Here is a 114,114-nt window from a genome sequence, read left to right on the forward strand (position 1 = left end):
GTGTGATGAGTAATCAGGTGACCTAATGTCACGTGATGAGATAAGATAAATACTACGTGCTGATTAGATATGGTGAGATAAGTGTCTCTACATCAGATAAGGATTCAGGAGATTGTGATTGTGACATTACCCCCCCCTTAGGACTTTTGTCTTGAAAGGTAGGGTCGAGTTCGCTGTTTTCCCAATTAAATAGTCTACGATTGTATGATGGTTGGGTGAGATTTTCAAAGGGTTGAAAGTGTAACGTGAAATTGATTCTTCTGGGGGCTGCTGGAAAATGATCATGGAAGTCTTTGACTAAGTCCGAAGAGTTTTTGATATTACTCTCAGGTTCCCATGTTCGTTCTTCTTTCCCGTAGCCTTTCCAATGAACCAGATATTCTAACTTGCCACGTTTCAATCGTGAGTCAAGTATTTGTTCAACTTCGTATTCTCTTTGTCCATCTACTTCTGCAGGTGGTGGTGGCTTTGGTTTCCTTTGTCCCGGATATGTTGGTTCTTTGTAGGGATGTAGAAGCTTTTTGTTAAAGACTGGGTAGACATTTTTCCATTTCCAGGCAGTTTGAGTTTATAGGCTGCTGGTCCAGTCTTTTTCTCGACTACAAAGTGTCCGTGTTGTTTGTTGTCGAGCTTTTTTGATGGTCAATCAGTGGTGTTATGCTCTGCTTTGATATTCCACACTGTCTTTTTTGTTTTTATTGTATGATTTTTTCATTATCTTGGCTGCCTTTGCCAGAGATTTCTCCGCATTCTCTCGCACCTCCTTCATTCTTTCTACGAACTCTTCCGCACTCTCATTCTTCACCATCATTTTGATTCCTTCAGTTACTTTTGGATGTTGTCCGTAGTTTAAATAAAAAGGGCTATGACCAGTAGCCTAATGTTCTTTGTTATTATAGGAAAACTCTGCTAATGGTAGCTATTCTGCCCAATTATCTTGTTTATGATTTACGAAGATTCTGAGGTATTGTTCGACCTCTTGATTAATTCTCTCCATTTGTCCATCTGTTTGAGGATGATATGCAGTGGATGGATTTCCTTTTATTCCGAGTAATGTATAGAGATCTTTTATGAAGTTTGAGATGAATTGGACTCCCCGATCTGATATGACTTTATTGGGTAGTCCGTGATGTCTGAAGACGTTGTCTCAGAATAATCTCGCTACTCCTTCGGAATTTAGTTCAGCATGAGTTGGTAATAATTTAATCATTTTGGAAAATTGATCAACAATTACTGTTATCATATTGTGGCCCTTGGATTCAGGTAACAGTCCGATGAGATGTATTGAAATGATTTGCCAGGGATGGCTTGGGATCTCATTCGGGTGTAGCGGTGCTGCCTTTTTCTGATGGTCTATTTTGGTTATTTGGCAGGTTTTGCATCCCATTACGTATTCTTGGATGTCTTTATCCATATAAGGCCACCAGTACGTTCTGGTAATCAACTCCTTCATCTTGTACCGGCCTGGGTGACCAGCAATGATAGAATTGTGATTTTCTTTGATGATCTTTTCTCGAAGTTTCCGGTCTTTCAGAACATACATTCGTCCTTTGAAATATATTAACCCCTCCTCTGTCCACCAACCGTCTTCTCGATCTCGTATCTTTCCTTCCATCTTTTTTACCACTTCATCTACGTTGTTCATTCTCCTACTGATCCATTTATATGTCTCTATCGTCTCTTTCTGTGATTCTTCCATTTATTGCCTTTGTTTCCCTGTTAGAGATATATTGATTCTAAATAGATCATCTTTGAGAACTATGACATTTTCATTATCGTTCTCTCCCTTATCATGGTCTGGTCGTCTGGATAGTAAGTCCGCTTTAATGTGGATAGCTCCTGGTTTATGGTGAAATGTGAAATGGTAGTTAGCCAGTTCGCTGACCCATCTAGCTTGTCTTCTGTTTAGCTTCTGAGGTTGTTTAAAGTACATGAGGTTTTGGTGATCTGTCCAAATCTCAAATTCCTTTGCGGCATCCATTAAATAATGACACCATTCCTCTAGAGCTGTCATGATTGCTAATAGTTCCTTATCATAAATCTCATAGTTTCTTTCTGTCTCGTTTTTTTTAGAGGTTTTGACAAGTAGGCTATTGGTTTCCAGACTCCTTCTTGCTCTTGGGAAAGCACCGCTCCTAAAGCATAATCACCGCTATCCGCTTCGACTCGGTATTGACCGTCATTGGTCAGTAGAGCTAATACTGGGGTTGAGCTAATTCTTTTCTTTATCTCTTTAAATGCTTCCTTTTGCTTGTTTCCCCATTTGAACTCTTCTTTACCGGTAAGTCGGGTAAGTGGTTTTGCGATTGCTCTAAATCCTTCGATAAACCTTCTGTAAAAGTTTACAAAACCTAAGAAGGCCTGCACCTGCTTCTTGGTCGTGCATTCTGGCCAATCTAAGATTCCTTTGACTTTCACCGGATCCATGCAAATTTTGTTTTCTGAGATGATCAATCCCAGATATTCTGTTTTGGTTTCTTCAAAATCACATTTTTCCGGTTTCAGATACAAATGGTTCTTTCTCAGGATCTGAAGAACACGTCGCGTCATTGCTCGGTGTTCTTCGATTGTTTTTGTGAAGATCATAATGTCATTTAAGTAGATCACTACCTTTCCTTCTTCTATTAAGTCTTTAAAGATGGAGTTCATCATTGTTTGGAACGTTGTGGGTGAGTTCATCAGTCCAAAGAACATGACTAAGGGTTCAAATAGTCCTCTGTTCGTTCTGAACGCCGCTTTGTGTTCATCTCCTTCCTTGATCCGGATATTGTTATATCCCCATCTGATATCTAGTTTAGTGAAGAATTTGGCTCCCCTGAGCTTGTCTACAAGTTCATTAATCAGGGGTAGCGGATATCGATTTTTGATGGTGATTTCATTTAGTTTCCGGTAATCTTGGATGGGTCGGAGTTTTCCATCTTTTTTCTTAATGAAGAAGGACGGTGAAGCAATTGGAGATTTACTTGGTTGGATGTGTCCTGATTCTAGATTCTCTTTTAGGAAGGCATCCAACTGTTCTTGTTCTCCTTTTGCTAATGGATAGACTTTGCAGTCTATCGTATGATCTCCAGGAGTTAACTCTATTGCATGATCCCATTGTCTTCTCTCTGGGAGGGTATCGAATTCTTTTTTATCAAACACATCTTTAAAGTCGTGAAGGTGTTTTGGTACTATCCCTTCAAATCCTCCTGTATTTTGATCTTTTCCTGCTGCTTTGGCTAATTGTTGTGCTGTGGTGCCGTGAGTGCGGATCTGATGTATAACATTTGGAATTGATGTATCTTCGACATTTATGATGTTAATTTGTAGAATTCTATCCCCCTTTATAAGATTGACCTCTGGGCAATAGGTTTCCAGATCTTCTTCCGGTTCTATGAATCGTACCATCATGTTGCATTCATTCGGACATCTGTTGAATTTTAGATTTGATTTGTTCCAGTCTATTGTGGGATTATGTTTTTTTAACCATTCATGGCCTAGAAACATTCGACCAGTTCCAAGATTGGTAACTGCCAGTTGAAGTCTTTTAGCATGGTCGTCTATCTCCACTAATAGTTCTATAAATTCTTTGATGCTTCCGTCCCGGTTAAGGGTGCCATCAGCATTATAGACTGGAATTGGTCTAGGGATTCTTTGCCTTTCATATCCCTGTTCCTCAACAAATTTTGAACCTATGCAACTTCTGGTACAGCCGCTGTCTAATAATGCATCTATCGTTGTTGATTGATGCATTCCGAGGTTTGTAAATATGCAGGTAATGTTCATTTGGTTTCCTTGAGTGCCTCTGATGAATTGTTTAGGCTTTCTCAATTCTTCCAATGCTAATACCGTTTTGTGGATTGGTAAAACGTTTAATTCTTTGATTAACTCTGCAGTTACTTCTTTTCCTCATTTTTTATGGGTCCAGCTATTTAAAATACCAATAGATCTTTCTTCCTTTTGGTCTCTCAGCCTTTCTGCTATCCATGCAGCTGTCCATGGTACTTTTCTGTTTTCTAGGTTTTTATCAGAGGTGTGCCTGACCCATTTGGAGCTGGTCGAAGTATCAGTGCCATTAGTGCTACCCAATTGAGTCACTGCATTCTGTACTTGAGTTGTCTCCTTCTTTGCTGCACTTTTTGTGGTCCTATCCCCTTTAGGTACCTCGCACGCCGCTTCAGAATGTGTCAAGGTATCAGTATCAGAAGCGCTATCCAATTGAGTCGCTTCATTCTGTACCTTAGTTGTTTCTGTTTTGGGAATCTTTTCAGCCCGTTTCCCTTTCAGGCTCTCCTCTTTAGATTGCTCTTTCTGTTTCAGAATTTGTGCGTCTTTAAATAATGCAATTTCATTTTCATTGGTTTTACATGCATCAAGATCGTCAACAAAGAGAGAAGCATATCTATTTACATTTGCAATGTTTTTTGGCTTGGTCTGACAAGGAGTCACAGCCAGCCTCTTTAAAAATCCTTGAGCAGTTTGTCCTGCTCTTCTTTCATCATTCCTTCTAACATAGCTTGAAGGTTGAACTTTGGCTTTGCAGCTGCACTGCCTCCTTCTTTATGGTCTTGGGCTCTGTGCCCCTTTTCTCCATATTTGAAGCACCTGCCTTCTGCTTGGTACTTCGCTTTGTCAACTTCCATTCTTTGACCGGCTCCACCATAGGTGGTTCCAGTCCCGTCTTTCTTATCTTCCACTGTCTCGGCCTTCTTCTCCGAAGCACCCTCTCCTTGGTACCGACCATTGGGTCCCCAGTTTCCGGAACCAGAGCTGCCACTGGCCATACCCTTCATCATCCGCTTGTTCTCTGCTTGATCTTGCCATAATTGATCATTGGTGATGATCCTTGTCTTCCATTCAGTGTATGTTTCCGGGATGTTTCCTGAGTAGATGATTTGTTTTATCAACAGAGCATTGATATTGTTTCTGATCAATGTGATCAGGAATTGTTCATTCCCTTTCACATTGTATCCTGTGTGTCGTCTGGTTGCTTCGAATTTTACAAAATACTCTTGCGCAGTGAGAGCACCTTGTTTTAAGTACATGATTTTGTACTTGCTTCTTTCTTCTTCAAACACATCTTGGAAATGGTCTTTTAGCATGGACTCAAAATGAGCCCAGCTTTCCAATTGTTCTATTTCTTCAATGTCTGTCCTTTTGTCTGCCAGCATCTTTCTTTCCACCCATTCTGTTCTAAGTGCTGCCGCCGCTCCACTTGTCATATAGGATAGGGCAAAATTGATTTTATTGACCTCTATCCGGAAGTATTCTGGGTTTGCTCCAAAATGAAGCTGTAGCGATTCAAAGAAGTTCCGGAACTTCTTTTTATTGCCATCATATGGCTCAGGCTTGGCCAATGTGGTTTTTCTGTAGCTGGCTTTGTGTTCAGTAGGCCGGCCCGTCTGTTGCTGCTGCTGCTGCTGCTGCATTGTGAGCCTTCTCCGCAAGCCTGCAACTTCTGCGTCTCTTTGCAGGAATCGCCTTTCCCATTCTGTGTTGTTGTCCTGGATTAGCCATCCGGACCATCATTTCTAAATTTTGCATGCACCTCAACTCTGGCGAAGGCAATCGTTCTCTTTTGCGGAGTAGGCGGTAGGGCCTCTCCTAATTTGTGCATTCCCATCCCTGGTGTTGATGGGGGTAGGATGTCTGGATTTGTCTCTCTCCATGCGTCAAAAAACATCTTGGGTTGTTGGTGGATAGCGGAATAGCTGGATTTGTTCTGGTGTTTCTTGTATTGGTTTGGGGGTGGGATCAAGGAACAACCAGATGCTTCGTGGTTCTTCAACAAAGTGCATACAAAAACGGTTCCCCAGATGACAAGTCTGGATCAACACATCAATTTTGTAGTTTCCTTTTTCTGTCTTCTCTTTAGGTAAAGGGATCCTCTTCTGTTCCCTACTACCGTGTACGTAAACTGTTCTAATAAAAGGTAGCTAAAAAACTATAGTAAAGTCTGAGGTCCGAACGGTTGTCTCAGATTAACCCGCTTATTAAGCTGTTGGTTCTTCTCCCAACTGGCGGATGCAAATGCACGGCCTGGTCAGAGGAATGCAAAAGTTGTAACTAATAAAACTGCAACAACTCCATGTCGTCTTGGTCTCTAAGTACTGGATTGGTTGGACGGATAATAGGAGAGAGAGGGATAGTTTCAAATAAGGAGTTGGGTGTGTTTTGGATGAATGTGATGATGGTAGATAGTCAGGGTTAGGGGATGTGATAGTTTGGTGTGGTGAGGTGAGGAAAATGTAAAGTTTGAGTAAGAGTAGGAGTAGGAGTGTTGCAACGGGAATTAGGATGATGATGAGAGTAGCCTTAATTTGACTCATTCAACCAAGTGCTATACTAGCTTTTGATTATATAATGTCTTCACTTATGCCAAACTAACGAAGTGAAGGTGTCAAATCTCAGCAGGTAGTTAAACTTGTTTATAGAGAGGAAATTGAAAGCTAAGGTATGTACAATGAAGATTGACTACTTATATATGTAATGAGGCGTGTCAGCCTTGAGGCGCTGACTGAGAAACATGAGGATAACACATGTGTGATGAGTAATCAGGTGACCTAATGTCACGTGATGAGATAAGATAAATACTATGTGCTGATTAGATATGGTGAGATAAGTGTCTCTACATCAGATAAGGATTCAGGAGATTGAGATCGTGACAGCAGTCCAAGACATTGTTAGGGCTCAAGAGCTTTATGAAATGCAACTCAATGGGAGATACACCAAACAAAATAACATTTCCAAGAGGTGCCCTGACTCATCAAACCAAAATTATAACCATTCTTACAGGTTCAAGCTGTTCAGGCTACACATCAGGAAAAACCTTTTTGCTATATAGCGCTATATAGCCACCACCTATATATATAAATGTATTCATAGAAACTATAGTACTATCAGTGCAATCATAGCTCTTATAGCTCTTATAGCATAGTAGTAGGCAAAATTTTAACCAAGGGGAGAAGTATCTACAATTCCCTCAAACTCTGGATTAATCTAATAAACTTGTTCAATAATAGAAAGAGGCCAAAAGTGTTTGGAGTCAAGTATATTATAGGCAAGGTACTATAAGTGCTTTTATAGCCTATAGCAGCCTACATAGCTCCTATAGTTGTGAAGGTCATAGTTATAATATAGTTTAAGGTGCTTACAAGGGCTAATAAATCATACAGTATTAATTAATTATGTAGCCTGTATTAGTGAAATAGTAGTTTGTATCTTTGATATTTATAAAATAAAAATAATAATTTATCCAAATATAAGTGGTGACAATGAGTAAAAAAATAATCTAAGTCCATAAAAGGTCAATATATAACACCTGTATGATACATTTTATAAGCTCTCATGGTGTAGTGGATAAATGTGATGTGTGGCTATAGGTTGCTTAGTCACCCAAAAGCTAACTAGCAGGTTGAGAGTTCAAATTTTGTCTGTGTTAATTTTTTTTATCAGCCACACAACAATTTCCAACATCTATAAGAGCATTTATAGAGCTATATGAGGCTCTATAGATAGCAGAGGCTCTATAACAGGTTACCACTATAACAGCTTTATGAGTACTTATAGTGCTATAGAGCTCTATATAGCTACCCCCATTTTTCCCGACGAACAAACGGACCATGACGAGGATCCAGAAAAGACCGTGGGGTGAGAGCAGAAATGACAGTAAATGAGCCATGGTTGTGGCTAGCGAAAGGAAAGAGAAATGGGGGAAAGGGGATGAACACTTCAGTCACCCCCACAACATAGGCATTTAGCTTCAACTATCTGTGTAAATGTATGAAGCTAAGAGCCTGTTTTTCCTGGTATCATCCCAAGTGCTGTAGTAAGGTTGGGATCATCCTGTCACAATCCAATGTACCACACCAGAGGGGAATTAAGAGGTCTGGGATGTTGAGAGAGATGAGGTGCATTAAATCAGAACCAAACAAGTTGGGTATGCCTGGTTATATGACTTGATGCCACTACAAGTTTTGCCAGTTGGCCATATGTGTTATGTGTGAGGCAACGATAAACTATAACAAAAACACTACCCATCTCCAACTGCACTTGCAGGGAGTAAGAGGTACAGTGAGTCTTGAAGATCGACAGATGCTAGTTAATATAGCAAGTAGAGGATATGGGAGTAGACTCAGAGGTTTCTGATGAGGAGTCAAGCGGGTAATTCAAATAATAGAAAGCTAAAAAACAATACATGAGTATGTAGGGTTTTTATAGCTAAATGTCTATCCCTCATACCGAAAGAAGAATAAAAGGAAAGTGGTCTGAGGGGAAAATCAACCAATAAGAAAAAAGGATAACTATCATACGACTTTGAAGATTAATCAGCAGGTGGGAAAATGTACTAATAATGTTGTCGCGCATGTTCAGGAACTGTACCCTCACGATGAGGTATGATCCTGACTAAAGTGTCTATTAGTATCTCCAGGCACTGATGAGGCTTGGAGCTGGTTGGCGAGATATCTACCACCAGCCCTTACCCATTGTGCTGGCTGGCTGGGAGTGATACCCAGTCTCTAATCTGCAATATAAAGTGGTAACAATGGTTGAGAAAGCCTGTGAGGGCTATGAGAAGTAAAATAGCAAATGATACCTCCAGCCCTAGAGCCAGAGGTGTAACGGGAAAGGTGTTTGAAAACCAAGACATAAAGAAAATAATAAATGGTCCTTACATTATGCTCAACTCAAGTTCCAATAAAGTCTTAGGATATTTATATAATCACACTGAGCACTAGGATGTAGCATACCATATATGTCAACTGGTTTAAAGTCTGAGCATAGCCATAAAATGAGGATATCAGGAATGTGCTCAAGTGTTAGCTCTTTGTCTTCACCTGTATTCTGCATACATTGGGTGATGGGCGTGGAATGTGGCTAGAGAGGGAAATTTGGTTGCAAGAGTACATATACATGTGGGTGTTATGGGTGCCAACAAAAGAGACCGACTGTTTCAATGTTGTTTTGGAGTGGATCCATGATAGTTTTTGTGGAGATGTTAAAGAGGAGTGGAAGAAAGGGAGCTCGAAGCAACACACACATATTACATAAGCAAGACCCATGGTGAAGTTACATAATTGGTTACATGACTTGGTTATATGACTCAGGTAACAAGGTCAAGCTCAAGTATTTAAAAGATCTTGTGAAATTGGCAGTATGGCTTGACTTTTACAAAAAAAGACTCCTTTTCACGAGTAGTCAAAATGATACGTTGTAGGATGCAAGCGGATGATGCTACTGATCCCGCTCACTCTCCTGCTCCTGATCCTGCTCTGTCTCTGTCTCCTACTCCTGCTCTTTTGCCTGATCCCGCTCCGTCTGCTGCTCCTGCTCCGTCTCCCAACCAGATGACTGTCATGTACATGGTCAGCAGTAGTAAAACTATGTGAAACTAAGCCGCTGCCCAAGAGGCTATAGAAATGACTATATTATTTACCTATGTGAAACTACAATGGATGTTAGTTTAAGGTGATCTCTAATAAATGTAATGTAACATACCTCAGCCGCTGCCCAAAAGGCTATAGAAACAACTGAGGTATTTCTATACTGAACCCCCTACTACTTATAGTCGGAGGTGCTACTCACTACAGTATAATGACTCCTAGGAGTACAATTGTGCTCCTAGGAGAACAATGGTGACTCCATGGAGAACAATGGCTGCTTTGGCAGAGACCGGGTTTATCCGGTTTTGTCACTCCCACTCAAGTGCAACCGTAGTCCCATAGCTTTAGAGAATTTCCAGTGTTTTTCGTGAGTGAGGGGTTTAGTGAGAATGTCGGCAACCATATCTCCTGTAGGAACATATCTGATTACTGCCTCTCCCTTTGATACTAAGTCATCTTGGATAAAATGATATTTCCGTTGAATGTGTTTTGTGCGAGCATGGAACTGTGGATCTCGTGTAAGAATAATAGCTGCTTGATTGTCACAGTGCAATGTTGTAGGTCCATTTTGAGCACGTCAAATTTCTTCAAAAAATGTCCGAAGCCATGCAAGGTGTTGTCCAGCATTGCTCAATCCAATGTACTCTGACCCCGTGGAGGATAAAGCTACCATGCTTTGTCTTTTGCTTGTCCAGGAGATTGTTCCTTGGATGGTGATAAAAACAAAGCCTGATGTTGATCGAGACGTGTCTGGGTCTCCAGACCAATCTGCATCTGAATATCCATAGAAATCCATGTCCATGGAGACATCTGTGCCATCATATCATAGTTCCATGTCCCTGGTTGCTTTCAGATATTGGAGGACACATTTTGCAGCTTCCTAGTGATGGCTCCTTGGAGCTGAGCTATGTCTGCTTAGTATTCCAACAATGTAGGCAATGTCTAGGTGGGTTCCAAGCATGACATACATGGGGGAGCCTACAATTGAGAGGTATGACACTTGACGCCCTTTAATATGCATCTCGTGTTGCACAATATCTTCCCTTGGAGCGTTTGCGAGGAGTTTTGATCCATGGGCCATTGGTGTCCATACTGGTTTGCAGTTCTTCATTCCAGTACGCTCCAGGACTGTGTCAATGTATTGGCATTGCAATAGGGATATTGTTTTGTTTGAACGATCACGTTGGATTTCTATTCCGAGGATGTATTTTGCTTTTCCAAGGTCCCGCATTTTGAATATGTATTCGAGTTTGGCTTTTGTGATATCCATGAATTTTCGGGATGAAGCTCCTAAGAGGAGATCATCTACATAGACAACAACAAAGCATATTTGTTTGTTGTCCCGGAATACATAGAGACATGTTTCTGCATTTAGTCTTGTGAAACTGAGCTCCTGGAGCTTGTGATCAAAAGTTTTGTTCCATGTACGACCAGCTTGTTTTAACCCGTAGATGGATTTCTTCAATCTCCAGCAGTATCCAGGTTGGATAGGAACACCCCCTGGAGGAAGTATATACAGTTCTTCCTCAAGTTCTCCATTGAGATAAGCTGTGGATATGTCCATTTGATCAAGTTCTAGGTCGTACTTTGCTGCCAGGGCTAGAATAATTTGGATCAACTCTAAGTTTGCAACCAGAGCAAAAACCTCCTGGTAATCAATCCCCTCCCTTTGAGTAAAACCTTGTGCAACAATCCGGAGTTTGTATCTCTCAATGTTTCCGTTTTGATCAAACTTAATCCGGAACACAGGTTTTGATGTGATGGGTTTCACTCCCTTCGGAAGTGGAACAGTGTCATATACTGCATTGGTATTGAGACTTAGGAGTTCCTCCTCCAAGGCAGACTTCCATAATTCTCTATCCGGACATGATAAGGCTTCCTTTAGTGTCCTTGGAAGGTCTGTGTTAGATGGACCGGTACTTGCTATTCCAGCAAAGAATGTCTCCTCTGTATCAGATGTTTCTTCATGAACCTCAGGAGTGTTAGCTTTCTCCATGGAGTTGTCATGCTGCTCTTTTTGAGACTGTTCCTCATCTAAAGTCCTTTGATAATCTCGGTTTTTGTCCACAGGACGGGTCTGGTGACTGCTTCTGCGTACTCCTAGGACTTCAGCAGGCATGACTGCTCTTTTAGGAACTTGTGCAGGTACTCCAGGGAGTAGACGCATTTGTGTGTGTGTTGCCCCACTCACTCTTGAAGGTGTTGTATGCCTTCCAGAAGCTGATCCAATGGACAGGCTGTCTAGCTGTATTCAGACTTTTTCCACATCAGCTGGCTGTATGTTGAGGGGCTGTCCTCCCACTGACTGTGACTCTACTTTGGGTTTCCGTTCTGAAGATGGCCAGTGTTCAGGTCTTGGTTGTAGAAACTGTTGTGGAGGGTGTCTTAGTTGATCAGGTGCTCCCACTGCTCTCAGAACGTCTTCACAGAGGTATTGCCCCACTGCTCTCGGAACATCTTCATGCTGATATGGTTTTATTGCTTGTGGAACATCTCCTTGGAGATGTGGTTCCATTTGCAATTCATTTGGATCTCGGATCCGAGGGTCAGGATCATCCTCCTCCAATGTATTTTGGTCTGGATGGTGAGCATTCTCTGGAATGAGTCCCTCCCACTGATCTGTGCTAGTGTCTGTGTTCCAGGGAGCAGTGTCGTCCTTTTGTACCTTTCCGGATTCATTGAATATGACATGCCAACTGGAAAACACAGTTCGTTTTTCAGTGTCTAGGAGTTTGTAGGCTTGCATTCCATGTGTGTAGCCAATCATTATGGCTTTGCGCCCCTTGGAGTAAAACTTCCCTTGCCTTTTGTCTTTCGGAATCAAGGCATATGCTTGGCATTTGAAAGGGCGAAATAAAGTTGGATCAACTCTCCTTTTAAACAGTATTTCATATGGGGTCTTTTCATGGAGTCCTGATGCTAAGCTGCGTTGTCATGCACCAAAGTTGATTGGTAGCATGGACAGGTGTCAATAACGAAGCAAATATTCAAAAAGACTCGCCTTTGCGCCACACAGGCACAGTGCCACGTGGAATAGTAATTAATATTGCCTTTTTTGAACTTGTGGCTGATCAGCACCACCTCTATTAGGCAATCCAGTTACGCTCACCTTTGCTTTTCCATTTGGTACTTTCGGCATTTCAGCATTTCGGCAAATTTTTGCATTGCCACTGGCTACACATTGCATTGCGCCCTCGCTTTTGTTGTTTCCTTCACTTCCCTTCCTTTGCCTAGCCCCACCATGGGTCCCTTACTCTCGTTTTTATTCTCACCCAACGGTTGTTTCTGGATCCCCATTTTAGTTCACCTCCTTGTCACCTCCAGCCTCCTCCTCCTCATCTTCTTTGCTCCCCCACCATTTCTGATGTCACCACTTCCTATCCGCTTCCGTTGCCAATCCGTCGACTACCACATGCCACTGCTGATATCAGCAAAGCCCCGGCGGCCGGTTCAAATAGGGCAACAGGTACATCTTTATGACATTGATCTACCATCATATACTATCAAAACATCGGTCGCTCGTCTTGCCTGGTTGGAGCGTGGGTGGGTAGTTTTTGAGCTGGAGGAGGTTCATCCCCTTGCATTGCCCATGTTCATTGCTGTCCCATTCACTTGGGTACACTTATCTTTTGTCCATTGTCTTTGCTACAGCTACACCTACCACACGCTGCCTGGGACTCACTCGTTCCAAATTGGGACTACTCCTCTCCCTCCCTCGTTTGACCAGGTGGTCCAACACAACCAGTCTATTGGTAAGGCCATGGAACTGTCGGATTTGGACTAGGTGGTGGACCAGTGGCTCCAGTTTCTTTTTTTTCAGCAGAACAGTGCAATTATTTTTGATTTTTGAATTATCTTTATGGACACATTTTTTTAGAATGCCTGACTGACAATAAAGAAACTGTGTTGATACTGATAGTGTTTTGTCTTGCCCTGTTTTTTACTGCATCTTCCCATGACATCATGATTTTCCTGCTCTCTTTTTGCTATTGGACTTTACTTTATGGCTATACAAACCTGTGACATTACTCACAGCATTCATTGTTCTATCCCTTTCTTTTCCTTTTTTTGACAATCTTATCCTGTACTACCTATGCAGGATTTGTCAGTGTACATTCCTTCCTTCATGTTTGTTCTCATTCTTTTTGCACAGCTATACTGTGCATAGCCTACTTTTCTTTTACTATATAAACCCCTGTGTTTTACCTTGTAAAAACAACAAGAACTTGAATCCAGACTTCTTCTCTAATCTCAAGTTCACTACTCACTACTACTTGTGATCCAGTGTGGTCACAACACTTCCCACTGCTACCACTGTCAACTACTGTCATTGTCACTCGTCACTTTTGAAAAGTGATTGTCATCCATCCCTTTCGATTAGAGTCCTTCTGAGCACTACAGCCTGTGCGTCAGGAGCCTGCTATCACTGGGAACTTTGTCACCTTGTCACATTGTCATTCTCAAACCTACCTTGTGCTACTATTAGCAAGGTAGTGCTCTTCTATACTTGCCACAAAGCCCCTATCTTTCTATATTCCAACTATCCCTCCTCCTCAAAACCCACACCCATACATCTCTGGGTTTTACTTTGAAGGATTGTTATACGTACCACCCCACGAACAACCAGACCATTCCACTGTTCTAGGAGGCAAAGCCCATAAACAAGTTCTGTGGAATCTGGGAGGATTGTGTGCTAGTTTGTTTTGTGTGTGTTTTTTTTCTAACAACAGTTGTCATCATTGACAGCGTGCTGTGATATATGCAGCTGTTTGCATGGCATCTACCCAAAATGACTTTGGGAGCTTGGAATCATGGAGCATAGTGGTTGCTAATGTAGCCAATGTCTGATTCATGCGTTCTGCAATGCCATTTTGTTCCGGAGTATCTGCAGCTGTAGTTTCTTGGATGACACCATCTCCTCGGAGTTGATTTTTGAATGCATTGCCAGTATATTCTCCTCCCCCATCGCTCCGGAGGAATTCTGTGTATAGTGGAGTGAAGTTTTCTTCTCCCAAATGAGTCCAGAAGAATGTTTGGACATCTTCTTTCCATTGCTTGTATCGTTCCAGTGCTTCACTTTTATGTTTTAGGAAATATATCCATGGAAATTTGGAGAAATCATCTACAATGATAATCCAGTACCGAAAACTCTCCCTGGAAGTTGGTTTGATTGGTCCTCTAACATCTGTGTGCACAATTTGTATGAGGCGCTTGGCTTGGTTTCCTCTAGTGGACTTGAAAGGTAATTTTTTCATCTTTCCTAAAGCACAAGGTTCACAAAACTCTGGGGTTCCGGTAAGGGTGTTTATGTCCTGGAGCTGTCTTTTTGTAACTATTTGTTGCAAGCGGTCCATTCCAATGTGTCCCATTCTCCTGTGCAATGAATTTACATCTACTGCTGCAAAAGCTGACTCCGGGTTGATTTTGGGTTTTGCTTGGATGTGATAAAGTCCTCGCTTGTGTAACGCAGTGAGGATCAGTTCCTCCTTTTTCCGAACTTCACAAGCATTTGACCCTGCTGGAAAAAATGTTGATAACCCCGTTTTGGACAATTTGTGGACAGAGATGAGTGCTAATGTGAAGTTTGGCACAAATAAGACATTTGACAGTGCAATATTGTAGTCTTTTTTGCCAACAATTGCTTGTAGGATTACTGTTCCAATGCCAATGGCATTTACAGAGGATTCATCCCCAAAACTGATTGTCCTCGGAGGATGCAGAACATGGTATGTTCCTGGCTCAAACCAGGAGCGGTGAGGGACCATGTGGGATGTTGCTCCGGAGTCAATAATAATTGTTGTTTTGGTCTTATCGGGTTCCAACACAAGGTAAGCTTGAATGTGTTTAGCAAGGGGCTTGGAAATATGTACATGTTCCAATGCAATATGACTCTGTTCCTCCTCGAAGTCAGATCCAGATGATTGCTCCGCCATATTTGCCTTTTCCTTCTTCCTTTTCCGGCTGACTGAAGTGTTTGACACTCCGAGGTGTTGTGTGTTTTGGCTTTGTGGAAGTCACACCACTTCTCCTCGGATTTGAGTGCTGTTTCGGAACCTCCAGGGGCCTTCCCTGACTGTCGTGCAACTTCTGCAGTGATCTGGATCTCAACTGCATCAAAGGTAAGTTTATTTTCTTCAATCGTGTTGATTACTGATGACTGAAATATTTGCCATTCAGGAGTGCATGGGAGAGATTGGAGAAGAGCGAAGACCATGAGTTTGGTGTTAACTCCTAGTTTCATTCCGGAGAGGTGTGAATCAATTGTCCGGATTTTTGCAATGTGGTCCTGGATAGGTGATGTCCCATCCCAGGACAATTTGGTAAGTTGCTGGAATGAATAGAAGGCCGAGGCAATGTTGGACGTTTGATGGAGTGAGACAAGTTTATCAAATAACTCCTTGGAGCTGGTGAGGTCTCCAGTCCCCATTAGGAGGGCATCAGAGATGTGGTCCTGGATGATTCCATGTGCCTTCTCATCCTTAAGTATCCAGGTGATCTCAGGATCCTCCGAGGAGGTAGGTTTTCCTGGTGAGGGCTTAAGCTCCTCTCCAGTAACAACCCGGAGAACTTTTTCCCGACGTAGCTTTGAGATGATCCAGAGTTTCCATATTTGAAAATTGTTGGGTCCAGTGAGAACTGGACATGCGGATGTATCGTGTGCTGTGGTCATGGTTCCGAGGTTGCCGTTTCAAATAAGAATTATTTCCTGTGTAGCTTTTGTGCACCAGGGCTCATAATCTAATCAAACTAAGTGAAACTCAGCCGCTGCCCAAGAGGCTATAGAAACGAATTTATTATTTACCTAAGTGAAACTACAATAGATGTTAGTTTAAGGTGATCTCTAATAAATGTAATGTAACATACCTCAGCCGCTGCCCGAGAGGCTATAGAAACGACTGAGGTATTCCTATATTAAACCCCCTACTACTTATAGTCGGAGGTGCTACTCGCTATAGTATAATGACTCCTAGGAGAACAATGGTTACTCCATGGAGAACAATGGCTGCTTTGGCAGAGACCGGGTTTATCCGGTTTTGTCATTTTCATCATTCCCATTATCTTGCTGGGGCCTCTTGAAGGATTGTTCCACACTTTCAACATACTTTGCAAGATCTTGGATGAGTGCAGCCACTTAAAGGTTTGGCTGAATGAAATGATGTGCTGGGGTTGCAGTTGCAGGTTTTGGAGCTGTCCTGCAGTGAGCTGTCCACTAAGCAGTGATGCAATTCTACTAGAACGGGATGATGTGGACTGGCTCCAGGAGACCTGGGTTGGCCAGGTGGATGGAAAGTACGCATATAATTGTACTGTGGGATGTGGGGGGGAAGAAAGCTGATAGTATCACATGCATTTGTCAATACAATGGGGAAATATGATATCTATTTGGCACAGCCTAATAAATCTAAGTGAAACTACAATAGATATCAGTTTAAGGTAATCTCTATGAAGTGTAATGTAGCATACCTCAGCCACTGCCTAGGAGGCTATACATGTTGAAAGTTTTCCTTTTCTTTCCTTGTTTTGAGATCACCGATTATAGACTACTAATTACTGCTTATGTAATGACCTCTAAAGCGCACACATTGTCGTGTTTTGCTACCTAGTCTTTAACATCAGAGACTGAGGTGAGCCATTTCATTAGCTAGCATCACTACAATATTTACTGATACATTACTTGTAACAACCAAGAGTTAGTTACTCTGGTGCACACAGAACACACTATAAGGAAGTCTCCTGGATTTATTGGGGTATATATACTACTACAGGTTGTTTGTACATATGTACTATACAGTTTGATAGAGGCAGTGGCTGATGATGTCATAGGGCCTAGCCCGTATGGCCAGCTCCACTGTGTGAGAGAGTAGAATCTAAAATAAGAAAAAAGGCAATGCGGCGCGAGAAAGAGGAGTTAGAACAAAAGGGGAAGTGCCGCGTGGCGCCATGTGCGAAAGCTAAAGTACAAAGTTAAAGCGGAGAATGAAAAGAAAGGATATGTCCGGAAATTGTGTTATTGTAACACTACCCCCCTTCTAAGGCTCGACTTCCAGGCTCGACCAAATATTGGAGGTAGTAGTTAAATTTTCGGGCATAGGGTAAAAAAGAGAATTAAAAAGTTTTGAATCTATGCCTCTAAGCTTCCTAGGAGCTGAGGGATTCTTAGAATAAAATTCGCGAACAGCATCGCGGGAATTGTCCAGATGGGCTTCTGGTTCCCACGTTCTGTCCTCGTCTCCATAGCCCTTCCATAGGACTAGGAATTCTAATTTACCACGCTTCAAGCCTGCATCCACCACCCGTTCGACTTCGAACTCTTCTTCTCCTTCCTGGGTGACTACAACCAGTCCGGGCCGGTCTACACGCTGTCCCGGCAGCGGCCCTTTGTAGGGTTTCACATGGCTTATATTGACCGTGGGTACTACCCTCATTTGTTTTGGGAGTTCCAGCTCCGCTGCGTTGGGTTTGACTTCCTTAATCCGGTAAGGGCCAATCCACTTTTTGGTCAGTTTTCTAGACTGCCAGTCTTTCAATTTTAAGCGGTTGGTGTCTAACCAGACCAGGTCGCCAACCTTGTAGTCAGGAGCCTTAGAGCGTCTACACTCTGCCCTGTCTTTCATCTGCTCTGCATTTTTAAATAGCGCTTTGCACGTTTCGTCTAAGACAGGTTTCATGTCCTTGGCCATGTTCCCAGCAGCCTCGTTCTTGCTTTTCCCAGGTTCTACACCCATTCTGGGGAGGTACAATCTAGTAACCTCAAATGGTGCCTTTCCTGTAGCCGACGACTGTTTGATATTATATGAGAACTGGGCTATCTTTAGCCACTTGGCCCAATCTGTCTGCCTGTCATTAATAAATATTCGGAGATATTGTTTCAACTCCTGGTTGAGTCTCTCCGTTTGTCCATCGGTCTGCAGATGGAACGCCGTTGATAACTTAGGTTTGATGCCCAGCATCCAGCATAATTCTTTCATAAATTTGCTAGCAAATTGTGGTCCTCTATCGGAGATAACCGTTTCTGGCAACCCATGGATAGACCATACAAAATCTTTAAATAGGTCTGCCGTACCAGCGGCGGTAATGGTTTTATTGGTAGGTATGAACACCACTTCTTTGGAGAAGTGATCCACTACTACCATTACTGAATTGTACCCATTTGATTCGGGCAGATCCGTCGTGAAATCAACCGATATATCCTGCCAGGGACCAGCTGGTATTGGATTTGGCATAAGTTTCCTGGCCGGCGGTTGATGAGAATTCTTAGCCATGGCACATCTCAAACAGGATTTTACGTATTCCTGTACGTCTTTGACCATGCCAGGCCACATGTAGTTTCTGGAGATCAACTCCATTGTTCGTTGCCACCCAGGGTGCCCAGCCACTGGAGTGTTGTGATGCCTATTTATTGCCTTGATCCTTGCGGACTCCGGCACGTAGATATTGTCTTTAAAATGGAAGAGCCCGTCTTCCCATAAATAGTTTTCATTGCCGTCAAGGTGCGCCTTCTCTTCTGGGGAGATGTCTTTCTTGAAGACTTCTAGAAGATCGGAATCCTGCCCAATTCTAATATTGGCAACCCTTGATTGGTCTATCAGGGTAACCCCTTTGTTATCATCTTCAATGCCGTTGGCATGATCCTCTCTTCTGGACAAAATGTCCGCTTTCCCCATAGAGCTTCCAGGCTTATGAATTAATTTATAATTAAACCTTGACAAGTATACCACGTAGCGTGCCTGTCTTCGGTTCAAGTCTCGGGCCATCATAAAATACTCCAGATTCTTATGACCGGTCCAAATTTCAAATTGGTGCCTAGCACCTTCTAAGTAGTGCCGCCAGTGCTCTAGAGCTCTAATGATGGCCAGCATCTCCTTATCATATATCTGATAGTTGCACTCTGTAGGCGACAAACTATGCAATAAATAGGCACAAGGCCTCCAAAGATCATCAGGGCATTTAATTGACAAAACAGCCCCAGTAGCAAAATCAGAAGAGTCGGTTCCTAGCTGGAACTCTTTGTCTAATTTTGGAAATGCTAATATGGGCGCTGTTGTAAACGCCTGTTTAAGCTTATCAAAAGCTTCTTGTTCTTTGGCGCCCCAGTGCCAGACAATGTCCTTTTTAGTGAGATCATTCAACGGTCTCGTGATTTTTGCGAAGTTTTCGATAAACCTTTGGTAAAAGTTGCCTAAGCCCAGGAAGGCCCTAACTCCTTTGACGCGAGTAGGTTCTGGCCATTCCAAAATAGCTTGAACTTTCTCAGGATCCATCCTGATTCCATTCTGGCCTATTATCATACTGAGGAAGTCTACTTCCTTCACTTTAAAATTACATTTTCCGGGTTTGATGAATAGGTCCCATTCCTGTAAGCGTCGAAGGACTTCTTGCACGATCCTGTCATGCTCAGCCTCATCGTCCAACTTCATAAATATTAATAAAGTGTCAATGTAAATGACGACACAGTTTTCCATATCTGCGAAGATCTTGTTCATCATGCTTTGGAAGGTCGCCGGTGAATTGGTCAACCCAAAGAACATGACAAGGGGCTCAAAGGATCCTCGGTGGCACGTGAACGCGGCCTTCCAAGCATCTGTTCCTTTGATTTGTACGTTATTGTACCCCCATCTGAGATCCATCTTTGTCAAGATCTTGGCGCCAGCCAATTTGTCTACTAGCTGACTGATCAAAGGCAGCGGATACGCATTTTTAACCGTGTGCTCATTCACATAACAATAGTCCATAATCATGCGCTTCTTACCATCCTTTTTAGGAAGGAAGAACACCGGGGACGTCATAGGGCTTTTGGAAGGTCTGATGTAACCCTTCCTAAGCTGTTCGTCTATGAAACTTGATACCTCATCTCTTTCTGGAGCAGAGAGTGGTATCATGTGTCCTTTTCTCGGTTTGAAGGTGTCCTTCAAATCTATAGCATGGTCCCAAGGCTTAGCCTCTGGGAAACGCTCTGATTTGTGTTTAGAAAAGACTTTCCAGAAGTCATGGTACTCAGGAGGTACCAGCCTCTTGATCTCTTCTTCGGGTTTTACCTCATCATCGTCATCGTCGATCTTTTCTAAAGATCTGAGCTCATAAATGTGACCAGCATTTATCTTCTCAAGACGCTCATTGTGATGGACGTGATTTGGCTTACCCAAGTTTACACACTCCTGAGGGCAACGTGACAATGTGACAACCCCTGTCTGCCAGTCGATTTCAGGATTGTGTTTAAATAGCCAGGTCCAGCCTAAGATTAAATTAATCTTCCCTAGTTGGGTAGCTTCGGTGGTGACTCGTTCTCTGTGTCCTTGGTATTTGACCACAAAAGAACATTTTTGCGTGATGCAGCCACCCGCGTTCAGCGTACCGTCAACGTTATAGACGGGAATAGATACATCTAATTTTACAAGGGGGAGTCCAATTTGCTCCGCCCAGACCTGATCTATGAAAATTCCGTTAGCGCCTGAATCAAGCAGTGCGCTGGTTGGGTGTATTATGCCCCGGGCAAGGTTTTCCACACCAACGTTTAAACAGATCTCTTTTTGGAATAAATATGTGTGCATCAACACACACTTTGGGATTCCGGGAAAGGGTGGCTCCAGAGAAGAAGAAGTATCAAAAGTTACATATTTTTCTATTTTATTTTTACCAGAATCAAGCACCCTAGTGTTTGTCTCGCTGGGGCCAAGCTCCAAGGGAGACGCTGGTGCAGCGGTAGTATCATTTATATTACAGTTGCATTGCTTTATACAAGTAGATGCTTCAGATAATAAATTTAAAAATCTATTTACAAATTGGGGAGCCATCCCTATCTTTCCGTTATTGCTCATACAACACCCTGGAGCAGGGGCCACTTTGTTATGGTTTACTTCATTGTTTTGTGGAGCGAAGGCACCCAAGTGACCTAAGCTCCGAACTCTTTTCCCTGGGTCTTCATCTCAGTGACCTGCTGGTTGTAGAAGAAGGCCCGGATTTTGTCGTATGAACGACCGGCCAGAGTCTGGAGCTGATTGTCCGGTTTCTCGGACTCTAGTTGGCGCGCCTGGTGCCCTTGATTATTATTTTTTTGTTGAGCGCCCTGCGTTCCTTTTCTACAGTCTCGGGACATGTGTCCCTCTTGGCCACAATTGTAGCAGTTCCCCTTGAATCTGCGCATCTGTCCCTCTTGGACCGCGCCGATATCCATGGGGGCTCCCTGCCCTGGTTGCAGCCCAAACGGCTTGAACCCGTGAGAATGTTTATATTGGTTTGATGACCCAGGGCGCCTCTGGGATTTGTTATTTTTGGTGGTGGACCCGCCACCTTGGTGCATTTGGTAAAGCTCCATGGCTCTACCGATTCTTCGTACTTCCTCAGCCGCCAGGGCCAAGTTTTCGTTCCTCGTATCTTGCAGGTAGATCTGCTCTGCAATGCGAGGGTTCATATTGCGTTCTAGCAGTTCCACTGCATGTTCATTTCCAAGCCCTCCTTGGATGGAAAGGGCCAGGAATCTGGTGACATAATCATCCGTCCTCATATTTCCTTGTTTGAAGGAACGGATTTGCTGACGCGCCCAGTCACGCTCAGCTTGTGGTTTGAAGTATTTTTTGATCTCCTTCTTGAAATCATCCCAGGTCGGCCACACTCCCGCGGTGTAGCATTCCTGCAATCTAACTTGGGCATATCAACCCGCCACAGGTCCTTTTAGTCGAGATAGCACTGCAGTGGATACCTCAAAATTGTCGGCAAACACATCCCAATTTGCCTTGACCCAAATCTGGAGCTTGAACCACCATTCGGCGAATCGCACTCTGTCTCCCTCAAAGGCGCCAGGGTCAGCGACGACTTCGACTTTCTTGTTGAATTTCTTCTCAACCGAGGGGGTTGCCACAGGAGGGTTGTTCTGCAGCTCGGCGAGTTGCGAGGTCAATGTTGCAATCTATGTACGCATAGCGTGCAGCAGAGCATTCATATCTGGTTGCGACGACATGTCAACTTGTTCTCTTTGTAAAGTAATAAAACGTAACTGGGGGTCCCCGCTTGCTATCTGCGGATCAACCTCTTCCCAGCTGAGTATCGGATCTCAATCTCCAACTACCCACACTATAGTATTTGAAAAGTATATAAAAGGTATTCGTAAGAAACCCTGGTCCGAACGGTTGTCAGGGGGTGGTCCGCTTGTTAAGCTGTCAACCCTTCTCCAACTGGCGGAGGCAAGTGCCCGGCCTGGTCAGAGGAAAGAGAAATTGAAGTTTTTGTATTGTAATTCTAATTAACAGCGGTTCCACACCGACTGCTGAGCTAAGTACTCCCCTTAACGCTGGGGGCCATGTATCAACAGTTTTGGTTCTTCTCCCAAAGCACTACAAGGCCGTCGCGAAGAGCACACCTATCTGCTATGTGGGATATTCCCAACCAATAACCAATCTCCTTCACCCCGGAGTCCGGGTGCCCAGTGGGACTTTTTGCACAAACGTGCAAGAGAGTATGAAGAGCGAGTCCTAATGTAACAACCAAGAGTTAGTTACTCTGGCGCACACAGAACACACTATAAGGAAGGTGATGTGGGAGTGGTTACCCCTAGAGCTGCAGAGAGTTTGTTGGTTAACAACAGGAGGACTTGCTGAGGAGTCTCCTGGATTTATTGGGGTATATATACTACTACAGGTTGTTTGTACATATGTACTATACAGTTTGATAGAGGCAGTGGCTGATGATGTCATAGGGCCTAGCCCGTATGGCCAGCTCCACTGCATGAGAGAGTAGAATCTAAAATAAGAGAAAAGGCAATGCGGCGTGAGAAAGAGGAGTTAGAACAAAAGGGGAAATGCCGCGTGGCGCCATGTGTGAAAGCTAAAGTACAAAGTTAAAGTGGAGAATGAAAAGAGAGGAAATGTCCGGAAATTGTGTTATCGTAACATCACTTAGTACTAGACTTTCTGCCTATAGTCCTAAAAGTCTCTTTGTTGAAAAATAGAAATGACTGAGGTATTCCTATACTAAACCTCCTACTACTTATAGTCGGAGATGCTGCTTGCTAAGGTATAATGACTCCTAGGAGAACAACAGCGACTCCATGGAGTGGTGGCTATGCTCCATGCAGAACAATGGCTTCTTTAGCAGAGACTGGGTTTATCCGGTTTTGTCAGTAATTACATTGAGTATTGAGGGGCTTGTCTATGTGCATTTATAGCAAATACATAGAGTGCATCGTCCTTGTTGACCTTTGCATCACTAGACTATTCACGGCTATACTATGGCCAGTTGTCATCTGACTGACCGGTTGACATCTACATACAGTACATGTGATGCTCAGAGGTAAACAGCCCCCCTCCCAACCCAACTCAAAACATGGTGATTGCAGCTGGGATCAGCCGGTCAAACATCCAGTGAAAAGCCCTTGTCACAGTCTTGATTTATTGAGGCCTTATTGGGACTTACCAGACCTCATATGCTAAGAAGGATTTTCCCCAACAAACCAAAACCTACCTGCTCCTTTAAATTTGAATGGGCTGGCTTAGAACTTGATGAGGAAGCAGTTGTTTTCATTGCACGGTAGTTATGATATTATCATCATCGAATGAAAATTACAGCTGTTGAATTTTGAACGAAATATTCAGAAGAGCGACAAAGTGCATAGTGGGACTGAGTAAAGCTCGTATCAGAACTCTAAACAAATGAAATGTAGGACAAGGCAATTTGAATAGCGACAAAAAAGGAAGAGACGGATTTCCATGTACAGTATATATATACAACTGCGGACGGGGAACGGAGACAAGGTAGCGCAAAACCCAACATGCTCACTAGCATACGGGGGCATAAAAGAAACCGGAATAAGAGGCGAGAAAAAAGCTATGGAAACAAAAATTGAAATGAAACAACACATACAACGAAAAATAACACCGAAAACCGAGGTACAATAGGGAAGGAGAAAACATTTATGCATCAACCATCCACGACACGCATAGACGGAGGTCACCAAACTAGAGCATAGCCACAGAACCTTCACTTTTGGACTTACGCATCATCCCTTTCCTCGACACCCGTAAGCTGATCATCTTCCTTATCATCGGCCGCACTCCCCGAGGACACGACATTGGCAGGGACGGGCTGGACAGCGGCTTGTGGGGGGTACCCCGCATAATGTGGCCACGCCGGCATCCCAGCATACCCTGGATAGTGCCCATGGGGCGGAGGGTAATATGGGTAATAAGCTTGAGCCTGTTGCTGTTGTTGTGCTTGCCCTAGCTGTTGCGGATCAACAGAACCCTGTGCAGGGTACGCCGCAGCGAATGGGTACTGCTGTGGGGGAGGTGGCGAACCTTGCTGGGGAGTGCCAGGCGACGCACCTGGATATGGAGAGGCTGAGTAGACGTGTGGGGGCGGGACGGCATAACCCGGCATGCCATAATAGTTCGCAACGGGGTATGGAGCATAGTGCGGCGGTGGAGGGAGTACGGGAAGTGGGGGTTGATCGTGATAGCCGCCCATGGCAGACGAGGGCACTGCAGGCGTCGAGGGCGTCGGGAGAGCAGTTTCAGATGGCGAGGGTGGCGAGGAAGGTTGTGTGCCTTTTCCCTTACGCGAGCGCTTGGTGGAGCTGGCTGCATACGGGTCGAACCGTTTTGCGCGCTTACTATCTGGAATGCGGCCGTCAGTGAGGAGAGGGAGGCCGGAGGAAAGGGGGGCGGTGAGGAGAGAGGGTGAAGTGTCGATATCGTCGGCTTCACCACGATACCGGGGAAGGCCGTCTACACCGATTTCGACCTTTGGGGGATTGCGAAAATGGGTTTTGTCAAGGTATTCCGGGGAGATGTCAAGAGAAGCGAGTTCGGGGAGCGACGAAGGAGAACGAAGGCGACCTTGTTCGACATCCTCGACTTTGTAATAGGAGATAAGGTGTTGAGAGACACCACCAATGGTGAGTGAGAATGTCTAATCAGGTGCAGGAGTAAGCGTGAGAAAAATAATGAAAGGAGGGGAAAAGCAAGAAACGGAGTACGGAGAAAAGGTGGAAGACAATAAAAAAGAAAAACATGAAAAAGAACATACCTTTTTCATGAGCCCATCCGACTTGAACTTGTAGCTATTTGTGAGGCTACCTACAAGTGTGCGCTCGCGATGTCGATCAAGGCCCATCGAGCTCGATTCACCTTTTGGCCGGCTGAGAGTCTGGCCCTCGAGCTTGACACCGTCGACATTATACTGTGAGTGGTCGATAACCTCAGGGGGAGGAAGATCCGAGCGCACGCCCCTGTGGCCTGCCCCGCGCTTATCAGTCTCGCGATAGAGGAGGAAGTTACCCAGGATGCGACTTGGGCTCCAGAAAAAGCCGTCTGTCCAGCGCTTGATGCCGCTCTCGTCCTCGTCGAAGACGAAGACAGAGCCTGAGGTGATCATTTTTCGCTCAGAGTCAACGAGGCGGCGTGTGACACGGGGGATGAGACCTCGACGTGCGGCTTCGAGGATAAGGAGGGCATCGCCTGTTGTTTCTATCCAACCTGACCAGGGGGGCTCTGTCCATGTTGTGGAGGGCTGGGTGGGACCGTTGGCGGTGGATGCGGCGGGGGTGGAGGGGGAGATCTGCTGGTTTGCAGACATTTGGGAGAGACTGGTCCGTGCATGATTGGGAGCGACGGGGCGAGTTTGTGCATTGGCGGGTTGCGGTGATTTGAGATAAGATGAAGAAAAGTCAGCCACTGAGGTGAAAGTAAAGTTTGTGGACAAAGTTGACTCACCGAGCAGGTAGATTTGCGGGAGGAGGGTGAATTAATGCGACAAAGCCTATTTAGGATTCAGAACCCGACTGCACTTCACGCCACCAGCCTGCAATACCTCCGTCGCTGCCAGCGTTGGCGTCGCTCGCTGCCGTCCTCCTTCGCCCGCGATATCGCTGCCGCGTTTGCCCCGGGGCTGTTCTCCTTTGCTTATCAGAGATATCCTGGGGCGGGGTCTGTGTGATCTCGTCGTGATTTGGCTGCTTTCCTGTATAAAGTTCGTTCAGCCACCTCGCATGACTAAGCTGATGCTTTCCTCGAGTCTCTGTAAACCTTGCTCGAGGCTTCTTTGAGCTTAACCTTGCCATTAATGCAGTGATCATCGGTTGTATTCAGTGTTCTCAGCGTTCAGTCCGCTACATTCATGATTATCGCAGGACTTCAACATACATTCATATGGGCAAATGTCGAGGAACCTGAAGTCTTTCCTTGGCGCTGTCAATAAAATGGACCTTGCACTTTCATTGGGGCCCGCCGGGCACGTACTGACATCGCTCTAGTATCCTCGCAGTGTACGCGCAAACCCCAGTGGACATCGCTCCCTGCCTCCCCCCAGTACCTTGCGGCATCTGAGCGCTCGGCCGCCCATTCAGCCGAGAGATCGCATGCCACAGTTGAAATTCCTTACCTGTCCATCACCTTACTCAGGAGCTGATTGTTCGTAGACGTATGCGCGATATCAGAAACGGTTGACTGGAAGGGAAGACTTGTGGTGTCCTTGGCGCACCATTTTGTATGCTGTCCTGGACATTTTGCGCCCCCCCCCACCTTGCCAAAGGGTTGATAGCATTCCTTTGCCCTGACTTATGTCATCTATATTTCGTACATTCCTTCTCGTCTTCCAGAGTTGCTCCCGGCACTCATTCTTAGCCTGCATTTGGAACCTCGATATCTGCTGCTTGCTTTCGCGCATTTCGAGCGCTTAATCGGCCGTAAATATCAGGCTATCATATGTGTATCGAGATTTCCTATTTGTCTGCGACTGATCCCCGACTGAAACATCTGGCCTAGAGTTGAGTCATGATCCGGATGCACCTTTCTGAATGGTATGTCTACTTCAATTGCCAAATTCACAAGACAATCCCGCTAAGGCGCTGAACTTTCCGTTGCCCTTAGCCAACTTTACCGCAGGGTGAATTGATCCGTCGAACGCTTGCCCTGGCTATGTGCTGCACTATTCGGGTTATATGTCCATCTACGTTCGCTCTCGCTTTTGGTCTCAAACTGTACAGACGTACCCCTGCTTTACCTAACACAGAATATACTTCGCTGTCACTTTGAAGTCGAATATATCCTCATTCTCTCTTCAAGTTCGACCGGATCTTGTCCTACCAATGACAGTTAGATAATCCAAAAGGAGAGCGACATGTACCATTGTTCCTGTTATTCCTTGTCCTGCGTTGTCTCCGTTCGCTTGACTGGCTGACAACACTGTCAAAATCATATCGCGTCTACCGCCACGTATTCCCTAGTTCGGTGTATATTCGTACGGTAATCTATACTAGGAAGTGAATTTGCTAACACTATTTCGACTTTAAGCGCTGGACCCAATCCTCCTGACTGCAACCTGGAGAATACGATAGCACTTCTCAATGACCTTCGAAGGTTCTCTTGCACCAAGCAGACTGAGGGTATTAAACCCCTTATGAACGGTGAGCGGTGTGTTCCTGCCGCATTTTCACGAGACGATTGTATTGTAATGACTTGATGAGTAGACAGATGATATGCTCCTCAAGCGAATAGAAGGCACCGTTGCACTTAACCCCGTGTCTAACGGATGTAAAGTTACCTGTCTACCGTGAATGTGAGGCCGGATGTCCTTGTTGTACCAATATTATTACGCCCAAGAAGCCAATCACCATCATACATCACTGTCCAAACACATTTTATCCAGACAACATACATTTCGCTACTATTAAGTAAGGTCAGATTCATCTACATTCATCTACAGCAATTGCCCCCTGAAATTGCCCAATATTACATGAGCATGTCTAGGTGTGTACATGATTGATTACTTCGTTCGCGATGTCTGCCCTCATTACTCCTGAATTCCGTGTAAGATGGTCTACCATATTGCAAAAGGAATAGCTCGGCAGGCAACGCAGGAGCAGGAACAAATAGATGTATCCCATTAGTCAAGGACGATAGGTCGGAATAAAGAACTTGCTTTGAAGCAGAAAAATCGCCGCTGAATTAATGCCTAGTGGAATCGGTATATAAGGTGGCGAATGTCATCGTTTGCCTCCAGCCAAACCAGCACCATGGCTTGGAATAGTGCACGTACGTTGATTCTGGCTGTCGCAGCCATATTGCCGGTAAGAAACATACTATACCCATTATGACTTTATGAACCGTACGTGACCATCGCCACCGTAGATCGCGCATACACTTGGCCTTTCATCTCTGCAAGATCTACAAGTCCGCCAAACCGTTGGAGCGACCAATTGGACTGCTTTTGGTTGTTATACGTGAGTTTGTCGAGCTAGGGTTGTCCAGTTTCTATGTATGTAAGTTCACCGTATTTGGTTGTACAGTGATAATGGAGGCGCCCGTACGCTTTCCGGATCTTCCTACACTAGCCCCACTGCTATGACAGTGGAATCCTGTGTCAACTTCTGTTCAACTGGCTCAAACTCGTACATATATGCTGGTATTGAATATGCACAAGAGTGTTGTATGTCATATCAGCCATTCATATTTCTTGTTCATTGGAAATCTGACTTTATTTTCTCCAAGACTGTGACAATTTCATACGAAATGGGGCTACGAGTGTCACTTCTTCCCAATGTAATATGCCATGCACAGGAAACGCGGCAGAGTTTTGTGGTGCAGGCAATCTGCTAGATATATACTATAGCGGTGGACAGCCTCCTCCTGCGCCGATCATTGTTCCTAGCGTTGGCAATTGGACGTCACTTGGGTGTTATAAGTAAGTTAACGCCGCAATTAATGTGGAGATTTTAGCTAGAAAGGAATATGCTGATGTTAAATTTACTTTGTACAGTGATTCTACGGCACGTGCTTTGGCTTATGGTGCACCTGTCACGGAAGGCATGACCGTAGAAGGTTGCACGAGCGCGTGTTACACTGCGGGCTACCCTCTTGCAGGGTTGGAATATTCGACTCAATGTTGTAAGTCAGGACTACTAGCATGTTCGCTTTATTTTAAAAAAAAATCTCACTATCATCACAGTCTGTGGTCTGGTGCTTGACAATGGTTCAGGACCTACGCCTGCTTCAGACTGCGACATGACATGCGCGGGGAATGCTACTGAGTATTGTGGAGGACCTAATCGTTTGAATATTTACAACTACACAGAGCTGGTGCCAACTACTCCTGGCGGGGGTGGCGGTGGCGGTGGCGGTGGCGGAGGAGGTACGACAACAGTATCTCCCGTCACTTCTGGTCTACCAGGAACATGGGGTTATACTGCATGTTACGTGGATAATGCCAATGGCAGAGTCATCGGTAACGAATACGATAACAGCAACATGACAGTTGAGAACTGTATCGCAAACTGCATCGGCGAGAATTTCACAGTGGCGGCTATTGAGTATAGTACACAGTGCTGTGAGTTGTGTTTTCTTTGTTTGATGGCGATTCTTGTTGGCTGATATTTCGTAATTTAGTCTGTGGTGACTATCTTATCAACGGAGCTGCCTTGGCCCCTGCGGGAGATTGCAGTATGGGCTGTGAAGGAAATTCTACGTCCGTATCTTATGATGTTCGCGACGGCGTTTGGCTCAAATGACTCATATAGGGAAGCCTGTGGTGGCCCGAACCGTCTCTCAGTATATTCCTCAACTGGCAATGTAACCATACTTCCAATACCAGCACCTCAGAACACTAGTTTACCTGGACAATGGTCATACCAGGGTTGTTATGCGTATGTATAGGCTCCTACCTTTGGATTTCCTCTGTGAAAGTATCTGAAAGTTTGTCGTTCGCGCGTACAGGGAACCTGCCACGGGTGTTCACGTACTACCCTACGAGCTCGACTGGACGACCAATAATACAATCGATGCGTGTTTGAACCAATGTGCTGCATTTGGCTATCCAGCAGCGGGTCTCGAGTATGGAGAACAGTGCTGTCAGTGTCCTCTCTTTTCACCTTGGTTCCTGAGAAGTTTCTGATTTGAAGGAGTTGTTTGTAGTCTGTGGTGACATTACGGACGTTGCTGGTAATGGTGGCTTCCTCGCACCTGAGACGGACTGCAACATGCCGTGCTCTGGTGATCCGATTCATATCTGCGGCGCTGGTGATCGTCTGTCAATGTACTACTGGAATGGTACAATGAATGTTTGGCATATGCCTGAGAATATTGGGCACTACGAGGTACGTCAGACGCTCACTGGAAAGATTCACAATAGCGCAAAAGCTGATTGCTAGTAGTTCCTTATTGGCGGTCTCATTGTACCCCTCATCGCAACAGTAGGGATCAACAACAAGGTTACCTTCCTGGAAAAATGGGGTACTTCGGAATATGACAATTCTACTGGTGCTTATGAGTTGGATTTGACGCTTGTGGATAACTATCGCCTCGCGTGGCGTGAGATGCATGTCAAGACGGACGTGTTTTGTTCGGGTAGTATCATTTTACCTGATAAGGGCGGGAGACAGATTAATGTCGGCGGCTGGTCACTGGAGTCGACTTTTGGTGTGAGGTTGTATACGCCAGATGGAAGCGCTGGGGTCAATGGCACCAACGATTGGGAGGAGAATGTCAATGAACTTACTCTTCAGGTTAGATCTTCTCCTTTATACGGAGATGTACTATAATATAATGCTTACTGTTTATTCTTAGCGTGGTCGCTGGTATCCCACTGCTATGATGATGTCTAATGGCAGTATCTTGGTTGTTGGTGGTGAAACGGGCAGTAATGCTTCGCCTCAGCCGAACCTCGAGATTCTTCCCAAACCGCCAGGTGGTGATACGGTTATTACTTTGGACTACCTTCAGCGTACGGATCCGAACAATCTCTACCCATTCCTGATGGTCCTCCCCAGCGGACGTATCTTTATAGGTTTGTTTTACGATAGCTGAAAGTATAACGTCCCTGCTAATTTGTGCCTTCTGATTTGTAGGTTATTATAATGAAGCTCGCATTCTCGATCCAATTACTTTTGATACGGTTACTGTGCTCCCGAACATACCAGGAGAAGTAAACAACTTCCTTGCAGGTCGAACTTACCCGATGGAGGGGACTGCTGTCCTGTTCCCGCAGTATGCACCATACACTGACCCTATCCAAATACTGATTTGTGGTGGATCTACCCCTGGTGCTGCAATAGCAGTGGACAACTGTGTGTCAATTGTACCTGAGGCTGAGAATGCCACGTGGACCTTGGAACGAATGGTATGTACTGGATATACAAGCGGCAGCTGAGAATGTTAGCTGACGAGTGTATGTGTAGCCATCGAAGCGGGTGATGCCTTGTATGGTTACGCTTCCAGATGGCACCTATATGATCATGAATGGTGCGCAGCAAGGTGTCGCAGGCTTTGGTCTTGCCACGGAACCGAATCTTAGCGCGCTCCTTTATGACCCATTGCAACCTGTCGGCCAGCGGGTCTCTATTCTAAATACCACTATTGTCGACCGATTGTATCACTCCGAAGCGACGCTCCTTACCGACGGACGTGTTCTAATCTCTGGCTCAGATCCGCAGACGTATTATCCAAATGGTTCGTATGTGTACCCGGAGGAAATGCGTATAGAGGTATATATTCCGCCGTATTTAAATCAAGTTCAATATCATGGAAACGGACTGGGAATATAATGGGCAATACACCATAACAGTGAACCTATTCCAAGGAACGACATCTACTATGCGTATTTCTCTCGTAGCTGGTATGTCACTGAAAGGCCATATCCAAAACATAGTTCTCATTCTTTGCCAGCTTCCTCAAGCACTCATGGAAATGTGATGAGCGGGGGTCGTATTCTATTCCCCGAGTTTGCTTGCTCCGGAAATACATGCACTATCACAGCACCTCCGAATGCGTACGTGAGCCCACCTGGATGGAGCCAACTCTTCATCCTTGATGGGCCAACGCCATCACATTCATTGTGGGTGAGGATTGGAGGAGATCCTGCGCAGCTGGGTAATTGGCCTGATTTCCCAGACTTTACTTTACCTGGAGTGTAGGGCGATAAGTTGCGGAAACCGGGTATTATTTATTGTTTTTATTGTTTTTTCTTGCACGTCCTTGTTTCATCCAGTTGATTATTGAAAAGTTAATACGTGGGGAAATACACTGCGAGGTTACATATTGTCTAAGTCCTAGTAGAGTCCAAACAATATTATATGAGGGCTAGTTTGTGAGATTCATCAGATCAATGACAGGACAGGTATGGGTACTGTACTCACAAAAGGAGTATGTATACAACTCGTCATGAAGTACATCATAGCTATTAGATGGAACATGATTTCAGGGGGAGGGAATACTCAAATGAGGATACACACCTTGATACATCTATCTTCGGCGTCCAAACGTAGCTCTAACCTGTACTGCGCATAGGTGGGTGTGGACTTGGTTGTCTTCTCTCAGGTACAAGTGGCTCTCTTTCGTCGATTTCTTCGTCGATAGGCCCTCTACATGAGCACCTGGAACAGGAACACAGTGTCTCTGTGCATTGGTGACCTGAGTTGGATATTAGATATGTATTGCAGCTTATAAGGATGGTGGGACGAACGAAGGGAGATAAAGTCGTAACATATGCCGGTGAAGACATCAACGCATAGGGTGATTGTTACAGCGCAGCATGCATCCAAAATACCATCAGACATGGTACTTCCAAAGACCACTGCAAATTAGGATTCACGGTTTCTAGCCTCTTTACATTGGGAACTAAATCTTAGACCCCCGGTTGCAAGGTACATACAGCAGAGTTTGGCCCTGTTTGCCTACACCCTTCAGAAAAAACACTTGCAAATACAAGCACGCACACGCTAAGTCCTTCAAATTGTTACCTCTACAGTCTCCAGCGCACGCTTTGTAGGGTGTTTTGTGGTGACTCGCATTTTCTTATGGAATCAAGCTTACAGTTTAGGACGCACAGAGGCCGCGCAAATGGCATACACCACGATGTCGCAGGAGGCGTAGGCAGAAAGGCGCACCACAAGAATAAACAATGGGTTGCTGAGCAGGGTGGCTCAACTAGAGAAAACAATACCGCTGGCTTGGATAGTGGAAGGTGGGAGAGAGGCGGGTATCGCGGCGGCAGAGGAAGGGGTCGTGTCTCGAGGGCCAAGTTCCCAAACGCATCCGTGACATTTCGACGCCGTGAAGCTCTTGACGTCGAAGGTACCACTGGCAGTGAAGGAGAGCAGAGTGAAGCAGGCGATGATGTAGAAGTCGATGAGGTCGAAGAGCCTGAACTGGACACGGCGGAGGAACGCGAGAAATTTTGGCAAGAGGTGAGCGTGGTTCAGAGTACGTGCTACAACCGGCATTCCATTTATGCGACGTAGCTCGTAAAAGCCCGCGAGGTCGAGCGCAAAAAAGCCATAGCAGATGGGAAAATGGACGACCCTCTTATTCCTAAGCGCCTTGAAGATGCAATCACCATGGTCGGGACATGCATGGATATGTGTGCCCGATTTGAGCGCTACCGACGCGAACGTGAAAATAACCTGTTTGAATGGGAAACTGTACGTTACATTTATTTCATCGAGCTTCAATATCACGATCAAATCCTGCGCTGATTGGTTACAAGATTCCTGGCACGAAGCGAGTAGACCACAAACGTGCTGTTAAGATGTACGAACGAGCCGCAGGTGACAAGACGCTACCGTCCGACCTACGTCCTCCTAAAGTTCTTCAGGTGCGCTATCACCATATTCGTTTTTTTATAGATATTATTGTTCCATCATAACCGGCGAATTCTATCAGAGAACTCTCGACTATCTGTTTCACGATCTTTTACCGCGCGGCGGCTTTTCTGCAACCTTCAACTTTATTCGCGATCGGTCGCGCGCTGTAAGAAACGATTTCACCATGCAACATAATACTGGGGCCCTCGCCATAGAGTGTCATGATCGTTGTGCTCGTTTCCATATTTTGGCTCTTCACATTGAGCGTGACCGCCCTGGCTTCTCAATCCAAATGGAAGAACAGCAACTTATGAATAGTATGTGCTTTAGCGTAATCCATATCGCTCATATCAATGAATACCGGTCATAAGCGTTGCAAAGCCTCAAAGAATTTTACGAAGACCAACGAGGACGCTACCAATCTTCAAGCGAACTGGAGATGCGCGTATACCATCGTCTGATTCATATTCGCGATCAGAAGGAGCGACACGAGGACATTCCTTCATCCATCTCCATGCATCCCGTTTTCGAACTGACCACCAAGTTTCGTACACACGTACAAGCGAAAAGCGCACCAATTACGAAAAATTCTCCCCTTGTCGTCGATTCTCAAGGGATGGGAATATTTGCTGAACTTGCTACCGTCCTCCGAGAAGAAGGCAGCGTGGTAATGATTTATTTGGTTGCTTGCATATTGGAAAGGTTGTTTGGGAAGGACAAGATCGAAGATATCGAGAGCATTCGTGGAGACATAGCCCTTCCTGACATCATAGATGGGTACTCAGGTATCGTCGATATACAAGACAACCATAATACCGAAGAACAAGAAAGCCCCGACAGTAATGCTGTCGTGGAGGAGCAAACCGGAGAACAAACGTATGACACGTGCTCAGTAGCGGAATCGCGGCCCTCTATATCACCTCTGAAGCCTAGTGGTACACAATGGCTCAACGAGACCTTTGGCCCAACACCCACCGCATCCACCATCTTTGGAAAGCCACCTGCGCAAGAAATGGCATCACCGTCTCAGCCTTCAACTACCCAGAGTTCACAATCGGCCTTTTCTAATCTTTCTTCCGTACCCAGTGCATTCGGTTCACCATCTATCTTTGGAAATCCTTTCCAATCGAGTGGCTCTCTTGGGGCTCAAAGTAAGGATACATCCACTCCGACCTCAGTATTTGGAAATTCCACCCAATCCATCTTCCGCCAATCACCGACGGCCAACTTGACGAATAGCTCACCCATGCCCGGTTCGTTTGATTCTACATTATATACTAATGCACAACTCATATCGAACTCAGCGGCCACGTCATCGAACTCAGCATTTAGCTCATTCGCTGCCCCATCACCAACAATGCTGTCTAAACCAGTCTTCGATCAACCGATCACTCCAATCCCAGACAACGGTTTATCAAAGCACTCTCTTTCTTCCTCAATGCCACTGGCTCAATCTCCTTCTGTCACGCCTTCCTTAAATCCTTTTGCGCCCGTTTTCACTCCCCCAAAAATGTCATCTCAGTCGAACGGTGGTGGCACATTGCCAACAAAAACGGATGTGCCTACCCCTACATCTGATATTTCTCAGTCATCGAAAAGACGCAGGCAGTCAGGCACTCTACTTGGCGGTTGTTTAACGACTGAACCACTTTCTTTGGGCGATGATGTATTTCCGTCGTCAGGAACGTTCGCTGCTCCAAGCATTAGGACAACTTCATCGCATGGTTCCCTTTTTGCATCTACAAGTACAGACGACTTGGCATACGCCACTTCGCCTTCACCACTTGCTCAACCTCCACCCCTTGGTAAACATCAGCCCATATCTCTACCACCTACGCCCACTGCAACGACATTTATACCTGCAGTCGCATCTTCTAGACCTTTGAAATCAATATTCGGCTCCCTTGGTAGCCTACAAACTTCTCTATCTGCTGCACCAACGGAGATTCTCAGCCCTCTAGTCATTCCCTCTCCTGGAACTTCCAGATCTCTTGGTTCTATCCCCAGCTTTCTGCGCAACGAGCTTTCTGAAACGCCAACGCGCTCAACTCTAAGAGAAGTTCTGACCTCATCTCGCGACACCTTGCAGAGCTCGCTCACTCGCCGACCTTCATTGCCAAGTAGTGATGTTCCAGTTAATGAAGAAGCTGACAATATAACAGCTGGTGCATTTTCTCGAAAGTGTTCGTTGGTGAGGGAAGTCTTTGAAAGGTGGAGAAAGCGTACATCTACTCGGGTCAAGTGGTCTGAGGCCTGTCAACGGAGCGATGCTTATAGTCGGAAGGTTCAAAACGAACGCCTTACTCAGAGCACTGGGTATTCGCCTGAGAACAAACGCAAGGCAAGACCTACTGAATCGCATACTCCTGTGAGGAAACGCATGCGACAAAGACTGTCGGCTGAGTACAAGCCGCCACGTACAGATGAAGATTTGGCAAAAAGATTTGAGAAGGTGTGTTTACACTGCAAAATTATTATTATTTGCTTTGTGGTGACCTCATCTTACTAGAATCACGAGGAACACGAAAGAAGGTGGGCTAGAGGCTCTTTCCTTCGTACACTACAAGGTCGTGTTGAGAGATTAGCGAGTGGTTGCGTGATGCACTCTCGGTGGAGCGCGTGGTTGTCATTGAACCCGGAGAACGATGGTACGGCAATCTGGTTGGAACAAAAGTTTAATGTGCCTGCCTCAGGACAGTGGAAGAACGAGAGCATCTTCCAGATACCGATAAAGCTACCTTCGGTCAAGAACAGCGACTCGATATTCCCAGGATTAATTGTCTTCGAATGCACACCCCTGGAAGAAGTAAAGGATGACTTGGAAAGGTTCGTGATACACCTGTCTTGAATGTATATCTTCTGATACCCCTGCAGAAAATTTCGCATTTTAGAGGACTGCACCCGTCTGCGAGATGTAATACAGGCTCTCCCACCTAAGCGCCATTACATGCCCTCTCTTTTGACAATCTCGTGGTCAGAAAGCGAACAAAGCAATTCGTTGTCTGATCTGGCAGAAATGGTCTGTTTTTTTACTCATAGCATGGCAAGTTCGTGCTCACTTACCGCCTAAAAGATTTCTACAATGCTACAAGAGGGGGTACTACATGCTCACTACAAACTGTCACTGTCGGCTGTTACCAAGGACCTGGACTCGAAGCTTGGCGAGGCAATAGGACTCCTTTCTCTAGACGTCTCCGGTAAATATGTGCTAGGGATGTCTTCTACAGGTCTGTGTGCCTCACTAGTTGGCGTATCAAGCTATTTAATGTAAACTCGAAACAGAGCTGTTCGCGTCACTGCAACTATCTCCGCAGAATTTTGCGCTCAAGTGGTTAGATCAGTGTCTCATCGATGAAGAATGTTTGTTTTGTACCTCTTTATCCTTCCTTTTCAGTCACTGATCAATAATGTATATACAGTCAACTGGAACCTTCATGGACAGATGTTGGAAATGTTTGTCGATTATCTCAACCGTACCTCTCAAGCGCGATTAGACCTATCAGCGGAGGGTCCAAAGATTGATGGTTTACCTCCATTGAATTTACGACATATCAGCGATAGCAGGTAAGGCTTCCTTTCAACCTGACAACTTTCTAGTATATTCACGATGGATTAGGCAAACGTTCGACTCTATTGAGGACTGGTTACAGCTTCCTCTGATTCGAGAGGTTGCGAATGAAATACTTGAAGACGTCAAATCGCATAGAGATATGGGTCGAGGTTAGTCACTGTTCAGGACAGCGATTGAAATACATTTTATATTATTTCCAGAATTTCCTTCGAGGAGTTTTATACCTCAACTCTGCGATCTTGCCCAGGACCATGTCGGGCGCATGCTAAAAATTAAACCCACCGAGGTCCACTGCATTCAGAAGGCTCAATATGCGGCTGTTTTGGATGCTGTCAAGGAGTGGGGCCTATCATACGAGGAAAAACTTCATGCGATGTATACGATTCGACTGCGGCGATCACCCAAGAGGCGTTCATCCTTTGGTACAAGCATAGCAAGCAGGTTTGTTCGCTTGTCAACTACAACTAAAACTATCCTCTTACACGCTGGAACATAGATCGTCTACCCCTACGAAACGGAGACGTATATCTCTTTCTGAAGTGTCTACTATTGGTGATGACGATACTTTGGGGGTCAATGTCACCCCAAGCTACGCATCTCTCCCATTAAGTGCTGCCACCTCTCCTGCTCCCTCGGAGGATCTATCTACTCCAGTCACTGTTGCCATGTTACGCACATTGACGAAAAGCGTTAAAGCGAAGTATAGTGGCAGCCCATTGGCAAAAAATTAGATCTATTTGGCAGTTTCATGTGCTCATACCGATAACGTTGATTTCGACCCTTTCATACTTACATGACATTTGTCGTCACTTATCCATTTTGGTTTATTGTATGTTGCTATCTTGTGTGTTCGGAATAATGTATCCATACCAATCACTCTCATGATATTTATCTCTGCTGGACATCATCGCAGTTATCGTACAGTGCGTATCAGAACGAAGAAACCAGGAGTCATGATCTACCATGTCGTGGGTCTATGGATATTTATGAATATCAGTGTATATCCCGATATGATACGAGCAAACCACTTCACCCAAATGTTTGTCCGGGAGGGATTGTAAGCAAAGGCTCCGCCCGTCCATCAGCAGTGTTCAGAAACACTGTGTTACCCCACCATGTTTGAATACTATTCAAACCTATGGTGCCATTGGCTGGGTATTGTAGGCAGAAGAAGATCAAGATGATGGAGACGGCTACCCCAGAATCCATGGCCGCTGAAAGGACATCTGATAGTGCAAGATAAATCTCAAACATGGCCGTAATTTGGAAAGACAATGCCATCACGCACAATTATATTTCGCCCACCATGAGAAATGTCTTCTTCTAATCACAAACTGGAAAATAAATCCCACTATTGCCCACGGGACATAGTTGAGAGCACTAGCAGGAGGGATTGCGCCGATACCGCTGAAGATAACCGGGAAGCTTATCGTAGTGATTTATCAAAAGCACAAAGGTTGGGATGGCAAACAAACGTACTTGACATAGCGGATGAAACCATTCGGCCACTTCAACGTGATTAGCCATGCTACCAAAGGGCATAAAGCTCCAATTAGGAAGAAGTAGACAAGAGCTACAGAAATTCATTCATCAAAACTACGGCAAGCGGCTGAAATGAGACGTGACAAACCATAGTAAACCTGCCCTTTGGAAAACTGCCTGGCCGGGCCGATAACACCCCAGATGATACTAGCCGTTCCGAATACCTCTGTACTTGGGCATATGAATCCATCTTTCTGAGTCGTGCTACACATATCTTCGATATTAGTGAACATCCATGCTTGGACTCCAAGCTGCACTGTCCCCGCTACCACAGAAGCAACGACTTGACTCCAGAACATGGGACGCGGTGGGATCTTCATGTAGTGTCCAAGTTTAAAATCAGAAGCAAAAGTGAGAGCTATATTGCCTGTGTCAATAAACGCAAAATTAAACGATCATGGAGTGAGGTAACCTTGGGCCATGGTAATATAACCCCATGTCTTGAACATCATCATGGCGATAGGACGGCCAGGAAGTGCATACCCAACAATGAGTTCGGTGACAACACTAGGGATAGGACAGTTTGTCAGCCAATGCCAGACTCAGACAAGGTTTAAAGTTACTTCAGTCCGACTTGCTGGTTGGTGATTGCTTGTATCATTCCAATAGGAATGACATAGAAAAATGCTAACAAACCAGTCAATTCCAGGTAAAATTATAGTAAAGATAGAAAAGAAGATGCACCGATGATTAATGACAAGACAAATGCCCACACCGGGAATTCCGTATGCCACTCCTCTATCGAAATCACTCCAATCGCGAACATTGATACTGGCGGACACATGTAGCATGAGAGTCAGAATAACGTAGTTCAAGCTATACTCACAGAAAATAATCATGTACCACCACTCGGGCACCTGCTTATATTTCGACATTAATCGAGCGTGGATATCTGGCTGTTCGTGCATTGAACGCCTGCTTTGAACCCATATTTGCTTTCGGAAGAATAAGAAAGCGTGCATGAGAGTCGCTGTGATAGACGCAAATGATAAGGCATAAGCCATTGCAAATGTTGTTCTGCGACAGGATTAATCATTCGCTTTCCAATTCAGAATAACAAGGCGGGCATACGATAAGAATAGCGGGCTGTACTCTTCGTAGGCAGTCATATTGAGCGATGCATCGGCATTGATGATTTGGGTGACGTTGTAAGCCGCACCCGTGTTGTCGTATGACCCACGGGAAGAAATTCTGAATTACCATTTCCCCCCGCATCTAGTCATGGGTATGTAGTAAAGAAAAAAAGGACGTACGGCATATACTTGCTCTCCCATGTGTTAGTATAATACAAGGCGGGGACAACGAGCCCTGTGAAACTATTCAATACGAATGGTCATATAAAGAGTGGAGGTAAACGCACAAAAGAAGAAGACAAAGCCAAATGCAACATTGGCTTCAGCCCACCATGGTGTAGCGAGGGGACTCCCGATGTACGTAATCTGTGACCAGTCGAACGTGATCAAGCTCATTCCCATTCCACTGACATAGCCAAACATCTGGTTCACGATAATATTGTCGGGAACTATCCAGCAGACCCACGAGAAGTAGGAAATAGCTTGGAAGAGGTACCCAGGCACAAAATACCATAATACACCACACCCAAAGGCGTAGAAGAAAAATCGTTCGCGAGAGATACCGCCACGGTTACCCATTCCCGCGTATGTCTGCGCGTGCAAAGTGTTGAATAATGCACATGTCACTAGGTTAGCAGGCCAAACTGTAGCACAGTCAGATGAGCTATCGAAAAAACATTATTTTCAAAAACGCACTCATAGACGGGGGCTGAACTAGGAATCGCCGAAGAACACCCCCAATGGAAAAACCGATTAGCTGAGTCGACATCACAACCATCCACTGATCTACGGACGGGCATGGTCGGGTAAGGACACAAGATGAAGTGAGAAAAAGAATTTCAATTTAAGCCGAAAGGTATAGAAGGAGAGAGATCCGAGGATAGGTCCGGGGTGCGCATGTCATGAGAAATAGATCGAAGCGTCATGACAGAGTGAGACCGTGTTACCAGCGATGATCGTGATGGAACGCATATACAATGAACGCTGTTAGGGCCAATCTCTACATCAACAATATGAGACCTACATCCAAAGTTATAGACTTGGTTGTAGTAGACGCGTTGGACAGCGACAATGTCTGTCTACATTCGGATAAAAGATTAGGACATTATAACGCCGGAAAAGTGCAAATTAAGGAAGTAAACAAATAAGAATAGTTAAGATAACAAAACCTCATGCTCCGATGGTGCGATAACTCCATGCGAGGACTAGGGAAAATCACTTACCGCGTATGCCGAACCCGAGCCCACGGTAGCCATGATTGTCACGAGCACGTGCTCTTTGATCGTAAATGGTCCCGGGTTGAGAGGTACGCCAAAAATGCGCCAATTAGGTACAACCTGCGTTTATAGCATAGCCAAATTATCATTATGGGAGCATAAGCAAGGGTGGGGAAAAGGTTACTATCAATTAGCATAGCATATTAATCAAGCCATGAAACGAACCTTTGCCCAAGCTCTTCCAACGGGAAAAGAGAGCAATTGCGCAACAATAGAGGAAATAGACACAGACGGGTACCGGAAGAAGAAGAACTGATTCAAGCCGGCTATTATGATCGCCCATGCAATACCTTGAAGGTAAATGCATATGAAAGAGTTCCAAAGCGAGCAAGCATATCCGATGACTTACCCATAACCCATGTACGGATACTCGACACGGGAATATCAGGGTCATCCGTGTTTGCAACGGCAGACCGCACCTCGGGATATGGGGAGTCGTCCTCTGGCGGATACAACATCAGGGTTTAATGATACAGGATCGACGGCGAAGGTTAGAGAGTTACCCAGAACGCCAACGAGGGCACCCTCCCTGTCAATATTGGGGTCGTCGAAGTCGGAAATGGCCTCAATTATTGCTTCTGCAAGTTTACGTGTTAGGTTTGGTGATAGCCAAATGGCAGGCCACTTACCACCATTCTTTGCGAGACCAAGCTTCTCGAGGTCTGCAGGACTATAGCGTCCCTCTTCAGAATCTTGCATGCTATTTCCTATAGGCAAAGGATAGTCAATATAGTGAGGGAACGGGTGTTCGTTCTATCACATTCTGTGCGTGACTTTTGCCCTTCTTGTACTCGAACAAGTGCGGGTTCACAGGGGCCCGCACTGATAAGAATGTACCTCACGCCAAGGGAGTATTTTTTGACCGTAAGCTTCCAGGATAAGTGTAAGTGTAAGCATGAGATAAAAAAGGCTGGGAGATGAGAATATCTCCGAGACTGCTGTTATCACCTATAAGCTGGCGTACCCGGCTCCTTTTGTTGATAAATAGATGCGTATAATCGTAGTATGTCCAGAAAAGAGGCATATATTTTTAGCAATCGAGTGGAAGGCAAGTGGGGCAGGTGGTAGCTTTGCTCTCTTTTAGACGTTGCGCGCGTACAGGAACCAGACGAATGATGAATTGGACCTATATCTTAGATATAGATACATATCTCGATTATCTAGTGTTCGCTACCGTGTGACTGGCTATCATGTCAGCGCATCTTGTCCAGGGCACACAGTGGTACTTGATGATTATGTGTTCCGATAACTGCAAGATGCCTGAGTGCTGTCATACTGGATAGGAAGAGCCCAAACGTGGAGACAAAGATATAATCAGTATAAATACTCACATATAATGTTTCCCATACCTTTTGACTAGCTTGACTAGCGGGACCAGATTCGCATACGCTGGCACTTGCAAGTAACCTGCATTCTGGTGACAGAGTTAGTAGCCGAAAGTCACGTCGTCACGTATGCTCCCACTCATACTAACTTTCGTCCCCCGCGGCAAACTAAGTTTGAAGTCGAACCCAAGAGTCCAACTTCCCATGTGCTTCGCAATTGCTCCAGCTCCAAGCCGAGTGGCCATCATTACTGTGATTTTAGCATCTACTCGTGACTTACGGTGGACTTTTTACGATGTAATTTTCCTTTATTTCATGTCTCAGGACCCTCAAAACACCCGCCCGGCCTTCAAAGTCTATTACCCGTAACTGGTTCGGCGTCGCACTGGCATGAGCCAGCAAGACCTAGTTTTATTTTTGTCCGGTCCGTAACTTAACATACACCAAGTATCAGCGAAACCTAGGACCACATACATGTGGCTATTACTAGCCAGATTTTCTGAATGTAACACTCTTATTCACATTTTTTTCTTCTTCATCAGCCTAGGATGGTGCCGCGGAAGCCAGTAATTTGCCATAAGCTATGATGTTGATCGATAACACTGTTCATTTGAGCGTGCTTACCCGTACCTGGCCTTATCTCACTTATCTTGGAAGGTTAGGTCTCCTTTTTATTGCACCTTCCGCCGTGATTAGGGTGACAAGCGTAAGAATACAATTTCAGTACCACGCCCGCCGTCTGGGGAAAATGCTACTTGATATATTCTCCGTATACTTAACTATCGCACTTTGGGCATTGAGTGTTATCAGTGCGTACAGTCCGGCCGTTATCTGTGCCCAGACCTTTGGCCGACGATTATCTGAAAAGCTCTAATAAGCTACACGCCCAGAGGTTCGATTGTCAGCCACCCATAATCGCGTTAGAGTGCGGGCATCCCCGAATCTGCACGCTGGCGGCGAATGAATCTGACGAGGAGCGACTGAGAAGCCCACGCTTGTTTCCATAGTGTTCCACGCCTCCCATCCACATACTCTCTTGTGAATACTTCAGTCTGCTGGTGTAGATTACCTCTACGCTGCCTGTAACCTAATTTATTTCCGCGCAACCTGTGGTCTTCTATTGCATCCTGCCAACCCCACCTCTTGTGTAATCTGTTATGTCTTCACGCATCAAATTGCCTGAGTGTATGTTTTTTTTCCCTCGCTGCTAAATCTATTTTTATTATTATGCATTCTTAGTTATGACTAACATGTTTCTCTTAGATTTCATCTGTGATCCTCAATCCAGACGCTGGACTTGTCTTTGATGCTCTGATGCTGTTGTGCAACAAACTGCACGAAATGCGGCTGCTCATGAATTGACGAAGAAGCATCAGCGGGCTGTTGAGCGGTATATGCATCTGTTGAGTGAGGCTGATCAAATTGGTCAGATGCTACAAGATGCTGCATCTTCTGCAATCTACGATGTGTCCGATATGTCATTGCAGGGCCATCCTGCACTTGATGATCTGTTCACGCAGATCAGCCAACCACATCGACCCTCATCTCCCAGTTCCAGCCATCGCTCCTCCTCCATGGGATTCCTTTGAACAACAGGACAACAACTACAATGTAGAATCTTGGAGTGATCGTTAGGATTGTTTCCGTCAAGAGTTTGAAAGAGCATTGACTGCCTACGTTGAGGCATCAATAGACCCCCCTGATTCGGAGAGCTCTGATGGGGGCAGCATCCTACTTGAAAATGCTCTCTCCACTGATAATCAAGAATCTTGTGAGTGCTATGAGAAAAAAAAAAAAGTTTAATCCCTTCTTTCTAGATCAAATCGGATCTAGACAATCACGTCAAAGGCCACAAGTATACAAAGGTGCATGGAGTCCATGGCAGGATCGTTTAGTTAGTGTGTCAATACGTTGTATGTTAAGATACTGATGTTTGTTGTAGTCGTGTACATTGGATATTGTTGCAAACCTACCGCGTTCTGATTTCTCTGATAAAGACATAGAAGTTCTTTTATGGTTGTTACAAATAAATGGTGTTAGCAATGTTCCTTCTGTAGGTCAAATGAAGGCTCTTTCGAGGTATCTCAACGACGTGTGCAATGTAAAAATGCAAAGATACATGGGAGCTTTTGGACATGCATACTACACCGTGAAACTACACTCTCTGGTGTCAATGGTATGTGTTTGGTGCTCATGCTAGCCATGAAACAACTCATTACTATTTCTAGGACTTGGCAAATCCACTCATACGAGAACATTTGGAGTTCTACCCAGAAGATGCAGGAACAAGACTATATGAAAGTCGACAGGCTAGCGCATGGTTGCATCACGCAAATCCTCACAGGCTCACTCCAATGCACCGCAAAGGCCTGACTGACTACTATACATTTGAACCAACACTTCTGAAAGATGGTACAGTTTGTATGCCGCACCGATGGTACAAAAAATCAAGCATAATGTGGTTTTCTGCGTGGTGTATGGTTTCTGAGGCCAGAGCCAATCAAACTGGGTGGATCAGTAATCAAGGAGATCAAATTGATCTATCCGAAGTCGAACTCTCTATCTATGGTAAGGATCTCATTAGCAGCCTATACCTTGGTTCGGCCTATCCTTCTTTCAACAACATTCATGGTAAGTCTTTATTATCATTATGAATTAATCCAGTGTTAACAATGCCAAGGCTATAGAAGATCTTGTGATGGCCCTATAGAGGAATGGCCCCTTAGCCTGCTAAACCCATGGCGTGCCAAGGCAAAAGGCTCACGAGTTGTTTCTTACCCTGTGTGGTTATACTGTGATGATACATCTGGTAACCGATCAAAGAAGTGGAACGAACATAACAGCTTTCTATTTGTTCCAGCAGGTCTTCCATGAGAGCACGCTCAACGTGAATGTAGTATTCACTCCCTTTGTACATCCAACAGTGCACCTCCGCTTGAAATGTTAGATGGGGTTATTCGGGAGTTCGAGTAAGTATGCTATCTTTGGTTTCTATAATCTAACTGTCCATACCATCAGAGAGTGTCAGGAAGCCGGCATATGGGCATATGATTGCATCCTCCACGAGGTTGTCCTTGTACTTGTTTTTATTCTCGCTTTGCTTGGGGATAATCCAATGCAGAGTGAATTTGCCTGCCATGCAGGTCTGAGATCACGCTTTTTTTGTCGATGTTGTTGGGCATCTGGCAATGCCAGCGGACATCAAGAACTAACAGGGTTTGTTAGCTGGGTAAAAAGCTTCATCATGGTTTGTTGTCCCTTACTCAGGCATTTCACGCAGACTAACAAACTGTTAGATTGGACACTCAAGAAACCCTTTAGAAACGCAAGCATCACCTTAAACTATCTTGGAAAACACTGCAAGGGGTTCCACAGGCCCGAAATCAAGGAATTCGCACATCAACAGGTGTGAAAGACACATTTCTTCACAATTTTATTGATAAATTACAACAGGCTAAGAAAAAGCTCAGAGGTTCAAACACTGACGATGCAACTCAGCAGATTTTGTCTCAAATGCCGACAAATCCATACAATCCTATCTGGCATGTTAAAGGTAAGTGGCATCACTTTCGTGTCTTTATTGTCAGTACTAAAAAAACCTTGAGTCAGACCTGAACCCACACAAAGCTACACCTGTTGAGGTTTTGCATGTTGTCTTATTAGGCTACAGCAAGTACTTCTGGCAAGATGCTATTAGCTGGCTATCAGATTCTGAAAAGGAGATACTCAAAGCTAGATTATCGAGTATTGATGTATCTGGTCTTGACCCCTCAGTGACAATGCTCCAAGGTCATACTCTGGTTCAGTACACTGGCTCCCTTGTAGGTGTGACAACACCAACAAGACACAGTCTTGGGGCACTGGAGCACAACAAAAACAACACTCAGAAGAAGAGGAAGAGGTGGGAGTGGTTACCCATTTGGTAGGACCGAGTTAGTTGTTGGTAGACAACAGGAGGACTTGCTGAGTCCTTCCCCATGTATTGCTCCTGTATATATGCTAAAATACATGAGGTACTCTACAGTTGTAAATAAAGTTTAAAGTCCAATGTTTAGCATGTGACCGGTCACATGGTGAGTCTAGACACTGGTCAGGTGTTGTGTCACATGACTGGTCATGTGACTTGGAAAAATAAAAGTAAAAGTACGAAAAAGGTGAAGTGTAAGTAGGTACTGGTACGTCAATTGTAACAGTAGGGCGTGATTTCCGACTCATCAGCCAAGTTGCTATTTTCATGCTCTATGACTTGCTCCCACAAAGCATCCTAGAGGCTTGGGCAGCATTGTGTTTCCTGGTTCCCCTTGTATATCAGCCTGAAATCGACAACCTAGAAGCCTATTTGGTGAGATTTAATTCTATTCGCACACATGCACATCTTAATGAGTTTCTAGGACCGTCTTTCAAATGCCATTCAATATTTTCTTATCTGTGTTGTAAAATGGACACCACGATGGTTCAATAAACCAAAGTTTCATATTTTACTACATATCATTCAGCACATCAGAGAGTACGGGCCTGCCATTACATTTGCCACGGAAGGATTCAAGTTGTTTAACAGTGTTATTTGGGGGTGGTGTATTAACTCAAATCATCAAGCTCTGTCTCATGACAGTGCTCAATGCGCAATATCACTTGCTCGACTGCGACACCTTGTCTGTGGTGGTTACTTTGAGGCAGAGATTGAGGCTAGCAATGGTAGGATGAGTACTAAGTGGATTAGTGCCGGGGAACTTGCAGGAAGTATATTTAAAACATCACCTGTAGTTGCACATCATCTTGGGTTGAATACAAAGCAGTCTGCACCTCAGGGTAGGTTGTTCAGTTTTGTCTCGAGAAACTCATACTGACGCTGATATCAGGTCTTTGCACCTTGTCAAAGGAGCCACCGTGCATCTGGCAGAAAATGCAGGCATTAGTGAAGTTCAGGTCCCCATTTGGCCCAATGTACTACCAAAAATGTGCAACCGTGGTTATCCAAAATGGCAATGTGATCAAAGTAGGCCACCATGCTGCGTATAAGGATGAGAACAATATACACCATGTCTGTCAAGTTATCAAAATGCTTGTCCGTCAAGACAAAATGATGGACCAGCATGCAAAGGTTGTTTTTCTGCAGAGGCTAGATGTCGGTGATGTGGTCCTACCCTATCAGATGCTAAGTGTCAAGATGTCAATAGTTTATTATCTTGCACACCCACAGGATCTATCTTGTGGGATCAACCTACAGTATAACTGTGCCTCCAATAGATGCACAGTTTCCGCTACTTGACCAAAATACCGAGAGAGAGAGAGAGGCTGCCTGAGGATTCCCCGGCTGTGCTCCATATCAATCCGGAGGATTTAATCCTCAATACTGCAAAAATGAGAGACGCAAAAATTATACAGGCCTTTGGATCTTTCATTCCCATCCTTGATGCTAACAAGATCATCACTGATGCGTGTAGATTGGAGCTGATGTCTCATTGATTAAAGGTACTATCACACTCTATAAAGCGGTGGGGGACATACCAATATTCTCGCTTTTAGTGTGACAATGTGACATTATAGTAACATGACACCATGCATCAGCAGAATGCACATCATGCGCCAGCCCAACATCCATCATATAAGACATCCACAACCCAATGACAATCCCCACCCATCCACACTCTTTTAACATTGCTATCATTTTTTAATTTAGACCCCCCCATCCTCAATGAACTTGAGCAGTGTCATGAATCCATTTGATGGTGACACTCCGCCCTCATACGAGTCACATAATCGTTTTTATGCCCCTCAAGCTTTGCAGCTGCAGCAGCCAGTTCATTCCACCGTAATTCCATCCAATCCAAATCAATCAACAAACTCCATCTCTGGTGGACATGGAAATATCTGGAACGTAAACAACTTGGTGTATTCTGTGAGGTCAAATCACTTTAAGCGGGGACCTTGTACACATATGGCCATGAATAGGTCTATCAAATGTGCTGATCTTCCTAGTGATGGTGAGGACACAGAAGAACCAGGCTGGGGCACCCACTTACCTGATGCACATGCTGGTCGCTGTCGATGATGAGAACTGTTGTTAGAAAACCACACACAAAAACAAACTAATACACAATCCTCCCAGATTCCACGGAACTTGTTTATGGGCTTTGCCTCCTAGAACAGTGGGTGCTTTGGTTGTTCGTGGGGTGGTATGTATGAGGATCCTTCAAAGTAAAACCCAGAGGTGTATGAGTGTGGGTTTTGAGGAGGAGGGATAGTTGAATTTATAGAAGATAGGGGCTTAGTGATGAGTATAGATGAGCACTACCTTGCTAATTGTAGCACAAGGTAGGTTTGAGAACGACGAGGATGAGGTTCCCAGTGATAGCAGACTCCTGATGCACAAACTGTAGTGCTCAGAAGGACTCTAATCGAAGGGGATGACAATGACTTCAAAATTGGGAAGTGACGATGACAGCAATTAACAGTGGTAGCAGTGGGAAGTGTTGTGACCACACTGGATCACAGGTAGCAGAGAGTAGTGAACTTGAGATTAGAGAAAAAGTCTGGATTGGAGTTCTTGTTTTTTTTACAAGGTAAAATACAGGGGTTTATATAGTAAAAGAAAAGTAGGCTATGCACAGTATAGCTGTGCAAAAAGAATGAGAAAGAACATGAAGGAAGGAATGTATGCTGACAAATCCTGCGTAGGTAGTACAGGATAAGATTGTCAAAAAAAGGAAAAGAAAGGGATAGAACAATGAATGCTGTGAGTAATGTCACAGGTTTATACAGCCATAAAGTAAAGTCCAATAGCAAAAAGAGAGCAGGAAAATCATGATGTCATGGGAAGATGGAGTAAAAAAATGGCAAGGCAAAACACTATCAGTATCAACACAGTTCCTTTATTGTTAGTCAGGCATTCTAAAAAATATGTGTCCATAAAAATAATTCAAAAATCAAAAATAATTGCACTGTAAATGAATGTTCTGCTGAAGAAAAAGAAACTGGAGCCACCGGTCCACCACCTAGTCCAAATCTGACAGTTCCATGGCCTTACCAATGGACTGGTTGTGTTGGACCACCTGATCAAACGAGGGAGGGAGAGGAGTAGTTCCAATTTGGAACAAGTGAGTCCCAGGCAGTGTGTGGTAGGTGTAGCTGTAGCGAAGACGATAGACAAAAGATAAGTGTACCCAAGTGAATGGGACAGCAATGAACATGGGCGACGCAAGGGGATGAACCTTCTCCAGCTCAAAAACTACCCACCCACACTCCAACCAGGCAAGACGAGCGACCAATATTTTGATAGTATATGATGGCAGATCAACGTCATGAAGATGGACCTGTTGCCCTATTTGGACCGGCCGCCGGGGCTTTGCTGATATCAGCAGTGGCACGTGGTAATCAACGGATCGGCGACAGAAGCGGATAGGAAGTGGTGACATCAGAAATGGTGGGGGTGCAAATAAGATGAGGAGGAGGAGGGTGGAGGTGACGAAAAAGTGGATTAGAATGGGGATTCAGAAATGACCGTCGGGTGAGAATAAAAAGGAGAGGAAGGGGCCCATGGTGGGGCTAGGCAAAGGAAGGGGAGTAAGGGAAACGACAAAAGCGAGGGCACAATGCAATGTGTAGCCAGTGGCAACGCGAAAATTTGCCAAAATGCCAAAACGCGGAAAGTACCAAATGGAAAAGCAAAGGTAAGCGTGACTGGATTGCCTAATAGAGGTGGTGCTGATCAGCCACAAGTTCAAAACAGGCAATATTAATTACTATTCCACGTGGCACTATGCCTGTGTGGCGCAAAGGCGAGTCTTTTTGAATATTCGCTTCGTTATTGACACCTGTCCATGCTACCAATCAACTTTGGTGCATGACATCACCCAAGTCCTTACTCTCCAGCAACGCCCTGTTGTTCTCAAGATGATAACACCCCTGTTGATCAGTCACCATCCGCTCCCCAAAACAACATTGCTAATGCACAAGTTGTTGTTTAGTTATCACAAATCTGCGAGCTTGATGACAAGTGCAGCCGCATTTTTAAGTCTTTCTACAAGACTGGTTTTTCAATTTCAATTGTTCCTGACTTGCACTTACCAGTTTATGTAGTATATTGATCCCACTCAATGTGACGTGCTTGGAAGTTTCCTTCAATTTGCCGTGATCCTACAGAATCAACAACACCTCAAAGCCATTAACACTACCATCAACACTTTCTCTGACCAACTTGGTACTTTATCTGGCCTTACAAAGAAACAATGGGCTCCTGATGAAGAACTTGTTAGAATATACTCTGACATACCAATACCCCATAGGATAATACCTCTGATTTGTAAGCCAGCCCAGTATGCAGCAGCTATTCTGTGTAAGACGTCCGTGGTTGTATGTCATGTTTAAGATCCTACATTGTATAACCTTGGCCATATAGCTCAATTGGTAGAGCAGCTGGCATGTATCCAGAAGGTTCCAGGTTCAATCCCTGGTCTGGTCATTATCCAATTTTATCAGAACTACGGGCAAGCTCTTTTTTATTGTTTCATTCATACTATGCTCATCAAATATTAGACTTCAATTCTGAACATTGCAAAGGACATTGTAGTCCAGTCTAACCACCGTCATTTTATCTCTATGTTTCATGATGTTGGAGTAAGTATGTCTAGCCTCTTTTGTTTAGTACTGACACATTCTTCAGGATATTTTCCGACAACGAGCCAGTGAACTGGGTATCAAAGATACCATCAGCTCTCACAAAGGTATAATTGACTCGCTTGTCAAGAAACAATCAAATTCTGCATAAGAGCATCTGAGGCACCAGGTGAAATTTTTACTTTTATATAGGCACCTTAAAACTAATGGTTTTCTATAGATCAATAACTCATTGCTTCCATCAGGGCCCACACATGCTTCACTTGACTCATTTTCCATGCAGATCTGCAAGAAGTTCAGAGATGGTGGCATTGTCTGCCCACTTCCAGTGGAGTTCATCATACAATGCATTTTAATGGTATGAATATCAATTTTATTCCTGTTTTATTCCTGATCATAGCATACAGAGGTCGTATGGCCTCCGTTACACAGCAAAAAAAGGGAAGAAAACTTACCACACAGAGTTGTCTGAGTTTGAACCTGAATCCGAGCCTGAACTGAACACTGTTGAGGTGCAGGAGAATGATAAACCAGGGACCGATTCCAATGAAGAGATAGAGCCCAGGGCTACCACTGCAAGAGGCAGAACTAAGGCTAAGTCCAAGAGGACACTGAAAAAAGCTCAAACCACAGAAAAGAACACCTTCTTCATTGGTTTTGAGAAATACATCCAGAGGAAGTGGAGGAAGTACATTGGTAACCCTGCTGGTTACAAAGAGTGAGTCCTGATCATTTCTATGCCTAGTCTCCTCTCTTGATATTACACTAGGTATATCCGGCTCTTGAAGGATCGTGACAATAGACTCTTCGACCCAAGCTTCAAGATCACCTCAAGGAATACTAGTCTCTCAAACAATGCTAGCACTAGTCTCACAATAAACTCGTTGGATGCATTGGCAAACTATCTTGATGGCCTCAACTGATCAGTATATAGTGCTTTCTCCATTACAGTATATATACTTTTCATAATCTGGCTTTGGTCTGTTTTGTTGATACAACCTCGCTGCTGACCCGCATTCGTTTTTACATCATGCTATGTTCCCCCTGCGTTATAGTACCAATCCCTGCAATATCAGTTAATGTTTGTTCTTGTCAGACTGCCAGCAAGAGACACAATTATATTGGAACATGATACTACAGGCTGATCACAATAATGGTTGGGAGCACCTCACGCTCAGCCCACCATTGAGCATATCATGGGCTGTGGTTTTCTATTGTCGGCTCATTGGCACCGCTATGGGCAGGGTGCGGTTCGCGCAAATGCGGCTTACAGTCTGGCCTGCAGGCACCGGGTCACCTTTCCTCTGGACGTGTACCTTCGGGCTTTGAAGGAAAAAATAGCCTCAGTTGGGTAAAAAGATAACAAAGCAAATGCATTGACCGAGAGTCGAACTCGGAGCGCGGCCACATTTACTAAAATGGGAAGACCGCATGTTACCGCTACACCATCAATGCCTCAAAATATATTTTCTGCCACAATTACTCCAATATTGCAACTTTCTCTCTTACATAAGGTTTTTTTTGCCTGTTCGACACACTTCTTCAAGTTGTATCACTTCAAACTTTACAATTAACAGTCATGAGTACAGCTCCAAGTTCAAGCTCATCTGGGATCAAGAGAAAACCGAGTGTTATTATCACCATCGGAATGGCTGGTGCAGGGAAGTCAACTTTTGTTCAGCGCATCAACTCTTATCTGCACTCTCTCGATCCACCAAGCCCTCCCTACATCCTCAATCTTGACCCTGCTGTGACTCAAGTGCCTTACGAAGCCAACATTGACATCAGAGACACTGTCAACTATCAAGAAGTTATGAAGCAGTGTGTGGCCCTTCCTGCTTACGGACTTCGTATCGAATGAGTGACGGTGTTTTGCGCACAAGGTATAATCTGGGACCCAACGGCGGAATCTTAACAGCTCTCAATCTATTCACTACGAAGTTCGATCAAGTTCTGGGGATTGTGGAGAAACGCGCGGACACAGTCGAGTAATGTTTTCGCTCAGACTCAAAAAAGCGAACTGCCCCTAACTGAATGCATACGATAGTCACATCATTCTTGATACACCTGGACAAATTGAAATCTTCACATGGTCTGCCTCTGGAGCTATTATCACGGATGCGATAGCTTCGTCCCTCCCTACAGTCGTGGCCTACATCGTCGATACCCCTCGAAGCTCCGCACCGGCGACTTTCATGTCAAACATGCTTTACGCATGCAGGTACATCCATACTCCAGTCTCTTCCTTCTATATTACTGAAGTTCACTCCTTCATCCCACGCTCTTGTAGTATAATGTACAAAACCAAACTCCCTTTCATCCTTGTATTTAACAAAACTGATGTTCAACCACACGATTTTGCGTTGGAATGGATGCAGGACTTTGAAGCGTTTCAAAGTGCCTTGGCTTCCCATAGTGGATCACACGACTCTGAAGGAGAGCCCACTTATATGAACAGCTTAATGAATAGTATGAGTTTGGTTCTAGACGAGTTCTACAAGCACCTCAAGGTAAAGTTTTTGTTCCGCTGCTCTGACGGTGTTCTAAATGTTGCCTTCACATAACTATAACACATTCATTTGTAGGCAGTGGGTGTTTCAAGTATGACTGGTGACGGTGTAAAAGAATTCTTCGATGCCGTCGAGGAATCACGAGAAGTATATGAGAAGTATGTGGTTACTTCAACCTATGACTTAAATGCTCACCCATTCGCATATATGCTTTCTCCATCAGGGAATACCTTCCGGAACTCGAGCGTTCTCGCGCTGCTCGCGAAAAAACTCTTCAGGATGTTAAAGATGACTCTATGAGCCGGCTGATGAAAGATCTTGCTGTAGATCGCGCGAAGAATCCTGATGCAGCATTACACGATCGATGGGCTTCGGATGAGGAAGACGACGACGACGACGCTGAAATCAATATAATAGACCGGAGTTAGTACACCGTTGCTTGGACCACGAATGCTTTGTTGCATCGTGCGTCTCACTATATCCGAGACGGCTGACATAGATCCTGTGTAGGCGAAGAGCCCTGGCCAGGACAGTACATCGACATGACACGAGCTCGACGACAGGACGGCGAGCAAATCAATTGGCCACGGCCAAGCTGATCAAGAAAGTGAGTAACTGGATACGTCATTGATAAGCATAGCATTTTAATCATCGCACTTAGATCGCAGGTATGGCAGCAAAGAAAGAAGGGTAAGGACAGGAGTTGCGTCGAGTAAACAAAAAGTGTACAACCCATATAGCATCTAATCGGTGAAGAACCATTTCCCGCATCCACGCTATGATGGCCTTGAGTCAGCAGTTCAGTCGCTCAACACCACCATGCATGGGAAGTTGCTCTCTCTTTTGTTCGGCCTTGACGACCGATTGACAGACAGCAGATATCAAGTATCTGATTCCTCCATATCTGCTCCAAGATTGGTGTGTCAGTAAGGGTCCAATAAATTCGGTCCGGTGTATATCCGTGTGCATGTGTAAAGTATCCAAAAGGGCGCAGCGGTGTTCCTTTGAATGTACTCTTTCTGTACTCTTTCTGTACACCGTTGGTCACGAAGAAGTTGCATTAAGTACGTAGTTTTCCAGCCGTGGTGAAGGTAAGGACTCCGCGAGGCGCCGCAGTCAAATCGTAAGGAGGTCAGCGAGTACTAATGATTGCGACTCTGTGAATCGAGGCCCACTGGTACCCACTGGCAGGGTAGGTCGGTGGCAATATATCGCATTTCGCCGAGGAGGCTCTTTAGGTCTCAAGCGCACATCGCACACTTTCTTTCTGCACTCTGAAACATCGCATCGCATTTCATTCTGTTCCTTGCTACCTTATTTCGTCGAATTTGTGAAGCTTTGTGACCGGGTCATACAGAGCACCGAAAGACATACCCGCATCACTGATCACGAGATCTGTCATATAATCATTGTCGACAGTCCAATTTATAACGGCACTAGAAGTCCTGTTTGCATTTCCTTCTCAGATTTTGACATCCTCCATTCCACCTTTCCCTTCTTCTGTTTCGTCTCGTCTCTCTCAAGATTCACTTAGACTCCTTTACCATCATCGTCATCTCGAACCTCCCTGCCACACTGACCTTTAATCTCTTTCTTCAAATAACATGGACCGGTACGAGTCCAACGTCTTACTCGAGCGCGCATAGCAGACGAGCGCTCACACCTTATTCCCAGCTACGCAAAAATCGAAAAAGTTGGTGCGTGTTAAACATCTATTCATTTATCAAACTAGCATAGACCGCCGACGCGGGAACATGTAGGGGAGGGTGAGTTGTGCATTCATTGATGCTGTGTGCTCTGTTGACGAGGCCCGCGCTCGCGTATGTCATCGTCAGGAACCTATGGAGTCGTTTACAAAGCGCGCGATGTCTCTACAAACCAGATAGTCGCACTCAAGAAAATTCGTTTGGAAGCAGAAGATGAAGGAGTGCCCAGTACAGCCATTCGTGAAATAAGCCTTTTGAAAGAATTGAAAGATGAGAACATTGTTCGGTTTGTTTTCATTTCTACGCCGTCCAACTCCTTTCTTTCGTGCTGAACGCCACGCTATCTCCCCGTACATGTCCAGGCTCCTTGACATTGTGCACGCCGACCAAAAACTTTACCTAGTTTTCGAGTTCCTCGACGTTGACTTGAAACGCTATATGGAGAACGCCAATAGCAGCGGTACGCCACTTACCACCGATATCGTTAAAGTGAGTAATTGCCCTGTACTCCTTGCTGTAATCATCATCAATCGTGCTTGGCGAATGCCGCGCGTCGCGCGTGTATGACGCGTGCTCGTTTCTTGTTCGCGTCTCCTGAGCGCCTGTGGTGCGTAGCGTCTGCCGTCGCGTGGTGCCGCCTTGCTCGTCCCACGCAAACGACGACCATCGCACCTCACATCTTGGTACGGGAATCAAGCGAATGATGTGTTTAAAGATATCTCGAATCTGATTTTATTTTTTTCTTCTCGTCACATCGATTGTGATACGGGAGAATGAATGTGAAATTGACGTCACGTGACTCGCCACAAGCGTGTCGTATTGATTCTGAGGATCGAGGGTCGTTCCTACTTCTAAATAAAACTGTTTCTACTATATATCTATCATGTCGCACTTACTGATTTGTTTTCAAAAAGAAATTTACTCATCAACTTAGCTCTGGTCTCCTGTATTGTCACTCCCATCGCATTCTTCACAGGGACCTTAAACCGCAGAATCTCCTAATCGACAAACGCAATAATCTCAAACTTGCTGATTTCGGGCTAGCACGAGCGTTCGGTATTCCTATGAGGACTTATACACACGAAGTAAGTCATCCGATATGACTTTTGATGTTTTGACTTATCGGTCATCTTTTGAACGTTCTTATGCTGGGTTGACATATCTAATTTCTTTGCTCTCCGCGTGCGTAGGTTGTTACACTATGGTATCGCGCCCCTGAAGTGCTGCTTGGCTCTCGCCATTATTCAACCGCAATTGACATGTGGTCTGTCGGATGCATATTAGCCGAGATGATTATGAAAGGCAATCCCCTCTTCCCCGGCGACTCAGAAATCGACCAGATTTTCAAGATATTTAGGTACGTTTTTCCCGATCCCATACACTTTCGTTTCACTCATTCCTTTGCTCAGAATTCTTGGAACGCCGGACGAGCAGAGCTGGCCAGGAGTCAGTCAGCTTCCCGATTATAAACCGACTTTTCCTCAGTGGTCTCGACAAGACTTGCGGAGTATAGTCCCTTTATTAGATGAAACTGGTATCGACCTCCTAAAAGTAAGTGTCTTGTGTCACTTCGTGGTGTGTGTTATAGTATTGGCATTTCAAGCCCTTGAGCCTGTTCTGGTCAAAGTTCACTTTTATCTCATTTTGTCTTGAACCTTTTTGAGCAAAACTCTAAATTATATATTACAGCGGACATTAACGTATGATACGGCAAAGAGAATTTCAGGTGAGTATCAACCTAATCATGTCGTAGTAAGCTGTTTATCCCTTCGATAGCAAAACGTGCCATCAACCACCCGTGGTTTGATCACTACAAGGCTTGATACTTCAAACCTCTGTTTGTTTCTGCTATGCCATTTCCTTAACCTCTTCATTTTCGCATTTCGCCTGTGTTCCCTTGGCTGCATATCTCTTCTTGCATGTTTTTCTGTTGAAGCGTAAAGATCGACGTACAATACAACACATAGTTTATTATGTATAAGCTGCTGCATTGTCTTCGTTGTTACATTGCACAATGTTTCCTCTCCTTGTCTCGTGAGTATCTATGGGATATCTGGGGACATGTTGGCTGCTTGCCACCTGCACTGGTTTTTATATATCTTCCATATACATTGCAGTCCTCCCAGTGCTATCACAGTATGTTGTCATCATCGTTTGTTCCGACGCTGCCCTCGAATTGTGCCAAAACTCGTGCGCATAGGTAAATTTATAAAAGTTTCTTGTTCAAATTTGCACATTTGTTTCTTACAACTCTGAGAGTGCTTACTGGCTTTGAAAGTCCGCCAAGGGCGTAATGGGCCGCGTTGCCGCGTGATAAAGACAGGCAGTGTCACGGTCGCAGTGACTCTTCTCTCTCGTCCGTAGCTTTCATCAGTATCGAAGACAAAACTATAATCTAAATCCCATTGAAGTCTCCGATGGATTCGATGGACGAAGAAATCCAATACTTGGGCACAAAGTTTGCGCCTCCCTCTGAAGTCAATATGTCTGACCCCTGTCCAGGATCACGCTTGCCAGGGGGTGCGTATCGTCACCTCTGACTTTTCTACAGCGTTTTGATGGTCTTCCAGTTACTGGAATCACTTTGCACGTCGACAAATGTAGTGAAAAGCTACCTCATGACTTGACTTTCTTGAAATCTCTAACCAGTTTCGTGAACATCGGCCGCAAGTCGAGCGCTGAAGATAAAGCTTTGAGGAAAGAGAACGATGAATACAATGCCGTTTTTCCATGCCAAGTAGTCAGTGGAAAGCATGCGAGGTTACTATTCTCAGATGGTGGACAGGTGAGTAAATCCATTCGTTGCCACTCTCGCCTCATTGTTAATTCGGTCCCCCATCATAGGTTTACATCGTGGATCTCGACTCCCGCCATGGTACACATTTGCGCAGAAGAGACGAGACTGTGTCAAAGAGCATTCAGCCTCACGTCTCCACCGTATTGGCCGATGGCGATATAGTTACCTTTGGCAAGAGCGTCGGTGCAGGATCGTATCTCGTATCGCCCGTCTCCGTCCGTGTGGAGCTTTTGCGAGGCCCACCGGCAAAGATACCTCCCATCCGATCATTATCAGAACCTGTTTCTGAGACAGATTCATCGCATGATCCTACAGAGGGCGCTATCAACCCCAGTAGGTCGAGCTCTGGACGTTATGGAGTCTTTATTCCTCCTTCGCCTGGTACTTCTTCCCATTCGGACTCGTCTTCTTCATACAGTATCTCAAGTTCCGAGAATGACTCTGATGTAGAAGAAATCTCCACAATGATGCCCGCCGATAACAATAGGAATGAGAGTGGCCACAATAACGGGTTCAATATATCCGTACCAGGAATACGTGCGGTATTTGACGATGTCTTTAGGCTTCACCCTCATGCATTCGCTCATCTTCTCTCCTCTTCACCTCACCATTCACCCCCAGTTCAAGATATCGATTCCATTCATACCCCCATCCCAGATGTGCGGGACGATGTATCCGAGTCTCATTCTGCGATGGAGCTTTCTACTCCGTCTCCAGCACCGTCTGTATACAATGTTTCTGAACCAGATGTTATCGGAGCTTGGTTTACTTCTCGGTCGCCTTCTCGAGCCAGCAGCAGACCTCCCACTCCGTGCATATCAAGACTGCCTTCACCTTCTGCGGAAGCCAGTGCATCTGATCGCGTCAGAGTGAGTCAGGAGGCCTCTGCTTATGAGCCTGAGTCGCAGAAAGGTAACATTTCGAATCTACCCCCCGTTTCGAACCCACCTCTCGATGATCGCCAAATGACGTCTCCTGTTATCAACGGTACCTCCGCTGCAGATAAGGAAGCCATAGATATACATTGGACTCGCATGTCTCTTCGAGATCTGCAGGTATGTATGAATTTTGTTTTGTTTTGCACTACTAAAATAGTATTTTATTTTATTTAGGATGATCTCTCTGACATAAGGCATACTCTTGTCGATATGGACTCGGGCTTCCAGTCAAATACAAGGAAACTCCGCGATATGGACGAGCGGATGAACGATGCAACGATGCAATCTTCAGAAGCTGTCGACAGAGTGAGCTCTCTGGACGCACAGTTCTCAGCTCTGTATGAACTACGAGACCAAGTGAATTCCTTATCAGAGAGATGTGACGCGTTGCAGAAGAATGATCAAGCGTTGGGCGAGATCAAGGATGGGGTGGATGCTCTTCATGCGCTGGTCGCTGGTATGTGGCACATACTTCATAAATCTGGATATTATTAACGCCCCACTCGTTCTGCAGAGATGAAGGCGCTTCGTAATGAAAGCGAGAAAGAAGCCTCTCTTAAATTACAGTCAATGCAAGATGCTCACGCAGACGCTTTGTCTGCTATCGCATGTGAGGTGAAGGTGAGTCCCTTTAGGTGTTTTTAGCTCTTGTCACAAGTAGTGACTAGTAACTCGGAAGACGTTTGCAAATTTGAAGCGCAAGCACTCGGAAGTTGAGCTCAAAACGGCCGATATCGAGGTGGTCAACATCGATGATGAAGACACTGTGATGGCGTTGACACCACAGGCCCTTCCGCCCGTCCAGACGGTTGTTGACGATGATGTAATGGAGCCTTCCCCTTCTAAACGTGCGAGGAAAGGAGTGTCAATGTCCGGCGTCGCACACACAGCAACAGCATTTGCTTTCGGTGCTGTGGCTACCTGGTCCGTGCTTGCCTTCTCTTAAATCAGATTCAATTGGTACACTGTTTTTTTGAAGTGTTTCGCTAGATTCATTGTACGATCGTTGTTGTATCGTGTCGTGTAAAACTGATTGTATGTAAAAAGAGCATGTTAAGTGTATCTAGCACAGTTATCCCTAACTGTTTGTATTGCTGTATGATTCCAGAGTATTTTTATTATTGAAATGCAATTGACATTGACCACGAAGGAAATATCGTCGAACCTTGTTATTGTATGTTGTCTCGGAGGTTTGGTCAACACTGTCGTTCATTTTATATGTTTGCATCTGTGGATCCATGGATAGGTACTATGTGATAGTGTGGGTCTCCTGGTTCAATGCATAATTGCGCCTGAAACATCAGCAAACCAGGCCCGTTGGTCCTTTGGGGATGCCCAATCAATACTATGACCTGTACAAGACATAAACCTTCATAAGCAATTATACAAAGATCAGGCAAATACAGACAGACCTCCAAAGAAAGTCTGAAAATGCATGCCCTTGATATGTGACGCCGCGTCTTCTCGCATGACTAGACCAACAACATGCAAAACGCAACTGCCATTCATCCACAACTGGACTTCGCCTATAACGAATTCGGCCTGAACAGAATAATGTATCGCTATGATTATATGCGCACCATCTGTCTTTCCAGGGGTATTCAACTTCACCCGTTGAGCTATCGTTATCCACAAGCCTGTCGACAATGTGTAGGGGCCTTTGCCGACTGAGATTCCGTAGTCATTGTTTAGTACAGACTTGGGCGGAACAGCGAGTAATTGCTTAGTATTGATATTGTTCAGTGGCATATATGCATATATTTCCCCTTTTCCACTGGCCCTGAGGGTGACATCAAATTTCCAGCACAGAACAGCTACCGATTTTGACATACCTCCACATGAGACGAAGGTTGAAGCACTTACAACGGTCATCCTGACGTCCACCTGAGCATTTGTACGCCAAATCGCCTACGCCACCATCTGATATAGTATTTCCATCAGCAAGATCATCATGGTAGCTAATGAAAGTGAGATAAGCTACTCACACATTCCAGGTAACTTTCCACCTTTGACCCATTCCCAGTCGGGTTGGAACATGACTTTGTAGCTGAACAAAGCCTCGGATGCGCCATTTTCTAATGCCCTAGCAAAGTCGGAGGGTCCGCTGAGGTAGAATCCTAAGCCACCAGGCTTCTCGGTTTGAGGGCTTATGCTGCCTTTGGGATAGAAAGCCTCCCAAGCAACCTGCGGAGGCGGTTCATTTCCACAAAGGGCGATTGGCATCGGGGGATTTACGACATTGTGAGTAAGATGTCCTGTGTTTTTGTGGATACCGAGGGCGTTGTCAGATAACGAGACGTTGGCAACGTTTGTGAGTGCTAAAGTGGGACAAGTGGTGAATCCATGCAGGACATTAAGGATCGGGAAAAGATGCGTGAGACTTGAATTGCTGGTGAACGATGATGGAGACATTTTTGGCTAGTAAATCGCAAATGTCAGTAGATGATGTTTGAGACATGGTTAATTGACGAAAAAGGTGCGTAGAAAGGATAGGGGATGGTTTTTGATTCCGCGGCCAAACTCAGTTCCTGTCCAGGACAGTGTGCTTCCGAGTCGGCTGCGGGTCTTCCAAGTTGTCGGTGCGTTCTCCTTGCCACGTACTTACGCTCACGTTTGATAGCACTATCTACTTGGTTGCAACTTGAAAAGCAAATACGAAGACACACGTGTAATTCAGCAGCCAACACATTCCTTAACATGGATGGTCTCTGTATTGCGACATCCACCAGGTTACATGGGCTTTTTTATATTCCGACAGGGACATAAACGGGCATTGCTTTGTTCCAAATTCAATTCGCTGTCCTAAAGGAATCTCCGTGCCTTGAATAAGTAGCTTTACTATTCAAAATCCACACTTGGCTTGTCTCCCATACCATGTCGACCACCCGCGTTGCAATCGTAACTGGTGCTGCTCAGGGAATTGGTCGCGCCATAGCTCTGCGACTTGCTGATGATGGATTTGACGTCGTCCTTGCAGATATCGAGTCCCAAACTGCTCTAGTGGACGACACTGTATCCGAGATAGCAAGGAAGGGCCGACAGGCCCTATCTGTTCCTACAGACGTTTCGAAGGAAGAACAAGTCAAAGATCTTGTCGCAAAGACCGTCGAAACTTTTGGGGGACTTGACGTGGTTCGTGGCAATGATACTATCTAAGAAACTGATGTCAATTAATGTTCAGATGGTTGCAAATGCTGGTATTGCCTCAGCCAAATCGTTGTTAGATGGTAAGCGCACAGTTGTGTTGTTCAGCCCCAATTTGCTGATCAGACAGTTTCGGAGGAGGAATTTGATAAAGTGATGTCTATCAACATAAAGGGTGTACTCTTTTGCTACAGACATGCAGCCCAAGCCATGATAAATCAAGGCAAGGGAGGTAGAATCATAGGTACATCTTGGCAATTTTGCCTCTAAGAGACTTGTCGCTTTGTTACTCAGTCCATGTCATGAACAGGGGCATCGTCTGCTGCCGGAAAAAGGGGTAAAAGCATTATCTTCTGATGTTGAAAAAAGTCAGGTCCTGATTTCTAGAATAGCCATTAAAGGTTGCGGTGCATACAACGCCAGTAAGTCTGCGGTCCGGGCTTTGACTCAAACTGCTGGTAAGTCTCAGGTTGACCCTTCGTGTGTTCACGTCACTGTAGTCACTCCTTGATAATCCAAATTTCTTCTTTAGCCTCAGAATTCGCAAAATACAATATTACGGTTAATGCTTACGCTCCCGGCATTATTGATACCGCTATGAGTATGTCCACCTTGATGTGGCAACATATCAGGTGCTTGGACTGGCTTTGCTTACTTATCTTCACTAGTTGAAGGCGCGTCAATCATGCTAGGATTGGACGAGGTACGAGTAATAGATTTAGCAGATACTATGGTGCGTAATTCGAGGGTGTGAAACAAAGTTGCCGTACTGACTTATAATTTGACCCCGTAGTCGATTGGCCGCCCTGTCATAGAGCGTATCGGTATGCCAGAGGAGGTTGCAGGCGTAGTTTCGTTTATCGCATCCAAGGATTCTTCCTATGTCACAGGTAAGTCTCATGCTGGCCATATCATAATACGGTGGATCACATTGCTGTTTTGGTGCAGGACAGGCAATATCAGTGGATGGAGGCATATACTACGGTTAAATGACACATATTTACTTGAATCTGTCAATGGGGTGCTCTGTGTAGATGACGTGTTGATAGGCGATTACCTATATATGGTCACACAGGAGACAGTCCTCGCACAGTGTGGTGGGGAAATGGTTGAAAGCCTTTGTTGTATTTCCTTCCAAATTGACCTTTGCCTTGTTGTACTTGTTGTAACAGCTGTAACCCTCTTATCCTGTATGAGTAAGGTGATAATGTCACAGTAAATGTATGATATTGTCATATTTGTGCTGGAAGGCAGAACTCCGGAATTTCCGAAGAGGACATTCCTCAAGTCCGAACCCCCAAACCTTCGGTATTCTCAGGATTACATTCCTCGTGTCCTGCCGGTTGGCATAACCCTTTGCCCCATCTCCACACAGTACCCCAGACATCTGCCCCGATTCTCCTACACTGGACTTCTAGTCCACCATACATTTTCCTATGCACATTTTTGTACTCCTCATGGACTCTATAGTTTAGACCTTATGGTACACTCCTTGCACATACATTTTCCCTTCACTAGATAATTGCCTGCATGGAACTCCATACCTACATTATGAGTTACTCCTTATGGACTCCCATTTCTCTGACAGTATATGCTGTATTATTGATGCTCTATTATTTGAGAAGAAATAAGCTATCTACAGGGCTATTAAGGCTATGAAAAGGTTAGTTTGTAGTATTGTGCCTTAAGGCTTATTTGTTCTGGCTAGCTGACCCTGGCGCCTTTGAGGGAGACAGAGCACAATTTGCCATGTGGTGGATCAAGCTCCAAATTTGGGTCAAAGCAAACTGGGATGCGACTTTGAGGTAGCAACTGCGGTACTATCTCGACTAAAAGGACCTGTGGCGGGTCAATACGCCCAAGTTAGAATGCAGGAGTGCTACACCGCGGGAGTGTGGCCTGTTTGGGATGATCTCAAAGTTGAGATCGAAAAATATTTCAAACTGCAAGCTGAGTGTGACTGGGCGCGTCAGCAGATCCGTACCTTCAAGCAAGGAAATATGAGGATGGAAAATTTCGTAACCCAGTTCCTGGCCCTCTCTATCCAAGGGGGCTTAGGTAATGAACATGCAGTAGAGCTGCTGGAACGCAATGTGAACCCCCACATTGCAGAACAGCTCTATCTGCAGGATATGAGGAGTGAAAATGTCACGATCTCAAACTCAAACCCTAGTTCAACCCAAAACCTCAGACGAAGACGTTATCACTATAGTTTCCCCTTATCTAGAATAGTCACATCATTATCTTATCTAAGCTGATCTTATCTTATCTAGTCACCTGACCTATGATGTAGATACTTACCAAGCACCTCATGCCCTACGCATGTTGCTCAGTCAGCGCCTCATGTTAGTTAGTATATATACAGCCCTCTTCATGTACATATTCCCCAGTTGTTGATTTAATCTTTATACTGTTGTTCTTGACTCTGTTGGCGATTCAATAGTTGCACTTCCGTTAACTCGGCATAGGGTGTAGCTTTCACAGAAAACCTCTCTTAAGCAGCGGAGGAGGTTCAAAAAATAGGTAGGGCCATAGAGCTCTACAAAATGCATCAAGGTGGTGGGACCACTACCAAAAACAACTATTCCCAGAGGAGCCCTGGGTCATCAAACCAAAAACACAATCACTCTCACGGGTTCCAACCATTTGGGTTGCAACCAGGGCGGGGAGCCCCAATGGATATTAGCGCAGTCCAGGGTGGTGTCATGCACCAAAGTTGATTGGTAGCATGGACAGGTGTCAATAACGAAGCAAATATTCAAAAAGACTCGCCTTTGCGCCACACAGGCACAGTGCCACATGGAATAGTAATTAATATTGCCTTTTTTGAACTTGTGGCTGATCAGCATCACCTCTATTAGGCAATCCAGTCACGCTCACCTTTGCTTTTCCATCCGGTACTTTCTGCATTTCGGCATTTCGGCAAATTTTTGCGTTGCCACTGGCTACACATTGCATTGCGCCCTCGCTTTTGTCGTTTCCCTTACTCCCCTTCCTTTGCCTAGCCCCACCATGGGCCCCTTCCTCTCCTTTTTATTCTCACCTGACGGTCGTTTCTGGATCCCCATTCTAATCCACTTTTTCGTCACCTCCACCCTCCTCCTCCTCATCTTCTTTGCACCCCCACCATTTCTGATGTCACCACTTCCTATCCGCTTCCGTCGCCGATCCGTTGACTACCACGTGCCACTGCTGATATCAGCAAAGCCCCGGCGGCCGGTCCAAATTGGGCAACAGGTCCATCTTCATGACGTCGATCTGCCATCATATACTATCAAAACATTGGTCGCTCGTCTTGCCTGGTTGGAGCGTGGGTGGGTAATTTTTGAGCTGGAGAAGGTTCATCCCCTTGCGTCGCCCATGTTCATCGCTGTCCCATTCACTTGGGTACACTTATCATTTGTCCATCGTCTTCGCTACAGCTACACCTACCACACGCTGCCTGGGACTCACTTGTTCCAAATTGGAACTACTCCTCTCCCTCCCTTGTTTGATCAGGTGGTCCAACACAACCAATCCATTGGTAAGGCCATGGAACTGTCGGATTTGGACTAGGTGGTGGACCGGTGGCTCCAGTTTCTTTTTTTTCAGCAGAACATTCATTTACAGTGCGATTATTTTTGATTTTTGAATCATTTTTATGGACACATATTTTTTTAGAATGCCTGACTGACAATAAAGGAACTGTGTTGATACTGATAGTGTTTTGCCTTGCTCTTTTTTTTACTGCATCTTCCCATGACATCATGATTTTCCTGCTCTCTTTTTGCTATTGGACTTTACTTTATGGCTGTACAAACCTGTGACATTACTCACAGCATTCATTGTTCTATCCCTTTCTTTTCCTTTTTTTGACAATCTTATCCTGTACTACCTATGCAGGATTCGTCAGTGTACATTCCTTCCTTCATGTTCTTTCTCATTCTTTTTGCACAGCTATACTGTGCATAGCCTACTTTTCTTTCACTATATAAACCCCTGTATTTTACCTTGTAAAAAAATAACCAAGAACTCAAATCCAGACTTCTTCTCTAATCTCAAGTTCACTACTCACTACTACTTGTGATCCAGTGTGGTCACAACACTTCCCACTGCTACCACTGTCAACTGCTGTCATCGTCACTTGTCACTTTTGAAAGTGATTGTCATCCCTTTCGATTAGAGTCCTTCTGAGCACTACAGTCTGTGCGTCAGGAGCCTGCTATCACTGGGAACTTCGTCACCTCATCATATTGTCATTCTCAAACCTACCTTGTGCTACTATTAGCAAGGTAGTGCTCGTCTATACTCGCCACAAAGCCTCTATCTTTCTGCATTCCAACTATCCCTCCTCCTCAAAACCCACACCCATACATCTTTGGGTTTTACTTTGAAGGATTGTTATACGTACCACCCCACAAACAACCAGACCACTCCACTGTTCTAGGAGGCAAAGCCCATAAACAAGTTCCGTGGAATCTGGGAGGATTGTGTGTTAGTTTGTTTTTGTGTGTGTTTTTTTCTAACAACAGTTCTCATCATCGACAGTGGACAGATGCGCAGATTCACCTGCTACAACTCTGGCGAGGAGGGGCACATAGCCCAAAAGTGTACAAATGGAGCGTGGGCCTCTCAACAAAAAAATAACCAAGGGTGCCAGGCATGTTAATTAGAAACTGAAAAACTGGACGATTGGCTCAATACTCTGGCTGGTCGTTCGTACGGCGAAATCCGGGCTTCCTTCTATGACCAACAGGTCAATGAAATGAAAGCTCAGGGAAAAGAGTTCGGAGCTTAGGTTACTTGGGTGCCTTCGCTCCTACAAACAATGAAGTAAACCACAACAAGGTGGCCCCTGCTCCAGGGTGTTGCACGAGCAATAAAGGAAAGATGTGGGTGGCTCCCCAATTTGTAAATAGATTTTTGAATTTGTTATCCGAAGTATGTACTTGTATGCAACACTGTGACTGTGGATTGGTCTTGGACCCTCCTGACGATATAGCTGCTTTGAGCGCTGATTCAGTGGGTCAAGACGATGAAGGAATTAATGCTAAAAATACTTATAAAACCACCGCTGTACCAGTGTCTCCTTTGGAGCGTGGCCCCGGCGGGACAACCACTAGGGTGCTTAATTCTGGTAAAAATAAAAATAAAAATATAGAAAATCCTAAAATAGAAAAACATCTTTCTTTTGATAATTCTTCTTCTTCTTCAGAGCCACTTTCCAACGAAATCCCAAGGCGTGTGTTGATGCGCACATATTTATTCCAAAAGGAGATCTGTTTAAATGTTGGTGTGGAACACTTTGCCCAGGGCATAGTACACCCAACTAGCACACTGCTTGATTCAGGCGCTAACAACATCTTCATAGATCAGGTCTGGGTGGAGCAAATTGGACTCCCCCTTGTGAGATTAGATATAGCTATTCCCGTCTATAAAATTGATGGTACACTTAATGCAGGTGGCTGTATCATGCACAAATGTTCTTTTGTTGTCGAGTACCAAGGACACAGGGAACGAGTCACCGCCGAAGCTACCCAACTAGGGAAGATCAATTTAATCTTAGGCTGGACCTGGCTATTTAAACACAATCCCGAGATTGACTGGCAGACAGGGGTTGTCACATTGTCACGTTGTCCTCAGGAGTGTAAGAACTTGGGTAAGCCGAGTCACGTCCATCGAACTGAGCCTCTTGAGAAGATAAACGCTGGTCACATTTATGAGCTCAGATCTTTAGAAAAGATTGACAATGACGATGACAAGGTAAAACCCGAGGAGGAAGAGATTAAGAGGCTGGTACCTCCCGAGTACCATGACTTCTGGAAAGTCTTTTCAAAACATGAGTTAGAGCGCTTCCCAGAGGCTAAGCCTTGGGACCATGCTATAGATTTGAAGGACACCTTCAAACCTAGAAAGGGACACATGATTCCCCTCTCTGCTCCAGAAAAAGATGAGGTTTATAGTTTCATAGATGAACAGCTTAGGAAGGGTTACATCAGACTTTCTAAGAGCCCTATGACATCCCCGGTGTTCTTCATTCCTAAAAAGGATGGTAAGAAGTGTATGATTATGGACTATCATTACTTAAATGAGTACATGGTTAAAAATGCATATCCGCTGCATTTGATCAGTCAGCTAGTAGACAAATTGACTGGTGCCAAAATCTTGACAAAGATGGATCTTAGATGGGGGTATAATAATGTACGCATCAAAGAAGAAGATGCTTGGAAGGCCGCGTTCACGTGCCACCGAGGATCCTTCAAGCCCCTTGTCATGTTCTTTGGGTTGACCAATTTACCGGCAACCTTCCAGAGCATGATGAACAAGATCTTTGCGTATATGAAAAACTGTGTCATCATTTACATTGACACTTTATTAATATTTACGAAGTCGGACAATGAGGCTGAGCATGACAGGATCGTGCAAGAAGTCCTTTGACACTTACAGGAACGGGACCTATTTGTCAAACCCAAAAAATGTAACTTTAAGGTGAAGGAAGTAGACTTCCTCGGTATGATAATTGGCCAGAACAGAATCAGGATGGATCCTGAGAAAGTTCAAGCTGTATTGGATTGGCCTGAACCTACTTGCGTCAAAGGAGTTAGGGCCTTCCTCGGCTTAGGCAATTTCTACCAAAGGTTTGTTGAAAACTTCGCAAAAATTACGAGACCGTTGAACAATCTCACTAAAAAGGACATTGCTTGGCATTGGGGCACCAAGGAACAAGAAGCTTTCGATAAGCTTAAACAGGCATTTACAACAGCGCCCATACTAGCATTTCCAGAATTAGACAAGGAGTTCTGGCTAGAAACCGACTCTTCTGATTTTGCTACTGGGGCTGTTCTATCCATTAAATGCCCTGACAATCTTTGGAGGCCTTGTGCCTATTTATTGCATAGTTTATCGCCTACAGAGTGCAACTATCAAATTTACGATAAGGAGATGCTGGCCATTATTAGAGCTTTAAAGCACTGGCGGCGCTACTTAGAAGGTGCTAGGCACCAATTTGAAATTTGGACCAATCATAAGAATCTGGAGTATTTTATGACGGCTCGAGACTTGAACCGAACACAGGCCCACTATGTGGTGTACTTGTACTTGTCTAGGTTTAATTACAAATTAATTCATAAGGCCTGGAAGTTCTATGGGGAAAGTGGATGCTTTGTCCAGAAGAGAGGATCATGCCAATGGCATCGAAGATGACAACAAAGGTGTCACCCTGATAGACCAATCAAGGGTTGCCAACATTAGAATTGGGCAAGATTCCGATCTTCTGGAAGTCTTCAAGAAAGACATCTCCTCAGAAGAGAAGGCGCGCCTGGACGGCAATGAAAACTATGTATGGGAAGATGGGCTCTTCCACTTTAAAGACAAAATCTATGTGCCTGAATCCGCAAGGATCAAGGCAATAAATAGACATCACGACACTCTAGTGGCTGGGCACCCTGGGTGGCAACGAACAATGGAGTTGATCTCCAGAAACTACATGTGGCCTGGCATGGTCAAAGACGTACAAAAATACGTAAAATCCTGTCTGAGATGTGCTATGGCAAAGAATTTGCATCAACCGCCGGCCGGTAAACTTATGCCAAATCCGATACCAGTTGGTCCTTGGCAGGATATATTGGTTGATTTCACAATGGATCTACCTGAATCAAATGGGTATAATTCAGTAATGGTGGTAGTGGATTGCTTCTCCAAAGAAGTAGTGTTCATCCCCACCAACAAAACCATTACCGCCGCCGGTACGGCAGATCTATTTAAAGATTAAATTTTGTATGGTCTATCCATGGATTGCCAGAAACGGTTATCTCTGATAGGGGACCGGAATTTGCTAGTGAATTTACGAAAGAGTTATGCCGGATGCTGGGCATCAAACCTAAATTATCAACGGTGTTCCATCTGCAGACCGATGGACAAATGGAGGAATTGAAGCAATACCTCCGTATATTCATTAACAACAGGCAGACAGATTAGGCCAAGTGGCTAAAGATAGCCCAGTTCTCATACAATATCAAACAGTCATCGGCTACAGGAAAGCACCATTTGAGGTTACAAGATTGTACCTTCCCAGAATGGGTGTAGAACCTGGCAAAAGCAAGAATGAGGCTGCTGGGAACACGGCCAAGGACATGAAGTCGGTCTTAGACAAAACGCACAAGGCACTATTTAAAACTGCAGAGCAGATGAAAGACAGGGCAGAGCGTAGACACTCTAAGGCTCCTGACTACAAGGTCGGCGACCTGGTCTGGTTAGACACCGACTGCTCAAAATTGAAAAACCGGCAGTCTAAAAAACTGACCAAAAAGTGGATTGGCCCTTACCAGATTAAGGAAGTCAAACCAAATGCAGTGGAGCTGGAACTCCCAAAATGAATGAGGGTAGTACCCACGGTCAATATTAGCCGTGTGAAACCCTACAAAGGGCCGCTGCCAGGACAGCGTGTAGACTGGCCTGGACCAGTTGTAGTCACCCAGGAAGGTGAAGAAGAATTTGAAGTCGAATGAGTGGTGGATACATGCTTGAAGCATCGAAAATTAGAATTCCTAGTCCTATAGAAGGGCTATGGAGACGAGGACAGAATGTGGGAACCAGAAGCCCATCTGGACAATTCCCGTGACGCTGTCCGCAAATTTTATTCTAAGAATCCCTCGGCTCCTAGAAAGCTTAGAGGCATGGATTCAAAACTTTGTAACTCCCTTTTTCAACCTATGCCCGAAAATTTAACTACTACCTCCGGTATTTGGTCGAGCCTGGAAGTCGAGCCTTAGGAGGGGGGTAGTGTTATGATAATACATTTTCGGACCTTTCCTTTTATTTTCATTCTCCGCTTTAACCTTTACTGTAGTTTTCACACTCCGTGCCATGCGGCACTTTCCCTTTTGTTCAAACTCCTCTTTCTTGCGCTGCGCTGCCTTTCTTCTTATGTTAGCTACAAATCTCTCATGCAGTGGAGCTGGTCACACGGGCTGTGCCCTCTGACATCATCAGCCACTGCTTTATCAACTGTATAGTACAACATGTACAAACAACCTGTAGTAGTATAAATACCTCAATAGATCCAGGAGACTCCTCAGCGAGTCCTCCTGTTGTATCCTCACAACTAACTTGTTGAAGCCTAAATGGTAACCACTCCCTCATCATTATCTCTATAGTGTGTTCTAGTTGTGCGCCAGAGTAACAAACTCTTGGTTGTTACAGGCGGCTTGGCTAACAATGAATTTGTCTAGAAAACTAGACATGATGTGATAGCTAAGGTGAGGAAAAAAGGGTGAGTGATGATTATATAGAGTATTATCAGCATATAAACAGAAAGAAAAAGATAGAGACTTACAATAATCAAGCTATATTATAGCACCCCATGTGATGACCAATATTCTTTGACAGGTTTTTGTGAGGCAACGATAAACTATAACAAAAACGAAACCTGTCTCCTTCTGCACTTGCAGGGAGTAAGGGGTTTGATGAGCTTTGAGGTCGACAGACGCTAGTAAATATAGCGAGTAGAGGACTTTGAGAGGTAAGCTTCAAAGGTTCTTGTTGAGGAGTAAAGCGGGTAAATTCAGTAATAGAAAACTAAGGAGCCATACATGAATAGGTAAGGCTTTATATAGTGAACTGTTCATTCCTCAGACCGAAAGGAGAATATACGAAAAGTGGTCTGAGGAATCAATCGGCCAATAAGAAAAAGGGAGAACAACTATCGTACAACTTTTAACTTGATTAATCAGCGGTGAGAGATTTGTACTAATAATAGAGGTTTGTTACGCGTGTTCAGGAACCGTATCCTCATAATGAGGTACAATCCTGAATAAGGCGTTTATTAGTGTATCCAGGCTTTACTGGGGCTTTGGAGCTGGTTGGCGAGATGCCTACTACCAGTCCCTACCCAGTGTGCTGGCTGGCCGGGAGCGATACCCAGTCTCTGATCTGTGATATAAAATGGTAGCAATGGTTAAGAAAGCCTGTGAGGGCTATGAGAAGTAAAACGGCAAATAATACCTCTAGCCCTAGAGCCAGAGGTGTAACGGGAAAAGTGTTTGAGAACCAAGACATAGCGAAGATAAGAAAATAATAAAATGGTCCTTACAGTTTTGGGGCATGGGCTGGAAAAATAGCTATAACATAGATATCAGGTTAATTAGTGTAAAAATAGGTCATTTTATATAATACACTCACAATAAAAAGTGCTTGGTGCTATGAGGCTGTCTGAGACACATAAAGGAGCTTGTAAAGGGAGCTAGCCAAGAGGGTTTGACGTATAACCTTCCCAGTGACCTGATAAAAGGGCCTGTTGGTAACTTATGGGGACAGATTGCTGGTGCAAAGAAGAAGTTGCAGGGAGATCTGAGAAAGTTGCCAATGGGTCTGTGAAAGCCATTGATAATCATGAGCCTGGGTATAATCCAAGCTGAGCAGCATGGGAGTCTTCAATTGTGGTTGAGGTGGGGGGCACAGTATCTAATATTTGTAATGATATCATAGCTCCTTTTTTTTTCCTTTTTTTTTCCTTTTAATATTTTTTTTCTTCTTCTTTGACTAGTGATTAAAAGCAGGTACAGGAACTACAATATTTATAATTGATATAGAAAGAATGTGCAAGCCAGATAACAAGAGACTAATTTACTTATAGAAGTGGTATCCATACCCACCAATAAAACCATTACTGTCGCTGGTACGGCAGATTCATTGTGTGTATAATTCATAAGTTGCAGTCCCCAGCTCTTTTAAAGGAAGGGATGGTTCTCTGTTGCATCAATCCATCCAGCCGTTGTTACTATTGACATACCAGCACCTACTTACACTTTACTTTTCTGTACTTTTACTCTTTATTTTCCAAGTCACCACCTGACCAGTGTCTAGACTCATCATATGACTGATCACATGCTAGACATTAAACTTTAAACTTTATTTACAACTGTACAGTACCTTATGTATTGTAGTATATATATACCTGAGCAATACATGGGGAAGGACTCAGCAAGTCCTCTCCTAGTGTATACCAACATTAGTGAAGACAATCTCCCTTCTTTAATATGTTGTACCTTTATTCCTTGAGTTGTAGCCTTTGAGGTTGTGCTCCAGTGCCCCAAGATTGCATCTTGTTGGTGTTGTCACAGTTGTTTATATTTTGATGTGCAAAATAATATACAGGGACCGGTGTCGATGATAAGAACTGTTGTTAGAAAACCACACACAAAAACAAACTAACACACAATCCTCCCAGATTCCACGGAACTTGTTTATGGGCTTTGCCTCCTAGAACAGTGGGTGCTCTGGTTGTTCGTGGGGTGGTATATATGAGGATCCTTCAAAGTAAAACCCAGAGGTGTATGAGTGTGGGTTTTGAGGAGGAGGGATAGTTGAATTTATAGAAGGATAGGGGCTTTGTGATGAGTATAGACGAGCACTACCTTGCTAATCGTAGCACAAGGTAGGTTTGAGAACGACAATATGACGAGGTTCCCAGTGATAGCAGGCTCCTGACGCACAAACTGTAGTGCTCAGAAGGACTCTAATCGAAAGGGATGACAATAACTTCAAAAATGGGAAGTGATGATGACAGCAGTTGACAGTGGTAGCAGTGGGAAGTGTTGTGACCACACTGGATCACAAGTAGCAGAGTAGTGAACTTGAGAGTAGAGAAGAAGTCTGGATTGGAGTTCTTTTTTTTTTTTACAAGGTAAAATACAGGGGTTTATATAGTAAAAGAGAAGTAGGCTATGCACAGTATAGCTGTGCAAAAAGAATGAGAAAGAATATGAAGGAAGGAATGTACGCTGACGAATCCTGCGTAGGTAGTACAGGATAAGATTGTCAAAAAAAGAAAAGAAAGGGATAGAACAATAAATGCTGTGAGTAATATCACAGGTTTGTACAGCCATAAAGTAAAGTCCAATAGCAAAAAGAGAGCAGGAAAATCATGATGTCATGGGAAGATGCAGTAAAAAAAAGAGCAAGGCAAAACACTATCAGTATCAACACAGTTCCTTTATTGTCAGTCAGGCATTCTAAAAAAATATGTGTCCATAAAAATGATTCAAAAATCAAAAATAATCGCACTGTAAATGAATGTTCTGCTGAAAAAAAAGAAACTGGAGCCACCGGTCCACCACCTAGTCCAAATCCGACAGTTCCATGGCCTTACCAATGGATTGGTTGTGTTGGACCACCTGATCAAACAAGGGAGGGAGAGGAGTAGTTCCAATTTGGAACAAGTGAGTCCCAGGCAGCGTGTGGTAGGTGTAGCTGTAGCGAAGACGATGGACAAATGATAAGTGTACCCAAGTGAATGGGACAGCGATGAACATGGGCGACGCAAGGGGATGAACCTTCTCCAGCTCAAAAATTACCCACCCACGCTCCAACCAGGCAAGACGAGCGACCAATGTTTTGATAGTATATGATGGCAGATCGACGTCATGAAGATGGACCTGTTGCCCAATTTGGACCGGCCGCCGGGGCTTTGCTGATATCAGCAGTGGCACGTGGTAGTCAACGGATCGGCGACGGAAGCGGATAGGAAGTGGTGACATCAGAAATGGTGGGGGTGCAAAGAAGATGAGGAGGAGGAGGGTGGAGGTGACGAGGAGGTGAACTAAAATGGGGACCCAGAAACGACCGTCGGGTGAGAATAAAAAGGAGAGGAAGGGGCCCATGGTGGGGCTAGGCAAAGGAAGGGGAGTAAGGGAAACGACAAAAGCGAGGGCGCAATGCAATGTGTAGCCAGTGGCGACGCGAAAATTTGCTGAAATGCCGAAACGCGGAAAGTACCGGATGGAAAAGCAAAGGTGAGCGTGACTGGATTGCCTAATAGAGGTGGTGCTGATCAGCCACAAGTTCAAAAAGGGCAATATTAATTACTATTCCACGTGGCACTGTGCCTGTGTGGCGCAAAGGCGAGTCTTTTTGAATATTCGCTTCGTTATTGACACCTGTCCATGCTACCAATCAACTTTGGTGCATGACACCGGTTTCTTTCATTTTTCCGGTAATATTTGTTAGTGTATACTATATAGTTTATCTCGCATAATAAAAAGTTGCTCTTTCAATATTATGTTTTTTTCTTTTACACTTCTTTGTCTTTGTCCCTTGTTGCCCTTCTATCCCGCACCTGCTACATATTTGGCTTGCAGACGTTCCTTGAAAAGTTGCCTTGCTGTGTTCCACACGTTCTTGACAAGGTGCATTGCCCTTCTAAGCTCGTACCTCACAGTATAAATAGTTAGTTATCCTTATTATGATGATGCTATATATTATCCTGAATATCATTCAAACTTTTATATGATGTCTAATAATGTCTGTGTAATTGATCTAGTAAGATAATAGACTGAAAATGAAGTATAAGCTAAGTACTTGTAAGTTTAACATAAAAGTATCTCACCTCAAGACTTCGAGAGAAGGTCTGAGGTGTCTGCCTGACAATGACAGTGTTACGATCTGGCCTTCCATTATAATTGTAATTTAACTCTAATGTTATGCTACCATCAATTGTTCATTGGTCTATAATCGCCTAATAGAGATTGGATTATGGATGTGATAGTCTCCTCAGATGATAGGATTGAGGCCTTCCTTCATGATGATAGCAGGGAATTGAAGAGTAGATTCAACTTGTCCTTTCCTACTGTTATACAGGGGTTTATATACTGAATAGGTAGTGAATCCAAGCTCAGTTCTAAGCTGGGTTTGTAATCCCCTAGCAAGAAGTTTGACAAAAAATACTTTTTACATGGTTGAATAAGGATGCCATGCTCAGGTTCCTTTGTTTTCTTGATGCTTTTGTAACCACGTCAAATATCTTGGGATTGTGACTTGCTAGAAGTGAAGTAACTACTGCCAGTGCAGAATCAAAACCGGAGTCGGGGATTGGCGCCGCTACGATTAGACCTGGCTGTCACAGGCCAAGTCACGTCATGTGATGGCGTCGATTGTGGGTGAGGCCTATCTTAGTAATATCTAGTCACTTTGTCAGCTGCTATCTGGACTCGAGTCCTACATCACGCGCTCAGTGTTTGGATGCTAAATTCTGATATCACGATTGGATAGAGAGATAGCTGCCGGCCGTGACTTCGAACGGTAACTTAGGGCATCCAATTTGTATCATTCTGATGTTCCCGAGCAGGCTAGTAAGTTCACAGTAGTGCCATGGCCTTTTTGTCGATGTATGGTCACGGGATATCATTGGCATACACCTACTTACACTCAGGCTTACTCTATTTAGCATTACTTGACTGCAATTCGAAAGACGAATATCGTGTTCGGTGATCTATGTTATTATGAGCCTTTCGTGCATTGTAATGAGTCCATCAGATTACCTGGACTTTTCCATCGCCTGGCCGGGATATGGATCGGGCATCACTTTGTTCCCATCTCACATATCTATCCTGGAGGAATTGCTGTGCGCTGAATGGATGACTATAAAGTTCAAAGTTCGAAGTTCACACCTAGCTCGTCTTTCACGTACCATGTCTACCATCCGCGTTGCAATCGTAACTGGTGCTGCTCAGGGAATCGGTCGCGCCATAGCTCTGCGACTTGCTGATGACGGATTCAACGTTGTCCTTGCAGACCTCGACTCTAAAATTACATTAATGGACGACGCTGTATCCGAGATAGTAAGGAAGGGCAGACAGGCCCTATCTGTTCCTACCGATGTTTCAAAGGAAGAACAAGTCGAAGATCTTGTCGCAAAGACCGTCGAAACCTTTGGGGGACTTGACGTGGTTCGTGGCATTGATACTGTCCAAGAATATAATGCCAACCAACGTTCAGATGGTTGCAAATGCTGGCATTGCCTCAGCCAAATCATTGTTAGATGGTAAGCGCACAGTTCTGTTGTTCGGTCCCAAGTTGCTGATCAAACAGTTTCGGAGGCGGATTTTGATAACATTTTGTCTGTCAACGTAAAGGGTGTACTGTTTTGCTACAGACATGCAGCTAAAGCCATGATAAATCAAGGCAAGGGAGGCAGAATCATAGGTACGTCTTGGCACTATTGTCTCTAAGAGATTTGTCGCTTTGTTACTCAGTCCGTGTCATGAGCAGGCGCATCATCTATTGCCGGGAAAAGAGGTAGAAGCGTTGTCTCAAGATAGTGAGAAAAATACGTTACTGATTTTTATAATAGCTGCTAGGGGCTGCTGTGCATACAACGTTAGTAAATCTGCTGTCCAGGCTTTGACTCAAACTGCTGGTAAGTCTCAGGTTGGCCCTTCGTGTGTTCACGTCGTGGCGTCGCTGTAGCCACTCCTTGATAATTCAAATTTCTCCAGCCACAGAATTTGCAAAACACAATATTACGGTTAATGCTTACGCTCCCGGCATTACTGATACCGCAATGAGTACGTTCGCCCTTAGCTGGATGCAAAATATCAGGTGCTTACTTAGTCTCACTAGTCCAAGGTGCATCCCTCATGCTAGGATTGGACGAGCTGCGAGTGATGGATTTAGCAGATACTATGGTATGCAATCCGATGGTGTGAAGCAAAGCTGCAGTACTGACTCACAGCCTGATCCCGTAGTCGATTGGTCGCCCTGTCATAGAGCGTACCGGTGTGCCAGATGAGATTGCAGGCGTAGTTTCGTTTATCGCATCTAAGGATTCTTCTTATGTCACAGGTAAGTCTCACGCTGGCCATATCAGAATACGGTGGATAACGTTGCTGTTTATGTGGCAGGACAAACAATATCAGTGGATGGAGGCATATACTATGGCTAAATGACGCATATTTACCTGAGATCGGTAATGGGATGTGGTTTTGATTGCAAGAGACTCTCTTTGAAGTTGATTTGCCTCCGGGAAACTCCCGCCATGTTTTTTTGCGCCGCCCAACTTCCAACTTCCATCGTTGGCAGTGTATCTTCTCTGATGTGATAACCGAAGGTTGAGGGCTAGAATGAAATTCCTGATTGTTGATTGCGGTGTGTGTCGTTGAACTTGCCATATATACATACTCAGAAGAGTTTGCTTCGAATCTGTTCGAACCTTGTCCCAGGTGTCGTTTAGGATCTCCAAGAAAGATAGTGGCAGTACAACGTAATATTTCTTATCTAACTTCTGCGTATAGGCTCCGATTGGTTAAGCACGCTTCAATGGTACGTAGCTACACCAAAACTCGATGACTCGCACGATGTCAGTCGGTTCTCTAAATCCAAACTTATCCACTGCTACTATTGATGGATGTATCTATGTAGGTCATCTGTTCGATATGATGCGGCCCCAGTTCTTGTGTCATTATGTTACGCCATGTCGCAACCGTTTCGCCGTCATAGTATAAAGCTAGCGCTCCTTGGTATTCCAGTCTCACAGCCAATCACATTGACAACCCCTAGCCATGGTCGATTTCACCCACTCAAACCAGCAATTCGTGAACAGCCTCTCAGAAGAACGAGCAAATACCCTTTCGGTACTGACCACTCCTCCTTTGAAGCGTCTCATCGTAGGTGCGTGCTTTTGTTCCCAACAATCATCCTACTAGTACTGACCCATAATCCCACGTGCAGTCACATGTATGGATGCTAGACTCAAGTCAGTTTCCTACTGCGCCTTCATCTTTCCATTATTAACCTATTGATTTCCAGCCCTGCAGAGTTTCTAGGTCTTGGTGACGGTGATGCTCATGTTATCCGCAATGCGGGCGGTTCGGCGTACGTAACCCATCCTTCCCTATGCTTTTCCACTCATCTCCTTGTCCTCTTTAGCAATGATGGCATAAACAGTATCGTCGTCTCTCAGCGTCTCCTCGGCACCCAAAATATCGCCGTCATCCACCACACAGACTGCGGAATGGCCACATTCACTCCTCCCCTCCTCCACGCTAAAGTGCTCGCGGAAACACCAGGCGAAGCCGCAGAGGCCGAGTTAAACAAGCTCGAATTCAGGACGTTCACAGACCTTGACCAGAGTGTCAGAGAAGATGTCTCTTTATTGCAGGGCCATCCCCTGGTGTTCACCACAGAAGGCTCCGTTTCTGGCTGGGTGTACGAAACAAGCACTGGAAAGGTATATAGTTTAAATATTTATCTTTTACCTTGCTGATTCACAGCTGATGTATGTCGTACAGGTCCGAAGAGTTGTATAATGATAATGACACTGATATGCATGAATCGGTACATTTTGTACTTGCACCTTTATTTCTAGTCCTTCATCGTGGAAACTTACCATCCAAGTTATATACACGTTTGGTGTACCTCATATATCAATGGTATCCTCTTTCACAGCTGGGAACCCTCAATTTGAACAGGATGGTAATACACACCATGACCAGAGAGAACATGCTCGAGGAGCAAACGCCTTTGAATTTGATATAGGATGGTGGAAGTTCCAATTCCACTTGATCATCCCTGCAATATCAGCTGTAATGCTGGTAATGCATCTACGCTTTTGAATTCTGGAAGGCTGTCATTGGCCTAACACACGTAGCATTCAGATCGTATGATCTTTCTGCTCTGCATCTTCCTACAGTTCGAGGTGAGTAATGATATACATATTTCACACGAGTACAACATTAATGATAAATTACGGCTTATAGCTATTCAGAAATCGAAGTGATTATACACTACTTTTGGTTAGACCACCCGTCGGATCTGCAAAGCCCACCCATTAGCTCGATATTTTGCAGAGAGATCTAATCGACTGACTTTTCCACTCTCGGTCTCATACACCCAACCCGTTATGCTCCCCTCTTCACTTTTTACCATTGGATTCACTTTCAGGAACTGTACGTCCTCCTTTACACTCTCATCCACATCCTTGAATGGACGGAAAGCTTGCCTCTCCTCCAACTCAACATATTCCTTCTTTACCTGGCTAGCTTTATCGGGACTCAGCTTACCTACATGCGTCTCCAGGATCTTGTGACGCAGTTCGGGCACCGTAAAGTGAGTCATCCCGCAATCTGTGTGGTGAATTACTGCGATAGAACGGGTCTGCAAGAATTGCTGAGACAGGATGATGCTGTTGAGGGCGTCCTTTCTAGAGAAAATATCTGGCGTTTCAACATGGACTGGACGTAGAATAAACAAGCGGAGTACATACGCATATCCACCTCCGTTACGTATAACGTGGGCTTCACCTTCGTTTAGACCGAGAAACTTGAACGGGCTAACAAATAGTCATTACCAGTTACTCTAGGTTGCACCGTTTATTAAAACACGTACTTCAGTCTCGCATCCATGCAGGTCACTTGAGTTGATGGTAGATTAGCAAGATATCAGAGGGGAATATCAGGCTACACATACAAACGATAAGATGCTCTGAGGGTGGAGGACCGAGTTTAGAAACCTCATGCATCTTCTCACTGTGCTGGGACACAAACGTATTATTTGCTTTTACGAAGTCAACCATTCTGAAATTGAGCGTTTGAGTTTGAGAACATGTCTGTGAGGTTCAGTGGATAAGAGGCTCAAAGCAAACTCGCAGAGAGGGGCAAGACTTTATATGGCGTATCAGGAGTGACGTCTAAGGATAAGATTAGATAACCACGTGGTCATCTCTGACGTCATTGTCAAGACGTCGAAAGTTGAATATAATTGTGAACCATGGTTGTCCTTCGTGTATGTTGATTTTGATTGCAGCATTCAACCACGCACGAGTTGTGTATTCCGTTATCTTGGACGCTCTGAGCATTTTTGAAAATAGGTGAAGGAAAGTGGAAATAAGTGGAACAGTGGGTCAGATTCCACAAAATAGCTAGATAGCTCAAATCTCTCCAAATAATTGATAATGTGAGGCAAGATGTGTCTTTAAATAGTGCAAGGCAAACATACAAGATAAACATGAAAGCGAAGGATGGACGTTGATGGACGCATCGTTTCTCTACAAGTGCCTAGAAAAGTGGCTGTAGGTAGCTAGTTACATACAACACTACTGTAGGCATATACATCCTAAACAGAGCTATATTCCTATTTTAAATATCCTCGGCATATTTCTCCATAGCAGCTCTTATTTGCTTGGCATCTCCCAATCTGGGCGTAAATACCACGTCAAACGGTTTGGGATGTGCAATTACTCCGTCCACGAATCCTTTATCGTCGATGGGAGAAGATGGATCTTCCGAAATATGGAATGACCATAGGAGAAGTGCTGCATTGATGAAAATGGACCTGCGAAAGAACTTAGTAAATTCAAGTGTGATACCACGGTAGTTTGAATTTACCGATTGGCAATGTGCTGGCCAGGGCAAATACTAAGGATGAGATAGAAACGATATACCCGTAAGTACAGTGCGAATATATCAAATAAGGCTCCTTTACCGTCTCCCGAAGCCAAAGCTTGGGAATTTCAGATCATCTTTGACCTGGCCTTTGCTGTTCAACCATCGTTGAGGGTTGAACTTGTCGGGGTCTGGATATACCGATGGGTCACGAGATATCGCCCTGTACAGCAGAATCGGAATGGACATAGCTGTAAATCCCGATGGTGAGCGCGAACATGAAACACGTACCAGTGGTTTCCGAACACAACGGCGCCAGTTGGATAACTTGGCCTTTCTGAAGCTGTGCGTTAACACCGAGCAGCCCATATAGGAAATCAAAGGACGACGCACATATACTATATCTTTGAGAGCACGGTGTGCAAAACCTAGTAATTTTGAATCATAATTAACAGAATGCCATATAAGGTGACTTTTACATACCTAGTGTCGTTACTGGCCTCCATCGTAAACATTCAAGCATGAAGGCTTGGATCTCGGGAAGTGCATACTGATCATCGAATGTTGGGGCTGAAATATTATATGATATCAGTATCAAACCTGACGCGAACAGAGTGTGTTACCTCTGTCGCGTCCAACCACCTCATCGAGTTCTTTCTGAACTCTAGCCTGAGCTTCTGGATGGCGTGCGGCAGCCATGATCAAAACAGTCAGAGCTACAGCTGTCTGAGGCACGATATATGCAATCAATATGAGGTCGGGTGAGAAAAAGTCACCAAAGTGGACTACTGACCGTATCTGAACCAGCGCCGAAGAGTGAACCCGCAAGATAAGCCATTTCTTCATTTGATAGCTTGTGCTCATCTTGATGCTCCAAAAGATACCTAGCGAAAGATGGCCCAGCTTGGTCCGCAGCCTGATAGATAAAACATGTGGTTTAAGAAAGACAGTAGTTCAACACCAAGGAACAATATTTACCAGCTCTCCTCGTACACGATCGAGCTGTTCATGGAACAACTGCGATTCTTCTCGGCGCCATGTCTCCAGATAGCTGGCATAACCTGGAACATATTTCAAGAAAGGATAGGCCTCTACATATAGAGCTCCAGGGCGCATAAGAGTCTGGAAACGACGAAGCATTGTATGGATGAGTATGATCTCTTTGTCCGTGTGCGACGTTGGCGCTGTCTTTCCATAAGTGACCTTGAGAATCACAGATGCTGCGTATCTGAAAGCAACTTAGAAATTTCAAGGGGAAATGATCGACTGAAACGTACCGTCTTGTATGCTGCATGTGCTGCTTTGGGTTGTCGAGAATGTCCAAAATCACGTCTTTTGCACTGTCCATCTGGATGGGAGCATAGGATTCTGCTGCCTTGGCTTGGAGATGCGTGTGAGCGGCTCTGACGACGTAACACAATTATTATTTAAAGTTTATATTGCTATTGGACCATCATACTTGCGCAATCGTCTGAATTGTTCCCCAGCTGGCGCGAGAATCATTCGTAAACCTCTTGAAAGTATTTCTCCGGCTGCGACAGCACGAGGACGATCTGCCAATAACCCGCCCTCTTTCTCCATGATGTCTACAGCCGCCTATACAACCATTCAATGTGAGCGACAATTACTAGTCTTGTCGAAGTGGATACGCACCTGATGTCGACCAATGATAACCATGATCTTTTTTCCCTGCTTCAACGATATGACAGGCCCATACTGGTTGATCCATTCTGCAAACACTTGTGATTGACTACAGGGATAGAATAAACCACAGCTAATTGACGATTCGTGTAACTTGTGAAAACTCACTTGACCCTGGGCAACGTGTTCCCGAATAACCAATGACCAGGCGGGCCCGGAGGTAGTGGTAGCTTGGACCGCGAGAGCCTGTTACGGGCAAGACTGCCTAGGATAGCGAGCAAGACCAATCCTCCCAAGCTCTCAGCGGTCTTATACTGACGAAGAATATCGAGTATGTCCATTAGGTCCATTACAAATCGTTGACTAGGCGAATGAGAAGAGATGAAAGAGAGGGAAAATTCTTCGATAGGTGATCCTCATGTTCTTCGGAAACGCTATTAATATATATCCAGCACAGAAGCACAAAGGGGGCTAATTGAAGGTTGAAAAAGCGACTATACCGTAATGCGGAATTACAAAGTTGGTGAGCAAGCTGTCCTGCGGCGGCGCATAGCAAACTAAGATGGTCATGGACGATGCAAACTTGTACCGGGCGACAAGATACGTTGCAGAAAGACCCATGGAGTTGCCTAAGCGGTGGGGCTCGACGTGCAATCCGATTAGGCATGGTTTAGGCGCCTAAACTTTATATAATTACTAGTTTTAATCGGATCCTACCATTGAAGTTTTCGATGTGATGCACAATTCCGTCGTATTTCAGTTGGCATGCGCTGATAGGAATATCTCCAATCTACAACCCCACCAGCGCAGCGCGATTCCATCGGGTACTAGTCTTGTATATATGCAGAAGAGCGGCAAGTGTCTCAGGCTTTCGTTGAGTTACTTACTCGAATGACACTAGGTGAGTGTAATCGACGAGGCATTATTTATTCAATCTTGGGTTTCCCCTGGGAAATGGCTTCGACCTCGTGTAGCTTTTAGACCACTGGACGTGGACACTTTCTAAAGAATCTAGGATGACCAATACCCCATACAAGCCTATCGAACGCGCTATCGACGTTCGAGTGGCGTGCTATACAGATTACCAAAGGAGCTAATGCATGTACCACACGAAGGGATCAAAGGGCATTATAGGAGAGTCACTCGGATCTGTCCGAGTCAAGATTTCCATGTGTGCTGATAACAAGTGATTTATATAGGAAAGCACTAAGCCTGTGACTAAGGTAGGCCGCAAGCACATACTAGTAGTACAGCCCAACAAATAAGCCTAACTAAAGTGGAGGATCATGTGTCTCGCCCACTATAGTGAGGTTTGAAATTTGAATCCTCCCGACGCCAGCGATAAATACCGCCCCAAAAACCTAGGTAAGCTTGGACTTGAGAGTTTTTTTTACATCTCTGCAAGCTCAGCATGAAATAGGTGCTGATGGCTCCTTCATAGTACTTACATCTACAAACAAGTCTCACACACCATATGTATATGGTGATGCCAAAACACCAAGCTTGGCTATCTTGCTCAATTCAATATTTTCAGCCTATTGTAATATGCAAGCTGAGAGGACTATCGAGCCTGACATCAATTATACTTCTGGGGTTGGCAGAAATAGAGGAGATTTTGGTGATCTGTGAAGATGGTGAAGGGATGTTTTGATCCTACAAGGTGATGTTGCCATTCATCTAATGCAGTCATGACTGCAAGCATTTCTTTGTCATAGATTTTGTAATTTTGTTCAGCAGGGTAGGGTCTTTCGAAAGGAATGTAATTGGTCTGAACTTGTTGTTCTGTTTTTGGGATAGGATGGCTCCTACAGCAAAGTCAGAGGTGTCTGTTTCTAGTTTAAAAGGGTTGTTGTCGTTTGGTATTATAAGGGTGGGGGCTGTTGTGAGTGTTTCATTTAGAGTCTCAAAGAATATTGCCTGTTCTTCTTTCCAAGTCCAGTTGACCTTCCCAGTGAGTGTCGTGAGTGGCTTCGCAATTTTCCCACAGTCTTTGACAAATTGTTGATAGAAGTTAGAGAATCCTAAAAATAATTGGAGTTTTATTTTGTTCCTTGGCGTTGGCCAGTCAGCTACTGCTGCTACTTTCAATGGGCCCATCTGAATAGTATCTTTAGAAATGATCATGCCCAGATACTCAACTTTCTGTTTTGCAAATTTGCATTTTTCTGGTTTTAGATACAACTCGCTTTTACTTCTCTTTCATGGACTAGTCATTTTCCTTTACTCATTGGTTATACCATCGGACTGATGACTCATATTCTTTCACAATACTTCTTTGCATTCATATTACCTTGTATAGTACTAAGTCCTTCAACAGACAAGCCGGCCCTAGATAGGATGTAACCCCTATCACTGAAGCCTTTACCTATATATAGTTAAGTACACATAGTACTAAGTCCTTCAACAGACAAGCCGGCCCTAGATAGGATGTAACCCCTATCACTGAAGCCTTTACCTATATATAGTTAAGTACACATAGTAGTATTCTCCTCAATACAATTCTACATAGTTTATGCTTACAAAGCTAGACTCTAAGAAGCAGATTTCCTACCGGAAGAACAAGAAGATTATCTTTCATAAAAACCTCTATTCAGAACTGTAATCTCAAACTTATCTTCAGATAAGCCTCAGATAAACTCCTCAGGAAAAGACCCAAGACTTTGTTAAGCACTTCGTGCATAACAGAGAGTTGTTGTGAAGATCATGATATTGTCTAGGTAAACAATAACCTTCTCTTCTGTGATCAATTCTCTGAGGGGAGTGTTGGCATATCATGGGTACTACTATAGATTTTCCATTCTTTCATTCATTTTCATTCAACTATTCCGACATTTTGATACATTACATAAGTTTCCTAATTAGGATACAGTAAAGCGCACTCATCCTACCTTAGACACCTCAGTCATTTACCAGAAAGACTGAGGTATAGTAACATCATTATTATAGTTAAACACATACTTACACATTCCTTTAGAGTCTTTTCATTTACAGTTCTTGCCATCACATCAGGGAGGTGGTCCATCATTATTTGGAAGGTTGCTGGAGAGTTGGTAAGTCCGAAAAACATGACAAGGGGTTTGAACAGACCATGGTTAGTTCTAAAGGCAGCTTTGTGTTTGTCACCTTCTTTAATCCGTACATTGTTGTATCCCCATTGTAAATCCAACTTTGTGAAGTAGTTGGCACCCTTGAGTTTATCAATGAGTTGGGATATGAGGGAGAGGGTGTAGCAATTTTTTATGGTAAATTCATTCAGCTTGCGATAGTCTTGAACAGGGTGTAGCAAACTGTCTTTCTTCTTGATATAGAAGAACAGAGATGCATAGGGCAATTTGGACACTTGGATTTGTCCACTTTTCAGATTTTTGTTGAGGAATTTGTCTAGATGGTGCTGTTTGTCTCAGCTAAGAGGGTACATTTTGCAGTCAAGACTGTTAGCCTTAGGTACTAATTCAATTCCGTGGTCCTAAGAATGTTTGGGGGGAAGTTTGTTGAATGATTCTTTGGTAAAAATAGGTTCAAATTTATGGTAGACTGGGGGAAAAATGTCTCGGAAGGTGAGTTTTGACTTTGCTTTTTCGGAGTACTCGGCTATCTGTTGGCTTTTGGTGGCAAAAGTGTTCAGTTCCAACTGCATCATCTCTATTATTTGTGTTTCAAGATCAACGGCTAAGATTTTATCCCCTTCTTTAAGATGATACTCCAAATCATCAGTGGGGAAAGTAATCTTGTTGGCCCGCCAATCAATTGAAGGGTTAGTAAGTATTAACCAGTCATGTCCAAGTAGTATACATGGCAAAAGTAATAATGCTATAATGACATCCATCAAATGTTCCTTCCCTTTCACGTTGATGTGGAGAGTGACATAGCACATTACTTTCTGGGATTGGCCATCAGCTCCTGCAGTATCAAGAGGCACAGGTAGTGGTGTGGAGGTTATACAGTACTTGTCAATGAGGCTTTGGTCAATAACTGAGTTCGTGCAGCCGGAATTGATAAGGATAGGCATAGTGAAGATTTGTTGATTGTCTGTGGTAGTGACTTGAGGAATGATGTGAAGGCTCCATTTTGGCATAGGTCTGTGCAGTAAAGTGTAGGCATGGATATGTTTCATAATATTCTCTTTTTCACGATTCTTCAGCATCTGTATTGCTTGTAGAGTGATACTTTTGTAGTGGTCTTTATGGGCCCAATTTCATAGTAGAGCCCTTGCTCTTTCTGGCTTCTGGTCTTTGATTCTTCTAGCCAACCATTCCAGTGAATGTGGCTTTGCATATTCATCAGTTACAGCATATAAATGTTGATCAACTCATTTTATTGCAGTTGTTGGTAATGTACAAGAGTTAAATACAACATTACGGGTCAGAGAGTCTGTGCTTACTCCTGACCATTCTGAAAATCTGTAGGAGGCGCTTTAATCTCCTTTAATGATGACATAGTGGGAGTGTCTTTGGTTTCCTCTGTTTCCATATAGTGTATTGCCACCTTTCTATGTGGACAATTTCTAGCAATGTGGCCTTGCTCACCACAATTGTAACAAGTAATGTTTGGGTTGGGCTGACATTGTCTCTGTGTGTTTGAACTCCCAATCTCCATAGGCACACCTGATCCTCCAAATGTTCCTACTGCATTGGAATGGACTGCATTCTGGAGTGGTGGCTGATGGGGTGGTGCATAATATGGTCGTTGTTGAATGTACTGTGGTCTTTGCGTCTCTGTACTCGGTACTGCTTGTTGGTTCTGCTGCGGTGCATAGTTTTGATTCTGTTGATAATGTGGTCGATATTGTTGGTACTGTGGTGGCATCCTTTGCTGTGGGGGTCTGTCTCTCCTTCTTTCTAGGTTAAGTTTTTCATTCCATTGCTCCCATTTCCTGGCTGCTGCCTTCTACTCTAGATATGTAGTGGGTAGGTTTTTCTGTTGCAAAATGTGATCACAAAAGAATTGAGAGAGGTTTCAGCAGAGTAATTGTGAACAAACAGATAGCTTTCTTCTGCATCTGGTGGTAATCCTGCTTCCATAAATTTCAACTCGAGTCCTCTGAAGTATGTGTCAACTGTCTCAACTGTCACATCTCTTTGTTCATAACTGTGCAGCACAATTTCTGCCTTTAACTTGAGGTGGGGGTCTAGGAGTTTGTTATCCAGCTCTTTGATAAACTCTAAGATAGTGCCCCAGTTCCGTAGTGCAAATAAGTCTCCTAGGAATGCGGTTTTGTTGTTAAAATCTGCCTTCCAAGTGTGGCAGGCATTGTTGGCTTTGTCAGATGAGATTTGGGATAGTGCAAAGAGAATTTTAGAGGAGTTGGTTTGGAAGCTTTTGGGATATGCAAAGAAATAGTTTGCTAGTGTGTTCCTCCAGTTAATGTATCTCCTTTGTGCAGATGAATTCAAATGGAGGAGAAACAAGGACAGCCTTGCTACTATGATTGCATTTATCAGTCATTTTTGCTGCCAGATCAGGTTCAAGGTCCAGAGGCTCTTGATTGAACCAATTTTCAGGCACTGCATTTTTGGGTGGTGGATTCTGAGGTGGGGGAGGAAAGTCTTCCAGTTCAGTGGATTGATATAAGTTGTTTGGTTCTGGAGCTTCAGCGGCAGCTCCTAGAGATTGTGTGGGAGGTGTTTTGGGAGTAACGGGAGGGCAGGGTTCTCGGTAGGGCTCCAGTTTTTTAAGCAATTAAAAACACAGGTTTAACTTAATCAAAGTCCGGGTCAAATATAAAACTGCTAGTAAAACCTCCTTCTGCCTCTCGAGGTCTCCAATACTCTACACCTTCAGCAGACTCTTTGCTTTCTGATTCTGTCCCTTTGTCCAATTCTGCGCCTATACTCTCCAACAAACTTCCTGGTTCTAATCCAATTATTTCTGCGTTTGGTGAAAAAAACATGACTATGGGTTCGAAGAGTCCTTTTCTGGTTTTAAATGCCGCTTTCTATTTGTCTTCTGCTCATTGACCTTGGTATGTGGATGAGTACTGCAAGTAGATACAAGTTTGTTGACTCTGGTTGACAATGGCCCAGAAGTTGATTTGGATGACCATGACAATAAAATGTTTGTGGTGGTCTAACTGCTGATTAACAACAAACAGAGTGAGATTTACCAATATTCAATAATATTTCTTGATGTAATTGAAGACTTATCGGATGTTGTATAATTTGGCAGTGTAGTCTTTCTTGTCACAAGCTTTTTCTTGTGCAGTTGCAATAAGCTGATCAGATTGGGCTAAACAGGCAACAACTCTTTGAATATGATCTTTGGTGGTGGGTGTGACTATAATGACAGAGGTACTGTGTTGAAGACCAAAACACGGTCTGAATGCTTCAAGGTCTTTGATTTGAGGAAGATAAAGAGTATGGCGGAGTCGTGTTAAATAATTAACAATGGAGAGGTTGTCAATGTGATTGCCAATACAGAAGTATTCAATGGATTGATAATGGACTGGCAAAGCAGAATAGATATTGTAGTAGTTGTTGGTAAAAAATGAGGAGGGGATGTTGTAGGTGGGTGCTTCATTGGGCTTTTTTCTAAACAATGCCGCAAGGTAAAGTGTGTTCAAAATTGTAAGGGATGAGTTGGCTGGGTATATCAGGAAACAAAACAGGGCAAATGCAATAAAGTTCCATGAGAGAGGGGATAAAATCCTGAAAAATGAGGTGCAAGTTTCTTTCACATATGTTAGCCTCTCCTTTCAGAAGTTTGACCCTCTGAGTGTTCTCGTAACTTGGGCATACTAGGCTGCCTTTGAAGTAGTTGCTCAATGGAACCTGTCCGTGGTTCAGAAATATGGATATTAAAAGTTCTCTCTGTGCTTTGTCTGATATGTTGGAGAACCTCCTCAATGCTCCGAGTATTTCTCCTACAGATGGTGGAATAGTAAAAGATGTTACAATACACAATTTTCGGACCTTCAACTTTCACTCTCCGCTTTAACCCTTTTTCTTTATTTTCACATGCTGTGCCATGCAGCACTTTTTTTTTGTTTAAACTCCACTTTCTTACACTGCGCTGCCTTCCTTTATTTTAGATATAAGTCTCTCATGCAGTGGAGCTGGTCACACAGGCTGTGCCCTATGACATCGTCAGCCACTGCCTCCATCAACTGTATAGTTGTAACAACCAAGAGTTAGTTACTCTGGCGCACACAGGAACACACTATAAAGGTAGTGGATAGGGAGTGGTTACCCCTTAGGCTGCAGAGAGTTGGTTGGTTAACAACAGGAGGACTCGCTGAGGAGTCTCCTGGATCTATTGGGGTATATATACTAATACAGAGTGTTTGTACTTATGTACTGTACAGTTGATAATGTTAGTGGCTGATAATGTCATGGGGCCTAGCCCGCATGACCAGCTCCACTGTGTGAGAGAGTTGTATCTAAAATAAGAAGAAGGCAACACGGCGCGAGAAAGAGGAGTTTGAACAAAAGGGGAAGTGCCATGTGGCACCCTGTGTGAAAGCTAAAGTATACAAGGTTAAAGTGGAGAATGAAAATGAAGGAAAGGTCCAAAAATTGTGTTATCATAACGATAGTACATATGTACAAACAAACCTGTAGTAAGTATAAATACCCAATAGATCCAGGAGACTCCTCAGCAAGTCCTCCTGTTGTTCACCCACAACTAACTCGGTCCTAAACCTAAGGGAGTTTATCCACTCTCTCACTCACTCCTCTCTGCTTGTTCTTTCTGTGCGCCAGAATATAAAAACTTTGGTTGTAACAAAAGATGGATTGGGTGAGGGTGAGAGCACCATTAATATCAAGGACTAGTTCCTTGATGGAATTGATGGGAGAAGATGATGCAGATGTGTCTTGATAAAGCTCAGTGATCTGCTCAACTGCCCCTTCCACGTCTGAGGAACGGGCTTTGGTAGGGACCGGGAGGACTGGGAGCAGTTTGTTGAGACCTGCAAGGAAATCTCTCTGGTGTTTGTGGTCCGCTTCTGATACCCACCTGTCTGAGTGCTATTGGGATGTAGACACAATGAAGGTAGATGATGTTGCTGAGGAGGCTGGTCTGAAGGTAATGGATGATAGCAAAGGGGGCAAAAAATTGGACAAGAATGTTTATAGTAGATGAGGTGTCCAGTTTGAGGAGACTGAATGGTGGTAGGTGTGGTGGTGTGAATAGTAAGAGGTCAGTGAGGGGGGTGAGGAGGAGAGTAGGGATAGTAGGGACGAGGAGAAGGTGATAATGAGGGTTTAGACTGGTGCAAAGGCAATAACAGTTTTTTTGAGGTATGATGAGATAGTTTTCCAGAGGGTTGCACTTCTGGAAGAGGATTTGAAAAGTGAGTTTAATATTCTGTCAGGCAACGAATACAAAGCTATGTAAAATCAAGAATAGTCTGACTAACAAAGAGCCAATAAGAAAAAAAGAGAGGATGGTATGACATGGTACTGAGTCACAGCCCATATTGCTGATTAATATCTTGCCGAAGTATCCCCAGATACAGCCTTTAACCTGTGCTACGCCATTGGGATGTTTTTTCTTGAGGATTGGAGAGGAGGCTCCTATGTTGTAAGTATAATAGAACGCAAGTGTGAAGGGAAAACAAGAAGAAGAAGGATAAAAGTAATAGAATATCAGCTGTAATTTCTAATCCAATGGTGAGAGGAATAACAGGGAGTGGGTCAGGTAGCCACAATATGATGGGAATGCAATAGAAAATTTGATTTCTTACACTATCTCCAACACAATAGGCTGAAAATATTGAATTGAGCAAGATTACCAAGCTCGCTATTAAGAACAGCAAGCTTGGTTATGGCACGCTGAGCTTGCAGAGATGTAAAAAAAAACTCTCAAGTCTAAGCTTACCTAGGTTTTTGGGGTGGTATTTATCACCGGTGTTGAGAGAATTCAAATTTCAAACCTCACTATAGTGGGCGAGACACATGATCCTCCACTATAGTTAGGCTTGTTTGTTGGGCGACCTAGGTGCATACAACTGCATCACATGATGTGATAATCACTGTGGCAACATTGTTTACACAAATTATTTGGTTTGACCAGTCACATGGTGAGTCTAGACACTGGTTATGTGACTATGAAAAGTCTTAAAAATAAAGTACAGAAACAGTAAAACTTGAATAGGTGCTGGTATGTCTATTGTAACAGGACTGGTCACATGTTGATGGCCTCCAATTGATATATAGGCCATGATGCTTTTTGATGCATTGTGGGGAAGTAAGTAGAAGCTTTTTTGAGTGATGTGGGTAGCATGGTTATCTTGTTTGTATTCCAATTTAAGAGTGGCCCAGGCTGTTCAGCTGGATTTCCCATTGGGCCCACTGGAAACTAGATATGATAAAAAGCCTTTTGTTCCAGTTGGTCAGGGCAGTGCCACCTGTGGCAATAACCTCAAGTGGATCAACAACTTCCCACAGATCTTCTATGCAAAGGTAGGATTCAGTTTGTTTTGACTATCCAACTGGTGTTGTCAAGTTTGTCAATAATAGAGTGGATGTGTTTGTGGGAAATGAGTTGGAGATAAAATAAGTGATTATGTGGTAAAGGGTTTTACACTGATTTAATAATGGACTGATTGTTCAGATGCCTCAGATGGGTTCACAGATTATGCAGATATAATAAGAATTATGGTGCAAGGCCCATACCGTAACTTGGTGAAACTCAAGAGATAACATAAAAAGGAGACCAAAAGACAATAATTACAAAGCAGGAGATTAACAACTATTTACAGTATATTGGAGAATCAATGTCAAGTATTCCAACAATATTCAGAGCCAGGGATATATTAGTATTGCACAGGTCTTGTGTCCATGTAGGCCATAGGATGGGAACATTGGACCCCTATAGTTACCAGTCAGGATTACTGGTACCAACAACAGTTACTAGCCCCATCTAGTCAATATAAAATGTGTTGTTTTGGGAGTGATAATGCCGTACTCATGTATCCATTTGGCATTCTTCTGGGTAGTGAATGGGTATTATTGATAGGGGCTGGGCTGAGGGTGCAGGGTGCGCTTGATTTTACGCGTTTGAGGCTGCCAATGTCTGCTGCGGAGAAGTCAGCACTGAGAAGGCAGCGTGAGAGACGCGACATGACAAGTCACAAACCCCGATCAAAATGATCGTCGAATTACGTAATCGACAAGTTCAACCTGTGTATTGACAAGACTTGAGATCAGCACAAAGTCCCATTATTAGCGTTGTGTCGTGATCGCAGCATCCTTACCTTGGCCAATTGGCTGGAGAACGCTGCTTTTGTCGAACGTGGCGTCGCGTCTGAGTGGGTCACCTTGGCCGTGCCTGTCGTGAGAACCATGATGTGTCCAGATAAGTACCTGTTCATCATACTCCATCCACTCTTCCTTACTAACCGCCATGAAATACGCATCACGAAAATACGTCGACCTCATCCGCCAGACATCCGCAAAATGGGCCAACTGGGATCCCCCAATCCCCGTCCAGGTGTGCAGAGCTTGTTTTGATCTTACTCCAGCTAATGTGTGTGATTTACAGCCAGGCGACTACGGCACAATTGACAAAGAGACAGGCGAATTCCTGAAGGAGGGCAACATCTACGACCCCGATTTCGCACCTCACCTCGCTACCAAATTCCCTAACCTCGATCTCAGTAAACACAAGCCCGTCACTGCAGAAGAAGAATCTGACTTCATCGTCTCTTCCACGGGTGTACGACGCACAGACTTCAAGTTCGGTCCCGACATGTGCGTACTTTATTTCTCTATGATCTCTTCGTGTGCTGACATCATGTGGATCATTCTCGATGCGTCTGATACGGGTGATGTCAGTGGTATCGCAGGCATCGCTAGCGCGTCTCTCAAAGGCGAATGGCAGTTCCAAGAAGGCAGACGCGGCGCCCTCCTTGTCATGCACGCTCCACGCCAGACTTACATCCCACCCGGAACTATCCTGGAGCCTCTCTACAACATACCTCTCCTCAAAGACAAATATCTTGTCACCAGTGTCTTCTCCTGCCCCGCCTACTCTCTCTACCTCTCAAACAAAAGTACTTCTCCTAATGTGGTCCATCCTACTCTCAGCTCACGTCTCCATTCTATCTTGCAGGCTCAGAAAAAGTAGCTCTCGCCCTCGTCGGCTCCGTCCCATTACCCTCTGCCCCCGCAGTATCCGCAGGTGGCGAAATCTCTCTCGAATGGTGGACGAACACCCAAACTTCCTTCCTCCGCAAAGCATCACATAAAACTGGGTCATATTGCTACACCCCACTCTTCAAGCTCCAGCGCAAGCTCCCTTTGACGCGGCGGCTCTTCCGCGACTCACCTGTGCCTCCACCAGAGGGCGATGATTTGTGAGCTGCCCTTTCTTCTCCATCTCCAGTTTTATGGCTGATGTCTTTTATGCTTTGATGTAGCTGGACAGACGTCCATCAGCCTTGGGAACCTCTCGACGAGGATGGCGACGAAGATCCCGTATATGATGAGGTGAGCACTAGATGTGAAGCTCGAGTAGCACGAGCTGACCGAGCATTGATTGTCTAATAGGATGTTGACTTCGACCAAGACCCCACCATGATCAACGCAACGAACCAACAGTCCGGAGGCGGTGGTGCTGATGACGATTTTTGAGCGAGTTTGTCGTGCTGTCACAATTTTCAGTCTTCAGTCTCCTCCTTTTCACGAATTGGAACACATACCATCCCGTATAAGTGATCTTATGTGACCTCTCATTTCTCATAGGTTACAATTTACGACTTTAAAAGTTACTAACAGAACATTCACATATATTCCCTTGCCACTTTCATGTCTCCCAGTCTTTCATACATATCCATATCACCACAAAGCTGTGCTCAATACTGATTTTTTCATTTTGAAAACTCGACAAAAAAAATGGCAAACGGTAAGCGTTGTGAAAAAAATATATATCGCGGGCAAAATGTGTGGGTGTTCGTTTTCCTCCTCTCACGTGGCCCTTGTTTGTCTAAAAAATCACCTTCAACTTTTGGTAAACAATGAAGGCGATCAGTGACTTACAACCATAGCAGAAACATGACATGACGTTGTGATTCAGAGCAGCGATTCATCTTTGAAAGAGTCGTCCTGCATAAGTATTATAAGTTCACAGTTCGATTCTAATTCACCCTCTTCCCATCCAATGGATTCAGAGATACCGGCGTAATCAAGGTTCCCTTCCATTTTCAATTCTCATCTTGAGAGTTTCTGAATTCAAGTTATTTCAGTTCACGTTCAAAGGGTATCAGTAGCATATCAGCAGTATTCTCCATTGGGCTAATAATAGAAAAGGCTCAGAGAAGTCATGAAGGCGTTGGACCATCGCCCAGGGTGTGTGACCAGATTGTCTAAAATGTCTCAAGCCGGGATTAGTCCATCGTGACCTTTCTGATCATCGATGGTGCCAGTTTAGAATAGAACGTCGCTATCCTTTGGTTTGTTTTGTCCTCGCTAGTAACGCTACTCGTACCCATCAACTAGAATAGCTGATCGAAATGGTTTGATGCTTTTCAATTGTCTTATTTGTTTTAGTTGACTCTTTATCTATGTTTTCAGGCCACAGAAACGCAGCAGACGCCCAAATCCGATCTCTCAAGTCTTCCTGCCGAGACGGTTGAGTTTGCCCATAAGATATTTGATGCCGCTAGAAATGGCAATACAGAGCTAGTACTACAGGCCGTTGATGCAGGCCTTCCCGCCAATTTAACCAACGAAAAGGGTCCGTCTAGTCATCGCATCACACCAATTGGTGGTTTTGACAGCCCGATCCATTCGCTATAGGGAACACTCTTCTCATGCTTTCCGCATATGCGGGTCACGTTGATCTTACAAAAGGCCTCCTTGCTCGTGGCGGAGATCCGAACAGATTGAATGACCTTGGTCAATCTATGATAGCGGGTGCGGTTTTTAAGACACATAACGAGGTTGTGCATATCCTCGCAAACGCCGGGGCAGACCCTAGGATTGGGACTCCAAATGCCATCCAAACAGCTCATATGTTTGGAAGAAAAGAGCTGATGGAGGTGCTTGGTGCCAAGGAAGGCGACATAGGTGCAGACGTACCTACACCATTTAGTACTGCTGGGGACAAAAAATCTGTCTGAGCAGATTGTTCATAAACTTATGAGATGATATGTAAGTGATGTCATTAGAAACTCTATCCAAGGCTCTATCCACCAATTTATTGTGTATCAAAAGCGTTTAAATGGTTTGATGGGAAAAACTGTCGTGAGCACGGGGATGCTAAGATTATCATTGTAAGACTGTCCGGGGATGTATTCAATTGCTGACTGCGTTATCCTTCAAGCCTTCATCGAGCAGCACCTATTTCCTTCCCAATCGTTTTCAGGCATTCCCTAGCAAGTACCCTCGCGTCTACTTCCACCACCTTTCCATTTTCTTTGTCTGATGCACCAATGCGACTGCGGTGAGCTTCTCCTGCGACAGCTGGAGATGAAAGCGAAGAGTGAGTCGTCACCCAAGCCGATGGCATCTTTCGGGGTATCGAGGCGATTTCACAAAGAGTCGAGTATGTGTGGAACAGATGTGCGACTGACGAGCGTTTCACAACGTCTGCAACCAGTGCTGAAGGCGAAAGTGACACATCAACAGCTTCGTCAAGGAACGTAAATACAAAGTAGGTAACAAAATACGAGGCTGACTCACTGGGTTGCGACGCACTATGTCTCGAAGGGGAATCTGACCATGCTGCCCATAGCGTGCCTGGCCACAGCCTAAGCTCCAGAAGCTTCCGCAGGACATACAGAAGCTCATCTTCTCGTACTCTGGTGTATTTTTAGGCGATTACTACGGCGAAATTTTGTTTAATAACTCACCTAGGGAACGGTAAATGACCGCGCAGTGACTCGTCCGCTACATACCCTATCATCGTCGTGTGACACCGGTCCAGTAAGGAAGGTAGACATAATGTAGCCACCTTCTTACGTTGCAGTTCTTGATCTTATCATTTCTGAATATATGCTACTTGGACGAGGCCATGAGCGACACACCTTTGGAAACATCGGAGCAAATCAAGAACAGCAGATCGAAGCACCAATATGAAAACCGTTCTCGAGGTACAAGGTTTCCCCAAGATGTGCTGCCGTGGTTTTCCATGCCAACCTTCTCTAAGGTATGAGAGCCATTCATAGAGGGCGATCCAGGGGGTGAAAAACTGGGGTCTGGATCATATAGCTGGCTGCCTCGGTACAACATTTTGGCAAGCTGAGTAACAAGATAATCAGGCACTTTCATATCTCCCAAATGTGGCACAACATCGATCTCCAACGCAGCTATCAAGGCGAGGTCAAAGTTTTCCTCTGCTTCTTGAACATCGAGTGAGAAGTTCTCAGCAGCGGAACTATATGTAAAAGAGATAGAAGTCAGACTTCAAAACGCGGTGTGAAGTGACTTTAACTCAGACGCGGTACCTACCAGTCAGCAAGTATACCACCTCTGAAGACCTCAATGACTTGTCTCCAGATTCCCTCAATGCGCTCGTCAGGTATATCTAAAATCGAATTAGTGCACGCTCCTTATATAATAAATCTATCTTCATACTTACCATCACCCAAATTCTTCATCTGTTGAGCACATTCCTTGACGATGCGCAGAAAACTAGTTGTTGCAGTTTTCCATAGAGGAAGGTCGTTACCAAATTTGGATGGTGCTGGACAATCGTACTTTAGCTTGACGGGTATCGCGTAGGCCTGAGATCCAAGAAATATATGAGACCACAAAAATATGAGACGGCTTATTGACAAACAAACCGATAAAACAGCTTCCAATGTTCCATCTACATATATATCTGCTTTCTTCTCGAATTGGATATAAAGATCAACAAGGAGCGGCATTGCTTTCTTGGAGAGACCGATATATGTGATTCGTTTCTGCGGCACAGTGGACTTGATAGGGGACCCTGACACCAGGTTTAAAGCTGGCTGGACATCAAAGGAGGCTAGGAACGGCAGTGTAGCATACTCTGACAGATCTCGCATGACAAGGGAAGGCGAGCCTGTGGAGGAGAGATCAATGTCCTCTATGGCATTCATCACAGCTGCCTAGAAATGTTATCAGATGAGGAGATGGAGAGCAATCAATGAAGACATACCTGCACAGGAGTCAACCCATCTACATCTGGTCTGTAATCAGGCGAATTGGGGTATGTCAGTACACCTGTAACAAGCGTAAGATTCGCTGATAAGTAAGTCAATTTTTTTTTCACTCTGACCTTTCAATATTGCCATCAGGCGAGTCAGGCGCTCCAAGGGCCATTCAACACCGTCCAAGGCTCGACTGATAGTCCTCGTACTTCGTATGACCTCGACAAAGGCAACTAGACTTTCCTGCGTAAATGGCCTGTATAGGAGACGGGCATCCACATTGGAAGGAAGCGACTTCCCGCCTTGCAGTATAGCACTCCCAATCTGGTCACAAGCCTTCCAAGCGCATTCCCAAGATTCAGCAACCTTTGGGGCAAGGGTCGACTCTGCAGAAGCAGAAGCCTTGATAGCCTTCTCCAAGCAAAGGAGAGCAGGCGGACTGAGTGTCCGACGATCCAATAAGACAGTGTCCTGAATGTGTCCTACGAAAACCGTCCAGGCCTTCGTGAACGAGTCAAGACGCATGATTTTAGTGGTTAGGAAATCATTGATGATGGAGCCTATCGACTGTAGAGCAAGGGTCTTCGACTCATCCCATGCTTTGTCAGGGGTCTGTATCGACGTTAAAGTGTTCTGAGACGAAGCTTGAGTATGGCGCCGCGTTTCAACCGAAATGGCGTCAAGAAGCGGGAATGTAATCTTCCATATGCACTCGTCCCAGGTCTCCAAACTGAGCGTGGCTCCGTACAGCTGCATCGCACGGAACAACGTCTGTATGGCACCCACCCGCACTTCAGCTCTCGCATCTGTGCAAAGCCCCAACACCTCAAGCAGCAATGACATCCACAATGAACTATACTCGGGCTCCTTCTCTACATCCTTCCGTTTCGCCTGAATCGAGTCTGAAACGCTCCACAGCAAACTCTCGGCGGCTGTCAGAGCGATGTTTGTATCTGCCTGTCTGCCAAACTGGCCGAGCGTGCTGATGCATAAGCGAAGGTGCTCTGGTGATAGGGAGGAGACGGCATCGCACACGAGCTTCAGCGACTGGAAGGCGATTTTGACGAGAGCGGTGTATCCGCGTTCGTTGCCATGGCCTAGTGGTAACGGCCTTGGCCGGCTGGGCTCGAGAGACAGAGTGCTCATAGAGTCGACAGAAACCGTCCTCGAAGGCGGCGGTGGTTTACACACGCTGCCCAGCATCTCGAAGATAGTCTCCCATCCAACGACAAACGTGTGTCCAGACGCCTGCAGAATCTGATGCAGCGTCTCCAGGCCCATCCTCCGCAGCTCGACGCTGGTGCTGGTGCTGGGAACGTTCTCTGGAGGGATCACTTGTTGCGCGAGAACGTCTAGGACGCGTCGCTGGACCGTTGCCTGCAGATCGCCGGTGGATGAGAGGCTGCGAGGGACGACGACGAGGATTTCGTCCAAGATGCGCGCGGCTTGGACTCGTATTGGCTGTGGAGCGAATGGAAGCCCTATGATCGAGAGAAGATGACTTGTCGTAGTGTTCCAAGCTATATCCGGCGAACGATAGATGAGGCGATGGATGTTGAGCATAGCCACACCTCCCAGCCTATCTACACCGAAATCACCTGAACGCTACCCATGATCAACGATTAGCATGACATAACTACACGTAGGGGACGACGACGATAATAAACGGTTCTCACCAACGTCCTCGGTAAGTGTATCCCGCTCACCCTTCTCCGATGCGCCAGTTCGCTACGCGGGGAAAGCGTCGCAGAGCTCTGCATATCATCCAGACTACCGCTCTCACCACCTCCCAGCATACCCGAGTTGTCCGATTGCATGCCCACCATCTCCGAACTCAGCTTGCAAAGCGCGTTGACAAAGTCATGGAACGCGGTATCCTCGAGGTTCTTTGATGCGTCGAATAAGCGCTGTATTGCGCTCTGCACGCTCTCGCCATCGAGGTCTGTGAGGAGTGGATGACGAGGGGTGAAGTGGTGCTGGGACGCACCCGAAGATGAGGCCTTACCGTGTTCGCCCTGCTGCTGCGAGGGCGCAGAAACAGACCGGTTGGACTGGAACCCGCCTGGGCCCAAGGTGCTAGCGCGTCGAGAGGAGACGGCTTGTGATCCTTTGACTGTGAGTACATAATCCGCGTTCTGCAGCGTTTCCAATATCCCATACCAGCTCTCCCCCAGGCTCCCCGCCAAAAAGAGCGCGCTGCCTACCAAGACCTTCAAGCATGCTAAATTCCTTTCGCTCAATCCAGGGGGCTGCGTAGGACCTGTCAGGCCGAGGTTCTCGGTGATAGATGCCGAGGCTGTACGCGGGGTCGAAGGCTCAAAGTAGGTGTCGAGGCTGGAGACGACGCGGGAGGGGATGGCAAATTTGGCGAGGGAGGTAAAGAAGGCGTCGCGGGGGGTGGAGAGGGCGAGCATGCCGGAGACGTGAGTCATGGCCTGGTAGCTTGTGAGGACGTCGACGAAGAGGTCATCCGAGAGGGAGGTGGAAATGATGAAGGAAAGGGCGGCGAGGAGGGCAGGCCAGCCATTTTCGATCATGGAGCGGACGATGAGGAGGTGGCGGGTGCTGGGTTCGTCTTGGGGGAGGGAGGAGAGGTCGAGCGCGGGTGGAGCGCGGATGAGGGGGTCGCCGGCAGTGCGTGGTTTCTGGATCACTATAGAGGTGTATAAAGGCCCAGTGAAGGAGGCGAAACCTTCGCAGAGAGAGACGATGCATTGCACGCCTAGGAGATATATGTATGATTCAGGAATTGGAGGAGAGTCGGCTTTGTCGAGTTGGTCGATGCTAAGAGTTGGACGTTAGAGGTGGATGGGTCAAGAGGTGATAAGAAGAGAATGTACCATTGTAGCTTCATCGCTGAGCCTTGGACACTCAGTCCTCCTCCTGAACCCATCATGCCTACAACACCAGAAACAGTGGCACTAGCCGCCGTCGCCACCATCCCAGCCATCCCGCCCACATCCAAACCATATCCTGAGCTCGAAGATCCAGATCCAGATGCGCTCAAGCCCTCCCCAACAGCATGCGCTGAAACACCCACACCGAACATCTGCGAGCTCACGCCTAAGAGCGCGGGTTTTTCGGTGAGGAGACGTTTGAGGGCGCTTATGAGGGAGCTGAATACTTTGGAGCCCGGTTGTTGGGCGTCGTAACGATCCCATATGTTCCGAATGAGTTCTGCATCGCTGCAGACGCTGTTAAAGGGAGTGTATTAGTGGGTGGCAGTGTGAATTCAACTAGGGAGGTTTGAGAAGAAAAAGACTCGCCCACGCATGATTTCTAGTGCGAGGACGCGCGTCCAGGGAGGCCGGGGTGAGGTGTGGTCTATTGATTCTGTGTCGTCTCCTATCATTCTGATGAGGAGCATGAGAAAAACCTCTGCTTCTGTTTTGAGCTCGAACGAGAATTGCTTAAGAAGGAGAAATATAACGCGAGTGCCACGGAGTGTCAGTGGAAATACAGGCCGTTCGGAGAGGGCTTTGAGAAGTAAGGGACACAGGTGGTGTTGGAGGAGTAACAGCAGCTCGGGGTGCTGTGTGGCTATCAGTAAGGGGTATGAAGTGGATGCAGGGTTGTAAGTGAGTTACCTTGCGGAAAAGATCGTGGTAGTTTGTGAGAACGCTTTCGATAAGCTCGAGTGCAAAGGTTTTGTGGAGGTAGTCGAGTTTGAGAAAGTGTGGTTTTTCGGCGTTGGCGAGGAGGCAGAGGTCTTCGAATACGGAAAATGCGTCTCGGGCATATGGGCCAAGGAGTTTGGTGGAACCATCGGGGAGGATGGTGGAGACGAGGGATTCGGGGTCGATGTTTTCGCGGCGGTCTTCGTCGACCATCTTGTCGACGACGAACATGACGAGCTGACGAAGGGTTGCGGCAGCGGTTGACGAGACGACTGCGATCCGCGAGTCTTGCAGCTTGAAGCACAGGAGAAGAGCCTATCCAATCCAATATACCCTCAGCAATCATTCACAGTTCCCACATTGAGATACAAAGAAAGGAGGGGGCATGTGAATAGAACACGTACATCACCGAGCAAATCCCCGCTGACAGCCTCGAAGTTGGTAATGAGGGATACGAGGGTCTGGAGGATACGGAGCTGGATATCGACGCCTTGAGACATTGCATCTGTCATGGTAGATATGATAAGGGGTACGGCGGATTGAGGAACGGCTTTGAGGGCGATGAGGCGTTGGAGGGAACCGAGAGAGATGGCGACTACTTTTGAATTCTTTGTAGCACACCCCATGAACACTGGGCGAAGGAGGTCATCTGATTGTGGGCCATCTAGGAAGGGTGGGTGAGGAGGTGGAGGTCAAGAGGAAAGAGAGAACACACCAGAGGCTAAGCTTGCGGTTGCCTGCTCTGGCGAGGAGCGTAGTATTGATAACGACTTTTCTGCAGCCTATGCAAGTATGACAATTAGCAATCCGCTCAGTTGCAACACGAATTTGTGCAACAAACACCTCGCGTATTTCGGGATGTTTCCTCCTAGTTTCACTAGCCAGAGACTGCGCAGGACATTAGCACTGGCTGTCGGTGGTAAAACATGAATAAGACTCACCTGAAGCTCTGTGACCAAGAAAGCCAGTGAACTCATGGAGACTGGGCTGCAAAGTGATGATAATCTACAGTGCTATCGCTACAGTGGTCAGTATTCGAATGCGAAATGGCTCTACGCAGTCGTCTATACCAGAGTGCACGGGGTCTGCTTACATAACACAGTTCAACTGCAGCTCGTTGTGCTTTTCTGCCTTGCTCGTCGTCCAACACGTTCTGCTCGCTCTTTCCTCGTTGTCTCCGTTCACAATCGCGTCTCTTAACTACTGCCAATGGGGTTCTGTCGTCGATGTGGTGATATTGTCAGTGGACCGCGGTGCAAGTGTGGTGGCACGGCAGTTGGTGAGTGTGCTGTGCTCGTCGTCGTGCACAGTGGTGAGCTTATGCATATTGTCTTAGCTCCTGTTGTTAGCTGGTCACCGTCGAAAGACACGTCTGTCGACAAGTGGTCGCAGACGTATACCGCACGTGATTCGTCTCCTACTCGCTCCCAAGCACGCGTCCTCGACGACCCCGCTGATCCCAAGCTCGATTCCCCCTCAAATCCCAATCCCAGACTCAGCTCTCCTCCAGTGACCAATCCCAGACTCACTTCTTCTTCAGATCCCAATCCCAGACTCCCTCCATCGCGTTTTCCACGTCCCAATGCCCCCTCTACGCCCAGCTCCACTATAAATCTGAGCCATCGCGTCTCCGCACACATTTCCTCGACCACGCGTCCTCCATCTCCGCTCAAACAATCGGTTTCTCTCCCGCCTTCTTCTCCAGACCTCCACCCACCCTCGCCCTCCTATGCTTCCCTCGCAGCCAATATCCTTCCATCTCCCTATGCGCCTACTCTCTCCAAAGTCTATGGTTCAGTTCTACAACCCAAAGAGTCACTCGCCTCTTTCTCCTGTGCGCTATGTTCCTCTGAATTTCCCCCTGACGCGACCATCTATCCAGATCCCTCCTCATCCTCTCTGTCTGGATCCACTTCTTCTATACACACCACAGACCGCTTCCTCTGTCGACCTTGCTTCATCGAAAACGGAGGGTCGAAAGGCCAATGTCCCACCTGTCAACGCCCAGTCCTTATCCTCAAAAGCGAGGGAGGCTTCATCGAAAATTCGGGTCGCGTATGGCACAAACGCTGTTTCCGCTGCCAATCATGCTACAAAAACATCGGCGACACCCCCATGGTCGACCTCCTCGGCCACCCCTCCTGCGCAGATTGCTTCGACTCGTGTCTCAAACGCGATAAAACTACACCTCGCAAGACACGAGAATCCGACCTTGAATTTACTAGGGGCGAGAGAGACAGGCTACATGGTGGACTGGGGGATGTGAGGAGCAGGGAGGGAAGCCCGGCGCTTGAGGAACTTGAGCAGCGTCTCGGGATTCTTAAGGACAGGGATGGTAGTCCAGCTATCGATGAGCTCACACGACGACTCAGTGTCGTCCTCAACAGAACTCCTACCAAGGACTCACCAGCCCCAGCCACCTCAAGCCCCCTGATCTCTCGCTACGCCAACAGTCCCATCCGTGACAACAGCCCCCTCACAGACCGTACTCGTGGCCGTTCGCGCAGCATCATCGACTCGTCTTTACCCCTGGCTGGACACGCGTTATCTCACAATATGGTCACTCCAGAGCGTGGCAGGCGGAGCGAAAATGAGGGACAAGGTAGTGCGAACAGCCTCGCGCAGAGATCGCATGATAGGTTCTCCACCCCCGATTCCCGACATGATTCACCAAAGAGGCTCTTCAGCCCCGAATCGACGAGCCCTGTGCGTTACGGCGCGCCTGCCGTCGGACGTCCCTCTCTAGACGCCATTGAAGAGATGAAAAGGCGTTTCCTACGCCAATCGCTCTCCGCCGACGATATCGTCTCTCCACCACCTTCGTCGTCGTCCACCTTGCCTTCGCCCCTTCCCCATTCCGCCTCCTCGCCTGTCACCTTCAAGTCTCCTACGCCGCAGAAAGTGGCATCTCGTATACCAGTTGCCAAGCGCTTGAGTGGGTCGCCTGTACAGAGGAGCAGAGATAGTACTTCGAGCGTAACATCATCACGTGATCGCGACTCGTGGATCCCCGCTACTCCAGATCTCACATCCGAGTTCTCCGACGCGACGACGCTCTCCTCGGGCCCTTCTTCTCCTCCTGCATTCAACTCACCCGGGTTTAGAGACGATGTATTCGTGCATGGGAGTGGTGGGAGGGGAGGAGAGAGGAGGAGGTCGAGAGGGGAGGATGTGGGTTATGGTGGTATTTCGAAGTTTGATATTCCCCCGGTGCAGGCGTTGAAGCCCTCGATTACTGGCCAATCACTGAAGTCTTCCTACACGGGTCAATCTGTCAAACCGTCGTTTACTGGACAATCCATCAAGTCCAACCACACAGGCCAACCTCTCAAACCCAGCTACACTGGCCAATCTCTCAAACCATCACATACTGGCCAATCCCTCAAGCCATCACACACTGGCCAATCCCTCAAACCTTTTCACACCGGCCAATCACAAACCCAGCCGCTCAAACCAGCACTCACAGGCCAACCCCTCCGCGCCGCAACGCTCTCCACCGACTCGCTCTGTGCGAAATGCGGTGGCGCGCTGTTTGCTAGTCAAGCTGGTGGGCGGTTTGTGACAGTGCCTGAGGTGAGTGCGACGGGATACGGGACGCCAAAGACGTATCACACGGAGTGTTTTAGGTGTGTGATATGTGATGGGCCGTTCAGGGAGAGTGGGACGGGACAGGCTGTATTTGTGAGGGGGGAAGGGGGGGCTTGTCATGTTGATGTGGGTCTCTCGATTGACTTGGTTTTAAAATGCTGGGTGTTGTGTGGTTCGAACTGATTTATGTAATTTAATTTTTTTACAGTGTGCACCTCCAGAAAGAAAAACTATTAGGTCAACCGCTGTTTCGTGCCCCATTATCAACAATGGATTCCCTTCAACACCAGCCGCGCCCCCGCCTTCTTCTCTCCCTCCTCCGAAGACTCGTACCAGCTCTTCTTCTGTCACGCCCTCCTCCTCTAACACCAACACCATCAGCAACCGAAACAGCCCCAAACCGCATTCCTCGCGGTACGAACGCCCACTCGCTCCTCCTTCCGCGCCAGCCATCTCAACCTCTTTCCCGCGCTTTGGGAGCTCGACGGCCTGTCCTGGGTGCCGGAAGAACGTGTCGCCGATGGAGATGGGAGTGGTTCCTGGGCCGCAGGGGTCAAGGTGGCATGCGACGTGTTTGGTGTGTGGGGGAAAGGGAGCAGGCAAGGGGAGGGGGAAGAGAAAGGATGAGCCGGGGTGTGGGAAGCGGTTGGATAGTGCGGCGAAGAGTGATGGGGAGGGTGGGGTGTGGTGTCGGGAGTGTCTGGTGAGTCTCGCTTATGTGTTCTATATTTTTCACAAATTTTGAACCGCTAAAATAATAACTGCTAAAAAAATGCTAATTTTTTAATATAGCTGCTTTTGCCTTTATCCCTGCGCACCCCTCAAGTATCGGCAGAATCGCCTACGAAGCCCCTCGTGCCTAGCTTTACGGGTAGGAGTGTAGGGGAGCGAACGACGACGATGGCGAGACAGTTTACAGGCCTTGGGGGTGCCGACGCGGCGTTGATGAGGCAGCTGACGGGTGGAGGCTTGAGTCCGACAAGGCAGCTGACAGGGAGTCCTACGAAGATGTTTGGGAGTGGTGGAGGTGGGAGAGAGGGAGGGGGGTTCAATGTGCCGGGTACACCTCGCCCGAGGCCGAAGAGCGTGATTGGGATGAGAAGTGTGGGTGGGGGGAAGAGTGTTGACGAGGGTCGGGGGATGTTTTTGGTTAGGCAGATGACGGGGGGTGGTGGACTCTAAGTGTGAGGCGGTGGGGCGTATGAACGTGTGGATCGAATGAAGGTGAGGATGGAATGTCGAATATGTTTTGTAAATGCTTTCAGAATTTTTCTCTTTCTTTTTCTTTTTGGATTCCAATAGTCTGACTTGACTCTCTCGAACATGAACTATTACATTCCGATCCCGCAAAGACTGGACTTGTCATACACTTAGCACCAATAGTACTACTGTCGAATACGAGCACACCGATGTATGATCAGGTCATACTTGCTTCCCTTGAATTGTTGATCCCTTTCACACCATAATATTCAAGATTTCGCCTATACAAATACAAGAAATATGATTTCAATGGACAAAGTGTTACGTCCCCGTCAAGTCGAGCCTGGAACACTTCACTCTCTGTCAAGGCTATTGTCAAAAAATATACATAATTCTGCGTCAGAATCTATACCTGCTGCGATCCAGTAACTCTGTTATCACTTGTCATCACGCAGAATCGGTGTCCTCTGTAGAGGATAATAATTTCAACACGACATGCATAAGGAGAATAAAACTAGGATATACCCTCATCTGGGCCATTCCTATAGAAAGTACCGAAAGGAAGTGGCTCACGCTTGTTGGGGCCGGATTCTACTCAAATCATATCAGTAAGTATATCACGGTAGCAAAAAGATGTTGTGATAGACACACCTTCTGCCCCTATGCCAAGTGCGCTCTTTGTATGTTTACTCACCAGACGTTTGAGGTTCCCATCCGTAACTTCAGAAGTTACATAAACAACGAAGTCAGCGACGATCTCCATTGCTTCGTATTCACGAGTTATAACACATACCATCCTGTAACTCAGCAACTGGTACTGCTATGGCCACTTGCAAAAGGCAGAAAGCGATAATCAAGAGGGAACCAGTGAAAATGGATTTCATGGTAAATGCTTTATGAATGGGTTGGCTGTTAGTGCCTTGGGAAAGTGCAGGATGTTGAGACATAGTCACTGCACAAGAACCTTTATACGTGCACGAATATGAAGGATGGGGGTTACTGAAAATGATAATTTACCGTATAGTAAAAGACTTCCCCAAAGTACAGTGACTCTACACCTCAATTTGGTACGAATATCACTCTAAGTATCTGGTACCCGGTGTGTTCCCCGTAGAATGAAAAGGCGTTCTTCTAGCTGAGCGGCAAGACAGTGAGGACTGTGACAGGTCCCAAAAAAAGCCAGGATATTTTCAAAGACGCGGAAATGAAACGCAGCATCAAAGCCTACATCTGCTTCCCACTGAAACGAGCATGTCACAAGCCATTATTTCACTGTTCTTCGTCCCGGTAATCAGATGCAATCCAATTGACCGCTGGCTGCCTCATGGTTATTCAAAGATAGGAAAAGCGTTGCCGAGAAATTATGAACGATATCACGCTTGTGCTTGTAACTGGACTAGACAGCCGCGACCTCATCGTCTGGCTAAGGTATAGCCTGCTGGGCTTTATCAACGCCGAGAGAAGCACTGGCAGATGGAATTTACGCACCAGCGCACTGTACGATAATGTCTTCATTTTCAGTGTCAGTCCTATCGTAAATTCGCATGGAGGTGTCGACTCTTTTAACCCTCGACCTGCTGATACCAAGCTCCTGGCAGGTAACCTCTGGATTAGCTTGATAGGATCTAGTCTCCCCTAGGCATACCATTTAGGAGGAAGACAGTCGTTCCTCCTATCAATGGTCTGCTTCCGCGCCCAACTAACCGTCATAAGGGAATATCTTCCCATGAGCCAAACAAAGGCGGCATCCACGGCATGCCTTCCAAAAATGGTATTGTCACATGGAGCGGCAGCACTACCACAAGTTCGTTAATGTTGAACGTTGAAATGAGCGTACAACAACCTGTTTTGCCTACAGGTCGTATATATATCCACCACCACCTAATGGTACAATACTAATGGACAGTAAATCTGGAAGCCTTTAATTTACTTTAATCTTAGTCCCTCTTTCCAACACATTTCTCTCCGCTTCATTCCCAACCAAGCTAGTATTCCGACAACTCACAGCCAGCACCAGGCTTTGAACTGTAGCACTTCACTCAATATGATTGGCCTTCAAGTGTAGCGTCATTTCTTCAGAGATAGCCTGTATAACATGCATGAGTCAAATGGTAGTGTTGGTTTACCTGTTCCTGTAGCGGTCACAAAACAGCACATTCCTGCCACAAATAAGGCTCCCAATTGCTTCTAGTTATCATGGGGCGTCCGGGTATCAATAATATAATTCTGATAAACAGAAGACTCAGTCCGAATACTTCAGAACTGTATATCTATTATTCTAACCTGATAAACAGAAGACTAATAGACTGTAAGTAAAACTGTATGTAGTAGAGAAATGAACATGTTGCTCACCTCAGTCCAAATACTTGAGAACTGAGGTGGCAACATGCTGTGTGGCTGAATATAAATAGCACGGCCCTCCGGGCAACCCTGGTCCCCCGGGGGGAAATCACTTTGAGGAGTAGTGCATGTGCGATCAAGAACGAAATATTTATTACATTATGATGAGCAAGCGTAGCAGAACAAGGCGAAAACTTTAGAAATTGAAGGGACGTCAAAGTAGGTAAGGTAGAATGAAAGACACGCAGTAGGAAAGGGTGAAATCAATATGTAAATAACTAGATATGAAAAGATGTTCAGTTCAAGAGGAAGCAAATAATTATAGGAGAAAGCATGTACGAGGCTCTGTACAAATTGGATGCAGGGAACTCAATGTCAGTGCTTCACTGCCACAACAGTTGCCCAAGAACTCTCCTCCACCTAGCAGAGCTCCCTCAAATTCATCAGAAGGATTGTATGATGAATGCAACTCCAACTGTCCATCTAAACAACCTGGGAATCAGGAAGGTCCAGCCTCAGAGCCTAAAAAGTTAAAACGGCAATCTGTTTAGATGGTGTTGTATGCCAAATTGCTATTCCATGTTCTCATCAGTAATAAATTTGTTTGTTTTGCAGCATAACAGGGAGAGAAAAGATTGGAAGGTTTCCACTCAACACTTGCCATATAGTACATGCAGTGCATTTCCTCAGGCATGTGCCGAGAATAATTAGTAAGCTCAGACTTTGCACCGACCAACCAATACATTTTGCGTGGTCAATTTATGGTTGACACACCTTGTCTCCTTTGGGACCAGGAACACAGTATTATGTAACCACTTGCCTATGCTAGAGTTGCCTCAAGAAACAAAGGAACTAATAAAAACAACACACCCACTCAACTAGGGCATAGTTACTTTAAACCCGTAGATGAAATAAATTTTTTGTGCTTCAAACATTGTAGTCCCATCAGGAAAAAGCCTTTTGCTATATAGCAGAGGGATTTGTACATATGTACAAATAAAGCCTATTATAGCACCTATAGCACTTATAGCACTATAAGAGCAACTATAGTATGATCATAGTGACTATAGTGTTATATGAGCAATAAGAGCAATGGGAGCAACAAGAGCAATAATAGTATTATAGACACAAAATTTAAAATGCTATATATGACTACCATAATGTTTGATATGCTACTAAAGTTATTAGGATAAAATTTGTGACAAACATCCAGAACATTACTATGAGTCCAATGATGAGGACATGTATTGTGCAAACCACTAAAAGCAGGGATAAGTTGACAAACCTGTTTAATACTGGATAAAGGGATGATTTGTCCTGGAGGAAAACCTTCAGTGTTTAGAGGTACCTTATTAACAGAGTACATTAAGTAGTCCTTTTCAGCTGTGGATTTGAGGTTGCTATACCACTCTACATATGCCAAATGATGTTTTGGCCAATTATTGGGGGATGCGTGGAAACTGTATAGTATTTCAGGTAGTTTAAATATTACTCTCAATCTCCCAATCATTGTTTCTTGAATACAGTCATTAGTATTAGACGTGCTTGTGGTTATAGGGTAAGAGAAACATTACCTTTAATGCCTGTAGCCTTACAATCAGGAGAACTCATCACAACCACTGTGTCTAACTGTGGCAATAGATTGTTTTTTCCACTTGGCCTGGCTTTGACAGAATCTACCCGGTCATTCTCTAGGTCAACATTGTTGCCTAGGCTATCTAAACAGAATTTGAAGCCATGGAAGATATTGAGGTTTTGAAATAGAAGGGTAGTAATCTGGTTTCACGACATGTATTTGGGTGAGTTAGTTTACTGTTAAGGAAGACTTTGAGTGCTGATTCAAATCCAGGATACTGATGCTTCTCTATGATGTCCAAAATGCTTTGCTGACATTTATTAGGGTATTTTGCTATGACAAGCCTTTGGTCTTGGAATTTGGAGTGAGGGAATTTGTCTTCTTCATTATCCATGGTCATTTTCTGATAGCTCTGGAAAGCGACCACCTTTTCACAATGCAGAAGCCATGTCACCATTTGTGGTGCTTCATTTCTTTATTAGAAGCCCTCCAACCCTCTTTTGCAAAGTCAATATGGAAGCGCTCAAACATCTTGGTGTTGTAATTGTCAATGGTTCCAAACCATGTAATAAACTGGTGATAATAGAGGAGAGAGTGGAATTTTGGAATGTTTAAGTGTTTTCTTATATTAAGCCATACCAATATATCTTTGTGTTTTTGGAAAGTGTCCAAAGCATCTGAAAGGTAGCCCAGAGTGGTGTCGTCATGAGTGGGATACTGTGCTATCTGGATGAAGTTCAAGAGGGATTGGTATGCAAGTATAGCACTCCTTGGAATCTTTCCAATCAAACATCCTAGTAATATGTGGGCCATATCCTTTCTTTCCTTTCCACCAATCTGGCCTAATGCAGAAATTCCATTTTTGAAATGACGAACACCATAGCAAGCAGGAAGGGAGGAAATGTGTGTGCTGGTCAAGCTCTTTAGGATCCATGAGATCCTTGCACCAGTTCACCATATGCTTAAAGACTTCTTGATATACTTGATAGAGAATATCGGGGGAAACAGATAAATGAATGTTGCAATAAGGGAAGTTGAGCCAGAATGGCTCATAAACACCACCAGAGATATGGTTATCTTTGCATCTCTATTGAAATTGATGGAAAAATTTGTATTAGCTCTAGCATTCTGAATGACTTCTTCTGTCCAGTTCTGTGTACATGGCTCTCCAGGAGTAGATTCTGAAAGCTCAGAAGCAGGCCTTTTGCATTTGGGACAGGTGCTGTACTTTGTACATGTCACTAGACATTGTTCTGGATAATCTGCAATGTAGCAAGCCAAAACAGGATGAACTCTCCTAACAGCCCAATCACCCCCAGTGATGTCCATCCCTTCAATGCCAGCCTTCTTCAAAGGTTCTAGTATGACCCTCATAGACTCATGGAATAGACGCTGAACTCTTGATGACTTTGCTTTTGCTGTAAGCTGAGATCCCCTAACTTTATTGACGGACAGATATCCTATGAGAATGCAAGCATGTTGGCTTGGCTTGCGTCTTATGGCTCTGGGTATTAATAAAACTAAGTGAAACTCAGCCGCTGCCCGAGAGGCTATAGAAACAACTTTATTATTTACCTAAGTGAAACTACAATAGATGTTAGTTTAAGGTGATCTCTAATAAATGTAATGTAACATACCTCAGCCGCTGCCCGAGAGGCTATAGAAACGACTGAGGTATTCCTATACTAAACCCCCTACTACTTATAGTCAGAGGTGCTACTCGCTACAGTATAATGACTCCTAGGAGTACAATGGCTGCTTCGGCAGAAACTGGGTTTATCCGGTTTTGTCAAACACTTCCCACTGCTACTACTGTCAACTGCTGTCATCGTCACTCGTCACTTTTGAAAGTGATTGTCATCCCTTTCAATTAGAGTCCTTCTGAGCACTACAGTCTGTGCATCAGGAGCCTGCTATCACTGGGAACTTTGTCACCTCATCATATTGTCATTCTCAAACCTGACAAAACCAGATAAACCTGGTCTCTGCCAAAGCAGCCATTGTTCTCCATGGAGCATAGCCACCACTCCATGGAGTAACCATTGTTCTCCTAGGAGCACAATTGTACTCCTAGGAGTCATTATACTGTAGCGAGTAGCACCTCTGACTATAAGTAGTAGGGGGTTTAGTATAGGAATACCTCAGTCGTTTCTATAGCCTCTCGGGCAGCGGCTGAGGTATGTTACATTACATTTATCAGAGATCACCTTAAACTAACATCTATTGTAGTTTCACTTAGGTAAATAATAAAGTCATTTCTATAGCCTCTCGGGCAGCGGCTGAGTTTCACTTAGGTTTATTATTGTGACCACACTGGATCACAAGTAGTAGTGAGTAGTGAACTTGAGATTAGAGAAGAAGTCTGGATTTGAGTTCTTGTTTTTTTTACAAGGTAAAATACAGGGGTTTATATAGTGAAAGAAAAGTAGGCTACGCACAGTATAGCTGTGCAAAAAGAATGAGAAATAACGTGAAGGAAGGAATGTACACTGACAAATCCTGCATAGGTAGTACAGGATAAGATTGTCAAAAAAAGGAAAAGAAAGGGATAGAACAATGAATGCTGTGAGTAATGTCACAGGTTTGTACAGCCATAAAGTAAAGTCCCAATAGCAAAAAGAGAGCAGGAAAATCATGATGTCATGGGAAGATGCAGTAAAAAAAAAGGGCAAGGCAAAATACTATCAGTATCAACACAGTTCCTTTATTGTCAGTCAGGCATTCTAAAAAATATGTGTCCATAAAAATGATTGAAAAATCAAAAATAATCACACTGTAGATGAATGTTCTGCTGAAAAAAAAGAAACTGGAGCCACCGGTCCACCACCTAGTCCAAATCCGACAGTTCCATGGCCTTACCAATGGACTGGTTGTATTGGACCACCTGGTCAAATGAGGGAGGGAGAGGAGTAGTTCCAATTTGGAACAAGTAAGTTTTACGCAGTGTGTGGTAGTGTAGCTGTATGTCATGCAACAAATACGAAGCTATATAACAAACACAATGCCGTCAAGTCCTTGCTGGAAGGCGGTGAATCAGGGTATGAGGTTGAGTATCGGTATGAGCGCAAATCCAAACTAATATTGAACTAGAGAACAATACATCAAGTATGTACTTCTTTATATAGTGAACGGCGATAGTCAGACCGAGAAAGGGAATAACTGAGAATGTGGTCTGACCAGCTAACTAACCAATAAGAAAAAGAGGAGAAGGTGGTCCGATCTATCGTATTTACTAATCGTATGAGAAAACGTATTGGTAAGGGATGTGCAATTGGCTGTATCAGTAAGCCCATGAGAAGGCGCTGACTCACAACCTTTTTTGCTTATCAATATTCCTCTGAAGTATTCCCAGACATAGCACTGGATCGTTGCTATGTCATTTGGATATCTTCTCAAGGGTCTACAACAAGTCTCCTTCGTTGTAGGTACGATAGGACATGAGTGTGAATAGAGAATAAGAAGAAAAAGGATAGAAGTAATAAAACACCTGCTGTAATCTCTAGTCCAAGGGCAAGAGAAGTGATAGGGATCAAGTCTG

The 114,114-nt window shown here is 45.0% G+C and overlaps 28 protein-coding genes across 28 annotated transcripts; 15 read left to right on the top strand and 13 right to left on the bottom strand.

The window, feature by feature from the left end:
• Nucleotides 1-4,439: 4,439 nt before the first annotated feature.
• SERLADRAFT_439846 (uncharacterized protein) lies at nt 4,440-5,662 on the bottom strand (the record flags this gene model as incomplete). The annotated part of the gene is made up of 2 exons (XM_007320278.1): nt 4,440-5,483; nt 5,528-5,662. 2 exons carry the CDS (start codon nt 5,660-5,662, stop codon nt 4,440-4,442), a joined length of 1,179 nt encoding a protein of 392 aa, XP_007320340.1.
• Nucleotides 5,663-9,064: 3,402 nt separating this feature from the next.
• Nucleotides 9,065-9,368, top strand: SERLADRAFT_439847 (uncharacterized protein; the record flags this gene model as incomplete). Its single annotated transcript, XM_007320279.1, has 2 exons — nt 9,065-9,105; nt 9,197-9,368. 2 exons carry the CDS (start codon nt 9,065-9,067, stop codon nt 9,366-9,368), a joined length of 213 nt encoding a protein of 70 aa, XP_007320341.1.
• A 4,843-nt stretch (nt 9,369-14,211) lies between these two features.
• SERLADRAFT_394106 (uncharacterized protein) lies at nt 14,212-14,436 on the bottom strand (the record flags this gene model as incomplete). Its single annotated transcript, XM_007320280.1, has 1 exon — nt 14,212-14,436. A coding segment is annotated over one exon (225 nt), but the record flags the coding sequence as incomplete, so codon positions are not given.
• Nucleotides 14,437-23,910: 9,474 nt separating this feature from the next.
• SERLADRAFT_394108 (uncharacterized protein) lies at nt 23,911-24,358 on the top strand (the record flags this gene model as incomplete). Its single annotated transcript, XM_007320281.1, has 1 exon — nt 23,911-24,358. One exon carries the CDS (start codon nt 24,062-24,064, stop codon nt 24,248-24,250), a length of 189 nt encoding a protein of 62 aa, XP_007320343.1.
• A 2,037-nt stretch (nt 24,359-26,395) lies between these two features.
• SERLADRAFT_471830 (uncharacterized protein) lies at nt 26,396-27,061 on the bottom strand (the record flags this gene model as incomplete). Its single annotated transcript, XM_007320282.1, has 1 exon — nt 26,396-27,061. One exon carries the CDS (start codon nt 27,015-27,017, stop codon nt 26,784-26,786), a length of 234 nt encoding a protein of 77 aa, XP_007320344.1.
• A 1,304-nt stretch (nt 27,062-28,365) lies between these two features.
• SERLADRAFT_491421 (copper radical oxidase-like protein) lies at nt 28,366-32,424 on the top strand (the record flags this gene model as incomplete). Its single annotated transcript, XM_007320520.1, has 16 exons — nt 28,366-28,419; nt 28,481-28,572; nt 28,639-28,778; nt 28,841-29,033; nt 29,109-29,236; nt 29,298-29,675; nt 29,735-29,813; nt 29,866-29,991; nt 30,062-30,195; nt 30,260-30,441; nt 30,499-30,849; nt 30,911-31,130; nt 31,192-31,463; nt 31,522-31,827; nt 31,856-31,958; nt 32,009-32,424. 16 exons carry the CDS (start codon nt 28,366-28,368, stop codon nt 32,254-32,256), a joined length of 3,006 nt encoding a protein of 1,001 aa, XP_007320582.1.
• On the bottom strand, nt 32,398-32,954 carry SERLADRAFT_394116 (uncharacterized protein; the record flags this gene model as incomplete). Its single annotated transcript, XM_007320283.1, has 5 exons — nt 32,398-32,422; nt 32,480-32,519; nt 32,575-32,752; nt 32,805-32,891; nt 32,928-32,954. Coding segments are annotated over 2 exons (182 nt in total), but the record flags the coding sequence as incomplete, so codon positions are not given.
• Nucleotides 32,955-36,050: 3,096 nt separating this feature from the next.
• SERLADRAFT_471836 (uncharacterized protein) lies at nt 36,051-38,376 on the top strand (the record flags this gene model as incomplete). The annotated part of the gene is made up of 9 exons (XM_007320284.1): nt 36,051-36,376; nt 36,434-36,750; nt 36,799-36,943; nt 36,998-37,151; nt 37,207-37,284; nt 37,344-37,488; nt 37,541-37,644; nt 37,696-37,936; nt 37,992-38,376. 9 exons carry the CDS (start codon nt 36,305-36,307, stop codon nt 38,224-38,226), a joined length of 1,491 nt encoding a protein of 496 aa, XP_007320346.1.
• Nucleotides 38,377-38,524: 148 nt separating this feature from the next.
• Nucleotides 38,525-41,845, bottom strand: SERLADRAFT_371352 (uncharacterized protein; the record flags this gene model as incomplete). The annotated part of the gene is made up of 16 exons (XM_007320285.1): nt 38,525-38,721; nt 38,784-38,920; nt 38,975-39,068; nt 39,126-39,395; nt 39,450-39,544; nt 39,601-39,664; nt 39,722-39,808; nt 39,864-40,054; nt 40,109-40,228; nt 40,291-40,345; nt 40,398-40,754; nt 40,807-40,896; nt 41,135-41,189; nt 41,334-41,447; nt 41,553-41,677; nt 41,737-41,845. 16 exons carry the CDS (start codon nt 41,843-41,845, stop codon nt 38,525-38,527), a joined length of 2,160 nt encoding a protein of 719 aa, XP_007320347.1.
• Nucleotides 41,846-43,978: 2,133 nt separating this feature from the next.
• Nucleotides 43,979-44,194, bottom strand: SERLADRAFT_371353 (uncharacterized protein; the record flags this gene model as incomplete). Its single annotated transcript, XM_007320286.1, has 1 exon — nt 43,979-44,194. One exon carries the CDS (start codon nt 44,192-44,194, stop codon nt 43,979-43,981), a length of 216 nt encoding a protein of 71 aa, XP_007320348.1.
• Nucleotides 44,195-44,226: 32 nt separating this feature from the next.
• On the top strand, nt 44,227-48,015 carry SERLADRAFT_416571 (uncharacterized protein; the record flags this gene model as incomplete). Its single annotated transcript, XM_007320287.1, has 13 exons — nt 44,227-44,606; nt 44,655-44,888; nt 44,941-45,343; nt 45,393-45,537; nt 45,637-45,681; nt 45,731-45,959; nt 45,993-46,118; nt 46,166-46,265; nt 46,376-46,533; nt 47,025-47,054; nt 47,209-47,521; nt 47,572-47,881; nt 47,913-48,015. The coding sequence occupies 13 exons, from the start codon at nt 44,430-44,432 to the stop codon at nt 48,013-48,015; spliced, it is 2,373 nt and encodes a 790-aa protein (XP_007320349.1).
• A 3,590-nt stretch (nt 48,016-51,605) lies between these two features.
• SERLADRAFT_409548 (uncharacterized protein) lies at nt 51,606-52,251 on the top strand (the record flags this gene model as incomplete). The annotated part of the gene is made up of 3 exons (XM_007320288.1): nt 51,606-51,686; nt 51,736-52,046; nt 52,098-52,251. 3 exons carry the CDS (start codon nt 51,606-51,608, stop codon nt 52,249-52,251), a joined length of 546 nt encoding a protein of 181 aa, XP_007320350.1.
• Nucleotides 52,252-52,877: 626 nt separating this feature from the next.
• SERLADRAFT_471842 (uncharacterized protein) lies at nt 52,878-54,766 on the top strand (the record flags this gene model as incomplete). Its single annotated transcript, XM_007320289.1, has 8 exons — nt 52,878-53,149; nt 53,212-53,316; nt 53,376-53,549; nt 53,619-53,838; nt 53,914-53,996; nt 54,062-54,261; nt 54,349-54,445; nt 54,500-54,766. The coding sequence occupies 7 exons, from the start codon at nt 52,908-52,910 to the stop codon at nt 54,435-54,437; spliced, it is 1,113 nt and encodes a 370-aa protein (XP_007320351.1).
• A 641-nt stretch (nt 54,767-55,407) lies between these two features.
• On the top strand, nt 55,408-57,779 carry SERLADRAFT_471848 (uncharacterized protein; the record flags this gene model as incomplete). The annotated part of the gene is given in 11 exon segments (XM_007320290.1): nt 55,408-55,454; nt 55,517-55,535; nt 55,599-55,604; nt 55,674-55,830; nt 55,907-56,033; nt 56,459-56,629; nt 56,735-56,901; nt 56,954-57,095; nt 57,234-57,270; nt 57,321-57,412; nt 57,429-57,779. 10 exon segments carry the CDS (start codon nt 55,443-55,445, stop codon nt 57,365-57,367), a joined length of 885 nt encoding a protein of 294 aa, XP_007320352.1.
• Nucleotides 57,780-58,860: 1,081 nt separating this feature from the next.
• SERLADRAFT_394132 (uncharacterized protein) lies at nt 58,861-59,562 on the top strand (the record flags this gene model as incomplete). Its single annotated transcript, XM_007320291.1, has 3 exons — nt 58,861-59,396; nt 59,454-59,505; nt 59,533-59,562. Coding segments are annotated over 2 exons (415 nt in total), but the record flags the coding sequence as incomplete, so codon positions are not given.
• Nucleotides 59,563-59,925: 363 nt separating this feature from the next.
• SERLADRAFT_471856 (polysaccharide lyase family 14 protein) lies at nt 59,926-61,742 on the bottom strand (the record flags this gene model as incomplete). The annotated part of the gene is made up of 5 exons (XM_007320292.1): nt 59,926-60,373; nt 60,445-60,631; nt 60,692-61,059; nt 61,112-61,199; nt 61,265-61,742. The coding sequence occupies 4 exons, from the start codon at nt 61,689-61,691 to the stop codon at nt 60,555-60,557; spliced, it is 960 nt and encodes a 319-aa protein (XP_007320354.1).
• A 411-nt stretch (nt 61,743-62,153) lies between these two features.
• Nucleotides 62,154-63,412, top strand: SERLADRAFT_394141 (uncharacterized protein; the record flags this gene model as incomplete). Its single annotated transcript, XM_007320293.1, has 9 exons — nt 62,154-62,411; nt 62,461-62,506; nt 62,554-62,667; nt 62,734-62,760; nt 62,816-62,881; nt 62,956-63,024; nt 63,092-63,156; nt 63,217-63,313; nt 63,372-63,412. The coding sequence occupies 9 exons, from the start codon at nt 62,154-62,156 to the stop codon at nt 63,410-63,412; spliced, it is 783 nt and encodes a 260-aa protein (XP_007320355.1).
• Nucleotides 63,413-65,124: 1,712 nt separating this feature from the next.
• Nucleotides 65,125-65,536, bottom strand: SERLADRAFT_394145 (uncharacterized protein; the record flags this gene model as incomplete). The annotated part of the gene is made up of 1 exon (XM_007320294.1): nt 65,125-65,536. One exon carries the CDS (start codon nt 65,531-65,533, stop codon nt 65,369-65,371), a length of 165 nt encoding a protein of 54 aa, XP_007320356.1.
• A 2,116-nt stretch (nt 65,537-67,652) lies between these two features.
• Nucleotides 67,653-68,000, top strand: SERLADRAFT_350213 (uncharacterized protein; the record flags this gene model as incomplete). The annotated part of the gene is made up of 1 exon (XM_007320295.1): nt 67,653-68,000. A coding segment is annotated over one exon (348 nt), but the record flags the coding sequence as incomplete, so codon positions are not given.
• An 8,655-nt stretch (nt 68,001-76,655) lies between these two features.
• Nucleotides 76,656-78,169, top strand: SERLADRAFT_450789 (uncharacterized protein; the record flags this gene model as incomplete). The annotated part of the gene is made up of 9 exons (XM_007320296.1): nt 76,656-77,125; nt 77,175-77,220; nt 77,268-77,381; nt 77,448-77,474; nt 77,530-77,595; nt 77,675-77,743; nt 77,799-77,863; nt 77,924-78,020; nt 78,080-78,169. 9 exons carry the CDS (start codon nt 76,679-76,681, stop codon nt 78,118-78,120), a joined length of 972 nt encoding a protein of 323 aa, XP_007320358.1.
• Nucleotides 78,170-78,904: 735 nt separating this feature from the next.
• On the top strand, nt 78,905-79,624 carry SERLADRAFT_356985 (uncharacterized protein; the record flags this gene model as incomplete). The annotated part of the gene is made up of 4 exons (XM_007320297.1): nt 78,905-78,930; nt 78,984-79,049; nt 79,104-79,404; nt 79,466-79,624. The coding sequence occupies 4 exons, from the start codon at nt 78,914-78,916 to the stop codon at nt 79,481-79,483; spliced, it is 402 nt and encodes a 133-aa protein (XP_007320359.1).
• Nucleotides 79,625-79,917: 293 nt separating this feature from the next.
• Nucleotides 79,918-80,808, bottom strand: SERLADRAFT_471865 (uncharacterized protein; the record flags this gene model as incomplete). Its single annotated transcript, XM_007320298.1, has 5 exons — nt 79,918-79,983; nt 80,039-80,376; nt 80,440-80,505; nt 80,562-80,586; nt 80,643-80,808. The coding sequence occupies 5 exons, from the start codon at nt 80,746-80,748 to the stop codon at nt 79,961-79,963; spliced, it is 558 nt and encodes a 185-aa protein (XP_007320360.1).
• Nucleotides 80,809-81,310: 502 nt separating this feature from the next.
• SERLADRAFT_350224 (uncharacterized protein) lies at nt 81,311-83,538 on the bottom strand (the record flags this gene model as incomplete). The annotated part of the gene is made up of 13 exons (XM_007320299.1): nt 81,311-81,506; nt 81,560-81,589; nt 81,657-81,779; nt 81,848-81,893; nt 81,946-81,984; nt 82,040-82,126; nt 82,180-82,282; nt 82,350-82,472; nt 82,535-82,784; nt 82,834-82,959; nt 83,016-83,152; nt 83,210-83,306; nt 83,381-83,538. The coding sequence occupies 13 exons, from the start codon at nt 83,536-83,538 to the stop codon at nt 81,311-81,313; spliced, it is 1,515 nt and encodes a 504-aa protein (XP_007320361.1).
• A 3,125-nt stretch (nt 83,539-86,663) lies between these two features.
• SERLADRAFT_439864 (uncharacterized protein) lies at nt 86,664-87,206 on the bottom strand (the record flags this gene model as incomplete). The annotated part of the gene is made up of 1 exon (XM_007320300.1): nt 86,664-87,206. One exon carries the CDS (start codon nt 87,204-87,206, stop codon nt 86,664-86,666), a length of 543 nt encoding a protein of 180 aa, XP_007320362.1.
• A 6,335-nt stretch (nt 87,207-93,541) lies between these two features.
• On the top strand, nt 93,542-94,770 carry SERLADRAFT_439865 (uncharacterized protein; the record flags this gene model as incomplete). The annotated part of the gene is made up of 5 exons (XM_007320301.1): nt 93,542-93,628; nt 93,680-94,190; nt 94,250-94,493; nt 94,557-94,626; nt 94,687-94,770. 5 exons carry the CDS (start codon nt 93,542-93,544, stop codon nt 94,768-94,770), a joined length of 996 nt encoding a protein of 331 aa, XP_007320363.1.
• A 765-nt stretch (nt 94,771-95,535) lies between these two features.
• Nucleotides 95,536-96,338, top strand: SERLADRAFT_394153 (uncharacterized protein; the record flags this gene model as incomplete). Its single annotated transcript, XM_007320302.1, has 3 exons — nt 95,536-95,651; nt 95,710-95,872; nt 95,935-96,338. The coding sequence occupies 3 exons, from the start codon at nt 95,649-95,651 to the stop codon at nt 96,255-96,257; spliced, it is 489 nt and encodes a 162-aa protein (XP_007320364.1).
• A 125-nt stretch (nt 96,339-96,463) lies between these two features.
• Nucleotides 96,464-102,849, bottom strand: SERLADRAFT_439867 (uncharacterized protein; the record flags this gene model as incomplete). Its single annotated transcript, XM_007320303.1, has 16 exons — nt 96,464-96,938; nt 96,990-97,113; nt 97,164-97,513; nt 97,588-97,663; nt 97,718-97,862; nt 97,923-98,213; nt 98,264-98,328; nt 98,384-99,860; nt 99,932-101,039; nt 101,096-101,432; nt 101,526-101,787; nt 101,843-102,166; nt 102,277-102,536; nt 102,588-102,654; nt 102,716-102,760; nt 102,814-102,849. 16 exons carry the CDS (start codon nt 102,847-102,849, stop codon nt 96,464-96,466), a joined length of 5,442 nt encoding a protein of 1,813 aa, XP_007320365.1.
• Nucleotides 102,850-106,775: 3,926 nt separating this feature from the next.
• SERLADRAFT_471873 (uncharacterized protein) lies at nt 106,776-108,340 on the bottom strand (the record flags this gene model as incomplete). The annotated part of the gene is made up of 9 exons (XM_007320304.1): nt 106,776-107,020; nt 107,073-107,127; nt 107,186-107,251; nt 107,312-107,380; nt 107,454-107,552; nt 107,678-107,817; nt 107,889-108,095; nt 108,149-108,251; nt 108,306-108,340. The coding sequence occupies 4 exons, from the start codon at nt 107,542-107,544 to the stop codon at nt 107,108-107,110; spliced, it is 246 nt and encodes an 81-aa protein (XP_007320366.1).
• Nucleotides 108,341-114,114: the final 5,774 nt, after the last annotated feature.

The sequence above is a fragment of the Serpula lacrymans genome (assembly GCF_000218685.1).
Source record: "Serpula lacrymans var. lacrymans S7.9 unplaced genomic scaffold SERLAscaffold_9, whole genome shotgun sequence".
Taxonomy (NCBI): Eukaryota; Fungi; Basidiomycota; class Agaricomycetes; order Boletales; family Serpulaceae; genus Serpula; species Serpula lacrymans.